The sequence below is a fragment of the Trichosurus vulpecula genome, chromosome 4 (genome assembly GCF_011100635.1).
Source record: "Trichosurus vulpecula isolate mTriVul1 chromosome 4, mTriVul1.pri, whole genome shotgun sequence".
In the NCBI taxonomy this organism is placed as follows: Eukaryota; Metazoa; Chordata; class Mammalia; order Diprotodontia; family Phalangeridae; genus Trichosurus; species Trichosurus vulpecula.
Genome location: NC_050576.1, coordinates 156,277,430 through 156,388,904, shown reverse-complemented (window position 1 = coordinate 156,388,904; position 111,475 = coordinate 156,277,430). Strand labels below are relative to the sequence as shown.

Below are 111,475 nucleotides of genomic sequence, written 5' to 3'. Positions count from 1 at the left end.
GTAGTTAGAGCTAGAAAGGAAATTCGAGATCATCTGGTCCAACTCCCTCATTTGACAGATCTGAAGAAACTGAGTTTCAGAGATTAAGTGAAGAGCTCAGGGTCCAACAGTAACAAATAGCAGAGTCTAAGTTTGAACTCAGGTCATTTGACTCCAAACTCAGCACCTCCTTCCGCTATGTAGGGAAGCAGCATGGTACAGGGGCAACGGTCCTGAACTTGGAATAATGGAATTGAGTCCAAATTCTGGTTCTGCTTTTTACCAGCTAGGTGACTTTAGGCAAGCCACTTTCCCTCTCTGGGCCTCTGTAAAATGAGAGGGTTAGACTAGATGGCCTCCGAGGTCCCTTCCAGTGCTAAAACTATGATTTAGATCTCTCGATTCTATATCACAGCCCGATGACTTCCTCAAGGTCACAGAACTAGTGTCAGAGCCGGGGCTTAGGCCCACCTTCCTAAATCTCCTGGCTTCAGGTCTAGTAGTTTTTTTCCAGTGTACTAACTATGTGGTCCCCACTTCAGTGTTGGACCTTAGAAAAGAGACAGACGTTTGTCAGTAAAGTCAGGACAAAGTGAAGAAGAGAGAGTCCTAGATTGAAATCCCTAGGAGGGAGGGTAGAGGCAAAGTTGGGGGAGGGTGAGTTGGGGAAAGATCTACGGTCCAGGGTGGGGAAGTGTGACCCCAAAAGTATTAGGAGAGGGAGGCCAGAGGAGGTCACAGAATCATAGACTTAAAACTGGAAAATACCTCTGAGGTTATCTAGTCTTTACTCTTCTTTTTATAAATGAGGAAACGAGGACCCAGGAAAGTTTAGTGACTTTCCCAAAGTTATACAGGTAATGAACAGTAGTGCCTGAAATTGAACTCAGGTTCTCTGACTCCAAATCCAGCATTCTTTCCATTGCACCCCACTATATCCTGCCTTTGCCACGCTCCCCAGAGGCCTTAGGATGGTAGAGGGGAAGTTGCCTGCCTTTACCACTCTATCCCAGGGTCTTTTAAGAAACTAGGACATAACAGAGATTCATGGTTTCATATATAATCTTTTTACATTCTGCTTTGTATATGGGAACATGCAGGAGGAGTGTTTGTTAAATACAGAATTAAAAAAACAAATAAAAAATAACCTAGGGACCACAAACTTTTTAAAGGTGGAGGTGGGGGGAAGGGTGTCACCAGGGTCTAGCATATACACAGACCCTACATATTTGTTCAGTTGATGCTACTGCCCCCACTTTTAGAATCTATTTCTCCCCTAAGATCAATATGGTATAAGTCAGAGAAGTGTACGCTCCTTAGGTACTAGGGAAAATATTTGTATGTTTGTTCGTGCTATGGTTTTGAAATAAATATCCATTTATAAAAGCTTTAAAAAAGGAGGATCTGGGCCAAAATGGTTAGAGACTATAATGATTCTCTACTTTTCCCTCATTCTAAATTGAAACTGCAAATAAAGCCAAACCAAAATAATATGTTTGAATCAAGGGAAACCAGTTCAACATGGGAAAATTATGGCTAAGTGGATAGAGACTGCCATGTCATGAGGTACCTACTGCTAGAGACTACTTAGGCAGTAGACACTCGAGATAAGGAACATAAGGAACTCAGATAACTGGGTTGGGAGACAAGGGGAGGTTCTTAAAGACCAGACTGGAGGCCTGAGAGAAGGAAAAATAATTGATGAGAGAATCTGGGAAAAGAGGTGAAGGAGGGAAGAATTATAGATCAAGGCCCACTTGCCCAAAGCATGGGCATAGAGCTTCTGTGACGATGTTGAGAGGCAAGGTAGGGACCCTTGCAATACATATTGTCATAGAATCACAAGATCTCAGAGCTGCAAGGGACCAGGGGTCGTCTAGTCTAACCAATACCCGAACAAGAATCCTCTCTGGATATCCATAACAAGTGGTTGTTTAGCTTCACCTTGAAGACCTCTATAGCTAAGAAATTTACTATCTACTGGGCCAACTCATTCCACTTTGGGGCACTATCCTGGTCACCCACCTCTGGATAGCCTCCAATTGGTTAATATTCTTCTTAAATGTGTCACACCAAAAAGAGATCCCCAAAGCCCAAATATGATCTAACTAGGGAAGAAGATTGAAGAGAAGGAAAAGAAGAAACTATTCTTTACATCCCCTGGGACTTTCTGGAATACTTTTTTCGCTCCTTAGTAAACATATTGAGTTTTTTGCATTTATAGTTTTTTTTATTAAATTTTGATACAGGTTGTGAATACTTTGTATGCAGCACATAAATACATAATTGGTCTTTATTTGAAGGAGCCACTGGTATTCTAATCTTTTGACACTAAATTTGTTGTGGAAAAAGCAATTTATTGATTCAGTAACTATTGAATAAGCAGCCCCAAATCATTAAAACACAACTGCCTTTGTTAATTATCACAGAGACTTTGCCAGTTCCTTATTCATGGTTTATTTACATTCTGCAAATGTATAAAATATACCCAACTATAGTGAGAATGCTGGAGTATTTGATGTCTCCATAGAATACCATTATCTATTTAAAATATGCTACCAACACAATAATAATTGAAAGAACAATTCATATCATACATTGCCATCTTTTAAGGAGATAGATACATCTATTTTGGTTTTGCCTAGCAAGTAGAGTTAAGTATGGTTTCCAAATTAAATGAGATTATTTTTATTATTATTAAGCACTTAATATATGTGGATAACATCAAACTATGTGACTCCACTGAAAAACAAATTAAACAACTCTTACATTTTGTGGAATCTTTTTCCAATAATATCACATCATTTGGACTTGTTAAGTATAAAATTCTTAATGTGTGCCAAAGAAAGAGAGAGACAGAAGGCTTTAAGCTTAAATCCAGATGTCACATTGAACCAGTGGAAGAAGATGATACCTTGATCTCTTCCAGGCATGACTCATCAAGCATAATAATATTAAGGAGTTGGCTTCCACTGAGTACGTTAAAAGACTTACTGGCGTTCTGAAATCAGAGCTAAATAGGACGAACACATTTAAAGCAATTAACACCTACATAATACCAGTTTGTACGCATCTAGAATTGTGAAAATGGATTGTCAGAGATTTGGAAAGCGCCCTAACAGTATTTACAAGAAATAGGTCCTAAGGTAACTATAGAAAGATGAACTCTAAACATGAAAAGGGGGGAGATTGATAGACATTTTTAGAGCACATGATAAGCAAGTTAGAAATACTTTTGGAGTAAGTAAATATCACTTCACTGAGCAACAGGAAGAAGCTGTTAATAGGGATACGTCACTGGCTTTGTCAACATAACCAAAAGTGGAGCCTATGAAACAACTAGGATCCAAGAGTAGAAAAAAAGGCCCTCCATGCTCAAAAAAACAGTGAGCAAATGGCTGTCATGTCAGTCAACAAGTATTTATTAAGCACTTACTATATGTCAGAAGCAACTAAGGAAATGAAGGGGATTATTATGACCATCAGGAATGGAATACAAGAAGCTACACAGGGGTTATTCATAAGGAGTCCAGACTCAGCTGTCAGTGTAGATTATGCCATGAAACACATCGCTATAGGCTACAAAAATTTAGCACTTCTCAAATATCTAGCTAGATTCTGATATTCCCAAGCAGGTAATGGGTAGAAGCATGAACCATGAAAATACATTATTATTATTATTATTATTATTATTACAGAAAGCCTTCAAAATTAAGCCTAGTTCATCTGTACCTAGCAAATACCTCTCAGATACCTAGCCTGGTGGCTAGATGTTCATTATCTTTTATAAACTAAATGATGATAAATCTCCACACTACAAATGCAAACCTTGATTACTTAACAAATGATTTATGCTGTAACCTAAGCATTATTACAGATGAAAATGTGAGCTATGATCACCTGAATATAATATTGACCCACATAAAATTTTACAACAATATTTTAAATTAGACACTAAATATTCATACTCTCCAAGCCATGTAAAATGAAAAGCTTTAAAAATATAGAGGCCTAGCAGAAGAAATCAAAACTATGTGGGAATAGAATGAAGTATATATCATCCCTATCACACTGTCTGCCAATGAAGTTGCCCCAAGGATGCTTTCAGTGCACTTGGAGAAGATGAGTATACATCCCAACCTTTCTATTCAATTACAAAAAGAAGTTATTTTATGGCCCTGTGTAAGAATCTGCAGAACATATATAAAGGAATAATATCAGGATAGCAACTTATTCCAGGACCAATTTCTATCTGAACTCCATCAAAAATAATAATCATAGCTAATATTTACATAGAACTTCCAGGTTTGCGAAATGCTTTACATTTATTATCTCATTTGATCCTCATGCCAACCCCAAGAGATAGGTTCTATTCTTATCCTCGTTTTACAGATGAGTAAACTAAGACAGAGAGAGATTAAGCGACTTGCCCAGTCTAAGAGCTAAGAAGGCAGAATAGAGGAAGCATTCATCCAAGCTCAAATAGAAGTAGTGGCAAAAGCCAGCAAAAGTTCAGAGTAAGACATTCTTCCAGCCCAAGACACCTTAAGAGGTTGGAAAGAGAAATCTGTGACAGAGGTAGAGACTGTCCCAGAGCTCACATGGATGCAATAGCAGTAGTGGGACTAGCTGTAGGCAACAAAAGCAGAAGCAGCATTGGGAGCTCTTAAGCCAGAGATGGTGAGGAGATCCAGCAACTAGTCAAGAAGAGATTACAGGGGACATCTGTGCTATTCCCAGAACAGAACACTGTTTGAAGACCCAATTGCCTATACCCACTCTGGTTCACAGTTTAAGAGCAGAGAGAAGTACTGCTGTTCAAGAGGGAGCAGGGACCCTGTGGAGCAGTGTCATTTCAGGTACCAAGGGAGCAGGGACTCTGAGGAACGATATAGATCACAATCCCAAGAGAGCAGGTGTCTTTCACAGGTAAGGACCAACATGCGGGCCAGGAGAAAAGTGACTACACCTCTTGCCAGATCACATCACCTTGGAAGCACCAAAACTTTCAAACTCCTGGAACTACTTCTGAAAACAGCAGTGCAAAAAAGCCTGAAGTGTAGGAGACTACCCTTCCTCCTCCCACACCAGGAACAGAGCGCAACTTTAACATAAAGTTCCAAATCAAGAAATAGGGTGGACAGAAATGAACAAAATAAAAGAACCTGACCATAAAAAGCTACTATGGTGACAAGGAAGATCAAGAGATAAACTCAGAAGAAGACAATAATATGAAAACAGCTACAAAGCCTCAAAGGAAAAAAAATATTAATTGGACACAAGCTCAATGAGAATTCCTGTAAGAGCTAAAAAATTATTTTCAAAGTCAAATAAGTGCAATAGACAAAAAATTAGGTAAAGAAATGAGAACCAAGGAAGAAAAATATGAAGAGACAACTAACAACTTGGTAAAAGAGGCACAAAAAATACTAAAGAAAATAACACCTTAAAAAAAGAATTGGCCAAATGGCAAAAGAGTTACAAAGCTTCACTAATGAAAATACTCCTTAAAAAACATAATTGGCCAAATGTTAGAAGAGGTATAAAAAGAGCTCACTGAAGAAAACAATTCCTTAAAAATTAGAATTGGTCAAATGGAAGCTAATGATTCCATGAGACATCAAGAAACAATAAAACAAAGTCAAAAGAATGGAAAAAGAGAAGAACTATGATCAAAGAAAGAGCTTAGACATCACATTTCAAGAAATTATCAAGGGAAACTGCCCTGATATGCTGGAACCAAAATGTAAAATAGAAATTAAAAGAATCCACTGATCACTTGAAAGAGATCCCCAAATGAAAATTCCCAGGAGTACTATAGCTAAATTCCAGAGCTCTGAAGGTCAAATAGAAAATACTTCAAGTAGCCAAAAAGAAACCATTCAAATACTACAGAACCATAGTCAAGATCACACAAGATTTAGCAACTATCACATTAAAGGAGCAGAGAGCTTAGAATATGATATTCTGGAAGGAAAAAGAGCTAGGATTACAGCTAACTACAGCTTAGTTACTCAACAAAACTGAGTATAATCCTTCAAGGGAAAACTGGATATTTAATGAAATAGACCAGTGCTGTCCAACCTTAGGTTTTAATTGAAACAAGAGACAATATATTTTGATTTGCCATTTTAGTGAGAGCTCTGCAGTAGCGTGGCTTCATTTACTAAAGCATTTATGTAAATTTCTATGCTTATAGGTGGGCCTCATAAATAGCACTGCCAAGCCACATGCGGCCCACCAGCTGCATTTTGGACAGCCCTGAAATAAAAGAATTTCAAGCATTCCTGATGAAAAGACCAGAGCTAAATAGAAAATATGACATTTAAATATGACTCAAGAGAAGCATTAAAAGGTAATTATGAAAGAGAAGTTGAAAGGGACTCAATAAGGTTAAACTGTTTCTATATCTTTATGGGAAGATGATACATGTAACTTCTAATAATTTTGTCATTATTAGGGCAATTAGAAAAATTCTACAGAAACAAAGGGTGCCAAATTGAGTCAATTATGTAGAGATGATGTAAGAAAAAGGGAGATCATAGAAGAAGGGAGAAGAAGACTGGGGAAAACTATCTCATATAAAAGAGGCACATAAGAGCTTTTACAGTAGAGGAGAAAATGGTGACTGTAGGGAGGCAGGCAATGCTTGAAACCTAAATTGGTTCAAAGAGGGAAACATATATATATGTATATGCATACATACACACACACACACACACACACACATACACACACACATACATACACACTCAATTGGGTATAGAAATCTATTTTGCCCAACTGGGAAGTGAGAGGAAAAGGTAATGAAAAATTGGGGGTTGTGATAAAAGGAAGATGAAAGAAGGCAGTGGTCAGAAGCAAAACAGACATTAGAGGAGGAACAGGATAATGAGAGAAAGAGAAGTATTAACAGAAGAAAATAGGAGAGAGGAAAATGCACAATTAATAATCATAACTGTAAATGTGAATGGGATTAAGTCAGCCATAAAATGAAAGCAGATATCAGAATGGATTAGAAACCGGAATCCAACAACATGCTGTTTACAAGGGATATACTTGAAACAGAGAGACAAATGCAGAGTTAAAATAAAGGGCTTGAACAGAATCTACTATGCTTTAGAGATGTAAAAAACGCAAGAGTAGCAATCATGATCTCAGACAAAGCAAAAGGAAAAATAGACATAATTAAAAGAGATGAGTAAGCGAACTACATCTTGCTAAAAGATACCATAGACAAGGAAGTAATAACAACATTAAACATATATGTACCAAATGGCATAGTATCCAAATTCTTAAAAGAAAAGTTAAATGAATTACAGTAGGAAATAGTAAAACTGTACTAGTGGGGGGGGCCTCAATTTTTTCCTTTCAGAGGTAGATAGATCTAACCATAAAATAATAAGAAAAGTTTTAAGTAGATGAATAAAATCTTAGAAAATTTAGATATGATAGATCTATGGAGAAAACTGAATGGGAATAGAAAGTAGTATACCTTTATCTAGCTATACATGATACCTTCACAAAGACTGACCATGTATTAGTGCATAAAATCTTCACTGCCAAATTCAAAAAAGCAAAAATATTAAATGCACCCTTTTCAAAACATAATGCAATACAAATTACATTCAATAAAGGGTCATGGAAGCATAGATTAAAAATTAGTTGTAAACTAAATAGTTCTAAAGAATGAGTGTGTCAAAGAACAAATAATATGTTCCAAGGCAAAATATGGATTTTCAATAAAATAGAGGACTTTCAAGCTTTCTCAGTGAAAAGACCAGAACTGAATAGAAAATTTGACTTTCAAACACAAGAATCAAGAGAAGCATGAAAAGGTAATCAAGAAACGGAAATTGCAAGGGACTTACTAAAGTTGAACTGTTTTGTTTACATTCCTACATGGAAAGATGATGTGTATGATTCATGAGACCTCAGTATTAGGGTAGTTGAAGGGAATATGCATATATATATATGTTTATGTATATATATAAGTGAATGTGTATGTATGTATATATCTATGTGTATATGTATGTATGTGTATGTATGTATATATATATGTGTGTGTGTGTTTTTATGTGTATATATATATATATGTAAAAGAGAGAGAGCAGACACAGGGTGAGTTGAAGATGAAGGGAAGATATCTAAAAGAAATAAAATGAAATTAAGGGATGAGAGAGCAACATACTGAGAGAGGGAGATAGGGAGAGATAGAATGGGGTGGATTATCTCGCATAAAGGTGGCAAGAGGAAGCAGTTCTGTGGGAGGAGGGGAGAGGGCATGTGAGGGGGGAATGGGTGAACCTTGCTCTCATCAGATTTGGCCTGAGGAGGAAATACCATACATACTCAGTTGGGTATCTTACCCCACAGGAAAGAAGAGGGAGGAAGATAAAAAAAAATAAAAGGGGGGGATGATGGAGGGGAGGGCAGATGGGGGTGGAGGTAATCAAAACAAACACTTTGGAAAGGGGACAGGGTCAAGGGAGAAAATTCAATAAAGCGGGATGGGTTGGGAAGGAGCAAAATGTAGTTAGCATTTCACGACATGAGTATTGTGGAAGGGTTATACATAATGATACATGTGTGGCCTAGGTTGAATTGCCTGACTTCTTAGGGAGGGTGGGTGGGAAGGGAAGAGGGGAGAGAATTTGGAACTCAGAGTTTTAAAAACAGATGTTCAAAAACAAAAAAAAAGTTTTTGCATGCAACTAAAAAATAAGATACACAGGCAATGGGGCGTAGAAATTTATCTTGCCCTGCAAGAAAGGAAGCGAAAAGGGGATGAGAGGGGAGCGGGGTGATAGAGGGGAGGGCTGACTGGGGAACAGGGCAACCAGAATATATGCCATCTTGAAGTGGGGGGGAGGGTAGAAATAGGGAGAAAATTTGTAATTCAAACTGTTGTGAAAATCAATGCTGAAAACCAAATATGTTAAATAAATAAATTTAAATTTAAAAAAAGAACAAATAATAGAAACAACCAATAATTTCATTAAAGAGACCAACAATAATGAGACAACACACAAAAATTTGTGGAATGCAGCCAAAGTAGTACTTAGGGGAAATGATGAATGTGTTGAATATAGAGAAACATGGAAAGATTTACATGGTCTGATGCAGAATGAAGTAAACAGAACCAAGGAGACAATATTCACAATGACTAAAAAACTGTAAACAGAAAGAGCAAACACAAAGATATCAAAAGTAAATGTTGCATTTTGGAGGGGATATAGAAAAATTGGGACACTAATGCCCTGTTGGTGGAGTTGTAAACTGATTCAACCACTGCGAAGAACAATTTGGAACTATGCCCAAAGGGCAATAAAACTGTGCATACCTTTGACCCAGCAATACCACTACTAGGTCTATACCCCAAAGAGATCAAAGAAAAAGGAAAAGGACCTATATGTACAAAAATATTTATAGCAGCTCTTTTTGTAATGGCAAAGAATTGGAAATTGAGGAGATGTTCATCAATTGGGGAATGACTGAACAAGTTGTAGCATATCGAATGTGATAGAATACTATTGTTCTATGAGAAATGATGAGCAGGATACTTTTAGACTTACATAAACTGATGCAAAGTGAAATGAGCAGAACCAGGAAAACATTGTACACGGTAACAATATTTTATGATGATCAACTTCGAATGACTTAGCTATTCTCAGCAATACCATGATCCTAAGCTATTCCAAAGATTTGTGATGAAAAATGCTATCCCCCTCCAGCAAAAGAACTAATGGAGTCTGAATGCTTACTGAAGCATACTTTTTTTTACTTTATTATTCTTGGTTTTTTTAATCTGTGTTTTCTTTTGCAACATGGCTAATATGGAAATGTTTTGTGTGATTATATATGTATAATCTATATCAAATTGACTTTTCAAGGAGAGGGGAGGGGAGAATTGGAAGGAGAGAATTTGGAACTCAAATTTTTTTTCAATGAACGTTAAAATTTTTTATTTACGTGTAATTGAGAAAAATTAAATATTAAAAAGTGAATGTTTCAAAATTATCAATTAATCAACAAACATTTATTAAGTGCCCAATTTGTGCAAGGCACTGTGCTAAATGCTGGGGATACAAAAAAGGCAAAAGACAGTCCCTGCCCTGAAGGAATTTACAATCTAATGGGAGAGACAACACATAAGCAAATATATACAAAGCAAACTATATAAATAGTATATAAACTATATAGTTTATAGTATATGAATTATATAGTTTATAGGATATGAACTATATAGTTTACAGTATATAAACTATACAAATAGAATAAATAGGAAATAATTAGCAGAAGGAAGGCACTGAATTAAGAAGGATTGGAGAAGGCTTTCTGTATAAAGTGGGAATTTAGTTGGGATTTAAAGGAAGTCAAAGAGGTCAATAGTTGGAGTGGAAGAGGGAGCATGTTCCAGTCATGGGGACAGCTAGAGAGAACACCTAAAGCCAAGAGACAGAGTGGCTTATTGGTGGAAGCCAGTGTCACTAGATCAAATAATACCTGTCAGGAAATAATGTGTAAGAAGACTGGAAAGTAGGAGGTGCCTAGGTTATGAAAGGCTTTGAATGTCAAACGGAAAATTTTATATTTGCTTCTGGAGGCAATAGGAACCCACTGGAGTGTGGGGAGTGGGGGTGTACCTTAGGAAAATCAGTTTAGTACCTGAATAGAAGGTGGATTGGAGGGAGGGGACATTAGGCAGGTAAACCCATTGGCAGTCTATTGCAATAATTCAGGTATAAGGTGAAATCAACAGGCCTTGGCAACAGCTTGGGTACAGGGAGTGAGAGGTAGTAAGGGGTTGATGATAAATAACTCCTTCATTGTGAGCCTGACAGCCTGGGAAGATAGTGCTGCCTTCTACAATAGCAGGAAAAGAAGGAGAGGGGTGTGGGAAGGGTTTGGGGGAGAGAGAATGACTTCTATTTGGACATATTGAGTTTAAGATACCTATTGAATATCCAGTTTGAGATATCTGAAAAGCAGCTGGAGATGTAAAACCGGGCAACAGCAGAGAGGCTGGGGCAGGATAGGTTGATTTGAGAATCACTAGCGTAGAGATGGTAATTAAATCTGTGAGAGCTGATGAGATCACCAAGTGAAGTACTATAGAGGGAGAAGAAAAGAGGACTCCACACAGAATTTAGAGGAACACCTCTAAAGGTTAGAAGGTGTAATCTGGAAGAGGATCCAGCAGAGGAGATGGAGAAGGCATTGTCAGAGAGGTAGTAGACGAACCAGGATGAGAGCGGTATCCTGCAAACCTAGAGAGGAGAGAATATCAAGGAGGAGAGCATGATCGACAGTGTGAAGGCTGCCTAGTGGTCAAGGAGAATGAGCAATGAGAAAAGGCCACGGGTTTTGTCAACTAAGAGATCATCAGTAACTCTGGATAGGGCAGTGTCCATGAAATCATAGGACAGAAGCAGTACTGTAGGGGATTCCAAAAAGAATGAGAGGAGAGGAAGCCGAAGCACCTATTGTAGAAGGTCTTTTCGAGGAGCTTGGCTACAAAGGGCACAAGACATATAGAATGGATCAAATAAGGATATTTTGAAGATGCACGCAATGTGGGCATGTTCGTAGGCAGTAAGAAATGAGCTAGCGGACAGGGAAAGAATGAAAATAAGTGAAAGAGTGGGGATCTCAGAGTGCGCATGGTCCCAAAGAAAAGAAATGAGAAGAAACCCCCCACACTCCCACCTCACCCCACCTCACCTCATCTCAAACTTTTGCAGAGATGGGAAAACTAACAGTTTAGATCATCATCATAATAATACAATTTATATAATGGCACTTTAAAGTTTGCCAAACACTTAGAAGTTGTGATCTCCATTAATCCTCACAACAACCCTGGGATCATTCTCATTTTACAGAGAAGGTATTAGGAAGTAAAATACAGGTAAAGTGACTTGATCCAGGTCACTCAGCTACTAAGTATCTGAGGCAGGATTTGATCTTCCTGACTCCAGGTCCAGCACTCTGTCCACCGAGCCACCTAGCTGCACATATTTTCACATTTTTTCAATGTATTGATCCATTTTGCTGACTTTTTTCTCTTCTTTTTTTTTGGTCTTTAAAAATATTGTTAAAATAGCAAAGGCATAGGGAGGGAGGAGAGGACAAGGGAGGGATCTTTAGAGGCGAGAGTGAGGGAATAGGTAAAAGGGGGGTATAGAAGGGTGTTTGGATTTATGGGAATGGGAGGATAGGAGAGGGCTCCTTGGAGGGGGGGTGGGCAAGTAATAGGAGGGCAAGGTAGTGGGAAGAGGTAAAGTAGAGGAGGCAGGAGAGATAGGAAATGAGACATGCACGAGCATAAAAACAAAGACCAGGAATAGAATTTATTTGGGAAAGTATATGTCTATATATGTATTTATATATGTTTATGTGTATGTATGTATCTATAGCTATAGAGAAATATATCCAAACTTAATTGTAGCTTTCTTGGGCAGGGGGGAGGGAAAAAAAGGACAGAGTAAAAAAGTGCACAGCAGAAAACAAAAGAAAATTTACAAGGAAGCAAAGAAAAGATGGACAGTTCTCAACACAACACATATTATTTGTCATACAGGCTTTCATGAAATTAAAATTCATTGTTACATATTTTGAATCCTCTCTTATGTTCTGCTATGCACATGACATGCTTTTTTCCCTTTCTTTGTATTTCAGTTTATGATATGTTTTTGTTTCTTTTCTCTATTCAGTATTTGTGTTTTGGCATTTGGGTCTAAAATAAAATTCTTCAAAAAATTTTTAAAATATTATATATTACATGAGATTGTTCACTGAGAAGGGGAGAGGAGGTATATTAGGAGACATTTTGTTAATGTAAACAAAAGAATAAACTTATTTTTAAAAAGAAGTGCAAATTAAACTCATGAATTGTGGGATTTCACATAGTTTGTTGATAATGCTGATGGCACATAACGCCCATTCTCTTTATTTCTCTTATCTTAGATAGAATACACTCTAGTGAAATTATACACTTCCTCCAGTCTCACCTCTAAGTATATGAGTTGTTTTTCTTATATTCAATTAAAAAAATTTTTTGAGCATTTACTATACACTATAAAAAGATGAACAAGACAAGGCTTTTATCTTCAAAATATTCACAATCTAATAATAGTTAGGAATAAAGCACAGTGTGAAGGTACATGAAAAGCAAGAGGAAAAGAGCCATGAGTTCACCGGAAGAAGGAATAACTTTGGACCATTGGAGTGGTGGAGGCAACAGGTGACAATGACAATGGAGTGCTGCTGTTCCTTTTAGGTCCTAATAAGACAGAAGATGGTGGGTAGATGGTACAGTAGATAGAGTTGGGCCTGCAGTCAGAAAGCTCATCTCCTTCCATGAGCCTTCCTGACTTCAAATCTGACCTCAAAATTACTAGCTGTGTGACCCTAGGCAAGTCACTTCACCCTGCTTGCCTCAGTTTCCTCATCTGTAAAAATGAGCTCGAGAAGGAAATGGCAAACCACTCCGGTATCTTTGCCAAGAAAACCCCAAATGGGATCACAGAAGAGTCAGACACAACTGAACAACAACAAAAATGAGCTGGAGAATGGCAAACTACTCCAGTATCTTTGCCAAAATTGACCCCAAGTGGGGTCACAAAGAGTCAGACACAACTGAAATGACAGAACAGCAACTGCAATAGAAGAGCAAGGTGCTGCTCTGCATCAGCTGTTTTATGAGGACCGAGCTAAGTTCAGGGAAGCTCATCGCCAGAAGGCTGGCTCCTAGGTGATGAATTTTTGTGGTCATGGCAACTCAAGAAGATTTTTAACTAAAGCATGAAGGACTTGCTGTTTTTGTTGGTGGAAGAAGTGCCCACGCCTATGAAATAATTTGAAGTATGGAAGAAGTGAAATGAAGACGATGTACCGACCCCCTGTCATTTCGGTACATACTCTGAGAGATGTTTGTTTCTCTTCTTTTCTTTTTAAAGTAGTGGTGACAATGGCTTTTAGTGAGCTCACTCGGACATAGTTGCAAGAACACTACTACATCTGAATAAGAAAAATTGGGTTTAAAACTTGGATCTCTATACTCTCTGGGTGAAACTTAGGTAAGTCCCAGTGTCTTCCTGTATAAGACGAGTTCAGGTGGACCAGATGATGGGAAGCAGCGTAGTGCAGTGGGATCGTCTACCAGCTCCGCTATCTGTGGAACCTCAGGCAGGTCACTCAGGCTTTAGTTTTCTCATCTGTAAAATGGGAGGCTTTGACTAGATGGATTAAGACCCTTGGGCTAGGCCCGAAGGCCCTTTTAATCTCCTAAAATATGATTCTAGAAGTTATACAACTCAGACCTATCACCTGACATTCATTTCAACCAGACTTACTTATTCATTCATGTGGTCAGGCAATAAAAGAATTAGAGGATGATAGCTTTAGAGTGGGAAGGGACCTTAAAAGTTCACCTAATCCAGCCCTTTAATTTTATAGATAAGGAAACAGGTCTAGAGAAATGGAGTGACTCGAGCCAGATCTGAGTTCTTTCCCCTGTACTTCAGAGTTCCAGTCTCATAACTTCATAATTTAGTCATGGGATTTAATAATAATTTTGTAGTTCAGTTGTGCTCTATTCTTCATGACCCCATTTGGGGTTTTCTTGGCAGAGACACCGGAGTGGTTTGCCATGTCCTTCTCCAGCTCATTTTACAGATGAGGAAACTGAGGCAAACAGGGTGAAGTGACTTGCCTAGGGTCACACAACTACTAAGTGTCTGAATCAGCATTTGAACTCATGTCTTCCTGAATCCAGGGCCAGGCTCCATCCGCTGCACCACCTAGCTGCTCCTCTTAATAATAATCACTAGTGCTTATATAGCACCTACTCATTGTCAAGAGTTAGAGTTTACAAAAATTATTTCATTTGAACTCACCCCTGTGGGAAAGGGAGGGAGCTATTCTCCCCATACAGATGAGGAAACTGAGGCAAACAGAAGTTATGTGACTTGCTCAAGGTCACACAGCTAGCAAGTATCTGGGGCTGAACTTTAAACCCAGGTCTTCCTGCCTCCAAGCCCAGTGCTCTATCTACTGTATGAGCTAGCTAACTCCTTACTGTCAAGATCATCTAGCCTGGAGGTGTCAAACATGTCCACTACAGGCTGGACCCACAACACTCTGGAGTGTGGACAGAACCAGATAAATATTTGTAATTGGAAACATTTGGCAAAATAAATAAAAATACAATAAAATAGGTTACATTTAAAACTAGTTAATATATATGGATCCTTAGGTATGGCTTAGTGACCCCCATTTCTATTTGAGTTTGATACCACTGCTCTAAACTGACCCTTGACTTTACAGAAGAGGAAATTGAGGTCTGAAGACATAGGCGACAGAGATGTCTCCAAAGATCAAACTGGTGTTAAGAGACAAAGCTGGGATTCTAACCTAGAGCCTCACGCTAAGCCACGTAGTCTTTCCTCTATAACGTACTATCTTCCAATCCCTAAAACCAGTGCCTATTTTCATCACAAGAGGAGCCAAGGGACGGGGGGAGCATGGGGTCTGAGAGATCACGAGATTGAGTGGCAGCAGTGGGTAGAGATCAGGCCTCCAAGGCAGGAAGACCTCGGTTCAAGACCAGCCTTTGACACAAATGAGCTCTATGACCCTGATCAAGTCAACCTGTTAATGTTCTCTGAGGTAACTGTAAGACTGCAAATTGCAGAGAAGGTGTTGACCTAAATTGGTAGACAGGATGGAGTTCTCCGGGGGGACCCCCTCCCTCCCCTCCATCAATAAAATCACAGCTCTAGTCCCTTTTCCCAAAACCACAAGATGATAACTTTTAGAGCTGGCAGGGATCTTAGGGGTTATCTAGGACCAGCCCCCCTCATTTTACAGATGAGGAAAGTAAAGTCTAGAAAGGTGACCAGCACCCCGCTCTCATAATTTCAGCCTCTTTTTCCTCTCAGAGAGCAGACTTTTTCACTCATTCACTCCCCACTCTCACTAGTCTCTGTCTCTGGGTGTCCCTAAGACAAAAGGATGGCGGAGAGCCCGGCCTCATCCAGGGGAGCTCCCAGGGCAGACCCAAACCCCCCACCCCATAGGTAGGGGGACTGCCCATCAGCATTGGCCCACAGAGGCCGCACTCTCAGAGTGGGGGGAGGGGCAGAGATAACTGGGGAAGCCTGGAGTGGACTGAACTGAGCAGGTTCATCACCACAGCAACGGACTGTCCGCACTCACAGTGGGAGAGAAGCAGGGAGCAGTTAACTTCTCAGCATGGCTAAGGAAGATGATTCTGACCAAGATATTCGCATCGACTATGCACAGGAAAGGTCTCTGCCCCTGTCCCTCCTAGCCTCGCTTGTCTCCTGAAGTCTTTCTTTTCCTCAGGTCCTTGGCCTACTTCAGGTCTCCACTGCCCCCTGGTCTCAGATTCCTTCTCCCCCCACCCCAAATGATGACCCCTTTTAGCTTAGACCTTCCAGCCCATCACCCTCTCTCATTACACATCATTTCCCTCACCTCTCAGCTCCTGCTCCCCTTCATGCCACAGTTGCTTATCTCCTCAACCCCTCTCTCCTTGACCCCCTTAACCTCTAATCTCTTCAACCCCCATTCTCAAACCCTTCACACCCTTCATTCCCTAATCCCCCAACCCTTATCCTTGATCCCCTCATCTCTTCACTCCCTGATGCCCTCAATACCATCTTGATCCCCTCACCCCCTTAGTCGCTGGTCCCCTCAAATCCTAGTCCCTGATCCCCTCACCCTTCACTGAGTTCCTGATGACTTCATTCCCACCCCTCAGACCCTTTTCCTTTAACACCCACCCTCATTTCCGCAGTTCCTAACCTCCTCACCCTCTCAATAACTGATCCTTCCCCATTTCCCCACCTCCAGTGTCTTTTCCCTTTATCCCCCAATGCCTGACTATTTCACCCACCTCAGTCTCAAATCCTCCTAAACTCATCCATCAACTTCTGATCTCACTTCACTTCATCCCTGATCCCCTCACCCCACTTTGTCCTCACTCTCTCATTCCCTGGTTCCCTCAGCTCCAGTCTCTGATCTTCTCACTCCCTGAATTCCTCCATCAATTTACTCTCTCAGTCCCTAGTCTCTCCAGTCACCCTCAGTCTCTCACTTCCTGGTCACTTCACTTTCCTCACTTTTGTCAAGTCTCTAATGCTTCATTCAGAACCCCACTTCCTAATCACCTCCCTTGTTTTATTTATCCCTTAATGACTTCTCTTCCCCATTACATCACTCTTATTCTCATCTTTTGTTTTTTTACTTTACTCACCCTTACTCTGTGCTATGCCCCCTGGGACCTTGGGTAACCATGGTGTCTGGGAGAAAGAGTCAAGGAACAGTGACTCCACATGGGCAATATTCCTCCAAATTCTCTACCCAAACTCATTATAGAGAAACTCAGAAGAAGCAGAAAAGTGAGAGGAAAAAAAGAAAGAAAAATATGGAAGAGCTCAAGAAGGAAGTGGTCATGGTAAGATCCTCCAGAACATGAAATGGCAAATTTCCCTGAGACAGAACCATCCCAATGACCCTTTAATATCCTCCTCAAGAACTGACCTGACATTACAAAATCCATTGTTCTCCCGGGGACCTTTGTTAGCCCTATCTGAAAAAGCAGTTTGACCTCTGGCCTTATTTCCTCTCCCTGCTATGCCTTCAGAATGACCACATGCTGAGTCTGGAGGATTTAAGCCTAAAGTATGGGGTTGACCTGCAAAAGGTGAGTTAAGGGGCTTCTTGCGATGGGAAGAATACACCCCCCCCATTTCTGGGCTGTATGTCACCCACTCACCCCCATCCCTGTACACTCACCCACACTTTTTTTTTGGTCCTCCTGAGTCTCTGCCCTCTCTTCCCCCTGCCCTTGTGTCTGGATTTTTGGTGGATTTGGAGCCCTTGTTGGATAGAGCTGCAATCATGACAATACCCCATGCTTTTACACTGTTTTACAATTCACAAAGCACTTTTACAACAGTTCTTTCATTTGAGCTTCAATAATCCCACAAGGTAAGCAGAACAGATATTATTATCCACATTTTTTAAAGATTAAGAATTCTAAGTAACAAGCAAACATAGTCAGAGTTAGAAACTAGATTTTTTGACTGAGTCCAGTATTCTTTTTACTACCCTATGATCCTTCCCTTCTCACCAGTGGTTTCTTGGCTTTTTCATTGGTTCCTTGTCTACCCCACCAACACCCCTCCACCCAGGGTCTCAACCACAAACAGGCAAGGGAACTCCTGAACCGGTACGGCCCCAACACCCTCACCCCACCCCCTACCACTCCTGAGTGGGTCAAGTTCTGTCGTCAACTCTTCGGGGGCTTTTCCATTCTGCTGTGGATTGGCTCCTTCCTCTGTTTTTTGGCCTTCGGCATTCAGTCCAGCTTATATGAGAAAGTTGAGAAAGACAATGTGAGTTTGGATATCTGATCCCTACTAGATCCTCCCCCTCAGCTTCCATAGCCTAACCCCTAAGTCTTCTAGTCCAGCCACCTGGTTCAAGCCCCTGAACCCCTAGGCACCCTCTAAATGAACCATCCCCCAATGGCCTCAGTGTCCCTGACTTGTACCTCCATTCCCTTTTGCTACTCAGAGAACCCTATGACTCAGCTCAATGAGAAAGGGTTGCCCTTTGTTCATCAACTCATCAGCCCAGTGCTTCCCGGCCTGTTTCCCCACCCACTTTAGGATCCTGAGGAAATGCTCTTTTGCCCCCAAGGATTAGAAAGAGTTTGACCTTCTCTGTCCTCTGCTTCCTCCCTCCCTCTCTCCCCAAGTCCCTCCCTAACTCTAGGCTTTTTCTCCAGGAGCTACTGTTACTTTAGCTAAGTCTGACCCCTCTCATTCCCCTGCTCCCATCCCCCCTTACTTCCCATCTTTAGGTCCCTTGTCTGTTATTTCCTCCACATGATGCCCTGGGGAAACTGGGATTTCATGTCGGACCCATCGCTAATCAATGTCACTTGTCTTCCTGAGGACAGGGAGGTTGACAAGGCTGGCCTGACCTGCTTTCTCTTACTCTCCAGCTGTTTTTGGGCTTGGTGCTGGCAGCCGTGGTCATCATCACTGGCTGTTTCTCCTATTACCAGGAAGCCAAGAGTTCTAAGATTATGGAGTCATTCAAGAACATGGTGCCACAGGTACGGCTTTTTTTGTAAGGGGAACAGAGCATAACCTAACATTTGGAAGGTCTGTTGTGGACTTGGCTGCAGACTAGGTGGGCTAGGTCTTACTGACTTGAGTCAGAGTTGGGGTTGGGGCCTTAGAGTAGTGGATGAGGGATGTTTAGCAAGGTAGTCCTATGACAGATTTAAGAATACCTAAACATAGATCTGACAATAAGTAAGAGTTTCTGGGAAATGAGGCTAGCGCCCTTCTTCCCTTGACTCTAGGCTTCAAAAGAGAGACATTTCTCCTTTCTCAGCTCTAGGAAAAGGTTCTACAAATTAGACAAGGCTTTTCATTTAACTCTGGTGTGAGACACAGCCTGACTGGTCCCTTCTCAGTGGAATAAGCTAGGAGACCTTCAGGGTGTTGAGGGAAAGAGGAAGGGTCCATCAACATTTAGTACCTATTGTGTGTAAGGCACTATACTAAATACTGGGCATAGAAAGATGAAAGAAGCTACGTGCCTTCATGGAGCATACAATCTAATATAGACATAAGATATGTTAACAACTATAATACACAGAAGAGTGTGATCATGCAAAGGAGAGATCCACACATAATGCTCTGAGAAATTTGAGGAGGGAGAAATTCCTTTCAGCTAGGACATTAGAGAAGGCTTCATGGAGGGGGTTGTACCTGAACTGAGCTTTGAATGATTTCAAGACAGAAATGAGTAGGGTTGGAACAATGGGAATCCATTCTAGACATGGAAGATCATATGAGCCAAGGTAGAAAGACTAGAGATGAAGAAATGTTAAGTAGCACAGATTATAAAGAGGAGAATGTGACAAACGGTTGGAAAGGTAAATTGGAGCTGAATTACAATGATCTTTGAATACCAGGATAAGGTGTTTATATTTATTTTGGTAGGCAATGAGGAATTCCTAAATGTTTTGTTTTATTTTGTTTTGTTTTGAGCAGAATTGTGATATGAACACAACAATGTGTTAAAAAGCTAGATTAATGACAACAAATATGTTCTTAGCTAGGAATGGAATACATCTTACAAAGTATAGGAAGAATTTGTCTGGAGACTGAAAATTGAAGAGCTAAGTTAGAACTAAAAGCTTGTAACTGCTTAAGTGGACTATATAAGCTAAAAATGGATAGAGAGAACAGTGTGTATTTACATCTGCTGAACCCCAGAGTCACAGTATCGCAGAACTGAAAGGGACCTCAGAAGTCATCTAAAGAGATAAATGGTGGAGTGGAAAGAATCCTAGATTTTAGAGTTGAAGGACCTGGAGTTGAATCCCAACTGTACTCCCTTACTAGCTGTGTGATCTTGGTCAAGCCACCTAACTCCTCTTGGCTTCTTTTACTCATCTGTAAAATGGCCTTCCTAAAATATGACACCCAGAACAAAGCACAGTACTCCACATGTGGTCTGACAAGGATAGAGTAACATGGGATGATCACCTTTCTCATTCTAGATATTACACATCGATGTAGCCTAAGACAAAGGTAACTTTTTTGGCTGCTGTGTCCTATTAAGTCATATTGAACTTCTCGTCCTTTAGTCATTGGGTCGTGTCCAACTCTTTGTGACCCCATGGACCACAGCACTTCAATACTGTCCTATGGGGTTTTCTTGGCAAAGATGCTGCAGTGTCCTTCTCCATATCCATGTCCTCCTGCCATGTCCCTCTCCAGCGGATTAAGGCAAACAGAGGTAAAGTGACTTGCCCAGGTCACACAGCTAGTAAGTGTCTGAGGTTGAATTTGAACTCAGATCTAATCAATCTCTTCATTTCTTGTTGTTCAGTCGTTTTTCATCGTGTCTGACTCTTTGTGGCCCCGTTTGGGGTTTTCATGGCAAAGATACTGGAGTGGTTTGCCATTTCCTTCTCCAGCTCATTTTACAGATGAGAAAAATGAGGCAAAGAAGGTTAAGTGACTTGCCCAGGGTCACACAGCTAATGTCTAAAGTCTGATTTGAACTCAGGAAGAGGAGTCTTCCTGACTTCAGGTCTGGCACTCTACCCACTGCAACACCTAGCTGCCTCTTTATTTCTTGCCCAGTACCAAATTGTTTTGTTGATTACTATGGTATATTTGTATATCTGATGATTACTTTGTAATATAGTTTGAGATCTGGTACTGGCGAGCCTCCTTCCTTCCAATTTTTTTTCACTAATTCTCCTGATATTCTTGACTTTTTGTTCCTCCAGATGAATTTTGTTATTATTTTCCCCCAGATCTATAAAGTAATCCTTTGGTAATTTGATTGGTATGGCACTGAATAAGTAAATTAATTTAGGTAGTATTTTCATTTTTTATTTATATTGGTTCAGTCTCCTCATGAGCAATTAATATTTCTCCAATTATTTAGATCTGTCTTTATTTGTACAAAGAGTGTTTTAACTATAATGTCTTAGCAGGTAGACTTCCAAACACTTTATACTTCTGTAGTTATTTTAAATTGAATATCTCTAAGTTGAGATAATTTTGGGGTCTACCCAAAGTATTAGCTAACCTATCCAAATTTATGTCATTTATAAAGGTGATCTGTATTCTAGCTCCTCCTTCATTTAATTCATTGATTAAAATCTTAAACAGAGCAACACCCAATTCAAAATCTTGAAATGCTACACTAGAGACACACTGAGATTGACATGGATCAATTAGTCATAACTTTTATAATCTATTCATTCAATTGTTTCCAATCCACTTAACTACACTATTATCAAGTCCACATCTCTTCATCTTTTCCCCAATGTTAGCAAAAAAAAACCAGTCTAATGCCTTGCTGAAATCTATGACACCCCCTAGATCTACTAGTCTCATAACCTCATCTAAAATGAAATGAAGCTCTTCTAACATGGTCTATTCCCAATGAATCCACATAGACTTTTAGTAACCATCACTTCCTTTTATAAATGCCCATGTCATCCCTTCAATAATATATTCTAGAATTTTGACCCAAATTAAGCTGACCAGCATATAATCTGAAAATTCCACCCTCTTCCTTTTTTTTCTTTTGCAAATTAGGATTTTTGCCTCTCTTCAGTCCTATAGCATCTCTCTTTTCCCACAGTTCTTCAGAAGTCAGTGACAGTAGCTCAGACATTATATCTGCACCACCACCCCCCCTCCATTTTTTGTACTCTGAGATGTAGCTCATCTGAGTCTGACACATCAGTCACTGAAGACAGCTATATGTGCCATTTCCTCGCTTATGTTTCATTTTAACTCTCCATTTACTATTTTTATTCTACCATACCTACTAGTCATTATCTTGTATCTCTCCTCCTCTTCTCGATTAAACTAAGTCCTTGAAAAAGCTCTCTATATTCAGTGTCTTTACTTCCTCTCCTCTTACTGTTTCCTGAATTCTCTGCAATCTGGCTTCCAACTTCTTCCTTCAATTGAACCAGCTTTTTCCAAAGTTACCAGTGATCTCTTCAATTCCAAATTAAATGGCTTTTTCTCAATCCTTGTCCTTCTTGACATCCTTGTAGCATCTGACACTCTCCTCTGGGGTACTCTCTGGGTTTTGATGCTTCTCTTCTCTTGGTTCTCCTCCTACCTATAGCTTTCTCATTCTCCTTTACTAGATCTTCATCCCTGTCATGCCCAATGACTGTGGTGCAACTGAGCCTTCTTTTCTCTCTGCTCTCTCTCTCTCTCGATAACCTTAACGGACTCAATCATCTCTATGCAAATGATCCCCAGTTCTATATATCCATCTCTAGTCTTTCTCTTTAGCTTTAGTCACCTATTACCAACTTCCTATTGAATGTTTCCAAATTGATGGCTCTTGGGCATCTCAAACTCAACATATCACAACCAGAACTCATCTTCCTTTCTCTAAAACTCACCCATCTTTTGAACTTCCTCATTACTGTTCCTCATTACCATCCTTTCAATCAAAAATGGTGCCATCGTCAGCTCCTCACTCTTACTTGTCACACGTATCCAACCAGATGCCAAATCTTATCATTCCTGCCTCTACATCTCTCATGTATATCCTCTTCTCTCCACTTACACAACCACTACTCTAGTTCAGGCCCTCATCACTTCTTGCCTGAACTATTCCAAAAGCCAATTAATTTTTTCCCTACCTCTAGTCTGTTCCCATTCCATTCATTTCTTCACAAAACTTTCAAAATTATTTTCCTAAAGCATATCAACCCTCCACTCAGTGAACGCCAGTGGCTTCCTATTACTTCTAGGATTAAATATAAAGTACTCTGTTTGGCATTTAAAACTCCTCACCACCTGGCCCCTTCCTATCTTCTCAAGTCTTTTATGTTACTCCCCTCTACTCACTCTATAGTCATGTTAGACTACTAGTTTAGAGTCAAGTCAAGTCAGCAAGCATTTGTTAAAAAGTCTACTATGTGCCAGACACTATGCTAAGCATTGAGGATACAAAGAAAGGTTAAAAAAAAAATACAAAAAACCCTGTTCTCAACACTACAGGTAACATGCAACCTCTGGGGACCCAATATACCACCAGGTGGCGCCCTGAGGTCAGGCTACTTGACACGGACCGCTTTCAGGCATGCGCGAAATTGGACTGTTTACCTGAATTTTTGCACATGCACTGGAAAGCACTCCCAACCTCGAAGTACCTGTCTGGGCTCCTCTTTTGGCCAATCTAGGATTTAAAGTGAAAAGGCATTAGTATATTTCACAGCTGCCATCCCACTGAGATTCCTATCTCTTTCCCACCTATGTATGTGGGACCCAAAGGAAAACACTCATAGTATAGAGTACATTTACTGGATTGAGCCAGGATTTTAGAGGATGTAGCATTAACCCTTCAAGCAGCTGAGTGCCTACCGCACTACTTCTAGCAGTGATAACCAAGCCCTTGTGCTACAGGTAGTAGAGGACCTTTGTAGAGGAGGATAAAACACCTCCCCCCATCCCCATGTCAAAGTCATAAACGGGGGAAATAGAAAGTCTTTCCCAACAAGTGCTAACACCCCCCCCCCCATATACAGACACACACACACACACACACACACACACACGACTCCCGAAGAGATAATTGAAGCTTCCTAGAAGAATTCTGGGATCCAAAGAATCAGTGGAAGTCCCCAATGTCCCCTTGTATTTCTCCCTATGGACCAAGGACCCACCCATTAAAGCTAGAAATCCATCATCTTAGAGTGTGGTTTTCTACTTCTAAGCTCTTCTGAGGAGTTTCTCATCCACTTGACTACTGCACCAACTTTGTTGACAGTTATGAGCTGCTTCCTCTAATCTCCAGAAGCCCAGGAAGGTGGGAGAGAATGATAAATACAGTGATAACTTTTAAAAATTCCCCTCCCCACCCCACCCTGAGTGTTGCTATTTATCACAGTAGCCTGAGCTAGTCCTTTCTGACAGGGAGTCATTTCACCACCTTTTCCCATTTCTGTTCTGTGGCACCTTAACAAAAATGGAAGAAAAAACATTTGCACCTAAATTTTAGAATTGTGAGCCTTAGTTCTCTGTCATTCTTGCTGGTAGCTCTTATGGCTAAGTCTCATGGTGAGATGTTGTCACAAATTTCTTCTCTGTTTCATCTATTCACCACAAAGGGGACTCCAGTATAAAGCTTTATTTATAGCAAGTTTTACACCTTTCTCTGCAATGTGATGCCAGCTTGCTCATTTACCTTTGATTTATAATTAGCAAATTTCTGCTATGCTTCAAGACCACCATAAAGATCTCTCTTGTGGGCTTACCTAGATCCAGATTCATTGTGGCTAGGGGCTGACCACTGCGGGAAAAAGAGTTCTCTCTTTCTCTGTCTCTGCTCCCACTCTTGGAAATTAAACAAGCTTGGCTATACCTCATATCTAGAGTTTCCCAATATGTGGGTACCAGGGTCCTTTCTAGAAAAGAAGCTCAGTATAACATGGGAATATCAGGTAGAGAACACAGCTGGTCATTTCCTCTACTACATAAACTGTTTAAAATACAAAAGAGTCATGGGCATTGATCGATACAGGAAACAAATCTCAAATAGCCCCTCACACCCTTTATACCCCGTACAGAAAGCAAAGACAACTTTGTGGGACGGTGGAACCAATATTTCATTTTCACCTCAAGCCTGCATTAATTAAGAAACTGACAAGGTTTAGATCTCCTGCTGGCCAGGACATTGTTCTCTTGATTCCTTCAAATGCTGTATGAGATTATCCAGGAAACAATCATCTTCTCTTCTGAGGACTGATGCAGCTGCTGCAGATATCACCTCCTGGACAGCCAGCATCAGACTAAGGAACTTTCAGACTTATGAGGGAAGGATAGATATGTCCTTTTCTCAGGATACATGGCTGCTGACCTGTGTCCAGGAAAAGAAATAGCGAGGCTAACCTAACCTTAACCTAACCTAATCTTACCTAACCTTTAATTGCTGAATAGGCATTGCCTCAGATAAATTGAGATTTGAGAAAGACCTTAGCTTAAAAAGGCAAAGCTCTCCCACTGCATCCACGGTCATCTCCGGTCTCCTTGACCTGTCTTGTCACTGAACCCAGATGACTTGAGAAGAGAGTGTGAGGTTGATGACTTTGCACAGCTCTGCCTTACTTAAATCCAATTCAGTTGCAAGTCAAGACATCACCCTCCTGATGTCATTGATCCTCCTCTAGAATGAAGGGCAGACAACAACAATGTATAATCACTGGTGCCCTTGTGAGTCAGGAAAAGAGAAAAATCCTCATTATTGCAAAAAGTCCAAAGGAGAAAAAACACTAAGAGGAGTTCTAAAGAGAGAGCAAAACTTTGTCTTTACTCGTTCTTAGATACCATAGAGTGGGTGGCTGCTTTTTGACTCAATCACTAACCATCTTCAACCCCAGTCATGGGGTTCAATCTGGAGTTGGCTTGTCCTCTCAGTGAGGTACATATCCTTTGGCAAGGGACCAGAGCGCATGTCCAGTTCCATGGTTGATGCCACAGTCCAGCAGTTCTGGGATTCCTTTGATCACCCCTGCCAAACTACTAAAACCCTATTTTCTCTTCTTCCTACTTATCAAGCATTAGATATTTCCTCCTCCCTTGCTACTTCTCAGCTGCAGTGCAATTTCTGATTTCTATCAGGGATCGTTGAGGAATTCGGGTAAATGGAAGAGTGGTAAGGGATTGGAAAAACATATCCCACATTTCAAAAAGGGTATGAACTGTAGACTATAAGCTTGATGTTGACTCCTGGTAGAATTCTAGGACAGGATTATTCAAGGGATGTTTTATGAGCTCTTTAAAGAGAAAAGGTGATAATAATCATGGGTTCTTTAAGAACAAGCCTACACTGCTTTATCACTGAAAGTGTTCAATTAGAGGCTGGAGGACTATTAAGGAAGCTATATATAATGTTGGGGCAGGAAGGTGACATAGTGGATAGAGTGCTGGGCCTGGAGTCAGGAAGACTGATCTTCGTGAGCTCAAATCTGGACTCAGACATTTCTCACTACATAATTGGCATGCCCTGGTTGTTTGTGGGGTTTTTTTTAGTCCAAAAATTGGTTTATAACTTTTCATCATGTAATCGTCACATGGTATATTTCTGTTTGTCATGCTGCTTAAAAGGTAAACAGAGCAGCAACGTATTAGACAATGGCATATGGATACGCATTCATCTCTCCGCATTTAAAGCTGGGAGCCTAGAATTCTCAGCACAACCGAATTGTCAGCATATTTCCAAAAGCTGACTTACATGGTTTGTTTAGAGTGCTGCAGTACTAACAGTATTGTCATTCAACTCAATGAAGAGCTATAGGCGCCAGGGGAGCAGGTGGGCACTCAAAGCTGCCATGAGCAAGTCACACGATATGGTAAGACTTGCTTCTTCCCATGCTACCTAAACTGTACAATTCGAAACATTAACGTGTAAAGCATTTCTTTCTGATTATGGGTAAATATAAAAACTATTCTGTGGGCTTCAAGCTGAAAGTGATTGTGTTCTCTGAACAGCAGGGAAACAGAGCTACAGAAAGACATTTTTCAGTGAGTGAAAACTTAGTGCAAGACTGGCAGAAACTAAAAGACAAGTAATACCCGCACAATTTTTTAAAACTTCACATAATGGTTGCACCCCACTTTTTTGCCAAATTTGGCATAAAATCTGTGATGATTATGCAGTGAAATATGGTACTGTGTGACTTGGGCAAGTCACTTAACCCTGTTTGCCTCAGTTCCTCATCTGTAAATTGACCTGGAGAAGGAAATGGCAAATTAGTCCAGTATCTCTGCCAAGAAAACCCCAAATGTGGTCACAGAGAATTGGACACGACTGAAAAACAACATAACAACAAATATATAACATTCCTGTACTGGTCAGGAAATTAGACAAGATGACTTCTAAAGTCCCTTGCAACTCATGAGATGCCATGATGGACTAACCTCATTGACATTTTTAGATAGAATTATTAGACTAGTAAATAGGAGAAATACAATGCAATGGACAAAAACTATCTGTCATTACTAATAAGACAGGTGCATTAGGTAGGTTTTGATCTGGTTTAATAATAAGGTTCAAAGAGCAACGACTAATGAACTGATGTAACCTAGAGAACGGAGTCTGTAATGGAGAGCCCCAGAGCTCTGATCCTGAAAATATTCTAGTCAATATTTTTTACAATGAATTGGATGAAATTACAATTGGCTATCAAATTTGTAGATGAAAGAAAGCTAAGAGGGGTAATGAATTATTGGATGAAAGAATTCAAAAAGATTTCGATAGGCTGGAGTGGGCAAACTGATGCTAACAAAATAAAATATAATAGGAAAAATGTAAAGTCCTAAACTTAGGTTCTAAAACTCAATCACACAAGTACAGAATTTGGTGTAGAAGTGGTAAGTAATCTCAAAAGCAAATCATGTGAAAGATATATATGAGATTTGGGGGACTAAAAAACTTACTATGAGATAGAAATGAGAAGATACAGTTAAAAAAGGAGCCAATGTAATCTTAGGCCCCAATACAGTTACTGTATGCTCTGTATGCATATAATATGCATATTGTATGCATCATGGGGGTATGTTGTTGGCAAGCAGAAGAGTATCCAAAGGAGTGTGATCAGGATAGTGAAGGGTCTCATGAGCATTCCAAAAAAGAGCATTTGAAGGAACTAGGGATATTTACACTGAAGAAGACTTGGGGAAGAAGGTCTTGAAGTATTTGAAGGACTGTCAAGTTATAGAGAAATTAGACTTGTTCTTCTTGGCTCTAGAGGATACAATTAGGAGCAGGGGGTGGAAGTTGCAAAGAAGATTTAGTCTTGACATAAGGGAAAAGGGGCAGCTAGGTGGTTCAGTGGATGGAGAACCAGGCCTGTAATCAGGAATACTTACAAATCTGGCCTCAATCACTTGCTAACTGTGTGACACTGGGCAAGTGAACTCTGTTTGCCTCAGTTTCCTTATCTGCAAAATGAGCTGGAGAAGGTAATGGCAAACCATTCCAGTATCTTTGCCAAGAAAACCCCAAATGGGTCACAAAGAGTCAGACACAACTGAAAAACAACAAAAATAAATAAATAAATAAATAAATAAACAAACAAACAAATAAATAAATAGATAAATAGATAAATAAATGAGTGGATGGATGAATGAATAAATAAATAAATAAATAAATGCCTGGGAAAACATTGGATTCCTTTTCATTGGACATTTTCTAGCAAAAACTTGACCCTGGTCTGTGTTGTGGAGTTGTAGGGTTGAACTAGATGGAGGAGAAGGTAGGGAAAGGAGACAGGGAGGAAAAAACAATGCGGTGGTTAATGAGGAAGCTGTGGAAGAGGTGACCAAAGGGGAGGAAATTAAGTCTGGCTGAGGCTTCCCTGAAAGAGTGTTCTAGGAGATCAGGGCTCCAGAGCAGAAGTTCCTCCAGAGCATGGCCTCTAGTGTGGATGGCAAAGTGCTTGATGAGGAAGCTGTGAAGGAGGTAGCCAGAGAGACCAGTGTCTTCAAATGTGGAAGACAGATTATATTCTTCTTAGTCTCAGAATTCATACTAGGACCCTTGAGATGCAGATTTTGGCTCAACACAAAGAAAAAATTCCTGACAATTAGAGCTGTTTAAAATGGAAGGCATTCTAAGGATGCGATAGGTTTTCTGTCTCAGGGGGTTTTGAAGCAGAGCCAGATTTTCATTTGTCCAAGGTGTTGCTTAGATGAGTAATGCTTTCAGTAGGTATTAGAATACTGAAGTCCTTTCTAATTTGTCATTCTATGATCTAAGAGCACTCAGGCAGCAGGTGAAGAATGGATTAGTAAGGGAGTCACTGGAGTCAAGAAGTTATTGTATATCAAACTATCTCTTTTTGTAGAAGATATGATGATATACTTGGAAAATCCCAAAGACTCAACTAAAAAGTTAGTTGAAACAATAATTTTAGCAAAGTAGTAGGATATAAAGTAAATCATTAGTACTCCTGTATGTCACAAAACCCTACAAGAAGAGATAGTAAGAGAAACCCCATTTAAAATAACTCTAGATAGTATAAAATACTTGGGAGTACACCTGCCAAAACAAATCCAGGAACTATCTAAACAAAATTATAAAAAAAAAAACCTTTATACAAATAAAATGAGATTTAAATAATTGGAGAAGTATCACTTGTTCATTGGTAGGCAGGGCCAATATAATAAAAATTATAATTTTATCTAAACTAATTTATATATTCAATGCCATCACAATTAAATAACCAAAAATTATTTTACTGAATTAGAAAAAATAATAACAAAATTCATTTAGAAGAATAAAAAGTCAAGAACATTAAAGGAAATAACTTTTTAAAATGTAAAGGAAGGAGGCTTAGCACTACCAGATCTTAAACTATATTATAAAGCAGTAATTACTACAACTATCTAGTACTGGCTAAGAGGTGGAAAGGTAGAAAGAATGCCCTAACTCATTATTGATTAGAGAAATGCAAATTAAAACAACCTTGAGGTATCATTTTACATCTATCAAAATGGCTAAAATGATTGAAGGGGAAAGCAACAAATATGGGAGAGGATGTGGAAAAACTGGGACACTAATTCATTGTTGGTGGAATTGTAAACTGATCCAACCATTTTGGAGAGCAATCTGGAATTATGCCCAGAGTCATTAAACTGCCTATACCTTTTGACCCAAAAATATCACTACTCAGTTATTTCCAAAGATGATTAGAGGAAAAGGACAAGAACCTTATATGTTCTAAAATATTTATAGCAGTTCTCTTTGTAGCAGTAAAGAACTGGAAATTGCGGGGATGCCCATCAATTGGAGAATGACTGGACAAGTTGTAACATATGATTGTGATGGAATACGACTGTGCTATAAGAAATGATGAGCTCAGTGATCTGAGAAAAACATGGATAGACTTGCATGGAATAATGAAGAGTAAAATGAGCAGGACCAAGAGAGCACTTTATACAGTAACAGCAATATTGCTTTAAGAACAACTTTGAGCGAATAAGTCATTTTGACTATTATAAATACCCAAATTAACTGCAAAGGATCTATGAAGGAAGATGCTATCTGCATCCAGAGAAGGAACTGATAAATAGAAGTATATATAAAATGATTTTACATACAATATATACATATATACACATATTCGTGTCTAATGGTAGCTGTCTCTAGGGCAGGGATGGGGCAGGGGATGGAGAAAAAGGGAAAAAGAAATTTACATAAGTATTATACATTTAAAAGGAATAGCAAATTATATATAATAGATTTGAAGTTTCATGTGCAACCAACTTTTTTATTATGCTATGTTATGGAAATACTTATTTTGTTCCATAAATTAAAAATAAAATAAAAATTAAAAAAAGAAGTTACTGTGTTGGCATAGGTGAGAGGTGATGAGGGTAAATGATAATAATTATTTTTGTTGTTGTAGGCTTCAAATAAGATAATAATGCATATACAGTGCTTTGCAAATCTTAAAGCATTCTACATATAGCATTATTATTCAACAAGCATTTATTAAGTGCTGCTCCACACCAGGCTCTGTGCTAGAAGCTGGGGATACAAAGTCAAAAATGAAATATTTCTGCTCCTCCCCCCCACCAAAGGATTATCTACAAGAGGGAAATAGTACAGACATGGATAAGATATATACACAGTAAAATCAAAGTAATTTGTGGTGGAGGTGGGGGGGTGAAAAGAGGATAACTCAGTGACTGGAAAGGCCTTCTACTATAGGACATGGCATTTGAGTTAAGCCTTGAAGGGAGCTAGAGAATCCAAGAGGTAGATGGTGAAGACAAAGAGAGAGCATTCCAAGTATAGGGCACAGACTATGTAAAGGTACAGACGCAGGATGAATTATGTTGTATGGGGAGAACAGTAAGCCAGTTTGTCTGGCTTGTACGTAAGGAGATTTTACCTAGTGTTTTGAGGGGGCTATGAAACAGTTTGTGAAATCAGTCTATAGAGATCAGTTGGAACCAGATTGTGAAGGGCTTTGAATGTGAAGAAGTCTGTATTTTATCAAGCTCACATTTGACCTTGTCACATCCCTGTCCAAGAGGCTTCAATGACTCCCTTTCTGTGGGGAGGTCTTTATTTAGGGAGTCAAATCCAGAATCACAGAGGTGAAAACAAAGTCATTTAGGTCATGCAATGCTTAAAGGGTTTAACCCCCTAAATAGAGACCTCCCCACAGACTTCCATAACAAAGTCCTTCAAGTCCCCAAGTCCTAGCTTTCCTTTCAAAGCTGGAGTCGGCTCAGCACCCTTATGGAGGCACAGTCTAGGGAAGAGATTGGTGAAGTTATTCAGCAGCAGCTGGACCAGCCACCCAAGGTAGAGGGCACTAATAGGCAACTGGTCAGAGGTCTTGTGCTCTAACCTTAGCTTTGCTGATCCAAACAGTATTACAGTTTGTGCCACATTACTCAGTTCTCTGCTCAGATGCTGAAGGGAGTTCTGATTGGCCTTTGGCATCAAGCCTATGACCTTTTCCACCTTGGATCTTTATGCCCAAACTGAGCGTTATATGCGGTAACATAGGAACGAGACTATGCATTGAGGGAGATGAGATTGGCAGCAGGAAGGAGACTGTACCTAATTCAGTATGCCTGGATTCTAGGGTTTCACAGAGTAAGAAATGGAAAAGTTACCTGGGGAGACATGTTAACCATAGGTAGGGCAAGTCTAAGTTGAAAGAGATATTTAACGGAAAAGTTCATGGAATCAAGCAGCCCCAAAGTGACCTTTAGCATGTTGGTGTGCATTGTGGCTTTCGACAGAGTAAACCCACATAGGTGAAAATACTCTGGCTCAGATTTCTGTCAGCAGGTAACTATTTTGGAAGGGAATTGGATGAAAACTTCCATAGTCTAGTCCCATACAGATAAAGTTCAGCTAAAGAGGAAACCCAATGACAGCAGGAGGAAACCTCCAATTATCTCTCCACAGCAAGCCTTAGTGATTCGAGAAGGGGAGAAAATGCACATCAATGCACAGCATGTGGTTCTGGGAGACTTGGTGGAGGTGAAGGGTGGAGACCGAATCCCTGCTGATCTCCGGATCATCTCTGCCCATGGATGTAAGGTGAGTCTGCAGGCCCCAGAGGGACTAACTGAGGTGGCCTCCATTAGGACAGGGATGAGAATCTTGGCAGGGTGAGGAGGAGGCAAAACTAGAGAGACTAGAGCTATGGTATTGTTATAGATCCAGAAAAGAGAAGCAAGAAGATCACAAGAGAGGAAAGTCCTCTGGATAGGGGGCGGTAGTGAATGTCTCTCCATGTCCATGCCTGATGGTGTGGACATCTCAATGTCTGTAACTTGTGACCCGTTTGGTAGTCTTTAAGAAGAGGCTCTGTCTAGAATCTAGCCTATAACATACCCAAACAGATGATCTAGACTCTAGATCACCTATTTGGGGAAGTCATAGTAGGGATTCTTTTTGTGTATGGGTTGGACTCCTGGAGAGTCACTGCCATCCCCTCCAACTCTCAAATTCTATCATTCTGTGACTATGTATGTGTGTGTACCCTGTTCATCCTGGCAGGTATATGGGCCTCTGGGTGTATTTAGTTCCTAGAACTCTCCGTTGCAAAACTACTTTGTGTAGGTATATACATATATATGTGTGTGTGTGCATATATACATATATTCTGCATATTTTTATGCATGTATGTGGTGTCTCTTCTAATAAAAAGTAAGTTCCCCGAAGGTCAGAGACTTTCCTTTTTTTCTTTGTCTCCTCAGTACCTAATACGTGGTGGATGTTTGGTAAATACTTGTTTCATGTATCTGTCTCCACACGCACCCTATGTGCCACATGTGCTGATGACCTATTTTTCTTTTCCATCTCAGGTGGATAATTCATCCCTGACTGGCGAGTCAGAGCCACAAAGCCGTGGTCCCGATTTCAGTGACCCCAATCCTCTGGAAACCCGTAACATCTGCTTCTTCTCCACGAACTGCGTGGAAGGTGAAGTTTGTATGACAGCTCACTTAATCCAACTGGGATTAAGACTCACCATTAGGTGTCAATGAAATTCTCATCTGCCAACTAATTAGCAGAGCAGAAAAGGCAGACAGGAGGGCAATGGTTTGGATTCCATTTCATTCACCCTTTTCAGCAGATAGTTTCAACACCTCCCCAAATCCTCGACCCAGAAAGGCACACTCAGATGTAATGAAGGGGGGAAGGGGAAGGATTTGGTGCACCTGCCAAGCAGAGGGCTTTGGACTAACTACAGTTCATCCAGAAGAGGGCAGCAGGGATAGTAAGGGGAATGAAGACTAAATGAAGACTACCATACAAAAATCAGAGGAAGGACCTGGGGATGTTTAGCCTGAAGAGGACTTAGGCTACACACAGCAACTGTCTTAAGATCTGTCACATGGAAGACTTGTTCATTTTGGCTCTAGAGGACAGAACTAGGAACAAGGTGGAGAAGCTGGGTTTAGTTTTAATACCTGAAAAAACTCCCGAACAATTAGAATTATCCAAAATCAGAACAGATGCCTTTGGGAGGTAGAATAAAGGATCTATCTTTCACTAAAGGTTTTTTTTCGTTTTTAAAGAAAGTCTCGATGATATTAAAATGAGGTTCTTATTCAGGTGTTAGTTACCGATCACATGCCTCCGAGGTCCTGTCCAACTCTGAGATTCTTTGAGTGTGTGGATGCCCACTCTGACCTCAGTTGTGGTTTTGGAAGCCAGAGCAAATATCAGCCATGGAGAAGAGGCAGAGTGTGAGAAGCAGATTGCAGGGGAGTATAAAGAATATGGGCCTTAGAGACACAAGAGCCTAGATTCAAACCCCAGTTTTACCATTTATCAGTGTAACTGTAAGAAAGCCATTTCCCTACAGTTTTTGTCATCTGTAAAATGGGGACATTTGCACCACCTACCTCACAGGGTTGTTGTGATGAAAGCATTTGAACACCTCCAAGCATTATAAAAATGTCATCATGATAATAATTAATGCAGTGAGAGTTCAGGAGAGCTCCTGATCCCCGATTTCAGATGATCATGTGGCCAGTCTTCCCATCAATAATGATCCTTCTTCCCTCTGGTCTTATAAGTGATTTGATTTCAAGCTCACTTGTTCCCTATTATCTGGAGTTGTAGTGCAAATGTTTGTGTAAGTGCTGGTTGTGGTTTGTCCTTTGTTCTCAAAGAGGACCATGGCATCAGGGAGATGATGACATGATTTGCAGTTGATTTTGATTTGAGTGAGGCAGGGCTATGCAAGGTCACCAGCTCCACTTTCTCCTCCAGAGCCATCTGGGTCCAGTATTGACAGGACAACTGGAGACACTAATTAAGGGCAAATACATGGATTCTATGGTTGGTGCTGTCCAGCAGAATGCAAAAGGCTCCAAGTAACTGTGATGGGGTTGGGATAGGGTTCTAGATTAAAGATAAGAAAGGCATTCGGCCTTATCCTACTACCAGAAAGAAGACTACATGGTTCCATTTCGAGAGGTTTTGAAAAAATATTCAGCAACTAAACAAAAAACAGGAGTAAATGAATTTATAGTTTGGCATAATGAAAAAATGAACAGGACGAGTAATTAAGCAGCAAAACATTTGTCTCAAGAGACTGTGAAATGTTCCATCAAGACTTTTGGAATAGATGAGACCCCCATATGTCAGACCTAAATGTGGAACAGTACACAGGCTGGAGGTATGGTGTTGGGGAGTCAGAGGAGATTTGTGAATGAGAATGAATGACTTAAATTTATATAGTGCTTTAACCTCACAACTACCCTGTCAGGTAGATATTACTATCCCCAACTTCTAGATAAGGAAAGGGAAGTTCCAAGAGTAATTGACTTGCCTATGGTCAGCCATGTAGATAGTAAATTTCTAAAGAAGAATTTAACCCAGGTTTTCCTGATTCCAAGTCTAAAACATTATACCACACTGCCTCTCTGAATGAGAAAGATCCCCAAAGGGGCTTGAGTCTCTGGTTCAATTTTGGATATTATCCATTTCTTCTGAACAGGCCCAAAGCCCTCCCCATAGTCAGAAGGGGGCACTTTCAGTAATTATCCTTCTCGCTTTACCCACAGGAACGGCCCAGGGCATTGTGATTAGCACTGGAGACAACACAGTGATGGGTCGCATCGCCTCATTGACTTCTGTCTTGGAAGCTGGCCGGACACCCATTGCCATTGAAATTGAGCACTTTATCCATCTGATCACAGCAGTGGCTGTATTTCTGGGCGTCACCTTCTTCTTCCTCTCCCTCCTCCTGGGTTATGGCTGGCTGCAGGCTGTTATCTTCCTCATCGGCATCATCGTGGCCAATGTCCCTGAGGGGCTACTAGCCACTGTCACCGTGAGTGGGCAAGGGCAAAAACTGGGGACCAGATCGCATTAGAGAAGGGTTAAGGCAGAGTTGTGGCCCTTATGTTATACCTCTAAGACATGTCACACAGTTCTGTATTAACTAATATCTGTTTTTACATGCCTCTTCATAGTATTCTAGATATCAGAGGTCAGAAAGCAGGCTACAGAGTATGGTGAAAAGAGCACTAAGATTAAAGTCAAAGAAGCTCAGTTTGAATCCTCTAACATGTACTAACTATGGGGCCATGGACAAATCACTTCTCTTCTCTGGGTCTCAGTTTCCTGATCTGTAAAATGAAGGAGATAAAGAAGATGATTTCTAAGATCTTGGCTAGCTATAAATAGTTGCCAGAAATTATTTAGCTCTCAAAATCATACTGACTTCCATTCCCTGCACTCCTTGCTCTGGGATGACCCTTCTATTTCCCGATGTGTTTTCCTTCCATGGAACATAGTATGGTGTAGAAGATGAAAAATTAGATAAAAAATCAGAAGAACCAGGTTCTAATCCCAGGTCTGGGCTAGTTGTATAACCCTGGATAAGTCTATTAACCCTTCTGGGCCTCAGTTACCTTATTAGTTAAATGATGGCCTAGAATAATTGAATTTTAGAGCTTAGGGACCTTAGAAAGAGATTATAGAAAGATCATGTGGTCTAACTTCCCATCCAGGAAAGGAATCATTTCTGTGATTCTCATCAAGATTCTATTTCATTTCACTCAATTCAATAAACACTTATTAAGTACCCATTATATGAAGGAAGAAATGAAAGTCCCTGTCCTCTAGGAATTTACATTCTGTTGGAAATAACATGTATAAGAATAAGTAATTATAAAATAAATGTAAAGTATTCTCCCACTTATTAGTAACCGGAGGAATAAGGAGAGGCCCCTTACAGGAGTTAGCACCTGAACTAAGCCTCTAAAGGTACTAGGGATTCCAAGAGTCAGATAGGAAAAAGGAGAGCATAGGAGACGGCTTGTACCAAGGTGGGGTGGGAAGTGGGTGAGCAGGTGGGGACAGAATGTTGTTAGAGGGGAAAGACAAGTGGCCTTGTTTAACTGGAATGTAGTACGTGTGAGTATATATGAAATCAGATGAACCACATAATGAAGGGCTTAAGAGCCTAACACAGCAGTTTGTAGCTTGTCCTAGACACAATGGAGAATGACTGAAGCTTCTTGATCAGGGTAGCGACATGGTCAGAATTGTGCTTTAAGAATATAAATATAGCAGTTGCATGGAGGATGGATATGTATGTGTATCTATGTATATGTATGTATGTGTGTGAGTTTATGTATGTGTGTGTATATATGTGTGTGTGTGTATGTATATGTGTGAGCATGTGTATGTGTGTGTGTGTGTGTGTGTATGAAAAAACAAGTCGTTGAGGATGTTGCAAAGATTGTGAGCCACAATGACTAGAAGGATGGTGATACACTCAATAGAAATTGGGAAATTAGCAGGAAGGGTGAAATGCCATTATCTGAACATAATTTCCTATCATTCCATCTCTCCTGATGCCTTATTCCCCTAAACCTATTCTACATCCTTACCATAACCTCCAGCCCCTCCATCCCTCAGTACTTTCCAGAACCATCGTCCCTGATCTGACTGTGCTCTCCTTCCTTCCCAATCTTGACCCTATAGTTAACCAGCTTGACTACACACTGTCCTCAAATCTCTTGCCCTGTTGTTCTTTTGCTACTCCTGCCTTGCCAAATTCCAATCCTGAATTACTCCCACCATACGCATTCTCCACCCATAGTCTCATGCTGCTGGATGAAGCTGGAGGAAGTCATACAGATGCAGCCACTGAGCTCCCTGCAAATTTATGTTATCTAGTCTTGTAGGGTCCCTCGTTAGAATAAGGCAATCCTTTTACCTATCCCTGATTGATTTACTGTTGTACTTCCCCCAAGAACTGTGCTAAATCTTCCCTCCTCTTCATAGGACTCCCACCCTGCCCCTTCACATCACCCTCTTAGATGAGGGCTTTGCCTCCTACTTTAATGAGAAAATAGCGGTTATTTGCAGCCAACTTCTTTTCCACTCAAAACTCTTGATATTTCCCATTCTCTCTTCCTTTACTCCAGTCTCCAATGAAGAGGTGGCCCTTCTCACTAAGGTCAACCCCTCCACATGTACCTTTGATCCCATCCCCTTCTGTTTTCTCCAACATATTGTGCCCCCAATCATCCCCCGTCTCTCTTATATTCAGGCTTTGTCTTCTGGTTCCTTCCATTCTGTCTATAAATACTCACAGCTCTCCACTATCTTGGGAAAAAACTTCACTTAATCCCACTGATCCCTCATGCTATATTCTGTATCAAGTGATATATATTTCGTATATTCCAACTCCTAGCAAAACTATTAAACATTTCAAACTGGATTTCCCATAGACACCTCAAACTCAACATGTCATCCAAGACAGAATTTATTATCTTTCCCTCAAAACATCCCCTTCTTACGAACTTTCCTATTTCTCTCAATAGCATTACCATCCTTCCACACCTACAGTCTCAACTTCAGTGTCATTCTTGATGCCTCACTCTCTTTTCCCCAATGTATCCAATGAGTTGCCAAATCTTATATATTCTTCCTCTAAATTGTCTCTAACATCTGTCCCCTTTTCACCATTCACACAGCCGCTGCTCTTAATTTAGGCCCTCAACATTCTGAACATGGACCGTTGTAATAGTTTTTAGTTGGTGTCCCTGCCTCAATTCTCTTCCTTCTCTAATCTAGCCTCCACACAGCTGCCAAAGTGATTTTCATGAAGTGAAGATCTGACATTGTCATTCCTTTACTCAACTGCCAATTAATCAACAACCACTTAAGTACTTACCAGGTGCCAGCCACTTCATATCACTGATATGAAGAAAAAGTAAAAACCAGTCCTTGCCCTCAAGTTGCTTGCTTACAACTTAATAGAGAAGCTTATATTCTGAAGGATGAAGTCCAGTGTCTCCTTATTACCTTGAGGATCAAATACAAATTCCTCTGGTTGGGATTTAAAACCCTGTATTACTTGGCTACAACCTATTTTTCCAGTTTTTATTATGTGTTACTCCCTTTCATGGGCTTTATATCTAGCCAAACTGGTTTTCTTACTATTACTTAACACATGACATTCCATATCCTGTTTTTGTCAGAGTCAACATAGTATAGTAGGAAGCATGATGAACTTGGAGCATTGAATTTGGAGTGATGGAACCTGAATTCAGAGTTTGGCCCCCCTGCTTGTTACTTCTGAGAGACCTTGGGCAAGGTGACTACGCTCTGTGGCCTTTGGTTTTGAAATGAGGGGTTTGGACTGAATTACCTCTGAGGTTTCTTCCAGCTCTAGATCTATGATTCTATGATCCTTTGCACTGACTGTCCTCCATGAATGGAGTGTATTCTTTCCTCATTTCCGTCTCTCTGAACCTTTAGCTGTCTTTAAAACTCAGCTCCAACATCACCTTCTATGGGAAGTCTTTCCTGATGACCTTCATTGCCTCAAAATTCACTTTGTATCTATTTTATATATATAGACACAGGAATCACTCTCCCTCATGGCCACTGGGTAGCAAGTCATATCCCCAAAAGGTGCTTACTTCTCCCCTCATGGTTCTAAGGGTAGCTTTGAGTGGTTAGGAATGGATTTCTAATACTATAAAGAGCCCCCACCAGTGTGGTTTCTCCCATGTTTTATTAGTTGATATCAATTAGTCAGACAGACAATTAGCTTTTAGAAAGAGATATAACAAAAAATAGTTGGTATGAAACATCCCCCCAAAAGTCCATGACACTTTTCTGTGAGTACATACAGAGTTCAGGGGCTTGTGGATTCAAGCTTATAGCACCTGTCACAAAAAGAATAACGTAGCTCCCAGTTGCTAGAAGTTCTTTGCTTGCCTTTGTGGGATGTTCATGAAGTTCCCTTTAGGTATGATGGAACTTTTCTTCTGGGCTTCTTGTAGAACCTTGAATCTGCCTTTCTTCCTTCATGTCCATTTTCTTCTTGACATGATGCAAACACAGCATCAGGTTGGTACTGTTCTGTAGACACTGTTAGGACACTAATGAAAAATTCCAATTCCTCTGGACCTATTGAAGCCTACAGAGTCCTCTTCCAGCCAAAATGGGGAAGAGGAAGTAAACAAGTTCAAGGCCAAATCCTGAATTTTTCTCTGTCCTTTCCCCTTCTTAGGGGCTTGACTTTCTCTTGTCTCTGCTGTAGACATTCAAATCCTTAATTCCAAACTGGTTCCATATTTTAGATGATCCATGGGATGTGACCAAGTTTCCTCAACTGATCTGGATACACTTCTGTTCAATGTCACTCTAGTTTAGCCAATGGCTTCCAAAGACATTCAAATTGATTGAGAATTTTTTTGCATTTAGTCTGAAGCTTGCGGTTGACTGTTTCAATAAAGAAGTGTTATCACTTAGTTAAGGTATCAGAGCCTCTGTTTTTTAAATGATTATTATGAACTTAATCTACATCAATAGATATAATCTTTTCCATATACAGAAAAGCAGGAAAGGATAACTGTATGCAACACTATGGTATAGTACCTTATGTATGCAGTTATGTACAGCTTGTGGTTTATTTTTAACCATAAAACAAATTATCGTCCTGATAGCCTGTGGCTCTTTCTGAATTTTCTTCTGCTCTCTCATATCTGTATTTTATAATTGTTTCATTAAGGCTCTTTTCTATCTTTTCTTTTTTTGAGGAGCAGGGGGAAGGTGGTCACTGTTACTACTCCACTCTCCTGGATAACTCACCTCACCTAAACACCAGCAATAGCAACAAATTCCCCTCTTTTAAAGCAAATAAATATAATCAAGCAAAATATATCAACACCATGGCCATGTGAGAAAACAGACATCTCATTCAGCACCTCTAGTCCATCACTTCGTTGTCAAGAGGTCAGAAGCATGATTCATCATTAGTTTTCTGGAGTTAAAATTGTTCCCTGCATAGATGAAAGTTCTTAAGTCTCTTAAAAGTTTTGTTTTGTTTTGTTTTACAATAGTATAGTAATTGTTTGAATTGTTTTCCCAATTCTGCTGTCTTCAGTTTGCATCTGTTCATACAAGTCTTTCCAGGATTTTTCTGAATCCATTCCTTTCATCATTCATATACCATAATTTGAGCCAATTGATGGACACCTTTTTGTTTCCAGTTCTCTGCTACAGTGAAAAGTGCTGGCATAACTATTTTAATGCAGATAGATGCCTTCCCTTTTTCTGTATTCTTTTTGAGGCATAAATCTAGTAAAGGCACTGCTGGGTCAAAGGGTATGAACTGTCTAGTGACTTTGGGGGCATAATTCCTAGGTCCCCCTTTTCACATACTTGATTTGGGAGTCCTTTCTGTCTTAATGCTTGATTCAATGTCTGGGGACAACTAGCAACTGTACTGTTGCTTCCCACGTCAATTCCTCCCTACCTTTTAGTAGTGGGATTGTAGTAAAACCACCATTTCCCCCAGTAAAATCTGGGACTACGACTCCTCTCAATACCCTTTGCTGGGCCAGGTTGGAGCAAAACTGGATTTTCCCTAAACATCTGGGGAGAAAGTCAACTCTAAGATTCAGTGGGACTTTATATGGTGTTCCTGAGAAGGACTGTTTCCAGTGGGTGCTACAAAGTCAAGCCCAACCAAGCTGGACATCTGTCCAGCAAGAGACAATCAGTGATACTTACACAGTTTAGTTTCCAATGAGCTTTTCTTATCAATTCTCAATCTATGTTTAAACTCTTTTGCAATTTCTTAAATATTTTAAAATCTCATTTTCCTAGTCTATCTAAATATTTCTTTGTTAGATCTTTCATTAGCAAACCAGCTTTTTTGTTTTCATTTGGTTTTGGAAGTTTCCCCAGTTGAAGTTTGTCTTCCTATGTGAAATACAATTTTGCTCGAAGATATTTCTTTTATGCTACCCTACGCGGTGCTCCAGAAAGTCTCCTTTCTGAAATGATTCGTTTTACTTACCTCTCTACCTAAGGGAAAAGGGTGAGGTCCCACTTCGGGGGTACAGTCTCAAGGTAATTAGCTGTAGTTTCATCTGGATCCAACCCGCTAGACTTGTGACAACCAGATGTCTCCTCTATCCATAGGGCCTATGGAGAAACATTTCAGGGTTCTCCACTTCTATAGTTCAACCACCATATACGAGCTCTCTACTTCAAGTTGGGCATAGCAAAATGGACTTAGAGTCAAGAAGACAAGTTCAAATCCTTCCTCAGACATTACTATGTGATCCTGGGCAAGTCACTTAATTTCTCTTGTGCCTTACTTTCTTCATCTTAAAATGAAGGAATTGGACTCAGTCGCCTCTAAGGTCCCTTCCAGCTCTAAATACATCACCCTCCTGATATCTTTGGTCTTCTTCAAGAATGAAGAACAAACAAAAAACAATATGAACCTATGATGTTACAATTCTGGTGGTTCCCCAGTCTTGGCTCTAATGACTGACCCTCTGATGGGGAGCTGGGATTGGGCCAAATCCTTCTCTTTATTTTCTGTTACCACAAGGAGTAGCTGGAAAGTGGTTGTCCTTAGAGCGACCCATCTCTCCTAGTCCCTCTCATTATAGATCCATCAGGCTATGTCCCCAGGCTCCATGGAATATCCTTCCCATTCCCACTGGGTTTGTCCCACAAAGTTTATAATTCACGAGCAACCAAGTGTCAGGTGCTTGTTACTGAGCTATCCTGGAATTCAGGGAAGTCTTCAACTTCTACTTAGGTAGGGTCAGAGGACTAAGCTGCTTTCACCATTCATTCTTGGGCTTTTGCTTGAGAAAGTGTCTTCTGTATCTTGATAAAGAAACCATTTGCTTGAGTATCTAGACTCCACATATTTCAGATTTGATCCTTACCTGAAATAACTGGATTATCAGACAAGAGCTGGTGCAGAGGCCTCGAAGTTTAGAAAGGGTGGGAATCAGGAGGACAATCCACTAGATTGTAAACTCCTTGAGGGCAGAAATTATCCTTTGCTCTTTTTGTATTCCCAGAGCTGTACGGTGCCTGGCACATAATAGGCCCTTAAACATGTTTTTTGACTGACTGACTTACTGATTGTGTGATGAAAGTTTATAAACCAATTTTTGGACTAAAAAAACAGGGTGCAATGATTATGCAGTGGCAGTGATTATGTGGTGAAATACAGTATTGGTTTTGCTCTGCTTTCCCTTACCAAACCCTACTCTTTGTCTGCGTCATGACCTCCAGTACCTTGACCTTTCAATTCTCTCCCAGGCCATCTCTCCTGCACTAGCCATTCTATCCTCTTCTCCCCATCTTGACTCCTTAGTAAACTAATTCAACTCTAGATTGCCCTCTTCTTTTGCATCCCTAACCCCTTTATCGTATTGGCAAATACACCCAGTAAAGCTTCAGCCTTGTTTTCTTTCCACCATCTACCACCTTCATTCCTACAAATGTGGTACTGAATGAAATTGGAGAAAAATCACAGAACCACTCTGATCGGGTCTACTACAAATTTATGTTATGCAACCTGAACTGAGCCCTTACTGGTGGTATATTTCCCTCATCAACCCACTATTCCACTCTCTATAGCAGCTCTTACGAACTTTTTCATCCCTCCTCAAATCTCCCATGACTCCTCCTCCACTCACACTCTCAGCTAATAACCCTGTTTCATATGTTACAGAAAAAATTGAAGCCATTCACTAATAGCTCCCCCTTCTGCCCTCCTCCTTATGTCACATACCCAAATGCCTTCTGCCATTATCTCCTACTTCACCCTGTCTCCACATGATGAGGTGGCCTTACTCCCTACCAAGACCAATCCCTCTACTTGCTCAAGCAATCCCATTCCTTTCCTTCTCCTCCAACAGTTTTCCTCCACGATCATTCCCATTCTATCACTTATTTTCAATCTCTCTTGGTCTACTGGCTCCTTTGCTACTGCCTACAAACATTCCCATGTATTCCTCATCTTCAAAAAAACCCTCACTCGATCCCTCTATCCCTAGTATATCATCCTAACCACCATCTCTTCTGCCCTTTGTGGCTAAATTCTTCAAAAAGGGCATCTACAATAGATGACTCCACTTTCTCTCCTCTCACTCTCTTCTTAACCCCTTAAAATCTGGCTTCATCATTCCACCAAAACTACTCTCTTCAAAGTTTCTGCTGTTCCCTCAATTGCCAAATCCAATGGCTTTTTCCCAATCCTCATTCTCCTAGACCCCTCTGCAGCCTTTGACACTGCTGATCACCACCTCCTCCCTGATAAGCTCTTCTTTCTAGGTTTTTGGGACACTACTCTCTCTTAGTTCTGCCATATATGACCTCTTCTTCTCAGTCTTCTTTGCTAGATCCTAATCTAGATCATGCCTTCTAACCATAGATGTCCCACAGCATTCAGTCCTGGGCCCTCTTCTCCCTCTACACTACTTTACTTGGTCATCTTGTCAGCAGGATTTTAACTCAGGCCCTTCTCGTTTCAAGTCCAGCCCTCTACCCCCTACCCCTTGCTGCCTCCCTCCCACAATCTGCTGTGTTATCTTCTCCATGTTTATTGTTTAACAGGGCCATAGCTTCATGAAACTCCTGGCCTACTACACCAGTACTATTTCTGCCACTCAAACCTTTAGGACTCCAAGCAGAAAAAGGGACCATTTGGATTCTAATCCCATTTGAGTTTTTGGACCACTTCCTCTTCTTGTAAAGATCTTATTGGATCTTTGCTCACCATCACCCCAAATCTTTAGAAGTATAACCTAAAAAATTTCTTTCCTACTACCACCACTCTTGGCTTATCCAGGCCCCAACGCTACCTTCTTTTCCCCCTAGTGCATCATCAGATCCAGGTTGAGCTTTTGAAAAGGTATTTTACCATTACTTAAGAGAAATAAGCTAGACTTTTTTTGGAAAAAAAAGACATCCTGAGTAAAGAATTATTAAGCTTCAGATAGGAAGCTATACCTTACATGAATACTGTAAATGATTTATTATTTCATCAGTGTAGGTGTTCCTTCCACCAATAGAGAGAACACACCCTCCATATCTTTAATAGGTGGTTTTATGAACTGCCCTGAGTAAAAAGATTTCATCATCTAGCGGTCAGTTCTATGGTGATAAGTCTTTCCAAACTAAACTAGATTGGCTCTTAGGTGTGGTGTCAGAACTTGTACTTGCAGCCTTTCCAGCTTGGTAGGACTCGCCAGGGTTCATACTTCCAAGAACCCATGATCATGGATATAATAGAGCTGGAAGGTACCTGAGGGGCCATCTCATTAAGCCCTCTCATTTTGCAAAGAAAGAACCTAAGGCCCAGAAAATTTGGGTTACTTGCTCCAGGTCACATAGTTAATAAGTGGCAGAGCTGAGAACTTAAACTTAGGTCCTCTGACTTCAAATCCAGAACTCTTTTTACTATGATTGAACAAGGACTTCAGGGCCCGCAGGTGGCATAGTGGACAGAGCGCTGGGCTTGGGGTCAAGAAGACCTGAGTTCAAATCCAGTCTCAGACATTCACTGGTTGTGCAACCCTGGGCAAGATACTTAACCCTGTTAGCCTCAGTTTCCTCATCTGTAAAATGAACCAGAGAAGGAAATGGCACACCACTCCAATATCTTTGCCAAGAAAACCCCGAATGGGGTTGCAAAGAGTTGAACATGACTAAAATGACTAAACAGCAACAGTAAGGACTTCACAGGAGAGGTATCCCTAAACTGGTCGGTAACAGTCACGATAAATAGACCCTTCTCCCATCTAAACTAACATCTGGCTTGGTCACCAACCGGCCCACCACTACCCTCATCTTAGGAGAAAATTCCATGGATGTACCTTCCCCAGACATGCCTAGACCCATCTCCCAAAACTCTCTTCTCACGCTAAGCTGATGTGCTCCTGACCCCTCTCAACCCTTACTACTAACTTCCAACTTCCAAAGCCAGGGGTTGGGGGCAGGGCATCAATCTGCCACATATGCAAAGTTCTACCCAGATTGATTTCAATGTAGCTCGTGTTTCTCTCCCCGGGGAAATACTCACAGGTTTACAGTACCACCCCCACAGTAATTTAATTCCTACCTCAGCAAAGGAAAGGGCATTTCTTTATAGTGCTTCAATAAAGGTGGTTTTTTTTTGTTGTTAATTGAATTATTTATGTGTTCTTTGGTACATTTATTCAGTCTGTGTGTTGTGTGTGTATGGATTTATGTGTGTATGTATGTATGTGTGTGTGTGTCTGTGTGTGTGTATGTGTGTGTGTATGTGTGTGTATTGCTCTTGTCTCTCTCTTCTAATTTAAAGATCCCGAAAGGCAGAGCATATATTCCTCCCATTTCTTTGGTATTTCCTTCCGGAAACTACTATAGTGCTCAAAATTGTAAGCACTCTGTATTTAAACATGGACCGTCAAGACCACTGGACTTGGAGTCATAGGACCTAGGTTCAACTCCTCACTGTGTTATTAAAGACCTTTGTGACCTTAGGCGAAGAACTTAACCTTTATGGGACTCAATCTCCCCATCTGTAAAATTATAGGCAAGCACTAAATGTTCTCTAAGATCATGTCTAGCTCTAAATCCTATAGTCTCACGTTCCTAAGCTTTGTGTCCTGAGCTCCTTCCTCCTCTCTGTCTCAACTCTGTGGCTTCTAATGCGTCTTCGTACTCCATGACCTATGTCTAGTTAGGCTCTGACTAGACACGGCTCAATGCTCTGAAGTTCTTGAGCAATTTGAACTGTGTGAAAGCCTCCCACTGAAAACCTCATTTTGAATGTACCTTCCTGGTGCTTCAGGCAGCCAGATGATGCAGTGGATAGAGCGGATGGGCCAGGACCTAGGAAGACCTGTGTTCAAGTCTAACCTCAGACTTTCTAGCTGCGTGACCCTGGACAAGTAACTTAATCTCTATTTGCCTCAGTTTCCTCATCTGTGAAGTGGGGATGATGATAATAGCACCTGCCTCACAGGGTTGTTGTGAGGATCAAATGAGATCACAGTTGTAAAGTGCCTGGCACATAGTGGGTGCAATATAAACGTTAGCTATTATTATTATTACATAAGGCTCCAAGCCTGGGGTTTAAAGGCATAGGGGACAAATACCAGACTGAGCTCGTTTTTCTTTCCTTCTCCTCCCTACCTTCACCCTAGGTGTCTCTAACCTTGACAGCCAAGAGAATGGCCCGGAAGAATTGCCTGGTCAAGAACCTTGAGGCTGTCGAGACCCTGGGCTCCACCTCCACCATCTGCTCAGACAAGACAGGCACCCTCACCCAGAACCGGATGACTGTGGCCCACATGTGGTTTGACAAGAACATATTTGAGGCTGACACCACTGAGGACCAGTCTGGTGACTGGGAGCATTTGGGGGGGAAGGGGAAGGAAGGAGGAATGGAATGTTTGGAAAGGGAGGGAATGGCAGGATCGGGAAAAACAGTAGACACCTAAAAACTGGGGCTTAAAAAGACGGACGGCCCTGAGAAGCATTTAAATGAGAAACAGGGTATAAATCTCTATCTCCTTGCATCACATACTCACAAATTCCTCTTTATCAGGGCACACTTTTGACAAGAACTCTGAAACCTGGCCTGCCCTGGCTATAATTGCTGGTCTCTGTAACCGAGCCGAATTTCTACCCAATCAAGAGGATATCCTTATTCCTAAGGTATCGGGTCCATAGTGACAGAAGGTATCTCCAACGCCCTATCCTCCTAGCCTTCAGTTACTTCACTTGTTGTCCAGCATGTGCATCTCCTCCCCAAGTCATCCATCACTTTGTTTCCATGGGTAGGCCCCATACTTCCCTGTGGCACTCAGGGATCCTGGTGCCTCTGCTTTTGGGGGTGACTCCAGCCCTTTCCCGGCAGAGAGTAACAGCAGGCGATGCTTCTGAATCAGCTCTACTCAAGTTCATCGAACAAACTTACGGCTCAGTGAGTCAGATGAGGGAAAAGTACACCAAGGTGGCAGAGATCCCCTTCAACTCCACCAACAAGTACCAGGTATGGAGCCAAGAAAGACTATACAAAAAGAATAAGATCAAGGGGAGCGGAGGACAGACAGACAAAACTCGAGAGACAACGATTAGGCTCTAGTTACATAATTGGTTATCAGGCAATACTTATGAAAGCAATATCAGGTCAAGGAATGTCAAGGTCATTACCTCCATTGGGAGCATTTCCTTTTCTCAGAAACAGAGAAGAATGAGAAGTGATGAAAATGACCAGGAGTTTAGTTAGAATGTGATCTTCTTGATCACAAGGACTGTTTCAGTTTTGTCTATATATCCCATCTTACATAGTCCACTGCATACAGTGGGTGTTGAATACATGTCTGTTGACTTGAAAGCTCTAATGTTTGGAATTCTGGGAAGTGCACTAAACACAGAGAAGTAGCAGCACAGTGGAGTGGAAAGAGACATGTATATGCAGTCAGAGGACTCGGGTTCGAGTAGTAGTTCCATTACTAGCACACTTCATAGTGAGAAGTCCAAGTAGAACCTCAGAGACGAGGATATCCTGGCCACAAGGACTATGAGTACCTGAAAGAAAGGAATAAGAAATATACTATTAAAGGAAGCTACAAGTAGGGAGGAAAGAATGACAAGGAGAACTAATAGCTCAGAACAAATGGCAGTAAACCATACATGAGAATTCAACACCCTGAAAATTAGAGTGGGCCAAAGAGAAAGCAACAATTCCAAGTGGCAATAAGAAAAAAACAAAACAAAATCAAAAGAGTGGCATTTGACCAACTGGAAGGGACTATAAGATGATGAAGTATTTGTATTTTAACAGGTCATTGAGTTAAACTTGTAGTTTGTTTTTTTCATGGATGATCTTGTTTTTACTCTAAATTTTTAATATTTTGTTTTTCCCCAATTACATGTAAAAATAATTTTTAATATTTGTCTTTTAAAATTTTTGAGTTTCAAATTCTCTCCCTCCTTCCCTTCTCTTCCTCTCCCCACTGAGAAAGCAAGCAATTTGATATAGGTATTACATAGATATGTAGATTTTTATGAAAGATCAGGAGTTAAGCAAGGATATCTATTATCACCATTATTGGTTAATGTGAGAAATGCTAGCTATATAATAAGACAAGAAAAAGAAATCAAGGGAATAAACATAGGAAAAGAAGAAACAAAATTGCCACTTTTAAAAGATGATGTGATGGTTTATCCATAGAACAAAAAAAAGAGCAAATTAAAAATTAATTAGAACAATGAATAGCCTTGAAAAATTGCAGGATATAAAATAAACCCACTTAAATAATCAGCATTTTAGTATACTACCAACAAACTCAGGAAGAAGAGAAAGAAAAAGAAACTCCATTCGAAATAACAACAGAATGGATAAAATATTTTGGGGTCTATCTATCAAGACACATGCAAGAACTATAAGAAAGCAATTTAAAATTCTCTTTAGAGAAATAAAGACAGGACTAAAAAAGTGGGAAAATATCAGTTGTTCCTGATTGGCCATGTCAACATAAAAGTAACAATGCTACCTAAATCAATTTTTTTTCAGTGCTATACCAATCAAACCACCAAAGGATTACTTCAAGAGCAAGAAAAAAAGATAGAAAGAAATTAATCTGGAATAACAAAAGGCCAAGAATCTTAAAGGAAATAATTTTTTAATAGAAAGAAAGGGGGCCTGGATCTCAAATTATACTACAAAGTCATAATGATGAAAATAATTTGATACTGACTACAAAATAGTGAAGTCATTACTGGAACAGATTAGGCATCAGATGCTATGCAGGAAGGGAACCTAGGAAGCACGGTGGCTAGTAGTCCAGGCCAAGAATCAGGAAGGACTCCCTCTAGGTCCTGAGTTCAAATGTGACCTCGGACACTAGCTGCGTGGCCCTGGCCAAGTCACTTAACTCTGTTTGCCTCCGTTTCCTCATCTGTAAAATGAGCTGGAGAAGGAAATGGCAAAACCACTCCAGTATCTTTGCCAAGAAAACCCCAAATGGAGTCACAAAATGTCAAAACTGAAAATGACCAAACAACAACTATACAGAAGTAAATGAACATACTGTAGTTACATAGTGTTTCACAAACTCATCTACCCTAACTATTGGTGTGAGAACTCACTATGTTACAAAAACTACCAGGAAAACCTATAATCATCCTGGCAGAAGTCAGGCATAAGCTGACGTCTCATACCATACACCGAGATAAGTGCCAAATGGATTTGTGATTTCAACATAAAATGTGATAAACATTTTAACTGTGTGATAAACATGATAAACAATTTAAAAGCACGAGGAAGAAATTACCTTCCACAGCTATGAAAAGGAAGAACTCATGATAAGTGGACAGTTTTGATTATATAAAATTAAAACATTTTGCCTCAACAAAACCAATGTGCTTAAAATTGGGGAGAAAACAGACGAATGAGGGGACAATCTCTTCAGTACTTTTCTCGGTTAAAGGTCTCATCTGCAAGATATATAAGAAACTGATTCAAATTTATAAGAACAAATGTCACTCCCTAATAAATAAATGGTCAAAGGATATGAATTGGCAGTTTTCAGTGGAAGGCCCAATGCTCTATCCACTGAGTGGATATCCACTGAGCTGGCCAGACTCTGCTTTATTTATCTTTGAATAATAATAGCTTATTTTTCTATAGCATTATTAAAATTATAAAGCACTTTTCTCTTAGCCATGTAAAGTGGATAGTACAGGTATTAATCCTATTTTTTGTTGTTCATTTGTTTTTTCTGGCCATGTCCAACTCTTTGTGACCCCATCTGGGGTTTTCTTGCCAAAGATACTAGAGTGGTTTTGCCATTTCCTTCTCCAGATTATTTTACAGATGAGGAAACTGAGGCAAACAGGGGATTAAGTGACTTTCCCAGGGTCACACAGCTAGTAAGTGTCTGAGGCCAGATTTGAACTCAGAAAGATGAGTCTTCCTGACTCCAGACTGGACACTGAGCACTATGGTGCCGCCTAGCCGCCCAATATCCCTGTTTTGCAATTGGAAAGTTGAGACTCAGAGACTCAGAGTCTGGCCCAGGGTCACAAGGCAAACCACAGATCTCTCGGCTACAAGCCCAGCATCCTTTCCCCCATACCTTGCTGCCTATCTCCTCTTTCCTGCTCCCGGCCTGAGTATGCTCCACCAACAAATTACTGTACACAAAGTAGGGAACAAAAACCATAGTCACATTGATATGAATTGAATTCAAAGGAGGTGAGCGCCTACTTTGCTTTATTTGTGCATATTTGGAGTCAGAGGACCTGTATTTGAATGCCAGAATTCAGGGGACCATGGCCAAACCATCATTCTTCCCTGAGCTTCAGCTTTCCCATCTCTCTGTCATCGATCATGAAGCTCTTTAAGGTCTCTTTCTGTTCTGAAGCCCATGAGTATTGGCCGAGCCTTGAGTAGAATTTGGAAGGACGGAGTAGTCTGGGAGAAAAAGAAGAGATAAGGGCATCTCTCCTCTTCAGCCCTGTATCTTCCTTCCCTGACACTGTCTCTCCTCTCTCCCTAGGTATCGGTCCACATTCGGGATGAGAGCTCCATGAAATATTTGCTGGTGATGAAAGGGGCTCCAGAACGGATCCTAAACTGTTGCTCCACTATCCTAATAAATGGAACAGAATATCCGTTGGACGAGGACTCTCAAAAGGACTTCCAAGATGCCTACTTGGAACTGGGAGGGCTAGGGGAGCGTGTGCTGGGTGAGAGAAGCTGGGGAAAGTGAACTAGAAGAGGGGAAAAGATGTGGAGGAGTGGGGCCCTGAAGACGGTGGGGAAGACCCTAAAAGCTAAGGAAGAATGCTGGGCACAGGGGATTGGGAAAGGTTATAGGATGCCAAGGTATGAGAATGTAGAAGAGGGGGTATCTGAATTAACTTTGCTCCTTCCTTTTTTCTCCTCCAGGATTCTGCTATTTGGACCTCCCTGAGCCATATACTGGAGACTTTCAGTTCGATTCAGACAATGTCAACTTCCCTCTAACGGAACTCTGCTTTGTGGGGCTCATATCCATGTATGACCCACCCAGGGCTGCTGTACCTGATGCTGTAGGCAAGTGCCGCAGTGCAGGCATCAAGGTAGGATTACCTGGGCTTTGAGCCTCCTTGCCACCATCACCACCTGCCCTAGGGATTTTCCCAGTGATTTGTTCCTCTATGGGCATGCCCTTGTCAGGCAAGCAAGCTTCCTGTAGTTAAGACCCTATCCTGTTCCTGGGCAAAGACCGGGGAAGACTGAGACAACACTCCATCCTCAAGAAGCCGTATCTCAGAGTAGGAGTTAGAGATAGGACATACGCATTGTAGTGAAGATATAAAACATACCAAAACCTTAAAAAAAATACCAAGACACTCAGATGTCTGATATCCACCAACAGTGTCTCTAGCCCAATCCATCATCACCTACAATCCTTGGTAAGTCTGGTAGGAGAAAAATAGAATCATGAAAATCATAGAATTGCAGAGTTGGAAGGGTCTTCAAAGGTGATCTAAATGAACTCCTAAATAAATCATGAATCCAGGTTATAGCCTCCTCAAAAAAGTAGTTATCCTACCTCTGCTTAAAGACCTCTGGGAATGGGGAGTGTCGTTTCCGTGACCTTAATCATACCCTGTCTTTCTTACATCTTCAACATCTTTCTTTTTGCTAGAGCTTTGCTACCTGTAAACAAAGCCAGGTCTCTCTTACCCTAAAAAATGAAAAATAAACTTCCCTGGATCCTGCCACCTCCCCAAGATAGCGTGTTCCCTCTCCTTTCCTTCCCTTCCAAGCTTCTAAATCGAGTAGTGTACGTTTCCTTTCTTTACTTCTCTGTGCACTCTCAACTCTTCGCAGTGAGACTCCATCTCTACTAATCTCCTGAAAGTGCTGTCTCCAGAGGTGCTAACAATTGAGTTCAAATAACCACATGCTATGGCCTCTTTTAGTCCTCATCCTCTTTCATTATACAGGGAGAAAAACTCCAGATTTGGATAACTCCAGCCTTTGTCATTTACTAACTGAGTGACCATGGGCAAGTCACTTAACCTATCTGAGCTTCATTTGCCTCACTTCTAAAATGGTAATGATAATACCTGTGGTACCTACCACAATATCCGAGGTTTAGGTGAGATGTGGAGTATTTTGTCAACCTCGTTGTTAGTTCAATCGTTTCAGTTGTGTCTGACTCTTCATGACTCCATTTGGGGTTTTCTTGGCAAAGATACTGGAGAGGTCTGCCATATGCTTCTTTGGCTCATTTGACAGATGAGAAAACTGAGGCAAACAGGATTAAATGACTTGCCCAGGGTCGCACAGCTAGTAAGTGCCTGAGGCCGAATTTGAACTCAAGTCTTCTCGACTCCAGCCCCAGTGCTCTATCCACTGCACCACCTAGCTGCCCCTTGTCAACCTTAAGGTCACATAAAATGGCAGTGGATTTTTGTTGACCTCTCTGTAGCATTAGATACAACTGACCATTTTCTCCTTCTTAATACTCTTCTTCCGCTGACATCCTCTCCAATCAATCCATAAATCAACTAACCGATACAAGTTCAGAAGGCTCTACCCCAGGCCAGGCACAAATAGTCCGTTAAAAGATTTGGGATGGAGATGTCTCTGGATTTGCACAGCTCATGTTTCCTTTGTGCCACTGCGATTCTGCTCTGCTCATGGAATGCAGCACCTTCTCTGATCCTGGTGTGAGAGTTAAGAGGAGAAGAAGGCAAGGATCTAGCTTTAGAGGATACCCACAAGTAGAAAAAAGTGAAATAAATCATGAACCAGCAAAGGAGACAAAAGGTCGCAAGTGGGAGAACTAAGACAGCAACCCAGTGAAAACCCAGGAGAAGGTGGTCAACAGTGCCAAATGTTGTAGAGGAGTCAAGAAGGATAAAGACTAAGAAAAAAGCCATTAGATTTGGCAATTAAGAGAGAGTAATGAGGTCAGGGGTCAGATTGCAAAGGAGTCAATGAAAGGAGAAATAAAGGAAATGAGTATGGATAGCTTTTTCTAGGACTTTAAGAAAGGGAGAAGAAACGTAGGACGATAATTTGAGGGGTGGTGGGGTCTAATAAAGGGTCCTTTTTCCAAGATAGGGAAGCCTTGGGCATGTTTGAAGGCAGTAGAGAAGGAACCAATAGAAAGAGAAATGAAGATTGAAGGGAGGATAATTGAGGGGTCAATCTGCTGGAAAAGATGTGAAAGGACTGGATCAAAAGCATACGTAGAGGGATTAGCCTTGGCATGAAAAGGGTCACTTTATTAAAGAATGGAGAAAATGAGGTGTGGGAGATACTATCAATAGGTTCTGAGGTAAAGAAAAGAGGGAAAGATAGAATATGTGACAATTAGCCTCAATCTTCCCAGTAAGGTAAGAGGCAAGGTCCTGGGCTGTTCATAAAGTGGGGAGATGAGAAAGGGTGTGAAACATTTGAGGATAAAAGAAAAAGTTTTGGAACCATCTCTGAAAGGAGTGGGATTACCTTGCTACCATGAGGGTCCAGTCAAGGTTAGATAATGTAAGCTTGTAATGTCCCTAGCCAGCTCAACTGAGTGGCTTCCTCCAGCTATATTCAACTTATGAGATGCTGCATTCATGATTCTTCTCCTGATTCTCTGTCCCTTCCTTCTTTGTGTCTACTATTTCTCCTCATTCTCTCGGCATTCCTTAAACGTGGGCATTCCCCAAAACCTTTTCCTCTGCTCTCTTAACATTCTCTCCCTTAGGCATAGCAGTCACTCCCATGTCATCAGTGATTACCTTCATGCAAGCAGCAGGACTGCCAAGTAAATGTTGCCAACTGTGAGCTCTCGAGTTGAGCTTCAGTGCCATGCTTTGAACTACCAACTGGGCATAGTTGGATGTTCCAACAACCCTTCAAACTCAACCATTTTCAGAGTAAACATTTCTTCAAAAGAACTTTCCCCTTCCCCCACTTTTTCTATTTTGGTTGACAGCAATCTCATTCTCCAATTTACCCTGGCTAGAAAACACTATCATCTTTGACACTTTTTCCTTAAAATCCCCACATCTCATCAACTTCCAAACTGTCACAGCACCTGCCCCTTTTCAGACCCTCATCACCCATCACTAGGGTTTTATTGTAATGGCTCCTAGTGGCTTTCCTTTTCCTTAGACTCTTCTCACTAGAATCTTTCCTTCAGAATACAGCCTGAGTAATACAAGACTTAAAGGATTAGAAGGTAGCTTACCAGTCATCTAGTCCATCTCTTTCCAGGGCATGAACCCTCTACTTATCCAGTCTCTGCTGAAGACTTCCAGTAATGGGAAACTAGCAGCCCGCTAAGGTTGTCAATTCCATTTTTATAGAACCCTAACTTGAGGACACTTTTATTGATGTTGAGCTGAAATCGGTTTCCCTGTAACTCCCACTCACTGCTCCTAATTCTTTTCTCCGACGCATAACAATCCTAATTCCTTCCACACGTGGAAGAACAATTCTGTTCTCTGCATTTGGAGCGCAAATCTTCCAGAAACAAACTTATTAAATAAATTATTCTAAGCATCTCTGCTTAGAGAAAAAAATCCAAAGAGACGAAGGTCTCTGCTGTCTTTGAAAATCTCTCTACCCAAGTCATTTTTGAGTTACAATTTATAGGGTTCAAGAACAAGAACAACATTCTATAATCAAAATCAGACAGAAGGACAAAGTCTAGACAGCAATCCTGAATCACCAGGACTTAACTTTTTGATATATCCTGGAGAACCATTTCCCTAAAACTATTAAATCTCTCTCTACTTCATTGAGGGTCAGGAGTTAACATTTTTGGTGTCATATATCCTTTTGGCAGACTGGTAAAGTCTTTAGGTTTCTCAGAATTAATGTTTTTTAAAAGTATAAAATAAAACACATAGGATTACAAAGGAAACCAATTATATTGAAACACAGCTTCAAAATATTTTTTAAAGTTCACAGATTCCAGCTTAAGAGCCCCTGTTCTAAGAATTCTCCTTTTTTCCTGGTCAAATATGAATTCAAGAGATGTTTCTCTTAATTTTATTAACCAAAGCCATTCTTCCTCTTTAATCAGTTGTCCGGGGGGGGGGGGGTCCTTCTTGATGCTCAGGCTTTTCCATTTAGAAATTGATTAAGCCTCTGATAAGAAGGAAGAAAAAAAAAGACTATTTTCTTCTTTTCCAGGGAAAACTAATTAGCTCTTTTATTCAATTCCAACCAAGGATTTTAAACCAAAACATCAAAAAAATTACAATTTCTTAGTATCTCTGAAACTTAATGGGAATGAGACATATGCATCCACAAATATGATAGCCTTCAGCTATTTAAAGATGGCTATACTTTCCTGCCTAAGTCTCCTCCATTCCAAATATCCCCAGTTCCTTCTGTAGCACATTCTCTGAGAAGCAGTCTCCCAATCTCCATTCATACTGGTAAGTTGAGTTCTCAGAGTTTAGCTGCTGCTTTTCTCCCTTCAGGGTTCTAAGGGTAAACCCAAAAAGCTGGGGGGATGTCTTTCTAGTAGTAATGGTCATCATCCCCTACCCGGTGTGTATCCTCTAATATCATCCACTGGTTAATATCACCCCCCAATACCAATTTGACCAGCTGATCTCACCTCTATATCAATTTACCAGTTGATATCTCCCCAACATTAATTAACCCATAAATGTTACTTAGCTTTGCAAAGGATATTTACTGAGGAGTTATAGCAAGGACAAAAACATTTCCTCCAAACCAGAGATATACTCTCCCTTCTTTCTGCACACTTACTCTGTCCCTGGGAAGAGGGAACTTAAAATGTCTGCCACAAAGCATTTCCCCACACAGATTCACTCCTGGACATGGCAGAGTCAATGGGCAAGTCACTCCTGCTTGTAGAACATGGTGACTCAGCTGCCAGGTCAGTTCATGCTGAGCTGGGTCAAGCATGTCCCCAGGGCTGTCTCTTCCCCGGATTCAAGCGCTGCAGTTACCAGACACATCTTCCTGGTTTGGAGGCCAGCTCTCTATCTGTTATAGAAATCTTAACCACGCCAAGCACAATACTAACACGGTGCCTCTCTTGTTGTTGTCGTTGTGGTTGTGGTTGTGGTTGTTGTTAAGTTATTTCAATCGTGTCTGACTCTTTGCACCCCCCCCTTTGGGGTTTTCATGGCAAAGATACTAGAGTGCTTTGCCATTTCCTTCACCAACTCTTTTTACAGTGGAGGACCTGAGGCCAACAGGGTTAAGTGACTTGCCCAAGATCACACAGCTAGTAAGCATCTGAGGCTAAATTTGAACTCAGGCCTTCCTGATTCCAGGCCTATCCACTGCACTGCCTAGCTGCCCTAGGATGAATTGGAGGGGAGGTAAGAGGCTATTATTGCAGTGAGTCCAGACAAGTGATGATGAAGGCCCGAGCTATAACTGTGACTATATAACAGGAGAGCAAGGAGATGGAAGAAACCACGAGATTTAGCAATAGATTGGATGTGTGGGGTGAGCGAGAGTGAGGACTCAGGAATGATGCTGAGGTTGCAAGCCTAGGTGACTGGAAGGATAGTCACGCCCTCGATAGTAAGATGGAAGCTTGGAAGTGTGGAGAATTCAGGAGGAAAGGTGATGAGCTCTGTTGGACATGTTGAGTTTGAGATACCTGTGCAACACCCAGTTCAATCATTATGAGATAAATGGTGATGCATGACTGTAGCTTGTAAGAGAGACTCAGGGTGGATATACAGATCTGAGAATCACCCACATAAAGATGATAACTGAACTCACTGGAGCTGAAGAGACAGTATATAGAGAAGAGAGACAGTAGCTGGACATTGTGCCTTGAGAGATGCTGTAGCCTGAAGAAACCTCAGAGGCTATCTAGTCCAGTTGCCTCATTTTACAAAAGAGGAAACTGAGGACCAGGACCTAAGTGATATGTTCTACCTCTCAGTTCTACCTCAAGGGGACGGGCTGTCTTGTTTTTGATTTTGCATCCCCAGAACCCAGCATAGAGCCTCACACAGAGAGCAAATGTTTGTTGAGTTGTTAAATTTTGGAAAGTCAAGGCATTGGCCTTTCTGTAGGTCTGTAACCCATCCTGGTTTGCCCAAATTTTCTGAAGATCACTGAAAGTAGCTCAGTAATCCCATTTAACTAAATCTTTCAGTACCTTAGTTTGTAGTTCTGAACCTAGTGACTTGGATTCACAGAAGGCCTCTAAGTTATATGAAATATTACTATGTTTCTTGCTATTTAGTTGTCTTTCAGTTGTATTCAACTCTTCATGACCCCATTTGGGGTTTTCTTGGCAGAGATACTAGAGTAGTTTGCCATTTCCTTCTCCAGTTTATTTTACAGATGAGGAAACTGAAGCAAAACACAGTCAAGTGACTTGCCCAGGGTCACACAGCCAGTAAATATCTGAGGCCAGATTTGAGTTCAAGTCCTCCTGATTCCAGGGCCAGCACTCTATCCACTGTCCCACCTAGCCTTACCACCCTGCTTCCCACCTTTTCAAAGTTATTTGGGGCTTGAGTTCTCTGTGGAATATCATTCTAGCATCCCAGTCAGTCTTAGCAGACAAAACAGAAGCAAGCAAGATCGAGTAATTTTTATTTTTCTCCATCATCTTGTAATCTCTCCCAAGCAAGGGGTCCATCCTTTCCTTACATCATGAAACTTTTGTACCTAACACAACTTTAAAAATTTTTATTAATATTCTTATTCACATAACCTTCATTTCCACATAGATCCCTCTCCCCTTCCCTGAAGAACAAACTTTCCCTTATAACAAAGAATTAATAAGAGAGAAAGAAGCAAAACCAACCAATATATCACCTGAATCTGATAATACATGCTGTGTTCCTCACTATCATCCCTTGCCCTAGAAGGAGGGAGAAAGATGCATTTTCACATCTCTTCTCCCAGGTCACTTTTGCTCATTATAATTACATAGCATTCAGGATTTTGTTGTGGTCATTGTTCTACTGACATTAATCCAGTCATTATGAATGCTGTTTTCCTTATATTGTATAAGTTCATATGACTCTTCCCAAGCTTTTCTTTTGTTATTCCTATTAATAATTTCTTAAACTGCACTTCTATTTCATTACCTTTATATAATATGGTTTGTTCAGTGATTCCCTAATCATTGGCTATTTACTTGGTTTCCAGTTCTTTGCTACCACAGAAAGTACCACTAACTTTATGTTTAATCTCCCTGAGATATATGCCTAACAAGAGATATCTGAGTCAAATGGTAAAGACATTTGAGTCACTTTTATAGCATACTTCCAAATTGCTTTCCGGAATGGTCGAATCAATTCACAGCTTGACCAAGTGTCTCAGTGAGCTGACTTTTCCACTACCCCTCCAGCATTATTTCTATCTTTTGTCATCTTTGCTAAGTTGCTGAGTAAAACCTCCGAGTTGCTTTGATTTTATTCCTCTTATCATTTAGTGGTTTGGACCAATCTTTTATATGGTTCTTAATAGCTTGCCATTTTTTGAAAAGAATTTATTCGTAACCTTTTACTACTTTTCTACTGAGGAATGGCTCTGGGTCTCATGTATTTGCCCACCAACTTTTTAAAAGCTCCTTTTTTGTATTTGGTGCTTACAATCATCAATATTTAGCAAATTCCTTATGTAGAATTTATGGAAGGATATGGACCAGAATTTCATAGGATGAGGAGGCACGGCTAGCTTGTGATCTACACTCACAATTATGAGATCTTGAATACACTGAATTATCAAAGTAAAGTAGGTTATAAACCCTAGCAGAACTGAATGAGCACCAAATTTGAATTCCATCTCCAAGACTCATTAGCTTTGGGACAATAAGCAAAGCACATAACCTCTCTGAAGCTTCAGTTTTATCTATAAAGTGGAGAAAATAGAAGTGTTACTGTAAGGAAAGTACTTTGTTAAATTTGTCATACAATATGAAATATTCTTATTATTACTGATTTCTAACCTTCCTGACACCATTTTCATAGGACTTAAAGAATAAGTTCAGTCTGAGTCACTCTAGGTTAATACCAGGCAGTCCTATGGCCCGAACCTGAAGCATGAGCCCATTGGAAAGGGTCCTAAGCCTTTAAACGGGCCTGAGACTGACCTGACAACCTCAGCAGCCTTGGCAGTAGAAATGGCCAGGCCTCAGGACTAGCCTTGACTCATGGACTCAGACCTGAACTAGATTAAACTATGTAGTGAACCCAATTAGAACTGTCCGTTAGAGGACACAAATCTCATCTGTATGGATCTAATTATAAGATATGTTCATGTTCTGGAAAAATTATGCCCCCAGGCTAACCTGGTTCTTGTCTTTTTATAGCACTGCCCAATCCTATTGGTGTTAGCCAAGGTAGAGCTCATCTCAGGCAACCCCATTATTTTATACCTTAACTGGAGATGAGCTCTCTAACCCCAATTCAGAAAAGACAAGGCCCTGTATGCCTTGAAGAGAGAGAGGGCAAGAGGCAGCTCTGACAATGATCTTCCACCTCCCAGGTGATCATGGTAACTGGGGATCACCCTATCACTGCCAAGGCCATTGCCAAAGGTGTCGGAATAATCTCTGAGAACAGTGAGACTGTGGAGGATATTGCTGCCCGGCTACATATCTCTGTCAGCCAGGTGGAGCCCAGGTGAGGCCCCCAGACTCCCCAGTTCATGTCCTTCATCCTTTACTCTCTCCCAGAAGTTCCCACTACCCTGATCTCTTGGGAGGCACCTAACGGATAAGATTTACCAACTTTATACATGTTAACATCATACAATAGGGAAATGCCTCCATATTCAAGGAGAAGGAGAAGAAGGATAGAAGAGTAAGAAACTGGATTAGGAAAGGTCATTAGTGTGAAGGGAACCTATGAGAATCCTGGATAGGGAAAGTGAGGAAAGGGAATGAGAAGACCTAAGGACTATAAAACCAAGTGTGAAGACTTACAGACTATAAAATAAGGGGGGGTGACTTCAAAAAGTCTCTTCCAGTTCTTAATTCTACAATCCTGTGATTACACATAAGTATAATATGTTTAGGGACATCCAGGAGGTTGATTGGAGAGAAATAAAGAGCTACTAGAGTCTGCTAGGAAAATCCTGCTTGGGAACTCCAGGACCTCCAGCCCCCAGAACTCACCTTAGGGGTATCCCTTCCCTCCAGGAATGCAAAAGCCTGTGTGATTCATGGCTCACAGCTAAAGGACATGTCACCAGAGCAGCTAGACACTGTCCTCAAAGAACACACCGAGATTGTCTTTGCCCGAACTTCGCCTCAGCAAAAACTCATCATTGTGGAAGGATGTCAAAGACAGGTGCAGAGAGAAAAGGAAGCGGGCTTTTCAGAGACAGATGGGAGTAGAACAGAACATCTCTGGTCATAATGTCACTTTAAAGGTCATGGAATGACTGTAGTGGGACGTTACATGACCTAGGTTCTGGTACTAGTTTTGCCACTAACTGGCTGGGTGACTGTGAGTAAATCATTATCCCTCTCTGGATCTCACCTATAAGATGAGGGGGGGGGGGTAGTATGGGATAATCTCTCGGGTCCTTTCCAGACATTCTGTCATTCTAGATTTGAGGTGGGTACACAGAGGAGCTGATGCAGCGGCTTTGAACCTAGCTCCCTCATTCTTATGTCCATGAAAGCTAATATGGTTCCAACTAAGTTCAAGGCTGAGAACAAGAGTGAACTTGACCAGAGGACCCTGAAATGGGTTCATTTTGGGGAAAGGGCTGAGTTGTGGGAGACTCCAATCCAGCAAGGGAGATAAAGACCAAATCCTACCCTACAACAGCACAAAGGGAGCCCTGTAATCATCATGGTCTCTGTGGGCTAGTCCAGGTCTTGGACACGGAATTAGCTCAGAGCCTTTGTTTATACCTCTGACTCCCATGCAGGGGGCCATTGTGGCAGTGACTGGTGACGGGGTGAATGATTCTCCTGCACTAAAAAAGGCTGACATCGGCATTGCCATGGGGATCACTGGCTCTGATGTTTCCAAGCAAGCAGCTGACATGATCCTTCTGGATGACAATTTTGCCTCCATTGTCACTGGTGTGGAGGAAGGTGAGGGATAGAAATGGGGTCATTGGACCTATGACTTACCTTTTTCATTTCAGTGGGGCTGAGATGTCAAAAATTATCTCTGTCACCCCACTTCTCCATTGCCTTCTAGCAGTCTCCACAGTCAACCTCCACCCCTAGTCTGATAGATTTATAGTGAGGCTAATATGGCAACTTAGATCCGTCTGGTACTCCCTCTGGGATTCTCCTCCCAATAGCATGAAGGACCAGACTGATCTCCTGGAGCTAATGTTATGGCCCTTTCATAACTGAATTCAAGTTAGTATAGGACTTGTCCACAGACTTACAGCACCCCACAAAAGATCGAGAAACCTCAAACCCAGTGCAATATTTAAGTAATGGATTCCTGAAGGATCATGACACACCAAGGCCTAGTGGATCCTGAGCCCCAAGGTTTATCTGCCTGAACCAAAGTGAATACCCCCATTCCCTGGAAAACCTTGTTGGGCATTGGGTGAGAACTCAAGAATTCCACCTAGCAGTTTCCATGGCTTTTTCCCCCAAACCCCTTCTTCTTCCTGCCTAGCCTTCTCCTATATAATCTTCCTGATACCCCAGGTACATTCCCACAGGCCGACTCATCTTTGACAATCTGAAGAAGTCCATCGCCTATACCCTGACCAGCAATATTCCTGAGATAAGCCCTTTCTTGTGCTTCATCATCTTCAATATACCCCTGCCTCTGGGCACTATCACCATTCTCTGCATTGACCTGGGTACTGACATGGTGAGGATCCAGCTGGAACCAAGGGAAGGGTACCTTCAATCAGAAGGGATGGGATACGGGGAACATCCGTAGAGAGGGAAAGGGGCAAAGCTTAGGTAATTTGAGTTTCCTTCTGAGCCTAATGTCACCTCTCCCCCAGCTCCCTGCAATCTCCTTGGCCTACGAGGCAGCAGAGAGTGACATAATGAAGCGTATGCCTCGGGACCCCAAGAAGGACAAGCTGGTGAATCGACGACTCATCAGCATTGCCTATGGACAAATTGGTGTGACTCTGGGAGACAAAATGGGGGCAGGTGGTGAATGGGGAAGAGCCAAAGGGAAGGGAGGGAGGAAGGAAAAGAAATACGTATTTATATAGTGCCTACTCTACTATGTGCCCAGCAGTGTGCAAAGCACTCATTACAAATATTCTCTCGTTTGATCCTCACAACAGCCTTGGGAAGTAGATGTAATTAACTATTCCCATTTTATAGACAAGGAAACTAAGGCAAACAGAAGCTAAATGACTTGCCCAGGATCTTGCAGCTGGTTAAATGTCTGAGGCCAGATTTGAATTCAGATCTTCCTGACTCCAGGCCCGGCTCTCTAGCCAAAGTTTTTCTGAGATGTCCAAGTGTGGATATCTGGGGTGGGGGTGTCATATTCCTTTTCAATAAATATAATTATGTGGGTCACTAAGCACTGGTGGTAGAGGGAATTCTGAGCCATGGCCCCTGCTCATGACAGATTTATAATCTAGTTGGAGATATGATCCATGTACACCAACAAGGTAAACAACAACATAAGTCAGTATGTGGTAAAAGCTCCATGAATGGTGCAAACAATAAATGTCTTGAAAGTGCAAGGAAGAAACCAATCACCCGGGACAGTTGGTTAGGAAGGAAGGAAGAACTTGGACTGTGTGTAGTAGGCAAGGTAGGACCCAGACAAGCTCAGAGGAGAAGAAAGAGCCAGTCCAGGGAGTGGGGCTGGGTTCAGGCAGCAAGCACTTATTAAGCACTTACTGTGTGCAGAGTGCAGAGGCAACAAAGTACATACAGTTCTTGGAGGAACACAAGGGTTTGTGAAGGGGTTACCAATAGGAGAGAAGGTTGGACTAAGATGACAGTCAAATTATGGAAGGTCTTTAATGCCGGTTAAGGAGTTTCAACTTCATCCAATAGGAAATGGGAAGCAATTCCGTTTTACAGTTGGACAGTAGTAGCATTTTAGGAAGAATAGTCTTGGGATAACGTGCATGATGGATTGTGGGTGGGGTGGAAAGACTGAAAGTGGGATAACTATAGGAACTATCTTAATAGTTAAGTTCAAGTTTGAGGTAATGAGGTGGAGGCTCTGGAAATGGAAAGGGGAGACACTGTGCAGAAAGTTTCAGTGGGACTTGATGACTGACTAATAGTGGGAAGATCGGGAGAAACTGAGGCCAATTTCTAGGTAGAAGTTAGGGATGAAATACAGATTGAAGAGTCATTCAAATTGAGGGAATAGCGGATCCTGAAAGAATTGAAGAACCTTCTGAATCTTCCACATTTCCCTGGAGTAAACATCAAAGTGGCTGGCAGCCAGGGTCCCCGATCTCCATGCTTTTTCCTAGTGTTCTCTGTCTTCCTTCCTTTTCTTACCAAGTTCCTTCTCTTTTTCCTCCCATTTACCACAGGGATGATGCAGGCCGCAGCTGGCTTCTTTGTTTACTTTGTGATCCTAGCAGAGAATGGTTTCTGGCCCTCATTTCTGCCGGGCATCAGGATTCATTGGGATGATTTTTCATTGAATGACCTGGAAGATTGTTATGGACAGCAGTGGGTGAGTGAACTGGGAGCAATGATGGAGAGGAGTAAGGAGAGTCCTAATGACAGGAAGGAGTGGGAGAATAAGGGCATTGAGACTGGTAGGAACAACTTCTTGTCTCCATTGCCTCCCAGTCAGCTGACCTCAACCCCAAGTACATTTCTGTGTTATTCTTCTATTGTTTCCAGTGAACTCTTCTATGCCAATGCCCACTGTTTGTTCTCTGCTCTAGTTCTTTTATCTGTCCCCTTGCGTGTAGGAGGTCCTGTCTCTCTCCCCTTTGTCACTGGAGGTTCTCTCTTCTGGCTCTTCCCCCTTAGCTTCCAGCCAAGACTCCAGTGACCAGTACTAGAACCCTCTCATCTCCTTGTGCTTCCTTCCTTTGAAATCCATCTGCTTCTTCTCCTGGCATCAGATACCACAAGATAAAAATTCCATAGCAATATGTCTAGCCTCTCAGGATCCCAACCTTCTCATCCCCAATCCTTAGTTTCTCAGAATCTAAGGGATGCCTCTCCGTAGGGGCCACCCATCAACTGAATCTCAGTAGAATTAGAGCAGAGTTACCATCCTGTTCTGTATGTATGGGAGATATGCACACACACATACACACACACACACACACACACACACAAGTTTTTTTAATGCATGTACATATTTGCATGTCTAAGCACTTCACTTTTACTCTATATGCCAGGGATCCTCTTATTAATTTGAAGTATAAACATCCTCCTCTTCCTCCTCAAAGAGCTACATGACACATAATTATTTTATAAATTAAAGGGAAATAGTTAATTTTATTTAAGGAATTTTTTAGCAAACCACCTTCCCCCCACTTCAGATAATTAGAGATACCTTGTGAAGTCCTAAAACTAGAATTAGGAATCCTGTACCATCCTTCTGTAATCCTTGTGTAGCTAAGTATAGAGCTGCTCACCTTTAGAGTATCCTAGAGGTTATTTGTTTAGGTGAGACCAACTTCTTCCTGCCTCCTCTCTAACCCAACCCTGCCCTCTGATGCCACCCTTTCTCAGACTCTATGCCCTCCTCTAGCTAGACTACCCCCTATGGCTTCACTGTCCCTCCTGATCTTGACCTTTGCTGTGCCCTCTTCCCAGACCTATGAGCAACGGAAGGTGGTAGAGTTCACATGCCAAACAGCCTTCTTCATCAGCATTGTAGAGGTGCAATGGGCTGACCTCATCATCTGCAAGACCCGCCGAAACTCTATCTTCCACCAGGGCATGAAGTGAGCTTCCCACTATACAAGCATTCCAAGCCTCCATAGCCCTCAATCAAGAGAGTTAGCCCCTGGGCCACACACAGAAGGGGCACCTCTCAGTATGTTCTCGGTCTACCCCACCTAGACAACCTAACTCTGAATTTCCCCTCTCATACTTCTTGGGAGTCCTAACCTTCTTGCCCACTATCCTCTCCATTCCTACATCACATGCCTGCACCTTTCCTTCCTAGGAACAAGGTCTTGATCCTTGGGCTATTTGAAGAGACACTTTTGGCAGCCTTTCTGTCCTATTGCCCAGGCATGGATGTTGCCCTTCGCATGTACCCACTCAAGTGAGTATTGAGGGCAGGGTGGAAGGGCAACTGTCTAAGACTCTTAAGTTACAGAGGAGATACCAACCTATGTGGATAGAAAAACATTCCTTCCCTGGGAGTTCCCTAAACCAGTGAAATCACAGATTCAGTGCCTATCTCTGTCCATACTATGTGTCAGGTACTATTCTAAGCAATGGGGATTAAAAAAAACATAACCATAAAACAATCTTTGCCCTCAAGCAGGACATCAGATTCTATCTGGGAAACAACATGTATACATATCAGTATATACAAAGTCAATATAAGGCAATTTTGGCATGGGAGAACACGGACCCAAAAAACATGTGCTCTCATATAGCCTATGATCATCAGTCAGGATAGTCCAGGGGTCAGGGGATCAGTGGTCAAGAAGAGGCTCTCATCTGGCCTCTGAGTGGGACTGAGCCAGGAACAGAGAGGTTGTAGCCAGGTGTGATCAGGCACCAGCACCCCGAGGGCACAAACCTACTTGAGAAGAATACTGGATTTAGAGTCAGAGAACCTAGGTTCAAATGCAAGCTCTGCTCATTACTATAGAGTGCCTTAAGATCTGCAAAGTATATTTACGTGAATTGTCTCATTTGATCCTCAAAACAAGTCCTATAGGGTAGATACTACATATATTATCATCCCTATTTTATAGATGAAACAACTCAGACTCAGAAACATTAGGTGACTGGCCCATGGTCACTAAGCTAGTGTCAGAACTTTGGTCTCTGCAAGTCTAGCTTCCTTTCCACTATTCCATGCTGCTTCTTTTAGCATAAGTTTAGCTTGGTAAGCACAGAAACAAACAAGGAAGGAATCCCACCTTCTACAGGAAGCTTTCCCCAACTCCTCTTAATTCCAGTGCTTTCCCTCTTTTAATTATTTCCTATTTATCTTGTTTAAAGCTTGCTTTGTATATATTTATTTGCATGTTGTCCCCCCCCCCCCCCATTAAATTTTAAGTTCCTTGAGGGTAGGGACTGTCTTTTGCCTCTTTTTCTATATTGAATCCAACTCTTCACAACCCTATTGGGGTTTTCTTGGCAAAGATACTGAAGTGGTTTGCCATTTCCTTCTCCAGCTCATTTTACAGATGAGGAAACTGAGATAGACAGAAGTAACTTGCCCAGGGTCACACAACTAGTTAACGTCTGAGGCCAGATTTGAACTCAAGAAGATGAGTCTTCCTGACTCCAGGCCCAATGCTCTGTGCACTGCTCACTCTAGTTGCCTCTTTTGTGATCCTGATTTAGCATACTGTAGCACAAAACTCTCAAGCTCAAGCGATCCGCCAGCATTAGTTTTCCAGGTGGCAGAGATTACAGGCATGAATTACCGCACTCTGCTCCCTGTTAACTTTCAATAAATTGTATGAGTATAATAATGACATGGCTTGCTATAGGATATAATTTTAAAAATTTTTATATCTTTTTTCAATCAGCAAAAATTACCTTCTCTCTTCCTGACCCAAGCTATCCCCTACCTCCAACTGAGAATGAAAGAAAAACAAAGCCCCTGTTACAAACCTATATAGGCAAGCAAAATGAACTCCTGCATTAGCCACGACCAAAAAAGAAATACACGTTTCATTCTATACTATGAGTCCTTCACCTCTCTCAGAAGATAGGTAGCATGTTTCATCATCAGTCTCTGGAATCTTGACTGATCATTACAAAGATCAGAGTTTCTCATTCTTTCAAAGTTTTTGTCTTTACTATGTTGTCTTCATTGTATAAATTGTTCTCCTGGTTCTGTTTACTTCACTTTGTATCAGTTCATACAAATCTTCCCAGGTTTCTCTGAAACTATCCCCTTTATCATTTCTTATAGCAAAATAGTATGCTGTTATATCTATATACCATAACTTGTTTGGCTAGCTATTCACTATTTATGAGCATCCCCTCAGATTACCATTCTTTGTGACCTCTGAAAGAATTATCAATATTTCTGTATATTGTTAGCTAGAGTTTGTTCTGCTTAGTACTAATCCTTCCCTTATCTATGCTTCCTTTAATTCTCCCTTCTGCCTTTCCCTCCTATTTCTCTGTTAAGTGAAATATATTCCTGTACCCAACTCTGTGTGCGTGTGTATTCTTTCCTACTTTGACCTGTTCAGATGAGAATGGGATTCCTTCTTTCCCTACCCCATCTACTTATTTGTATAGATGTCTACTTACAAACCCTGACTATGTGAGAAAGTATTCCCTAGTCTTCCTTTCCCTTCTCCCCACCTCCAGTGGAACCTATCTCTTTCCATTCTTCCCCTCTCTTTCCATTCTTAATATCATCAAAATATAACAAAATCACTACCTGGCTTTATATAATTAGCTTTCCTCTATGACTCCTAATGATGATAGAGTTCAAAGGGGACACATCTTCTCATATTAGAATGCAAGCAATTTATCCTTGTTTAGTCCTTTATCATCATTTGTGTTTACCTTTTCATGATTCTCTTAATTCCTGTGTTTGTACTTCGAAGTTTCTTTTTTTATATAATTTCTTTTTTATTAGATTTTTATTTTTAGTTTACAACACTTAGTTTTACATGTTCTTGAATTTCAAATTTACTTCCCCTTCCTTCCCTCCCCCCTCCCCCCAAGACGGCATGCAGTCCAATATAGATTCTACATAAACCTTCGCATTAAACTTATTTACACAACAGTTAAGTTGTAAAGATGAATTATGACCAATGGAATGAATCATGAGGGAGAAGAAACAAAACCAAAAAAAAAGAGGAAAAAAGAGAGCAAATAGTTTTCCTCAATCTACATTCAGACTCCACAGTTCTTTCTCTGGATGTAGATAGCTTTTTCTATCATGAGTCCTTTGGAGCTGTCTTTGAGCCTTGTATTGCTGAGGAGAGCCAAGTCTATGAAAGTTAGTCATCACAGAATCAATATGTCTGTGGCTGTGTATAATGTTCTCCTGGTTCTGCTTCTCTCACTCAGCATCTGTACTTCAAAGTTTCTACATAGCACTAAGTCTTTTTCATCAGGAATGCTTGAAGTCCTCTACTAAAATCCATTCTTCCCCCTGTAGGATTATTGTCAGTTTTGGGGGGTAAGTTATCCTTGTCTGTAAACCTGTATCCTTTGTGTTCTAGAATATAATATTCCAAGTTCTTCATTTTCTGAGAGTGGTGGCCACTAACTCAGTGTGATCTTGACTATGGTTCCTCAATACTTGAACTCTTTCTTCTAACTGCTTACAGTATTTTTTCTTTGTCCTGGAAGCTCTGGATTTTGGCTATGGTGTTTCTTGAAGTTTTCATTTTGAGGTCTCTTTTCAGGAGGTGACTAGTAGATCTTTCTGTTTCTACTGTGCCCTCTGATTCTAAGAGATCTGGGCAATTTGCTTTTACGATTTCTTGAAATATAAGGTCTTGGCTCTTTTTTAATCATGATACTCAGGTAGCCCAATGAATTTATTCTTAAATTTTTTTTCTCCTGATATATTTTCCAGTTCAGTTCTTTTTGCTATGAGATACCTTACATTGTCTTCTCTTTTTTCTTCTTTAACTTTGTTTTAATATTTCTTGTTGTGTCATGGCAGTTGTTGGCTTCTATTTGGTCCGTTCTGATTTTCACAGAGTCTATTGCTTGGGCAAGGTTTGTACCTCTCATACAAAGCTGTTAATTCCCTTTCCAATTCTTTCTTCCACAGCTCTCATATCTTTGCAAATTTTTTCTTCTAGAATTCTCATATCATTGATAAAAAACATTTTTAATTCTTTTTTTTAAAAAACTCTTGCTTGATGTCTTCCAAGAATTCTAATTGAATTTATGCCCAAGTTGTGTTTTTCTTTGAGGCTTTGCTTGTAGATGTTTTGGAATCATTCGCTTGTCCTGGGTTTATGTCTTAATCATCCCGGTCACCATAATAGCTTTCTATGGTGGAATTCTTTCTTTGCTCCTTTTTCCAGCCTGCTTCCTGACTTTGGACTTGATGCTAGGGCCTGGCTCTTCACACTTCAGGAGAAAAGATCTGGGCCAGCCTTATTGCTGCTTTCTTATGGGTTTGAATATTGTATTATTCCAGGATCAGCTCAGGTTAGGGACCTTCAAGCTTTCAGTGCTCCCAAAGTGGTCTAAGACAAAGTCTTATTGTTGTCTTCCTGGTCTGAGTTCCACAAGTGCCTGTTTGAGTTTGGACTTGAGCAATAGTAGCCTACTTCTGGGCTCAGCCAGCTGGGACGCTCCACTAGTTCTGGGGGCACAGAACAAAAGACTCACCTTTAGTCTGGGATTTCTGCCCTGCTTATTCCTGCAGGCTTCAAACTGTGCTAAGAAAGGATTCAATAAAGCATAGCCAAATCCAGTCCAAATCCTATCTATTTTGTACAAATAAGAATGATTTGCTGAACCTTGGGCTAGAGGTTGGAATGGAAACCCTGCTCTGCTTCTGGAGTCAGAGTCACACTGCTGCTATTTGCTTTTTAACATATTCCTCTCAGCCCAGAATGCCACCCCTGGGTGTAGGTCTCCTTCCACAGTCAGTCCAGGACCTATAACCCAGGACTGGGTAGTGAGCAACAAAGCTGCCAGTTGGCACCTGTTCCTACACCCTATTATACCCTGGAATGGGTCTGGGACCTCCTTTTGTCCTAGCATAAAGCCTCTCCCTATACTGGAATGCTCCATCTGGCCACTCCTAGATAGACATTTTCTCAGAGTCAACAGACTTCTCTGTTCCCTTATGGCAGCCAGGCTGGAATAGTGACTCACTGTGGCTTTTTCCTTTGATTTCTCTATCCGGATTTGGTCTAGTGCATTTTCTCAATCTATTTGGAGGAGTTTGGGGAGGAAGCTCACTGCTCTGCTCCCTGCTAGTCTGTCATTTGACTCTACACATACACACACACACACACACACACACACACACACACACCACTAGAATCTCATTTGTACAAGCTTTCCAGTTCCTTTCTCGTACCTTCACCAAGGATACAAGGATACCCTCAATATGTATGTAAAATATTCTCACAAAGGTTTTGTAAAAATCAGAAATTAAGCATATGAGGCTATAGTTGCTGACATTTTATCAATTGCCTTTTTTCAGTAGTAATAACTTTGTGATTTTTTTCCCAAACATTTGTAATCTTTCCTTCTCTCAGACAGCTTAAGAATTGAGACCTCAGGGCAGCTAGGTGGCAAGGTGGATAGAGCTGATGGTGTTCTATATATAGCCCTGGAGTCAGGGGGACCTGAGTTCAAATCCAGCTTCAGACATTCACTGGCTGTGTGACCCTGGGCAAGTTACTTAACTCCAATTGCCTCTGAAAAAGAAAAAAAAAAGAATTGAGACCTCATTTCCCTCAAAACCGTATCACCTCCAGCATAGGCCTCCTCTGTGCAGTCTAGGACAGGTGTTTGTTTTTTAATCTTTGAATCAGATTTGTCTGACAAGTGTTCGGTATCCATCTTTGTTTTCTTTAGCAGTATTTCTAGTCTTTTATGCTGCATATTGGAAATCAGACTCTAACTGTGGGGACTTCTTTGTCATCAACAATGAATTTTTTTAGTAATCTTGATGGATCTTTTCTGTTTTTCATCTGTTTGATGTCTTTATTAGAGTTTGATACTTGAATGCTCTCAGGAGAATAAGGCTTATTTGGATCTCTTCCAAGTTTTCTGTAAATTCATTTTTCCTTCTAATCCTCCTCAATATTAAATGAAGCACAGGGGGCAGCTAGGTGGAGCAGTGAGTAGAGCACTGGCCCTGGAGTCAGGAGGACCTGAGTTCAAATCAAGCCTCAGACATTTGACATATGTACTAGCTTGTGACCTTGGGCAGGTCACTTAACCCCAATCACCCTGCCAAAAAAAACAAAAAAAATTATTAAATGAAGCAACACTGATCATAGTCTTCTACTGTCCTTCTCCATAAGTTACATGAATGAGTTTATGTTCTGAACCAGTTCTTGGCCACCCTATTTCTCTTCTTGACATAGAGATAAGTGTTCACTGACTAAAGTGGTTTCTAAGATCTTTTCAACTCATTGTGGCAACTGATTTATTTGAGTTAAACTTACTTAAGAAACATAACAGCCTTTTGATATCCTTTTTCTAATTTCCCATTTTTCAGTATCAATTACACCCTCTGTAGTTTTTGCCACTCTGTTATCATCCAATTTTAAAAAACGAAGACTAAGGCCATTTTTGTATTTTGCTTTGTTTCATGGGTTGCTATGCCCAAAGAATTCATCATCTACCATTGTGCCTAGCAGTAAGGTCCTCCATACTTAACTAGGCTGATCCTTAGAAAATAGACTCTATCACTGAAACTACAAGGGAAGGCAAAGGATGCAGAAGAGAAAAATTTATTTGGAAAGTAAATAGTCATTTACTAAGAAAATAGTCTTAGAATGGAATTTGGGCTGTGGAGCGCAACTTAAAATTTAGAAGTTAACAGATTCCTGGTGAGGGATGGAAAATGCCTAGCAAAGACTTAAAAGAATTGTGTGTGAGGTGTCTTGCAGATCTATCAAAAGAGGTTTAACTTAAAAGGTTGAAAGTAAGAGAGGACAGATTTTGTCTAACTAACAAACTAGATTCTTTAGATTACAGCTACAATAAGGGCAGAAAAGCAGTTGAGATACCCATAAGATCATAGACAATGAAATCCAAGGAGTATTCAAACCATGGCACCTTGCACTTCCAAAGTGAGAGGAATTAGAGGTCCTAATGGGAGGAGCTAAGTTTGATATTATTGGTATCATTGAGATTTTGGTGGGATGGAGCATCATAGCCACAGTAGGATTCAGGATGAACATATCTCATTCTAAGGAAACAGAACAGGTTAAAAAAAGAGAGAGTGGTGTATGCATTCAAAAGTTATACTCATACGGGGAAATCTAAGGACCAGAAAGGAGAAGTATAATACAGAGCATTTGAGTAAAGATCAGTGGAGAAAGAAATAGAAGTGATTTTGTCATTGGTATATACTTCAGAAAGGAGCAGTTTTGGAAACATCACAAGACCGGCACAGAAGCATTATGTAATATTGATGGCAGACTTCAAATTAAGCAGACATCTGTTGGAACTCCCTCTAACAGAACAGCTAACAACTTCTCAACCTACCTTAATGATAATTTCATCCTCCAAAAGGTGAAGAAATCAACAAGGGGGAGTTTTATTCTGGAACTGATTCTCACTAAAGGAAAAACTGATTTCTGGAGAGGAAAGATTAGAACTTTGGAGGAAGTGACTGCTCCTAGAGTTTGAGAGAGAAGACATCTGGCCTTACTCTACTATGACCCCTAGATTTGAGGAGAGCAGATTTCAAAGATCTAGAGAAAAGACAAGTAGGATCCCATGGACTGAAAGTCTGCTGGTGAAGTCAACCCAGAAGGAATGGAAAATGCTCAGGAATTAAATTTTGAAGACACAAAGGGAAACATTTCCAATGGCGTGGGGAAGGGGGGAGGGGAGGCGGGTGGGGAACAGTAGCTATCTGAAGATATAAATGCACAGGGAACTTACCAACCAACTTAAGATTTTAAAAAGAATTTTCCAAAAGATAGACACAAGAAAAGCAGACAAGATGAATATGGCAAAACCTGTAAAACTAGTTTCAGGAGAGTTAAAGCTGGAAGTGAACCTGAGGTTGGTGACAGAGGCTAAGGATTTTTTTTAGCTATATTGGAGGGAAAAAAAGAGCAAAGAAGGGATAGGACCATTCCTTGGGGTGGAGAGATGATGATGACAAATAATAAGGAAGAAAGCGCTGCTCATTTCTAATTTTTCTATTTTCTCTGTCTAGAACGACCTTTGCTCTAGAAACAACAAAATCAAAATAACGGAGAGTTAGTTAGCCAATATAAGCAAGGGGGTTAGTGAGAGAGCACCTGGTTGCCCTTGATGAATTTGACTCACTAGGCCTAGATGAACTACATAGCCTTAGATACGGAATGAAGTGGCAGATATGATTGCTAAGCTACTGTCAGTAATATTTGAAAGATCATGGAAAATATGAGAGGTGCCACAAGAGTAGAGAAGGGCAAATGTCTCGATTTTCCAGAGAGAAAGAGAGAGAGAGAGAGAGAGAGAGAGAGAGAGAAAACAAAGCCTTCAAACTATAGGCTACAGAGCTGACTTCTATTCCTGGAAAAATTCTAGAATAGACCATTAAGAGCCAGTTGGTGAAATCTAAGTAGGGAAATATTACAAAAAGCCAGCATGGCTTCATCAAAAATAGGTCATGCCAGACTAACCTTATTTCCTTTTTTGACACAGATACTAAACTGGTAGCTAAGGGGAATACCGTAGATATAATTTACCTAGGTATCAGTGAAGCTTTTGACCAAATGTGTCACGCTATTCTTGAAGAGAAAATGGAGAGATGTGGACCGTACAATAATACAATTAGGTGCGTTTGGAACTGGTTGAATGCCTGAACTCAGAGTAGTCATTAAATGGTTGACAACATCTTGGTAGGAGGAGTGACCCTGTACTGGTTAACATGTTTATCAATGACTTGAATAAAGGTACAAGTAAAGGTACACACTCATTAAATTTGCAGATGTTACAAAGCTGAGAGAGATAACTAACACACTAGATAACTGTCAGGATCCAAAAAGATCTTGACTGAATTTAGTAGGACGAATTTCAATAGTGATAAAGGTAGTCACATATTTCAGTTTTTAAAAATCAGCCTCACGAGTACAGGATTGAGAGGAGTGGGGTGGAGACATGTTTAGATAGCAATTTGTTGGGGAAAAACATCTGGGTGTTTTTTTGCACTTCAAGCCCAGTGGGTGAGTCAGTAGTACGATGTGGCAGCCAAAGAGTTAATGTGATCTTGTATTGCACTCAAAAGCATAGTTTCCAGAAATAAAGAAGTGGCGATTCTACCATATTCTACTCTATACAGCCAGAGTATTATGTTCAGTTCTGGACAGTATAGTTGGCTTTAAAAAAAAAACTTCTTTTTTGGTTTTAAACTTTATTAATCTACACTAAAAGGGACATGTGGAAAATATCTTGATCAGGGCAACTAGGATGGGGATGGGTCTTGAGTCCATTTTATATGCAGGTCAGTTGAAGGAATTGAGGAAATATAACCCAGAGAAGAAAATACATAAGAGGAACAAGACAGCCATAGTAAAGTATTTGAAGAACTGTTGTGCGTAAGAAAGGTTAGATATGTTCTATTTGATCCAAAGGGCAGAACCAGTAGCAAAGAGTGGAAGCTGCAAAAAAGGAAAATTTAGATTCAGTATCAGGACAAACTTGCTAACAATTAAGAGCTGTCCAAAAATAGAATGGGCTAGCTAGAAAAGTGACTGGAAGTCACTGGAAATCTTCAAGTAGAGAATGGTTGACCACTTGTCAATAAAGAAATCAAACAATAAGCATTTATTGAGTGCTTGCTATGGTTAGGCACTGTGATAGGTGCTGGCGATGCAAAGGCAAAAATGAAAAAATAAGTTCTCTGCCTTCAGGGAGCTTACATTCCACTGGGAGAGAAAATGTGTGTAAATAAACATACATAAAATATGTAGAAAATAATGTGATGGGAATGGGGCCGGGGGGAGGGAGAGGGCACAGTAGTATCTGAGATGGATCAGGAAAAGCTTCCTGCAGAAGGTGGAGGCTGAGCAAGAGAGGAAGTGTGGTGACATTACAGGCATAGGAACAGCCAGGGCAAAGGGAGACAGAATGTCACATATAAAGAAAAGCAAGAAGGACAGTTTGGCTAGACTTTGTAGTTTGGGCAGGGGACTAATATATAATTAAGTAGGAAAGGCAAGTTGAGGTCAGGCTTTAAAGGCTAAAGGCAGCGAGCTAAATTTAATCCTGGAGGCAATAAGGAGCCCTTAGAGTTTATTGATTAGAGCAGTGACATAGCTGGTCACTTTGGAAAAATCACTTTGGCACTGTGAGGAGAATGAATTGGAAAGAAGAGAAACTTGAAGCAAGGAGTTCAATTAGGAGGTAGTCCATGAGAGAGCTGATGGAAACCCAAACTAGGGTGGTAGCCATATGAATAGAGAGAAGGGGACAGATATTACAAATGTTGTAAAGGTAGAAACAAGATAACTTTGCAAATGGTCGCATACATAGGGTGAGAAAGAGAGTGAGAAGTCTAGTGTAACATCTGGTTACTCTTAGGCTCATGTCAGCCAACTTCTAGAGAGAGGCTGTTTAGAAATAGACAGAAATATTACTGAGGTTGCAAACCTGGCTAAGTAGATGGATGACGGAGCCCTCTCCAAATACAAGGAGGGTCAGAAAATGGAGCAAAGATTTAGGAGCAAAGATGCCATATTTCACCACATAATCGTTGCCACTGCATAATCGTCACACCCTGATTTTTTTTTCCAGTCCAAAAATTGGTTTATAACCTCTCATCGCATAATCTTTTCGTGGTATAATTCTGTTCATCATGCCACTTAAAAGTTAAACAGAGAAGCCATGTATTCACCAGCATTTATCTCTTTGCATTGTGAGCCCTGAGCCTAGAATTCTCAGTGAACACACAGTATATTTCTAAAAAGTTGACTTGCGTGGTTTGGAGTGCTGAAATACTAACGGCACTGTCAATCAACCCTGTGAAGAGCCACAGGTGTGAAGCAGCCATGACTAAGTCACGTGACACAGCACGATTTGCATCTTCCCATGCTAACTCAACCGTACAGTTCATCTGCCGGCAATACAGTTTAGTAACAAATTTTGAAGTAATACTGGCACAATTTAAATTTTTTTAAAGTTTCTAATAATGGTTGCACCCCACCTTTTTGCAAAAAAATTTGGCATAAAATCTGCAATAGTTATACGGTGAAACACGATAATATCTTCAGTTTTGCACGTGTTAAAATTTGAGATTACAACATGATAACTACTTTGAAATATTTCATTGGAAATGAACAGCAAGAGCTGAGGAGAAAGAGTAGGGCTGGCTATCTAGATTTGGGATGATCATGAGACCCACAGGAGCTAGACAGGTGGTCACCAAGTGAGAGAGAGATTGGAAAGGGAGAAGAGCATCTTTGACAGACCCTTATATACCCAGGCCTGGTTTGCACTGAAATCACTTGAAAACTCTCAAATTCTGTGGTTCTGTGACCATACTTGCACCCTTTCCTGCATGGTAGAACTCACCAGAGCCTGTGCTCCCTTGGCACAGCCTTGGAGGTCCCAAGGTCACTTTCCAGGCCATGGCAAAGCTTGGGAGTAGGATTTAAGGGAATTATACACATAGATTATTACCATTCCTCATTGGTACTGTTTTTATAATTACAAAATATATTCTATATTATATAATTGTACAATACACTAATTATGTCATATTAATATAGTACAATTCCAAGTCCTATCCAAAATTGAGTAGTAGTTGTACTTACTGAAATGAAAGCAAATTATTTCTCTTTGACTCTTACCTTTTCCCTCTTCGACTTAATTTCAGGTATCTGCATGGATCTAGAATCTATGACTCTAGGGTCTAAGGTCTATGACTAGGGTCTATGACTACCTGCTGCCTTTGTGTAGCAGTAGGTCAATATGCATATATGTGTGTCTATAAACTTCTGGAAATATTTGTGTCTTTTCCTGTACATTATATATGCATAGTGTGATTAACTTAACATTGTTTTCTGTGAGATACAAATGTAAATCAGCCTAACAGCCAGACTAACTCTACTTGGATTCACTCTGTGCACACATGTACACATACACACACAGACACACATACACACACAGACACACAGACACACATACACACACAGACACACAGACACACACACACAGAGTTATCCCTTCCACTTCGCAACTTTCCCCATCATGGTATTTTATCTTTTAATACCACAATAATTCAGATTTCTTCTTTGGTACGAAAGAAGGGCCAAAAAATTTTGCATGGATTTTTCAGATCGAGGGGGCACAGCACCCCTAAACCCCGTGATGTGGCTGAGTTATTGTTCTAGGATATGAAGAGATTCTGAGTTTTTCTCTTCTCCCGTAAAGACTACTGGTATCAATCTTTTCTAACAAAGACTGGTCATGGGGTTTATGTACTGTATCATACCACAGGATTGAGGCCCTGAAGAATCAGGAACCCTCTCACCTATCTATAGCAGAGAAGGAACTGGGTTTCTAAGGGACAGAGTCACAGTGGGACAGGCGAAGTGGACCCAAACAGCTTTGCGCCTGGAATTTTAAGGAGGAGGGGGTGAATCAGGTTTGACAAAGAAACGAGCAAAAAAGAGAAATAGAAATGGAGGACAGCCTGGTTAAAGAGAGAAGGGTAGGGGTGAGGAACGGAGGGGGGTTCCAGAGGAGTCCCCTCAAGGGCCAGGTCCTCCTCTTGGGGAAAGTCAACAAGAATGATATCAAATCCTGGGATCCGTATGGCACATGAAGATTCTTATTGTACTTGTATTTCTTTATATTAAAGTTTGCATGGTTTCTAATAAAACATAAAAAGAGACTACTGGTCTCCTGGTCCTTTCCTCACTCTTATGATAAACCAGGGTACGTGGGTGCCAACGTGTCATTTCCCACCTTATTATTGACACTCTTGTTTCCCATAGACTGAACTGGTGGTTGTGTGCCTTGCCCTACGCTGTAATTATCTTTATCTATGATGAGGTCCGAAAATACATACTGCGGCACAACCCTGGTGGTAAGTCTTCCTCTAGACCCAACCTGCCTCCACTACTTCATAGCTTCCTGATCATAAGCCTTGTTGCCTCAGGTCCTTCAACTTATCATCATTCTTTTACCAGATGCCACAACACACATCCTTATACCAATACATACATACACGTACTTCAATGTCCTGCGGCCCCAGCCTCTCAGACCTACAACCCTATTCCTTGCCTCCATCTTGCTTTCCCATCCCTACTTTTCCAGGCACTCCTTGCTGACCCAAGCTGCCCAGAAGAGTCACCCTCACCAAGCATTACTAACCCAGTTAACCCTGGCTTCCTCTTTTTAATAGGCTGGGTGGAGATGGAGACATACTACTGAGAGGAGACACCACGCACTGGATAGAAAGAGCATCCTGGAAGTTGAGAAGGTGGGAGGTGGGTTGCTGGCTCATGAGTGTTGGCTAGGCAGAAGCTAGTGTCTAGTTAAAACCAAGGAATATTTAGGATTGGGGAGGGAAAGGAGGATATCCTTGTATGGGGAGGGGTAAGGCAAGAAGGGAAGGGGGATTAAAATAATAATAATTTAGGCAGGGTGAGAGAGGAAAACAATTGACCAAGTTTGGGCTGATGGAGATTGTAGGAAAATGTTGCCCTATAGACATCACTATGAATAGCCATTCTAGATAATAAAAAGTTTTAATGTGTTGCAACCATACAAGGTCTGTATCTTCTGTTTAGGGGTGGAAGGTAATTGGTGATAGCCCCTTTTGAGAGGACTAGTGCCTAATCCAGGAGGATCTTTCAGGGACCAAAAGGAAAACTGACATATAGAAGAAGGTGTGGCCTAATCAGCTCATTTCAAGGGTCAAGCACCTAGGGTTTGATGTGAACTCTGAGAAGAGCATAGAAAAGAACTGTATGAATAGAGAACTCATAGAAAAGCATCTTTTCTCTCTATGAAAAGAACACTATACTTAGAAGTCAGAAGACCTGGGTTCCGGTCCTAGTCCCAACATTTAATGGCTGCATGACTATAAATAAGGAATTGACCTCTCAGTTTTGGTTTCCTCATCTGTAGACGGAGATAATGATATTTGCACCATCTATCTCATAGGACTGTTATAAGGATCAAATTAGGTAAGGCATATAAAATTGCCTTGCAAACACTAAAGAGCCATGAAAATTTAAGCTACTGTAACTCAACAAAGGTCATTCTCCAGACCCTTATTTTGGCACAAAGATGGCAAGAATTTTCAAACGCTTAACCAGAAAAAGATTTCCTCTGGTAGGTTCTACCAAACTGTTGAGACTGCAAGTATGGTCCCAGCAGCTGTCCAAGGACCAGCCTACCTAAGTGCAGAGAGGCTCCCCTGGACCCACTACACTTAGCTCACAGAAGCAGCGTTAAAAGAGTAGGAGATTAAATTTTTTACCTTAGCAACAACCCATGAAACAGATTAAAATATAAAATGGTCCTTAGTCTTCTATTGCCCCCTTCCACTTCAATAGTAACATTGGCAAAGTGGCAAAAACCAAAGGTGGTAGGCAGTGTTAAAAACCACCATTTTTAAACCATTTGAAACAATAAATGCTAGATGATGCTCTAAGGCTCAGTGTTTTTCCCGTGACCAGTGAGCTTATCTGCTTCAAGAGAGTAATCATTTATCATTTTGTAGCAGCCTTTCTTGCTGCCCTACCTAACTTGCACTCACAGGTTGGGTCCTCCAAGGGACTACTGTCCCAGATTCAAGGTGTAGGTCGACACTCCTAAAACCATAGCTCACAAACTCCCACCAATCTTTTTGGGGGCTGGGGATAGATCATCTAGAGTGCCCAAGGCTGGGGGTGATTTGGAAGTAAATGATCAAGTCACATCTCTCAGCCTCTCGTTAGAATAGTTCTGCCTCTCATTATAATATTCTCATTATTTGTTAACCAATCAGAATCCATTGCCACCCTCAGGAACACCCATTCTTCCAAGGGCATGTAAGTGTTGAGTGGGTTCCATGAAGGGTTTTTGGCATTTGAGAGGGTCACTGACTCTTTTTTTTATCATATGCTAACATGATTGATAAAATGATTAATTATTCAGAAATTATTTCTCTTGAGCTTTTTATATGTCACATTCTTCCAGAGCAGGCTCTATTCAACTGCCAAGATAGTTCTTCCTTGACTTACAGAGATAACCCCTTAGAATGCATATGTGGAAGTAGATAGCTTGCTTTTTAAAGCAGTGCCCTCAAGATGACTGATCCCTCAGCTAACCATTGGCTAGTTATAATCTCATCAGGGTGATGGAGGAACTCCTTCATACCTCCTAAAGGAGCAACAAAAAATATAAATACTTCTTTACAATTCCTTTATAAGGCTGCTCCCCAGTTTTACTGCCATCATAATCTTCTGAATAGATCACAATCCCCTCAAATGCCTTTACCAGGTGAAAATGCAACTACTACAAGCCTTAAGACCTCATTGTCTCTCTTTCCTGTCCCTTACATCCTATAATTTCATCAGGTGGGCTAGGGAGACTAAGTTAATCAGGGTTCTCCTTCTTGCAATGTATTAAGTGTCTACTATATACCAAAAACTATAGACACACAACACAAAAGTGAGACAGTCACTACCCAAGTCAGTTTACATTCTACCGGAGGATAAAACACCTATCATGGAGTGATGGACAGGAAAGGCAGCTTTGGTCTAGGCCAAGAGTCCTTAACCCTCTTTACGTAATTCCTTTGGCAGTCTGGTGAAGTCTATTTACCTCTTCTCAGAATAATGTTTTAAATGTATAAAATAAAATACATAAGATCACAAAGGAAATCAATTATATTGAAATATAGTTATCAAATTTAAAAAAAAAGTTTACCAACCCCAGGTTAAGAACCCCTGCTCTAAGCATTCTCAGAGATTATGAATGGATCCATAGGATAGTAGGTTGTCATGCTCTCTATAGCAGTAATAAAGTTGAAAAATTATTGTTTCCCTCAGCAGGAGGGGGTGATGTATATTCTGCATAGATAGAAAGATTCCTATCTTGGCTAGGCCCTGGGGTATTTGTGGATGACCGGGTGAGATAAAGTCATGGAGACCTGGTTAACTGTAGAAGACTGAGATGAGAGTTGCTTTCTCTCCAATCCAGGCAGATCTGTCCCAGGGCAAGTCTCAAAGCTGAATCATATACATATTGATACTCACTATAAACAAAGCCAGAAGACATAAAGAAGTTGAGCTAAACGGAAGTCTTTCAGGTTCTCCTCAGGGAGACAAATAAAGAACTTGGAGGAGTTGGAAAAAATCCTCATATACATATATATATATGGTCCATTTTTGAAGATGAGGAAATCGAGTCCCAGAGAGGTTCAAAGACTTGCCCAAAGTCATACCAGAAGCGGCAGAGTCAAGATATGAACTCTGGGCCAGCCCTCCCACCACTGTACCATGCTCCCTCTCCCTTAGAAGAGCTGACATGAAGAAATGCCAGTCCATGCAACACTTAGTGAGTTCACCTCATAATCCTCAAGATAAACATGAGCAAAGAGACCACCTGAAGATAATTACAGCTTATATGACATTATCTGTTGCTAAAGATGGGTAAGTAACAAAATTCCACCTAACAAGATTCTCTAAAATCATCATTTCAAGCACAGGAGAAAACAGTGAAAGCTATGTTGAAAAATATATTTCAGGATCAAGAATTTTAAGAAGCTTTGCTTGGAGACTATTCAGAAGCTTCACCCTGTTTATGATTAATGCTTTCTTTAAAATGAGACTCGGAAGGTGCTATTTATGGCATGCACCAAACATGATTTTTATATACACACACTGACTTTAGCCCAGCAGAGAGAAAACTGGCTACTAATGTTGTAGTTATCTCACAATCAGAGGCCATCTCCAGTTGTCCTGATCTATATCTGGCCACTGGACCCAGGTGACTCTGAAGGAGAAAGTGAGGCTGGTGATTTTGCACAGCCCTCCCTCACTTAGATCCAATTCACTTGCAAGTCATGGCATCACCTTCCTGATGTCACAGTCCTCTTCAAGAACGAAGGACAAACAGCAACAAACAACAAACAACAAACTCACAACCATGTATGTACAATCACATCATTGACTTACTAGTTCATTGAGAGCAGAGATTGTTTCACATTTTTTGTCTTTGTACTCCCAATGCCTAGCATAGTGCCTAGTACAGAATTGCCACTAAATAAGCACTCGTCTATTGATTATCTGGAAGAAAAATAAAAATCAAGGCTAAATTTTTTTGTTTTTTTATTTTTTAATCAAGGTTAAATTAAGAGGTAATAAAGATAAGGCATTCTGTTCAATTGTAGCAACTGCAATATGATCTGTCAGAATAAACTTTCAATTGTGAAAACTGGGAAATGATCAAAACTAAAGAGATAGACTATCACCACTTCTTCTGACAGTTTAGCCTATGTGAAAGTCACTACAACAAGGAGGCAAAGGACCTAGAAACTGTATTTCCAAAGCAACGTTTTGTCTATTTACCCAGTAGAAAGATGGAGGCCAAGGAAAGCACAGGTTTAGAATTCAAGCTCATTTGCAAAATTTTCCAGAACGAGATGACAGAAGACACGTAGTCTCACCTCACAAGACACTGAAAAACAATTGAGAAAGATATCAGGCTTTATAGAAGTGATCATCCTGAAAGCATCTATTTGTTAAACTACAGAGAGGACAATAAACATGATAAAACATCTACCAGAATTTCTACGGTGGTCTCATCAGCTACCATATTGGCACTACTCCATTTGGACTCCACTATCTTGGTACCCAAAGTGCAAAAGTGGCAATGTCACTTTAAAAGATGAAGTTGGAAAATGCAACTAGGCCTGACCAAATATACACAGAAGAGTATATATGATGGAAATGGACAATTTGTAAAGCCAGTCACTATTTTCAAGAGATTTCAAAGGAGAAGATTATTACAAAAGAATAGGAAAAGTCATGGATCATACCAAGATATCAGCAGCTATCAACCCATATGCCTACTTGGCAAGAATCCTCCTATTATCATTGGATCACAGAGATAGATGGATAGATAGATAGATAGACAGACAGATAGATAGATAGATAGACAGATGGACAGATGGACAGACGGATGGACAGACAGGCAGGCAGACAGATAGACAGACAGACAGACAGACAGACAGACATAGATAGATAGATAGATAGATAGATAGATAGATAGATAGATATGGATGATTAGGTAAAGAGTTAAGATATTGAGATATGTGTATGTATTATATTTAACCTTTATATTAACAGATTATGCATGTAGTGACAGTATCTTTGATGAAAATAAAAGAAGAAAACAGGTAGTTTTTCAGAGATTATTCTTTGTAGCACACTGCTTCTATATGGTGTGACTTTGGGCAAGTTACTTCCCCTCTCTTGGCTTCAGTTCGCTCATCCATCAGATGAAGAGGTGGGACTAGGTAATCATTAAAGACTCAGGAGAAGGGAAGCAAGGGAAAGGAACTAAGCATTTATATAGCACCTACTATGTGCTTCACCTCATTTGATCTTCACGACAACCCTGTGAGGAAGTTGGTGTTGTTATCCCCATTTTACAGTCGAGGAAACTGAGACAAATGGAGGTTAAGTGACTCGCCTAGGATCACACGGTTTAAGTGTCTAAGCCTAAAATTGAACTCGGGTCTTCCTGACTTCAGGCCCAGAACTTTATCCACTGTGCCACTTCACTGCCAGCTCTCAATTTATGGCCCTAGGGAGATTTCTCCCATTGTCAGGGAGAAGAATAATGATTGTTCACATTTCTATAGCAGTTAAGATTTACAAAAAAATTTTATTTACATTCTCCCATTTGATCCTCTGCATAGATTTGTGATGCTATATGAGTGTTTGTCCCCTCCAGATCTATAAGGACTACAAATCTCAAGGTTGTGTAACTTGCCCAAGACCAGTCAGGGTTCCTTTGCCCCAGTATATCATGCTCATACATTTACATGGAGCAAAAAGAGCGGATGGCAATGTTCCCACAGGGTGCACTAGCTTGCCCACCCCTCACTGTAAGGGTGAGTTTTTGTCTTGACTAAACTGTCATAATTTAGGTCTTTGGGTTCTGCATAGAGTAGCAACTCCTCTTAAGAGAAGGAGAAAACGGGCATCTAAGCAGTATAGTGAGTAGAGCACCAGCCCTGGAGTCAGAAGGACCTGAGTTCAAATTTGGCCTCAGACACTTGACACACTGACTAGCTGTGTGACCTTGGGCAAGTCACTTAACCCCAATTGCCATGCCTTCCCCCCTCCAAAAAAAATATAGAAGAGGAGAAAATGTTATTGAATAGCTTAAAGCCTTTTTTTCTTCAAATTTAACCTTTCTCCTCCTATCTCCCCTAAGTTCCTCACATATCTGAGTGTTTCCTACATGGTTCAATGGGGAAAACATTGAATTGGAAATCAAAGGACCAGTCTTGAGTTGAACCTCAGCTCTTCCACCTAAGCCTGTGACCTTGAGCAGTCACTTATCCTCTCTGGACCTCAGCTTCCTCAACTATAAAATGAGAGGGTGAAGTAGATGATCTCTAAAGTCTTCCTTCCATCTCTTCACCTTCTGATCCTTTTCCTATGGCCCTATATGACCAAAGTCATTCTTTGTATCCTCCCATGGCCCAGCCTGATGTTGGTAGGATCCTTCACCAAGTTATAAGAACTATTATTAGTTTGGCATGATTTCCTGGGTACAATAAAACAGTTACATGGTTAAATAGGCCTCTCCTAGAGTAATGAACTTAAACACTTTGATGAATTTGTAATCTTAATCAATTTAGGTACTTATTCCATTGTAAAGATCACAATCCATCTGTGCCTTCTCATCTTGTCCATGTCCTCCCATACATACCAAGGTCTACTCAATATACTGGGGTCTTTCTCTAGATATTGTATTGTTACATATGATATTACATACACTGATATTACCTATCAGTGAAGTTATTACATATCAGTGAAGAATGCAAGCTGTCAGTCTGTTATCCTTCACTCTCACTAACTGACCTTCTTCTAGTCATATATCACTTAGATGATGTCCTTCACATTTCTCTTTGTATTTAGAAAACTGGTAAAATACTGTAGTCTATTGATACCTTACATTGTTTTTTAAGTTACTTGCCATTTTGAGTCTTTGGACACTGTAGTGTTCCATGAATCATAGTCCTATATTGCTTCAGAGAGAAAGTAGTGGGATCATCATGTGCAGTAAATATTGATGAGGGAACTGCAATTTGTTGATAGTGGTATTTTTTTCATACTCTCTCATAATCATTAGCTCTACAATAAGAAGTGACTGAGTATCTAACAAAATGATATTTCGTGTTAGTCTTGGACATGTGATTAAACTAATTGTACCAAACAGTAGCAGACAGGGTTCTATCTTTGGAGTCAGTTCAAAGTTTGGCTTGACCACTTACTAGCCATATGACTTGAGATAATCACTTAATCTGTCTGGAGTTCAATTTTATCATTTGTAATATGACAGTTGTACTAGTTGACCTTGAAGGTTCTTTCCTTATTCAAAAGTATGATTCTATGAACTCATTAATTTACCTCTTCAAGAGGGAGAGTATGAACTAACCTCCATTTGACTACAAGAGAAAAATATCCCAGAGATCCTAGAACAACAGCAAGAAACTCCTGAATTGGTCAAAAGATAAGTGTAACTTTTATTAGACAATATTAGGAGCAAAATTGAGTCAGAAATCAGATCACTCAACACAGAATTTAAAAAGACAAATAACAGAGTACAGAACTTAGAGACGTAATAAGGAATCTTTCCAAACAAGTAGAGGCTCTGGAAAAAAGAATAACAGATTTGAAACACATAGATGTAAAGTAGAAGAAAATTTGGCAAAAAAGAAACAAAAGACAACAACCTGAAAAGAACATAGGAATTCCATACAAGCCAAAATGAATGATCTTGAAAATACAATGCACAGAAATAAATTAAGGGGCATAGAGCTCCAAGAATAACATGGTAGATACATCAAAAAAATGTTGAGTACCAGGTGGCAGGAAATAATACATTCTATCCAACACTTCTAAATATATATGTAACAAAGTGCTAATTGAGTGAATCTATACATCACCCACCAGAGATAAACTTCATGTTTAAAACTCCAAGCCATACATGGTTAGATTTCACAGTTTCAGTAACAACAAACTTTTCAAGCAACCAGGAAAAGGACTTTCAGTTATGAAAGAACACGAATTTGAATATCTCAGGACTCATCTGCTATCACAAGAAATCAGCAAAGATAATGGGATAATATATTCCAAAACACAGAGGTATTCAAACTATAACCCAAAATAAAACATACTGGAAAGCTGAAGCCAATAATGAATGGAAAAACTGCACCTTCAAGAGAAGAAAGGCATTTGAGTCATTTCTGCATTAGAGTCATATCCACAAAATAAAACAGAGGTAAGTAGAATTTTCTACTTGCAAACATTTCAAGCAAGAGAAACACAAGAAAAGTAAATACAAATTAACAAGAAAAAACTGAATAATAAAATCAGTTCTCTCATGTTTATAGGCTATTGTTTAAATAAAAAAAGAAATTGAACAGAGAGCTAAAAAGGAAGATCAGAGAGGACTCATGGAAGGAGAAAAAAGACCTAAGGAGCTACAAATTTAGGGGGAACTAAGAGAATAGAAGAAGAGAAGGAGGAGGGGCTGAATTAATATTCAATGAACCAAATACTGTCATCTACCATAAGTGAAGTAATTTTCTTTTTTTGGAAGGGATAACCGAGTGGGAAGTTGAACGAGGATAGAGAAGGGAAAAGAGAGAGAGGAAATATAAAGATAGCTGATCTACCAAACCACAGGTGAACAGAAAAGAGATAGCAACTTCTTTAGTTTCTCAAAAATGAGGCCTATGGGGGAATAGGACAAAAGTAGTAGAGGAGAGAGACTAGAATGGCAGAAGTAAAGGGAAATTTCACTCTTGGAGGGAAAAGGAAAGGTTACCACAAAGAATGTTCTTATAGCAGGAGAAGATGTCTATCTGTGATAAGACAGGAACTTTATAATGCATCTTGTCCGGAGAGCATCTGCACTACCTATAAAGCGTTATACCTCCCAAGACTATAGACCTCCCAAGATCCAGCCTCAGGAGAAGAACTGTGTGAGGCTTCTAGGGCAGTCAGATCCCAGGGTAGCACGAATTATGCATAAACATAAACAGGATAACCTAGCTTTAGAATTGGTGAGTGATTATGATGAAGACAAAAGACAGGACCAGACTTCATGACTTGAGACACAGAGTGACTCCCATCACACACTACTTCTACTCAACATTGTTTCCTTCATGAAGTGACATTTTTAAGAGGGATGACAGAGAAAAAGGTTAGGTATGTGATAGGAGCAATAATCACGCCCCTGCTCTCCTGTGTAAGTTAAGTTAGTATTTCCTCAAAAGGTATTAAAATTATCCTCAACAACTTTTGACATAGCTTCCTCATTACCTAGGTCCAAAATAGCCACAAGGAACAACAAGTTGTCTCTCTGATACTTGGCAGGTAGATTACAGGGGACAACTAAAGCAAAAGAGCTTCACTCAGCTGAATCAGCTTGAGGTGTTCCAGTACCTATTTTTGTTGAAAATCCTTCTCACACTATGACTAAGTCTCTTTGTATTAACTGTTGGATGACCTACAAGCGCCTCATTTCCAATATCAAACCTAAACTACCAGAGGATCATATGAATCAAGCCCAGCCCAGAACAAGGTAGTAAGATTCACAAATGCAATCACATAAGAAGGTAATAAAGGAGAAATTTCAAATTCAGTATTCCACAAACTCCACTCCGATGAGGGACAAAGAGTTAAGAAAAGCAAATGTTATATAGTCTGTGAGCTGGAGATTAGAATCTCGAAGGCATCTGACAACATCTTGGAAAACATCAAGCATGGGAACAAGCACATAGCCCTCCTCGACTACACTGGTGACTGGGAAAACACGTCTTTCATTCAGAATCTGTGCAAGCATACTGTCATGAAACCATCCTACAATACTGATGATCTCCAGGCAATCACATTTCTCCATGATCTTCCACAAGCCCTCGCAATTGATAGTGTCAAAGGCCTTGGCAAGATAAGGTACTGGACACTGAGGTCCTGCCAAGCGTTCAAACTCTACTCAGAGAGAGCAATTCCAATGGGCTGACCACGTAGCCCAAATGCCAAATGCGCTCTTACCTAAAAGACTGTTTTACAGAGAACCAGGACAAGGAAAGCATTCACACAGAGGTCAGAAGAAGGATTACAAGGACATTTTCAAGGTCTCTCTGAAGAACTTTAGTATCAATTGTGAGATATGGGCAATGCTGGCTCAGGACTGCCCAGCACGGCATGCCAGTATCAAAGAAGGCGCTGTGCTCTAAGAGCAAAGAGGAATTGCAGTAGCACAAAGGAAATGTGAGCCGCACAAAGCCAGAGACATCTCCAGCCCCAATGTTCTAATGGATTATTTGTGTCCAGCTTGTGGTAGAGCCTTCTGAACTAGTATTGGCCTCATCAACCACAGCTGAACACATTGTACCCTGACCGCAACATCGTGATGTTACTGGTCCTCTTCGAAAACAAAGAACAAACATCAGAATCCAGAATAGACCAGAGGGGGGAATACATAGAAGGTTAATGTAAAAGAAAACTTTTTGGAAAAGAATATCATAAAAGAATGTCATTTTAAACTAAATGGTTAGAATGGAAAGATTTTGAACCACATGCCTAGCTGGACAAAGAAAGGAAAACGCCAAAAGGGGAGGAGAGGGAAAGGGAAGGGAAGGAAAAGAAAGTTAAGAATTTAAGTAACCTCAAAAAATCTGGGATGGGGCAGGTAAAGGGAGGGGGAAGACCCCGTAGGAACAGATTAACTTCAAAATACTGAAAGTAAAAATAATTGCAGGGACAAAATGCTGACTTGAAAGAGGAAAGGGATAAAAATCAATGCAAAAGAAATAAGTGGAAGAAAATACCAAGCCCAGCAACCATGAAATACATGTGAGTGGACTAAATAATGAGACAGACAGACAGACAGAGACAGAGACACAGAGAGGGGGGCAGAATGGGTAAGAAAACAACCCCACAATTTGTTGCATGCATTTTTTTAAAATAAGCAGGACTTATGGTCTGAGGAGTGCTGTCACTACCAGAGCATCTATACCTATCTGTCTGTCGGTAGCAGTTGGTCAGTAATTACTGGTGTTGATGAGGAATCAGATAATCAGAATGATTATACCTCTCAATAAGAGCCGTGGAGCTGGGCTAGAAGCAGGTCTGGTAGTTTGTGGGGCAGTGTTACTCCCAGGGCACTTAGGCATGGGATCCTGGCCTGTCTCCATCAGGATCTGAGGGCAATCAGTGGTCAAGGTGATAGTGATGGTTTGACTTACCCAGCATATGCTGCTTCCTGTTCCCCTTAAGGGGCTTTGCAGCTTTGGCTGGGCTGGTTTGCCTGCCCTATGTGAAGTCATGCCCATGACAAAGTATCAGAGGGTATCACGGAATGTAATTTTTGCAAAACAGCAATTATTTGGGGGCTAATCCATTCCCTCTCAGTGATTAGATGTACCTAGGACTATCTAATACTCTTCAAAAAAATATTTTACTTCCTTATAAAGGGAATAACATGAGAATTGCAATCCAAACCAACCAGAAAATAAACTGTGAAACATTCTTTAAAAAGATACTAAGCCCTACCCCCACATTTGTGAAAGTATGCCACAAGACAGAAGACTAGGCTACATCTCTCTCTCTCTTCAAAATGTAACATCTTTTTCATTGCTAAGGGACAGAACTGAGGGGGAATGGAGTGAGAAGAATAATTGAGAATGGGGGCAGGGGTTCCATGGCTTCTCACAGGAGTCAGGCTAGAATGTCTCTTGTTCTGGGCTGCACCTTCCTCTCTCTGACACTAGAGACCCCCATGAACCTGGGACAGTGGATGCCAGGAAGAGAAGTGCATCAATATTCTTTCACAATCAAAACTGGGATCCTGCAGAACATGATTTAGCAAACCCTGGAATAAAGAGAGACAGAAAGAGATGGAAATAAACCAGAGATAACTAGAAAAGAAAAAGTTAAATAAGAGAAATAGAGTAGAAGATGAGGGACAGACTAGGGAATGGAGAAGCCTGTGACCCAGTACAGGGACAGCAAAGATGAGAAGTAATTAGTCTTCTCTCCCCACAACATCAGCCCTCTCCTCATAGATCTTAGGAGACTGGAATGTTGAGAATCTCCTCCAAACTCACTTCCATTCCAGGGTCTAGTTAAGGATATGAGCTGCATTAGTCAGGGGTCTTATCTTGGGCTGCTGACACAGCCGTAGCTTCATGGAGAGCAATAGACTAGGTCAGGAGTGTGTGTGTGTGTGTGTGTGTGTGTGTGTGTGTGTGTGTGTGTGTGTGTGTGTGTGTGTGCTCGCGCGTGCGCACGCGCGCGCGGGCGAGGAAGCATGGAGAGTCCAGGGATATAGCCTAAGCTGGGCTCCTCAGGTTTCAATAGCAGGAGCTTCAGGTGTCTGGTGGGTTAAAAATACAGAGGTCCCAACTCAGGGTCATTTGATACCAGTGACCGAGAACTGTCAAGTCCAAGGGACCGAAGACAGGGGCCTGAGCAAGGGGAATGAAGTGTCAAATAAAGAGAGGGGAGAAGAACGGTAGCAGCCCAGGATAAGGTTGGATTGGTGGGATTGGTAGAAAAGGAGATGAGGGAGTAAAGTGTATGAAGGGGCAGAGGATTCGGAAGAGCTTTAGCAGCTGAAGGAGGGACCTGTGGAATAGAGTAGGTACATTAGGCTTAGGGTAAATTGAAATGTACAGAATCCTAGGGAAGGAAGGGACCTGAGGCCACCTAGTTCTAAACATGAGTGTCTTTTCAATACACCCAAAAAGTGGTTTTCCACTTTTTGTGTGAAGATTCCCACTACCCCTGGAGGCAGCCCACTGCATCTTTGAAAATTTTTCCTAACATCAAGTCAAAATCTGGCTCTCTGTACCTTTCACCAATTGTACCTAGGTTCATTTCAATCCTTAATGATTTTCTTCTTTTAGTTTTTTCTTCTTTTTCTCTTTTTCCCCTTTTCCTTTTCTTCTTTGGTTACTGAATCATATTATTATGATCACAAGTCACCTAAGTCCTGCCCCAGGACAATCCAAACCACCATCTATTAGATCACATGTTCATATGTCAGAAGATTCACGAAGGTCAAATTCATGTTGAGAGACATGACTGATGTCCCTACATCCAGGTTACAGATTTCCCCTCCCACTAGGCAGCACTGTTGATAAGGGACTTTCCCAGAAGTAATTTCCTGACTCTTCTCTCTCCCTCCCCCACCCAAGAAGATGTTTCCCTTCCTGAGGAAGAAGCTCAACACCCGTAAGCACCTCTAATTCCAACATTTATTTCACTGCCCCGCCCCCAGTTAGCTCTTCCACGACATCTGGCTTCAGCTCCCCCTGGGGCAATGTTAGAAGGTCCCATCAAACTTTTCCAGGGGATCACAAAAGGTTCTTAAAAATCTTGAGCTTCCCTGGATCAGTCCTCCAGGGTTTCACATCCTGGACACTGTGAGACTAACACCATTGTTTCAGAGATTCAAAATTTGAGAGCTGGAAGGGACTTTGGGAGTCACTTAGCCCAACCCCCTAATATCATAGGTGAGGAAAGAAGAGTCCCCAGAGACACTAAATGTCTCTCAGGAGGCAGTAAGGCACAGTTAGTCAATCATTCAACACGCGTTTAATGGAATAAGCACTTACTCTGAAATCAGAAGACAAATAAGCCCAAATCTCACCATTCACACCTTGGGCAAGTCCCAGGGTCTCAGTTTCCTTAGAGGTTGGACTAGATGGCCACTTCCGGCTCTAGATCTATGAGCCTATAATCCTATTAAAGGAATTAACCCAAGGTTATACTGTGAGTTAGCAGCTAGATGGCTCGGTGGATAGAGTGCTTCACACCTAGAGTCAGGAAGACCTGAGTTCAAATGTGACCTCAGACACTTACCAGCTGTGTGATTCAGGGCAAGTTGCTTAACCTCTGTTTACCTTAATCCACTGAAGAAAGAAATGGCAAACTTCTCTAGTATCTTTACCAAAAAAAAAAAAAACCAACAAACCCATAAATAGTATGGTCCATGGGGTCATGAAGAATTGAACACAACTGAACCACTGGACAAATACCATGAGTTAGTGAGCAAGCTGAAACTCTCAATCCAAGGTAGAAATGAGAAAATAAGTGCCTCTGAAGGAGGCCTGATTCCCCAAGGGACCTTCATAGGCATATTGGCTTATTCCCACCATTTTCTTCACATCTTCTCTTCAGTTTTCCTATGCTCTTCCTGGCAGAAGAGGGAAGTCTCCATCCTCTCCTGGCTCATGACAAAGAACTAAGCATCCTACCTCCCAGCTTTCCTACCCTCAAGAATCTTATGATCTACCTCTAAAAGCCTCCAGATCTTGGTACTAGGAAGGAGTGACATGACATTTATTCCGCTGGGTTCTCTCATCTAGGACGTAGCCTTCCCTGCCACCACACAGGTAGGACACCAAGAGCTTTTCTGCCAGGCTGAGGACTAACAGCATGCAGCCATGCCCAAATGCCCAGACCAGGAGTCAGACTCATAGCCTATCCCTTCGAACCTAGAGCTCGGCAGATGCGTAACTGTCTCCGGGCTTCGGTTAATCTTTAGTCCTTCTGCTTGCCCAGCCAGGTTCTTGCCCCCTCCATGGGGTACCCACTTAGGATGGGGTGAGGTTTGTAGGAAGTACTCCTGATAGTCCCATATGTCCCACTTACTTGGGGGTCAACAAGAAGGGGCCTTCGTGTAGGAAGCAGAGGGAAATACCATCCAGTCTTTCTGCTTGTGTTCTCTTGAGTGTCCTTAGGCTGATTCCCTCTCTTCCCTGGGCTTTGGCTCAGGATCTCTGTTTTAGGGTCCACAGCAAGAGGAGGGGGAAAGGCAGGGGTCTCTGTGCTAATTCTGTGCTAATGGATTCCTGAAGGTCCCAGAAAGGGAAAAGTTAAAAGATTATCATAAAAAGTCAAAAGATTAATCCAACCCTCAACCAAGCCACAAATGATAATAATATAGTACCTATATAAGTCTGTAAGGTTTACAAAGCACTTTACATATATTGTTTCATCTGATCTTCACAACAGCCCTGAGAGAGGTGCTATTATTATGCTCATTTTACAGATAAGGAAACTGAGGCAGAAGTTAAGTGGCTTGATCAGGGTCACATGGCCAGGAAGCATCTGAGGCTGCATTTGAACCCAGGTCTTCCTGACTCCAGGCCTAGCACTCTATCCACTAATGCGCCATTCAGTATATCATATGCCTGCCTAACAAGCAATTACCCAGACCAAAGATGAAGGCCTTCAGTGAGAAGGAAACAACTGCTGCCTGGAGCAGTTCATTCCATTTGGGGGCAGCTCTAACAATTCTAAGGAGTTCTTCATGAGGTTGAACCAAAATCTACCTTCCTGCAACTTCAGCCTATAAAGCCTGGTCCTCCCATCTGAAGCTCAACTGAATAAACCTAATCCCTCTTCTGTGTGATCACAGTTCAAATATTTGAAGACAGATTGCCTACAGAATCAGAAAGCTAGAGCTGGAGAGGACCTCAGAGGATGCCTAATCCAACCCTCCCTCCCGGCCTCGCTGCCATTTTTTTTCCCAAATAAAGAAGCTCAGGTCCAAAGATGTTCAATGACTTGCCCAAGGTCACACTGTGAGTGGCAAAGACAAGCTGTGAACACAGGTGCTTTAAGTCTTTCCAACATGCCAAGTACCAAAGGCCAAGCTCAGGGGAGCACTCCTATAATCCTTACCATTGGGGGAGGCTGAGGCTCCTGGATCACTTCAGCTCAGGAATTCTGAGTTGTAACAGGGCTAGAATCAAACAGGTGTCTGAACTGAGTCTGGCACCAATATGATGAGCCTCTGGGAATAGAGGAGTCACCCAGCCAGCTGAGGAGGGACAAACAGGCCCACGTCTGGAGAAGAGACAGTCAAAATTTCCATGCCCATCAATAGTGGAATCAAGCCCATCAGTGGCTGCTATGCTTCCAGCCTGGATAAGATAAAAAGACCCAGTTTCTCCCCATCCCCCCCCCAAAAGGTATCGGCTACCATGTCTTAAGCTTTCTCTTCTCCAGATTAAACATTCCCAGTTCCTCCAATTAATTCCCTTTTGAATTGCCCTTCCCACCCCAACTACCCTCCTTTGGACACAGCCCATTTTTGAGTTTTGCTCTTGTACGCTCATCCCCACCCCAAGGGACAGCTAGGTGGCATGATGGATAGAGTGTGCTAAGCCTGGCATCAGGAAGACCTGAGTTCAAATCTAGCCTCAGACACTTATAGCTGGATGACCCTGGGCAAGTCACTTAACCTTTGTTTGCTTCCGTTTCCTCATCTGTAAAATGGGGATAGTCATTGCACCTACCTCACTTGTGAGGATCCCGTGAGCTAATATTTGTAAAGCATTTAGCACAGGGCCTGGCACATAGGAGGGCCTATATAAATGTCATCTATAGTCATTATTAGACATCCCTTTTTAGCACCGTCCCTGGGTCCTCCTCAAGTAGGGTCCCTTTCTTTGATCAAAGAGTGAAAAATAAACAGTCTGTATTCCTCCCTTGGGATTACTTGGTGAGAGACCAGCCGAGGAAAGTCCCCTTATCTTTTGGCTGCCAGGGCCAGGTAACCCCTGGAGTCCATTGGAATGAAGGCCTGCAGGATCAGGATGAAACAAGAGGCAAAAAAGGTGCAGCTCTCCCTGGGATCCAGCTTCTCTTACTCTTCTCACCTTGAGGCCTAATGGGAAAAGGAATTTCAAACTTTAAGCTTCCACAGGTTTTGGTTTAATGGTCCCTTCCTAGAACTCCATCCTCCCCCTATATATCTAGATCCTATCTTCAGGACAAAAAGGGGGTTGGGTATCTCTTTGCCCAGCCTTCCTCCTTCCTCCCACCCAATTTTAGGGCTGAAAAGGGACCTCATCAATCATCTAGTCTGACTCATACCAATAAAGGATCCCTTCCACAATCAGGTGTCGTGAGGCTCAAATGACACAATTGTACCTTGTAAAGCACTTTACAAATCTTAAAGCTATATAAGTGCAATTATTAGCATTAGAACTATTGTTATTAATTAGCCTCATTAGCTCATTCCCTGAGCTTTCTATTACACTTTTTCTGAGCTTAAGCAATATCTGCAGAGAAATACAGGAGTATGCTAGTAAAATGTTTGCCATCATGGCTCTCAAAAACCAAATGGAAAAAAACCCCACCAAACTAAACCCAGTATGCACACACACTTTTCAGTTTAATCTGCATTATTACACATGCTTAAGTCTAGACAATCAACAACATAATAAAGCCCTGATTTGTAGTGGATTTCTGAGGAGTAAATGCTTACACTGAAAATTTAACAATCGGCTCTTGCAAGCTGGTTAAAGCTGGCTCCAGCACACCACTATAATACACCTGACAAGCAGTTATTGAGCCTTTGCTTGAAGCACTCCAAAGAGGAGGAACCAACTCCCTAGCAAGGCAACACATCCCACTTTTGGATAGCTCTAATTGTGAGGAAGTTTTTCTTTATATGAAGCCTCAATTTTCCTCTGCAATTTCTGCTCAGGGTTCCTAGTTCTCCCCTCTGGGGCCAAAGAGAGCAAATCTAATCCCTCTTTCATATGGTGTTCTTTCAAGTACTCATAGACAGAACTGCAGGTCCAGGAGAGGACACAGGGACACAGAGGCGTGAGAGGAGGAAAAGGGAAAAGGGAAGATGAGGGAACGATTGCTGGGGAGGGAGGAAAAGATCTCCCTGGTCCCACAGCCCTGGAGGAAGTAACCATTTTCCTGTTTCTCCCTTGGTGTAGTAAAAGGATGGACTTCATGCTTTGGGCTGAGATGTGGACTAGATAACCTCTAATTTAATGCTGAGATGTGATGATTCTGTTAAAGAGTATGAGACCTACCTAGGTCTATGAGCAGGAGTACTGAGTGTAGACAGAAGGAAGCAAAGCTAGATGGTCACAAGCCTAGCTCATGCCCAATTCCTGACTTTGTTTATGTCCCTAGAGCTTTCAAAGTAGGGTTCAGGGGATCTCTTTTTTCCAGATCAGTTTTGTATTGCCTCATGAGAACCAAGAGTACTCCTTAGGTTCCTAGAGGGAAATTAATCAGAAAGTTTAAGTGTGCAACACAGTCATTCTGGTCCCCACTGCTTCAAGGCCAGGTTATGTTAGATTTTACCTCATCCCTAGGGCCAGTTCTCAACCCTGAAAAGCTCAGATTGTATTCGATCTTAGAGATCATCTATTACAATAACCCCCTCATTTTACAGATGGGGAAACTGAGGTCCAGGTGGGTTAAATGACTTGACCAAAGTCATACAGCTCATAAGTGACTGTGTAGTTTGAACTCCAGACATTTAAACCCAGCTCTTCTGACTCCAGCTTCAATGTTCTTTGTATTATATACCCCCAGTGCTATATCCCCGATACCTCATCTCATTCCCTTTTTACCTTATATTGCCAATCTAACCTTACTCCCTGAATGCTTGGCTCTTTTTGCCCTCCTCCCTCAACCTCCATCTCTCTAATTACCCTTATTCTCCCCTCTCTAATTACCCCTGCCCTGTCTCTCCCTCTCCTTCCCTCCCCCCTCCCAGTTTCATTTACCTCCGACTCATCTGGTCTTATTTTTAGCCCGGGCATATCTCCCCTTTCCTTTCTTAATATGGCGATGAGCTCTCAGGCCAACTTGGGATCACAGGCTGAGGAGCCCTGGACGTTGGTGGGGGGAGGCACTGGAAGTCTGGGCAGGAGGTTACAGGCCCCCCATGGAGTCTTCTTGGCCTCACTGGGAGGGTTCCGCCCCTCCCGTCAGGCACAGAGACATATTTAGACCGGACAAGGTTGGTGGAGGGGACCAGAGACAGGATAGGGTCTGGAGGAGGGGGAGGGGAGGGTGCAAATTTCAGGGGCAGCTCCAGTTCCTTCCCCGCCCCCAGCTTGCTACTCCTCCTCCTGCCCATTTTCCCCTAGGCTCTGTCAGCAGTGTCCCCAGGACCAGACTGTGCCCCCTGCCCACTGCTCTGGGCCTCCCCCTCCCTCCAGTGCTCCCCGACTCAGGGCCCAGGGCTCTCCCCTCCATTCCCATCCATTTCCCATCCGGACCAAGAAGCCATTTCCAGTCTCCCCCCGAGACGGGAGCCAGGTTCAGAAGCAGCAGGATGGGGACTGTGCCATTTCTTTGGTTGCCACTGCTGCTGCTGCTGCTGGGGGCACCTATACCAGGGGCACAGGGTGAGGAGGGACTAGACTTTCCCGAGTATGATGGTGTGGATCGAGTGGTCAACGTCAATTCCAAGAACTACAAGAATATGCTCAAAAAGTATGAGGTGCTTGCCCTGCTCTACCATGAGCCCCCTGAAGATGACAAGGCTTCCCAGAGACAATTTGAGATGGAAGAGCTAATCCTGGAGGTGAGGGAGGGTGGCTGGGAGGAAGGATGGAGAACGGGAAGGAGGGAGGGAAAGAAAAAGGGAGGGAGGAAGGAATTGAGGGTCCCTTAGAGACACTCCTCTCCAAAAGTCACCACCCCGGTAGGCACCAGGACCCTCTTCTGCATCTCTGAGCATAGAATGGGCAATAAGTGGGGATGGCAGCCTGGCAGCCTTTGGATCCTTCCTTGTCTGCTGAGATAGAGGCAAGAGGCAGGGATTTCACCTCTACCACCAGGGGATGGGCAGAGCAGGTACTTTGGGGAGTGGAAACCTCTTTGCTATGAACTCTGGCTGGGAGTATTGGAGAAGACACGTGGTCACATCCCAATTCCTCCATTTGCTAACTATGGGAATCTGAACCTAATAGTTCAACTTTCTAGGTCTCGGTTTCCTCACCTATAAAATGAAGGGGATAAACTAGATAGTCTCAAGTTCTCTTTAATTCTAATTCCTCAATTTTATCAAGTTGGAAATGATAGGTGTGGCTGGAGTTTGGAGAGTCCTGGAGCTATTGGAGGGGTGGGGCCAAGAGGGTGGGGCCAGCAGTGGCCTTATCCTCTCTGGGGTTTGGATTGCCCTACCATTCACCCTGCCCCCAGAAGCCCATTGACCTCCTCAGACCCATTCTCCCTCCTAATCTCTCCAGCTGAGCCATAAATTAAGCTGCCCAATGAAAGTAAAAATCATGCAAGATATTGCCGTTACCTGGCATCTCAGCTGAGGTCATTCATTTCATGCCTCCTTCTCTTTCTCCAAGGTCTTCCCCACCAGCCCCTGCTGGGTCATGCTGGGCTTCCCAGCTTCTACCCTCCTTCCACCCTCTTCCTAGCGTGTTATGCACTTCTCAGCAATCTCAGGCTTAGGTCCTGCCCGATGAAATTGACAGGGGTGGTGGTAGTGGGGTGGGGTGAGAAGGGGGACTCGACATTGAGGGAGAAGTCTCTAAAAGGAAAAGAAAGAGCCTGTATTGGGGAAGGGTGGAGTATGGGGAGATAGAATTTGAGAGTCAATGATTTCTTTGAGAACCCGGATAATTGATTTCTTCTCCCTAGTTCTTTAACACCTCAGAATCCCCAAGGGGAGTCAAGGGAAGGGCCAGAGAGAACAGGGACCCCCTTTTCCTTCCCCACAGCTTCTTCTTGCCTCCCCTCCTCCCCAGCAAGGGGTTGGGCTCTGCTGTCTGATTAACAAGCGGGTATTTTTATCTCAAGTGCCCAGAATACCAGGGCCACCCACCTGCCAACTCCCTCATCCCCTGTCCCTTAGGAGTTCTGGTAGTAAGCCTGGAGAAAGGAATTGAGGCAGGGAGGAGGGGCAGGGAGAATTGTGTGGACGAGGCAAAGGAAATTCAGCTAGGAACAATCTGATTCAAGGCTGGGGGAATTGATAGCTGCTCTCATGGACTGGAGAGCTTATCTTGGGGTTTAGATTGAGAGGAGAAAGTATTCACTTGTTCAGTGAGAAGGTTGAGGTTGGGAGTAAGAGGAGGAATCCCATGGCCATGAGAGGTGGTCCCTGGCTCTGATAGTGAATCTCTCTCTAGGCTGGAGGAAAAGAAGACATGGGTTGAGAGACTCTTATTCAATTCTCTTATCCAGAGCTGCCTAGTCCAGAACACCCTCCTCTTCATTTCTCTTCCCCCTTCCCTGTCCTAGGCCCTGTCTTCTCCATCTCTGTTCATTCCTGTCTGGCCCTCACCCACCCACGGGGTGTGAGGAAAGGCTTCGAATAAGAGAAAGGAGGAATCCCAGAAAAGGGAAGCCACTGGGTTATACACCCAAGGCTATCCCTGGCACCATGAAGCTCAGCATTCTTAAAATCCCCTGTGTTCCCCAGAGACAATGTGGCATAGAGAAAAGATCCTTAGATTTGAAGTGAAAAGATCCAAGTGTGGGTTATGGCTGCTCCATTTACTGTGTTTATAGTCAAATCACTTACTTCTCTGCCTCAGTTACTTCAACTGCGAAGTGACGGTGATACACTACCTCACAGGGTTGTAAAATGGATAGGACCAGGGCTAGGAATGCAATTTAATCCATTAGTCCTATTCTGCCTGACCCTGAAACCTGATTTCTCCTTAGTCCACAGTTTCAAATCTTTCAGGCCCTAAGCATTTAACATTCTTGGCCATGGAAGATGTAGGGGGTGGGAGTGGGGGTGGAGGGAGGGCCTCTAGCATGTAAGGAAACAGAAAGAGACTCTGTAAAGCTGTCAGGAGACACATTATTCCCTCACTCCTGGGGGTGAGGAAGCCCTGGGTGAGGGTGTCTCTCTCTGTCCTAATTCTGCAAAATTCTATTGCCCCTCCTCCCTGTCCTCATCCCCACCTCCCAACAGCCAATAGGAAAGTAGCTCTCCAGCAGGCTAAACTCACAGTGATGAATCCTGAGGGGAGGAAGGAGGGGACATCCCTTGTGGGCCTTCCTTTCTGACAGCCTAAGGAAGGAGAACAGCCCTTCATTGCCCTGCTGTCAGACCCCTCAGCCTTCTATTGCTCAATGGAAAGAGGCCAAGAAACTGAGAGTGGGACCTGATACCCCTGCATAACAGAAAGGCAGAGAAAGCAAAGGTGTCACTCTGCCTGGGGTGGGCTCAGGAGACTTAAGACCTGGGTGTTCACACGTCAGGTAATGGCTAGACTAGATGACCTCTCAAGTTCTTTCTACTCTAAGAATCTATGAGTCCTGGCTCCTCCACCATCTACCTAGCCCTGCATTCTTTTGAGAACTGTGCTCAATCTAGACAGGCAAGTTTTAGAAAGGCCATTTTTGAGATGAAGTCTAGAGGGAGGCAACAACGATGGTGAAGAGACTGGAGAGATTTAGCCTGGAAAATCCCTAACTCGAAGTTGACGTGATAGCTCTCTTCAGAGAAGTTTTCTAGCATGGTAGTAAGTGCTAAACGTGAAGATCCGGCTTTGAATCCCTCCTCTGACATCTACGAGCCATGGACCTTTGGGAAAACATTTAACCTCTCAGCCTAATCTGTAAAATGGGGATAATGATACCTCTAGTGCCTACCTCTCAGGACTGTTGTAAGGCAGTGAAGGATAGTGGAAAGGGTGCCGCCATCAGAGGATGCCTGGGTTCAACTTCCCCTTCCTATGTTTCTGAATTAGGACCATGGACAAGTCCCTTGACCTCTCTAAGCCTTGGTTTTCCCACCTGCAAAATGGGGGTAATAGCATTTACCTGGATGGTTTGTTCACAACCAACAAAGAAGGACACTTGGAAAGCTTTACTTACGTGCCAGTTTTTATTATTAAACTATTGGAAAGGCTTTGATGGGGAAGAGGGACTAGGTTTGTTCTACTTAGCTACAGAGGGCAAAACTAGGCTCATCGAGTAGAACCTAAGTATTAGCTCTGTCCAAAGAGCTAAATGGAATGACTTAGGAGGTAATGAGAACAAGGACAAGAATAGTTACCATTTACGTAGTGCTTCAAGATTTGTACAGGGCTTTGCATATATTTCGCTTGATCCTCCCTATAACTTTCGAGGTGTGTGCTATACTTTTCCTCATTTTACAGCTGAGGAAACTGAGGCAAACGGAGGTTAAGTGACTTGCCCAGGGTCACATAGCTAATAAGTGTCTAAGTTCAGATTTGAACTCAGGTGTTTCTGACTCCCTCCACCCCACCCCACTGCCTCACACACACTAAAAATCCTCAGAAGAGGGCTAGATGATCTGTTGAGAATCTGTAGATGAGTTTTTTGTTCCAGTTTGAAATGAAATAGATAGCCTCTGAGGTCCCTTTCAACTTTGAAATTCCATCATTCTGAATGCCTCACTTCTATGGACCTCAGAGTTCTTCTTTATAAAAGGAAAGCATTAATGGAAAGAACACAGGCAGTCTCAGGGGACCTGGGTTCATATCCCACCTCCAGCCATTATTAACTTTGTGACCTTGGGCAAGTCACTTAACTTCCCAGTTTCCTCATCTGTAAATTAGAGATTGGACTCTGAGGTCCTTTGCTATTGCAGGGCTATGATCCTATTACAAAGTGGTGTTTAAGAACCAGTTCTAACATTTTGATTTCTAAGCCCAATTTTGTGGTGGAGTGGGGCAACTCAGCCTAGAGACCCTGGGCCCTAACTTGAATACCTTCCCCAGTTAGCAGCCCAAGTCCTGGAAGATAAGGGAGTTGGCTTCGGGCTTGTGGACTCAGAGAAAGATGCAGCTGTGGCCAAGAAACTGGGTAAGGGGGAGAGACCTGGGGGCAAGGTGGTAAGAGGAAATGAGGGGGGGGGAGGGGGGGCCATGGAGAAAATAAAGATGGATCACTGTGTGTGTAGGGGGGTGGGGGGCCTGGGGGTGGCATAAAGATTTGGAGTGGGGCTATAATGTAATTGATTGCAGTTTGATGGAGGTGGGAATTGTTGAGGGGTCAGAGAGCCAAGTGAGATCATCAAATGTTCCCCTGGAAGGATCTGAAGGTGGTGGGGGCGGGGTGTCTCCGATCGTTCGTACTGACTAAGGAGAGCGTCTTAGCAAGCCCTGAAGATCCTAGCTGTAACCATCAGCCCAGACCCCCAAATCTGTAGAGATAGGGACGAGCAGCAGCAGCATTCCTTCTACCTTTATAAATGGTAACATATCATAGGAGTATCAGTTGCCATTGAGGTTGTTACTATGTAGCAGCAATCTGAGTCCACATCCCGGAACTTGGAGGAGTGGAATATGAGAGAAAGGGAAGAGTCCCGGTTCTTCCCCACCTTGGGTCAATACTGCACCCTCACCCTCCCCCACTCCGCCCCAACCTCCTTGGGGAGAAATGCAGCCAGAAGACCTTCCAGGCCTTGGCCACCAGGGGGCATTGCAGGCTTTAGACTCTAGGCCACATGGTGGGAGGTGTGGCAGGACAGCTATAATAGTGGCCTGACTAGGCGGAGTTGAAGTGGCAGCATTTCGGAGCCAGGCACCTGAGTTTTGAGTAGGAAGGGTGAGGAGAGGGAGAAGAAGGGGTGGGGGTGGGGGTGCCCCTTGTTCTAGAAGAGGGGAAAAGGGGAGAGATTAACCCTCACTGCCTTCCCATGAAACTACTCTAACAAGCCCCCACCCTCAAAATTGGGATCTGGGTTAGGAGACAGGTGTCCCATGTTTGTGATGATGGGGTGGGGTGGAGGTTACAAGAGGCTGGGAGGGCAGGACCTGAGATAGAGGCTTTGGGGTCCATTATGGATCAGGTAATGGGGTTGGAGGCCAGAGACTGGGTCTGAGGGTCTCCAGGTCAAGACTCATTTCTAGCTTATTTCCCAGGCCTGACAGAGGAGGACAGTGTGTACGTGTTCAAGGGCGACGAGGTCATCGAATATGATGGTGAATTATCTGCGGATACCCTGGTCGAGTTTCTGCTTGATGTGAGAAAGACTCTGGACCCTTCCTAGTCTCAGTCTTTATTTTCCTCAGTAACCCCCTTCCCCCACCCCCAAACCCTCCTGCTCCCACTCCCCACCCTTAGCACACCCTCATCTCCACCTTTCACCTGCCTATCCCCATCCACTCTTCTCCCAGACCATGGCTTGAATTCACTCTCCTCTCTTCCATAGGTCCTGGAAGACCCTGTGGAGCTAATCGAGGGTGAGCGGGAGCTGCAGGCATTTGAGAACATTGAGGATGAGATCAAACTTATCGGCTACTTCAAGAATGAGGACTCAGAACGTGGGTAGTCCTTTCTTCCCACCCCCCCGCACTGTTCCTAGAGCTCCCATCCCCCTCTCTCATCACTTACCGTCTCTCCTATTAAATTCGCTGCTCCCAACCCTTCCCAATGCACCCCAATCCCCTGAGTCTTCAGCTCGTGACTCTCCCCCCTACCCAGTTTCCTCACACCTATCACCACAGAGAGCTTCCTAGTTGTTACTCTGACTGATTCTCAGTCTGTTTTATCCAGGTTTTATCCAGGCCATCCATCCCTTTGTTCAGGAGCGTCTCTCGTAACTCTCAGATTCCCTTCCCCCTCTACTCTAAGGCTCCTCAATGCTCTCTAACCACCATCAGCACCCCCAAAAAAACAAGCCTTCTGTGATAGGTTGTGATGTTGGGGGGCTGGGGCAGGCTATAAGGATAAGTGTCCCTGGATGTCTCACCTGCCCAGGTTTGTCTTAGTTAAGAAAGATTTGGGGATGTGGAAGGAGTGGGGTGGTAACAGTATGGGGGGGAGGGGCACTCAGGCTTCTATGAAGATATAGAACTAACTGCGCCCCCCCACCCCAGATTTCAAGGCCTACGAGGATGCAGCTGAAGAGTTTCACCCCTACATCCCCTTCTTTGCCACCTTTGACAGCAAGGTATGCTTTTCTATTCCCTCCAACACCTCTCACTGACCTCCATTAAGCCCTTTTCTGTTCTTAGAGCCTGATCTTCCCCGCCCAAGGGCCAATGGAGAACCTTCTCCACTCTTCCACACCGAAGCTTTCCCAAATAAACCACTCCCCCTCAGATCTGTTGAGGCTCTCATGGCTCCCCAGATCTTCACTATTCTGTGTCCCCCACCCTCATCCTCCTCCTTCCCAAAGGTGGCTAAGAAGCTAACCCTGAAGCTGAATGAGATTGATTTCTATGAGGCCTTCATGGATGAGCCAGTGACCATCCCAGACAAGCCCAACAGTGAGGAGGAGATTGTCAGCTTTGTGGAAGAGCACAAGAGGTGGGATTATTCTGGGGGCTGCTCTTGTCCTTACCTGGGAGGTGACTTGTGGAGTCTTGGGCTGGAAAAGGAGGAAGAGAAGGAGAGGGGGAGGAAGGGAAAGGGGAGGAAAAGGGAGGAAGAGTAGGGGAAGGGGAAGGAAAGAAGAGGAGAGGGGAAGAAGAGGAGGAGGAAGGAAGGAAAGGAGGAAGAAGAGGAGGGAAGAAGGAGGAAAAGGGGGAGGGAGGGAGGGGAGAAGAAGGGGTTGAGGGAGGTGGAGGGTCACTGTCCATCACACTCTCACCTCAGTGCTGCAGGATGACCCAGAGATAGAGACAAACATAAAGACAAGCCTCTAGTTGCCCATGGTCATTTTCTCCTAAGTCTTCGACTCAGTTTGCATAGGGTCCTGCATTTCAACACTGGCCATGGGGCTCCACACAGAATGGACATTCAGTAAATGCTTTCAACACTGGCCATGGGGCTCCACACAGAATGGACATTCAGTAAATGCTTGCTAAGAAGGATGGTGAGGCTTTTCATGCTGGTCACATAATGTCTACATTTCCAAACTTCACTCGTGCCTCCCTCCCCCACCTCATGTCCTTCAGTCTATAGGTTGTTAGGGCTTGGAAAGGAATTTAGAGGTCATCAATCCTGTCATTCTCCCATACTCTTCAGTCCAGTCACACTGTCCTATTCTTCATGGAACGTTCCATCTCTTATCTCTGTGCTTTTGCAAAGGCTGTGGGCCACCCCCCCATCCCCAACCATGGTTCTCCCTTTATCTTTACCTTAACCTCTAAAAACTCTCAATTCCTACAAGGCTGACCTTACGTGGTACTACCAAGAAACAGTCTTTCTGGGTCTCTACAGTTTTTAGTGTTCACAAGCTGTCATGTATTTGCATATATATATGTATATATATACATATATATGTATATATATACATATATATATGCATATACATATACTTATCTGTTTACATATTGTATGCTGCCAGTAGAATGTGAGCACCCCGAGGCCAGGGACTGGGGTTTTTGTTTTGTTTTGTCTTGACTTTGTAAAGACAACATACCTGGACTGAATTGCTTAAGATTAGGGATTGTCTTTTGCCTTACTTCCTATCCCCAGTGCTTAGCACAGTGCCTGGCACACAGTAGATGCTTAATCAGTACTTACTAACTGATTACACAGAGTAGGAGCTTAATGAAGGTTCGAATTAGATTTTCCAAAGTCTCAGAGCTATCTGTGACCTTAAACAAACTTGCAGGACCAGTACTCAGACTCGGGCCTTCTGCCTGTAAAGCAGCCTGTAACCTGCCAGCTTCCCTCCCCCACAGATGTATAATGATCTGGGCCTCTTACCCAGATAGATGGATCTTGATCTAAGCCATGAACTGTCTGTGCCCTGGGTCTGACCCCAGACACCAGAGAGTGGCCCCTGGGATGGGGACAGCTCTTCTCATTGAGTCTTCCTACATTGTTCCCAGGTCAACCCTGAGGAAGCTGAAGCCTGAAAGTATGTACGAGACTTGGGTGAGTCTCCTGCAGCCAAGGCCAGGCCCCTAAATCAGAACTGTGGATGGGGTGGGGGGGTTGGAGAAACACAGCTAGACTCAGACCTTAGAAACATCCTGCCCAGCTGTTCTTCAAGGACAGAGGAAGAGGGATTTGTGTTACAAATCAGAAAGACTTTCTTGCTGCAGAGAGAGACTGGGGACCCAGAATTTATTCATTTCTACCCCCAGGAACCTCTGGGTCCTGCTGATATTATCTTGGAGCTAAGGGAATGGAGGTTGGGGCTTTGGGAGCCCAGGAAAATTGTTGAAACCTGCCCCCAAGTCCAGGAGTCTGCACCGTCCAACAATTGCTTAGAATCCCAGGAGAACCCTAAAGCCTCTTCTAGGCATCCCAACTTCAGGAAAAATAGCTAGAACCCTGGCCTGCCCTAACCCTTCACTGGCTTCTCTCACTCTACAGGAAGATGACCTAGATGGCATCCACATAGTGGCCTTTGCAGAGGAAGATGACCCTGGTAGGGAGAGGAACTGGGGTGAAGGGATTGAGAATAGGCAACTATTGGAGGTGGAAGAAAAAGTAGCATTATAGGCCTCTTCTGGAAATAGCAAGCAAGAAGCAGATGGGGAATCTTGTTATTCTGGAAGTATTGGGGTTAAGTGACTTTTCCAGGGTCATACAGCTAACACGTGTCTGAAGCTGTATTTGAACTCAGGTCCTTCTCATTTCAGGGCTGGTGCTCCATCCACTGTACCACCTAGCTGCCCCAGATGGGAAATCTAGAAGGGGGCTGGTTTCATGGGATAAGAAAAAATGTTTATTTTTCCCTTCTATTTTATTCATTTATTACCCCTTCCTTACCTGGTTTCCCCATTTGCCCCTAGATGGGTATGAGTTCTTAGAGACCCTCAAAGCTGTGGCCCAGGACAACACAGAGAACCCTGATCTCAGCATTATCTGGATCGACCCTGATGACTTCCCCTTGGTAAGAGGGTAACCCATCCCACTTCACCCCCTGCAGTCATAGCAGCACCTCTGACTTGGGGAAATGGACTGATGGAGCTTAGAAATGTGAGCAGGCAAAGGAAGGGGAGCTTAGGCAAATTCCCTCCTACCCCCAGCCTTTACAGAATAAAGCCCCTCCCCTAAGGAAGAGAAGTGAGAAGGAAGCGATGTCTTCTCCCAGAAGAGCAGGGACAAGGGAAATAACTGAAGCTACCACAGAATGGACTTATGTAAGACAGAAGTAAGCACTTCTTTCTGGATAGCTCAGGCTAGGGGCTCTCCTCTAGTCCAGGTTGGATGTGGGTCTTGTGGCAGGAGAGAAGGAGGAAGAGGAAGTGGGAAGCGTCTCTTCCCTCCCCGTCCTCTCCCCTTATATTTTTTTAGTAATAGGACTATGAGGAAATCACATACTCCTCAGAACCTCAATTCTCTTGTCTGTAAAATGTAAATAATACTGTTTGTGCTAACCTGCCTCACAATAGTGGTGTGCAGAAATTGATTTGTAGACCTTAAGGAATTATCGTTGCTCAGTCGTGTCTGACTCTGCCTGACAAAGTCCACAGGGTTTCCTTGGCAAAGATGCTAGAGTAGTTTGCCATTTCCTTATCCAGTATGTCCCCATTTTACAGATGAGGAAGTGAGGCAAATAGGGATTAAGTGACTTGCCCACAGAGCTACTAAGTGTCTGAGGCCAGATTGGAATTCAGATCTTTCTGACTCCAGACCCAGTACCTAGTACCCCCCCTTAAAAAAAGCTATAGAGATGTGATAATAAGCAGATGAGTATCATTAATAATATTATTGATATTAATATTACTCCCAAACCCAGGGACCCTCGGGAGCTGTGCCTTCAGAGTACTCAAAGAAATGGTCTTGAAGGGACGAGGAGAGAGCCACAGGGATGTAGAGCAGCATCCCGGGGCTGGTAGTACCTAGGTTAAATCATTTGAAGGGAGGGCTCTTCTGAAGAGAAAACTCCCAACATCCTGGCTCTCAGGCCTTGTTCATGAGAATACACACACACACACACACACACACACATACACACACACACACATACACACACATACACACACACACACACATTCTCTGTTTCTGTCTCTGTCTCTCTTCTCTCTGTCTTTGTCTCTCTCCCTGTCTCTCTCTCTCTGTTTTTGTGTCTGTCTCTCTCTGTGTCTCTCTCTATCTCTCTGTGTCTGTCTCTCTCTGTCTCTGTCTGTCTCTCTGTGTCTCTCTCTCTGTCTCTCTCTGTCTCTCTCTCTCTCTCTCTCTCTCTCTCTCACACTCACACACACACACATACACACACACACACACACACACATATGAACCTCCACCACCCCAGGACAGTCAAATGGGTCTCTGAATAAGGGGAAGGTTTCATCCCCACCAAAACCCTTCCTTCTGTAGAAGAGAGGAAGGGAGCAGAAGTGACCTGCTTTACACAGTAGCCTGCACTCCTGAGACTCTAACTAACACTTACAGAGAAACAGCTACCCTTGCTTCCCTGCAGACATGCTAACACATGCTCATAGTAACATACTATGAGAGAACGGGTCTAGCCTGGCAGGTCTCAAGGTACCCAGCTGATCCCAAGTCCATCTTTTGTGTATTCCTGTCTTTTCTTGGTCCCAGGTCTTAGGGCCATCACTGAGCTCTGGAACTGGTCCAGTTCCTCTGTAACTAGGATGCTGATCTCCCTCTCCCCACCTCTATCCTCATTGAGGTATAGGGAATTTTCCTTGTATTATGCCTTACCATTCACACTTGGTTTCAGAATTATAAGACTATAGATGTCAGAGTTGGATCATCTAGGCCCACCCATTCATTTTTCAGATGAGGTAGCTGAGGTCAAAGTTCATGGTAGACATGGTACTAGAATTCAGGTCTCCTGGCTCGGTCCATGAAATCACTTCGCTTCTGTATGTTATTGCTCAGTCATATGACTCTTCATGACCCCATTTGGGGTTTTCTTGGCAAAGGTACTGGAGTGGCTTGCCATTTGCTATTTCCTTCTCCAGCTCATTTGACAGATGAGGAAACTGAGGCAAACGGTGTTAAGTGACTTGCCCAGGGTCACACTGCTGCGTTTGAGGCCAGATTTGAACTCAGAAAGATGAGTCTTCCAGAATTCAGGCCCAGAGTGCGCTATTCAATGTGCCACCTCGCTTCTATATGATCTCTCCCCTATTCCTGGCCCTCTGTCAGATTTGTCCTATCTGTCCTATTTTCTCCCTGCAGCTTGTCCCATACTGGGAGAAGACATTTGACATCGACCTGTCAGCCCCCCAGATAGGAGTTGTCAATGTGACGGATGTAAGTGTTCTTCCTTCCCTCCCACTTCCACTCCCCAAACCCCTGTTCCCCAGCTCCTCCTCTCTCCAGTGGTTTAGCAGGCATCTTACCCTCTTCTGATTTCTCTTAGCCCTATACCTAGTCTTCCATTGTTCCATCACATTCTTCCTGGTATAATAATTATTAGTGTCCATCTAGTATCTGTTCTGTTCATGTCATGCAATGGTGGCGTCATTTTTTATCTCTAGATTTCCATTGCCTGATGGTAAATATTTATTGAATTGACTAGAGCTGACATGCCCAGACTGGCTGACAGGTGGATGGGGAGGAGAAAGGGATGGGTGGACCAGTGGGTAGATGAATGGGACAGAAAGGTGGAGGGACAGGACAGGTGAGTTGAGACAGAGCTTTGTTTTCTGCTTCTCTCTTGTCTCCACCACTCTGCACCATCCCACTGGGGCAGGCTGATAGCATTTGGATGGAGATGGATGACGAGGAGGACCTGCCCTCAGCTGATGAGTTGGAGGACTGGCTGGAAGATGTGTTGTCGGGTGAGATCAACACTGAAGATGATGATGATGATGACGATGATGATGATGACGATGATGACTAGGCGTCATGGTGACCACTTCTCAGCCCCTTCCTGCTCTGGTCTCCCCTACTGAGTGCCTCCTCCTGGGGGTGCCAAGCAGGACCCTGGTCATGGGGCCCTTCCAGGATGGCCTCTTGGTGTCTAGGCTTTAGTTCCCTTCAGGGATTATACTGAGGAAAGGGGCTGCCTGCCTGCCTTCCCCTTTTCCTTCCCTTCTGACCCCTATCTCTTACCCCGTCTCTCCCCTTCCTGCTTCAGTCCTTGAAAGTCTTTCTCTCTGTGCTCTTTCCTTGCATTCTTCTCTTGATCTCCCTCCCTGTGTTCCCCCAACTCTCTCCTCAAATCCTTTCCTTGTCCACCCATCATCCTGTTTTCCTTTGACTATGCCCTGTTCCCTGCCTAGGGAGGGGGAGTGCGGTGCTAGGTTTGGGGCCACATCTCAGCCACTTCCTGTTAACTTATTTGGGTCAAATGAGAAGTCTCAATAAAGGGATCTGGGGCAGCATCTGTCAATGTCTCATCCAATGGTGGGGATAGAGCTAGAGGCAGGGGCATGGGGCAGGTATTCTCCTCCAGAGACAGGGAGAAATATGATTAGAGTGGCAGCATTGGCCTTGAGATCACTAATCATCGTTATGCTTTGATTTATTACCTGCTCCATTTAAATAATTAGTAAGGACTTAACACTGTATTAGGTACAGAGTTGTGGAGGGAGAAACTTGGGGTCAGGGATGAGGGATGGGATGAGAAAGAGGGATATAAGAGAGACATAGTATCAACCCTGAGGACTTAGAATCTCATTGGGATAATGATCCTCATATGTCACAAAGGGGAAAACTAACACAAGCCAGTATGTTGAATCCATGAAATAGGAAGGTGGTTTGAAGGGACTGAGAGTGTTCATCCTGGAGAAGAAAGTATTTTAAAAAACTGTCATGGGGAGAAGGATTAGGTCTGTTCTTCCTGGTCCCAGAGGACAGAACTAGGAACAAGGAATGATATCTGCAAAGAGTCAAATTTAGATTCCATGTAAGGAAAATATTAACAATAAAAGGCATCCCAAAGTGCCTATGGGGGTGGTAGATTTCCCATCACTGGAGATCTTTAAGCAAAAGCTAGATGATCACTTACTAGGGATGTTAGGGATAGGAGAAGAGAATTACTATTCCGGTAGGGGTTGCACTAGATGGCCTAGGAATCTTTCCAACTCCAAGATTCTCTATGTGTAATTGAAT

At 42.0% G+C, this 111,475-nt stretch overlaps 2 protein-coding genes across 4 annotated transcripts; both read left to right on the top strand.

Moving 5' to 3' along the window:
- Positions 1-10,862: 10,862 nt before the first annotated feature.
- Positions 10,863-79,007, top strand: LOC118849162 (sodium/potassium-transporting ATPase subunit alpha-2-like). 3 transcript variants are annotated; one of them, XM_036758242.1, is made up of 23 exons: positions 10,863-10,873; positions 17,413-17,461; positions 17,651-17,710; positions 18,201-18,404; positions 19,019-19,132; positions 32,518-32,652; positions 33,423-33,540; positions 35,637-35,905; positions 47,052-47,250; positions 47,456-47,565; positions 47,768-47,902; positions 51,417-51,606; positions 51,809-51,981; positions 60,359-60,495; positions 61,014-61,164; positions 61,754-61,922; positions 62,513-62,667; positions 62,807-62,930; positions 64,325-64,470; positions 65,574-65,704; positions 65,929-66,030; positions 78,569-78,660; positions 78,979-79,007. In XM_036758242.1, the coding sequence occupies exons 2-23, from the start codon at positions 17,432-17,434 to the stop codon at positions 79,005-79,007; spliced, it is 2,973 nt and encodes a 990-aa protein (XP_036614137.1). In that variant the 5' UTR covers positions 10,863-10,873; positions 17,413-17,431. The 3 variants fall into 3 exon arrangements, with proteins under 3 accessions (XP_036614137.1, XP_036614138.1, XP_036614136.1); XM_036758243.1 differs by lacking the exon at positions 10,863-10,873 and adding an exon at positions 12,447-12,463 and having other exon boundaries at positions 17,422-17,461; XM_036758241.1 differs by lacking the exon at positions 10,863-10,873 and adding an exon at positions 16,234-16,289 and having other exon boundaries at positions 17,383-17,461.
- Positions 79,008-97,618: 18,611 nt separating this feature from the next.
- On the top strand, positions 97,619-110,745 carry CASQ1 (calsequestrin 1). The gene is made up of 11 exons (XM_036753222.1): positions 97,619-98,177; positions 102,313-102,397; positions 103,459-103,559; positions 103,749-103,860; positions 104,416-104,489; positions 104,718-104,848; positions 106,321-106,366; positions 106,811-106,865; positions 107,233-107,333; positions 109,595-109,669; positions 110,112-110,745. The coding sequence occupies exons 1-11, from the start codon at positions 97,926-97,928 to the stop codon at positions 110,259-110,261; spliced, it is 1,182 nt and encodes a 393-aa protein (XP_036609117.1). The 5' UTR covers positions 97,619-97,925; the 3' UTR covers positions 110,262-110,745.
- Positions 110,746-111,475: the final 730 nt, after the last annotated feature.

Bases quoted from the DNA above. Each gene is read 5' to 3' on its own strand.
- LOC118849162 (XM_036758241.1), top strand. From the start codon at position 16,234: ATGGCTAAGGAAGATGATTCTGACCAAGATATTCGCATCGACTATGCA. The intron at 47,566-47,767 runs GTATCGGGTCCA...CTTTCCCGGCAG, and splicing joins AGGATATCCTTATTCCTAAG to AGAGTAACAGCAGGCGATGC. The intron at 60,496-61,013 runs GTGAGGCCCCCA...CCTTCCCTCCAG, and splicing joins GTCAGCCAGGTGGAGCCCAG to GAATGCAAAAGCCTGTGTGA.
- CASQ1 (XM_036753222.1), top strand. From the start codon at position 97,926: ATGGGGACTGTGCCATTTCTTTGGTTGCCACTGCTGCTGCTGCTGCTG. The intron at 98,178-102,312 runs GTGAGGGAGGGT...TACCTTCCCCAG, and splicing joins TGGAAGAGCTAATCCTGGAG to TTAGCAGCCCAAGTCCTGGA. The intron at 106,367-106,810 runs GTGAGTCTCCTG...CTCACTCTACAG, and splicing joins AAAGTATGTACGAGACTTGG to GAAGATGACCTAGATGGCAT.